The 144,179-nt window shown below is 39.2% G+C and overlaps 1 protein-coding gene across 1 annotated transcript; it reads left to right on the top strand.

Annotated features, from left to right (window-relative positions):
• The first annotated feature begins 2,114 nt into the window (after positions 1 to 2,114).
• Nup43 (Nucleoporin 43kD) lies at positions 2,115 to 117,173 on the top strand. Its single transcript, XM_067156285.2, has 8 exons — positions 2,115 to 2,386; positions 2,475 to 2,582; positions 21,598 to 21,728; positions 65,135 to 65,256; positions 68,061 to 68,209; positions 79,481 to 79,619; positions 102,670 to 102,792; positions 116,987 to 117,173. Exons 1-8 carry the CDS (start codon positions 2,270 to 2,272, stop codon positions 117,160 to 117,162), a joined length of 1,065 nt encoding a protein of 354 aa, XP_067012386.1. The 5' UTR covers positions 2,115 to 2,269; the 3' UTR covers positions 117,163 to 117,173.
• The last annotated feature ends 27,006 nt before the right edge of the window (positions 117,174 to 144,179 follow it).

Here is a 144,179-nt window from a genome sequence, read left to right on the forward strand (position 1 = left end):
ATGATCAACTTCGTCAAACGCCTCCAGATAGGGAACTTCCATCAGATCAACAAAGTGCTCAACCTGATAAAGTGGCTCAGGCTACAAACGTGCCGGAGTGTTATAATTAGTTTCATTATGGCCCATATATAGTGTTTGTAGAATCTCCTAATGACCAAAAATATAGGTCAGTTGCAACCTATGGCATCAGGAAGGCATTTCTATGAGAATGATTTATGTGTAAAATCTATATCACGTAAGGAAGAAATCGTATACAAGTGACTTTTCAATCACCAGCACAGGCAAATACCTTCCTGCATAATCCTATCCTTAAGGTAAAGGCTTATATTCCATCCTCTAACGTCTTACGTGTAGGCCTAATACGAGTAGTTGATAAGAATTTGCAAGACGAAGAAATACTTCAACAACTCGAATCAACTGTCCCGATTAAGGCAGTTCAAAGGTTAAATGGATATGTCGTACAAGATGGTAAAATCGAATATCTACCCACTGGTCTATCAAAGTAATTTTTCGTGCGCAGAATTCCCGCAATAAGTGTCCTTGTATAGAGTTTATTTAGACGTTGAGCCTTTTATTTTCCCCCCTATTATTTATCGGAAATGCCAGAGATATGGACACACCGAAAGACATTGCAAGGCACAGGTTTACAGATGTGGTAAATGTTCCCAACCACATGCTACTAACCAATGTACCGAACATTTTTAAAAATGCGTTCATTGCAAATGGGACCATTTGACTGGATTTCCAGAATGTCCAGGACACAGATATTAGTTAAAAGTGAAAAAGTAATGAGTACTGAATATATTTCTTTTGACGAAGCGAAATGTAAAGTAGCACTTCCTGTATATTATCCTCAGCAAAACCCACAACATTTTCTCCCATTCTCCCAAGAAAATACGAGCGATATGACGCTTTATATTCAAATAATTCACTTGCGTTAATGATTGACGATCAGTTTTAAATAAAATTTTACGCTGTCTAATCAGATCATGACATTCTTCGTCCCACCAATGTATAACTTGAAAGGACCGGGGGGAAGACAGTATTATTGGTTTATATGGATGGAAAGTATTAATATAATTATTAAGGATTGTAAGAACTATCGAATATGTTATAGTACTTCTGTGAAGACTTTTGAAATTACTCTTTAGGTATGCAACATAAATATCGTTATCAAAGGTTCTGAAAGACCATATATTACTTTCTTTCGCTGCCAATTGCATTGAAGTACGTGGTCTACCAATACCGTATGTAATGATAATAGGGTAGTGGTCGCTAGAATGAATGTCTGATAAAGTATTCCAAGTAATCATGGGGGCCATGTAAGTACGACACAAGGTTAAATCAACTGCGCTGGGAGGAGATCGCGGAGGGGTGAGTCTCGTGGGAGATCCCACTGCATATGTGGTAATCCGGAATGCCATGGTAATCATCTGCTTTTCTAATGTCCTGTGTATTCTTCCTCGTGACATACATTCTTAAAGCAACTGGTCCAGTTACACATCCCTTTACCAACTAGTGTTTCTTGTTTATTATTCGAACCCTCTTCCAACATCCTTAAACTTATAAACCGGTTTCTTGATGACTGTAACTTAATTTTGTAAACAAATGATCTGCTTTTGTTTCAAAAAGTTTTCGCACCCCTACGATCAACTGTCATATGAGCACAGCATTCTGTTCAGTTTGGTGCATAGCATTCGGTCTATAACGTGTGTATGACATAGTTTTTTGTGACTAAGTGCTTCGTTATTATCGTGTGTGTTTAATATGGATTATTTCTGTAACAAACAGTAAGGTTTTGCTCCTGATTTTGTGACTGGGTTACATTAAGAGAACCCCCCCCACCATCAACATCAACAACAATAACAACAAAAACAACAATATTGCGTGTATCTCAACAAGAAAGTTATCAGACACGAATGATATTGGTGATCTGACGTTTCATGTGTAATTTGTGATTTCTCGCGGATGTGTAAATGACCCCCTAATTATTTTGATTTGTGACTGGGTGATAAGTACAATATAAGCCCATTAACCCAAAGAGAATACATCAAATTTTCAAGAAGTAGAAGAAGAAGAAGAATAGTGGTTCTGTCTACCTCACATATAATATTCTTTAGTTTACTTCACTTGTCAATTCGAATTTCGAATAGCAGACCCCGTATGATATCTCGGTTTTTGCGTGTTGTGTGAGAAGTTAAGCTTTATAAGGAGACATTTCAGAATTGGTACACCGAAGTTTTGAAATCTTGCGTAAGCAAATAATCGAATGACCATGGATAAAGTACATGGAACTTTCGTCTCTGAGAAAATAAACAAAGTTAAATGGAAACCCGAAAGTCTGTGCGATGCGGGTTATTTCGTGACTGGTAGCTGGGATAATGAAGTAAGAGCAGTACTTATTTTTGTCTACTTCTACCAGCTGAAGTATGTGAATATTATGCGTTTTGATATTTTTGTTTGGTTGTTTGCAGACAAATCAGGTGACACTATGGTTGTACCCTCCTTACGAGGAGGATCCTGATCTCTACCCCTATCAAGTAGCTACATATAGTCACCCAGGAGATGTTACCGAAATGGCTGTAAGTCGTAATTCATACCATGTGTTTATGTAATTAAAACCGTAATATTAAGACTCAGTTTTTCATGATGCACCGCTTCGTTTGAGGTTAGGATATTTATTGATCATTCATTTGAACCACAATGGTAAGTATAAGTTGGAGGATTTGTTTGGAAGAATTGTACAGAGGTACGTTTAGGAAAACTGGATGGACTAGGGAGTGGCGATGAGAGTATAGGGAGATGGAAGTAAAGTAATGTTGACAAAGTCGGTACCAAATGAGCTCCATAATGACAGATGGTATAAGTGATCACGAAGCTTTTGTGTCGTAGTTGAAAAAAAATGAATGCAGGTGGTGGTGATTATTGTTTTAAGAGGAAGTACAACTAGGCAACCATCCTCTATATAACACTAATCAGAGGGAAAATATGGAAGGGACCCGACACTTCGAAAAATGAAGATATCGGCCAAAGGAAGACAAGGGCCACGAAGGGCGTGAAAATGAAAGACTCCCTACCCCTCGTAAACTTAATAGCGTCGGGGTCGGAAAAGAACAAGTTGACCAAGAGAGGTCGGATAGGATAGATGAAAGTGAGGAGCCTGGCACAAGTGGAAGCAATGCCAAGACTCAACTAGGGGCCCCGTGGTCGCCAGAGGGGTAGGTTGTAAAAGTGGGGCTATTAGACAATACCATATGGGTGATAAGTAAGGCATTGGGGAGTTTTGAGACAGTAATTATGACCAGTGGAAAATGTTGAGAAAAAATGTAAACCACCGGTTGCGCTTCCGTACCCGGCGGGCAGATGTAGGGAGGAAAAAAATCATATCAAAGTGTTGTACAAAGATACCTTAAGTAACTTAGGAGAAAGCAGAGATCCTTCCTTTATGCTTGCCAGGGACCCACCAACCTGCCTCTAGAAGTGTTTTTATAGTTGTAGAAGAATTAAAACTGAGACTGGGTAAATCAGCTGAATGCAACCATTTATTTTACTGTGTTCCTATTTGCCGGCCAAGTTCCGATAGAGTTTGCATCGTGAGCTAGTACAGGGCTGCCATGTTCGGTAGAACCAAGAGAACCGCCAATTTGAAAGTTTCCCAATGGATTTGTCACTAGCCAGACCAAGCTGGACTTAACCAATCCATACTAATGGTGGTGTCACGCGGGATAGTAGAGTCTTGCGGGTCACTTTGCTGCTCTAACCTGCAGGCTTATACCTCCGGTCCAGTAGTTTTGCCACTAGCCGCACCTAACAAATTCAGACTAGTGGTTTTGTCGCTCCTCAGTCCTAACCAATCCAGCCCAATGGTCTTGTCACTAACAATGCAGGTGTTGGCAAGCCTGCTGAGTGTTATGTGGCAATGTCCAGGCCGCACCACGTTGGATCTCTAACCTAACTTTCGCCTGCCGGGTACGGATGTTTTTACCTGGATTGGTTAGGTCTGGCTGGTGACAGGTGATGACCCACTATATTATAACACAATTGACGAGATTTAGAAGGAGATGGAGGTTACAAGGAAATAGAGTTACAGATGGATATGGAATTAAGTTGAAATTGAAGGAAATTACTAGGATATTGAATTTAGCAAAAAAGTCAGCTAAGGATAAAATGATGTCAAATGGAAGGGTATGTGTAGGCACCATACTTTAAGGCATAAATATGTTCCAGGAAGGACATTCCAGGGATTGTTAGTTAACAAGGGTGTTTAAGGAATTTACAGAAGTCAAAAAGTATTCAGTTAGCAGTTGTAGGTAGAAGAGGTGATTTCATACTGGCAAAGTAGTGAAATTTACCCATGATAAATGCAGTTACAATAATTACAGAAGTTGAAAGCTAGTAAAGTAGGTTAAGGTGATATCTTGGGATATAGTGCCACAAGTGAAATATTTGATTACTGTTTGCATGAAGGAGCTATAGCAAATGAATGGGAAGTTGCTATAGTAATAAAAGTTGACACCGCACCACATTATAAGGAAGTGATAATAATGCAAATCTTACTTGGAATTCCTTTTAGGGGAGAGATGTGTTCATTGCGATGTCTAGGAACCCACTGTCCCGGCCCCAGAAGTACATTTACTTTTATAACCTAATAAAGAGCAGCACCCGCCATTGTCCATGGCTAAAGTAGCTACTTGCATTCCTATTGGTCAATGTGAACAGAATGTGACGTCATTGCCATCATTGCTGATAATTAGATAGCGTTACCGACCCCGGCTGAATAAAAGCACAGACAAAAAACAGCATTTAAAGGAAACAATGTGAAATACACAACAGCAATAATTTAATGTAATCATCATCATCATCACCACCACCATCGATGACCATCTCCAGTTGTCTGGGTGTGGTGTACGAGCCCCCTCCATCTTTGTCTGTCCATGAACCACTGTTCTCTTATAATCTTCTCCCAATCTTGTCCCCTCTCCTCAATATCTTTCTTTACCAGATGACGTTAATGCAGTGGCAGGTACAGGGCTGCAGCAGCCTTGAGGAATTCATGCACTCTCTCGTCTAGGGGGGAGGAGCAAAATTCGTGGGGATTTGTCAAATCGAATGCACTGCACTCTCGCATAGAGTGCTCTCCTATCACCTTAGACGAAATAGAATAGGCTCTTATCGCCCTACAAAATGCTAGAGACGTAAAAGCCTCTTTGTGACCCTATGCCTCCAGACCTCCTTGGCTTGGTCACAGTCCAATGGTTTTGTCACTAACCAGACGTAACAAATCTAAACCAATGGTGTTGACACTAGCCGTATAGACCAGTCGCTTTCTCACTGACCCGATATATAAATTAATTAATCTTTTCCACACTGTCCAACATAGAATGCGCTGCTATCACCCTACAGAACCTGAGGGCTTAAGCCTCCAGTCCTCTTTTGCTTGGTCACAGTCCAATGTCACTAATCTTAGTTCCCAAATGAACAGGTTGGCAACATTGTTAGACCACCCGAGCACGTCCTCGGCGAGAAGACCGTGAGAAATAAACAACACTCATTCCGTGTGCAGCTGAATGGATGAGTATTGGGTAGCGCAGCGTCAAGTATTGATGCTGTAGTAGCCCCAGTCTACAGCTGCCTCTGGGGATCAGTGGTAGAGCGTTGGCCTCCGGATCCCAAGATAGTGGGTCCAAACCCGGCAGAGGTAGTCGGATTTTTGAAGGGCGGAAAAAAGTCCATTCGACACCATGTCGTATGATGTCGGCATGTAAAAGATCTCTGGTGACATTTGGTGTTTACCCGACAAAATTAATTAAATCTCAGCCATTGACGCCCAAGAGAGTTTCGGTTTACTCGGTCTACCATCTAGTGGGCCTAGAGTAAAACGGAACATCGAAATTGACAAGCAGACAGCCAGATGGCGTCAACTTGAAATGTCTGCACACGGTAACTGAGGCCATACGATTATTTATTTATTTTTTAGCATTCTTTCTGATTATATTAGATATGTTTGCAAAATTACTAACTGGTTTGATAGAAGGCAGTTTAGGAAAGGTTATTCCAGTGAGGCTCAACTTATAGTATTCCAGCAAGGTATAGCAGATATTTTGTATTCAGGGGGTTAAATGGACTGTGCTGCTGTTGACCTGTCCAAGGCTTTCTGTAGGGTAGGTCATAGGACACTGCTGCTGTTGAAAATGAAGACTGTTGGGTAAAACAAAATGTGGTTCAGTCTGTGGCTACAGTTTAGAAAATAGAACTGAGAGAATTGGAGTAGATGGAACATTTTCTGATCCTGTAAAGTACGAAGGGGCTTGCACAAGGCACTGTTATTGAACCTTTATGTGTTTCTATGAACAGTAAAACCCCGCTTAACTAAACTTTGCTGAACTGAAACCTGGCTTAAATGAAACTATGGCAAGAAAATAAAATAATATTGTGGGACCAGTGTCCAAAATTGAGCTGGGAGCGTTGCTTACAGAAGCAACAGAATTCCTCTCATTCCAGTTTCCTGTATACCATTAACTATCCCCCTCTTTGTTTCCAACCATTTAAATATCCCGCAACCCACTTGCACACAACTTCTGGTTTTTCCACAGAGAGCATCTTCACTTTTGCTGTCACAATCATTCAGTTGTTTTAGGCAGTCTCAGATGTGCTCCATTGGTAAGCCTAATGTCTAGGAATAGTAGAAATAGTGGTTTTGCTTTTTGCCAGTGCTTGTTCATTAACATCCTGACAGCAGAGATAAAGTTTGTAGTTATTCTTCTGGGCCTAAAACCATATAGTGCATAAATTTGTAAAATTTCTCTTAATCTACCTTCAGTGGATTTTTTCAGAAAGTTTTAGGCCATGAAAGAACAGTGTAATGCTACGTTACTGTATTTCTGTGTATTCCCCTTCTTGAAAAGAGGTACGATTGCACCCGTCTGCCAGTTTTCAGGGGTAAACATTACTACTGACTGTGGTCACCAGTATTAGTGCCTCGGCTCGCACAGAGTGACTGTCTTTGGTTTACTTCTCACAGCCTGTGGTTTGGGGTGGTCAACAAGGCTGCCAACCTTTCTAATTAAGAACTAAGATGAGGAGGCGTAAGCCGTTAGGAGGATCATTTCCTGTGTAAGCACTATTGGTCTGGATAGGTTAGGATAGGGGTGGACAAGACCAGTGATTTGGGGACAAGCAAAGGGGGTGTGGGGTCATAAGCCTCCCAGGCCTTAGGCCTCTAGATTTCTCTGTGCAAACACCATTGGTCTGCACTTGTTAGGGTAGGTTTAGGGTGATAGCAATGCATTCTGTGCGGGCTAGTAATGGAAAGTTGAATTAGAACAGTAATACTTTTCTTTATAATTGAGATTGAAGTGGGGTGATTACAGCACATTCTATAGGGTCTAGTGGGGGAAAGCAGAATTAGAACTTTTTCTGTACTTTTTTAAACACACACCTTGTTCCAGAGTGATAACAGGCATTCTGTTTGGCCTAAGGCAACAGGAGAGCTTTGTATGATTCAATTCTACATGTCCTCGCCTATATCAGTTCTATTTGTTTGTGCTTTTATTCTGCCTATGTTGGTAATGCAATCTAATTATTGTGATTGATGGGTATAATGTCACATCCAACCTTAATGTTGGCCAAGAAGAATGTAAGTAGCTACTCAGCAATGGACAATGGCGAGTGCCACTTTTTATTAGGTTATGAAAGCAGGTGTACTACACAGTACTGCCGTAAGTTCTGTGAGTACTTCCAAAGCATATCCCACGAACCTGCTACGCAGGCGTAACGGGGGAGAGGTGATACTCTCACGTGGCGCGTCCCAGGTGGCGGATAGGGGGGTCCTAACCGGCTTGCCGGCGGACTTGAGGGAAATAAAATACCTCTCGCGGACCAAACACACTACCCCCTGCGGGTGGGGGACGCACATGTAGAATACACCCGCGGTATCCCCTGCCTGTCGTAAGAGGCGACTAACAGGGGCCCAAGGGGCTCTTAACTTGGGAGTGTGGATTGGCGACCACGGGGCCCTTAGCTGAGTCCTGGCATTGCTTCCACTTACTTGTGCCGGGCTCCTCACTTTCGTCTATCCTGTCCGACCTCCCTTGGTCAACTCTTGTTCTTTTCCGACCCCGACAGTATTAGAGTATTCGAGGCCTAGGGAGTTTTTCATTTTCACGCCCTTCATGGCCCTTGCCTTTCTTCGTCCGTTACTTCATTTTTCGATGTGATGGATCCCTTCTTTTTTCTCCTTTTTTCTCTCTACCCCCTGTGGGTGGGGGACCCAGACGAATAATACACCCACAGTATCTCCTGCCTGTCGTGAGAGGCGACTAAAAGGGGTGACCAAGGGATGGTTGAATTAGAACCATGTAACTACTTTTGATTCGTACCATCACGTGGGGAACACCATGGGTTGCCTATACTTGCGAGTAGTACCACTATGTTAGTACGAAATAGGTTTGTGATTAGTAGCATCAATGGCCTGGTCGGGGGTTTTCCAGTACCCGTGCGTCGTACCCATGTGAGCAACACCGCGGATCTGGGCATTGCCTGTGCATTGTACCACTGTATGAGCGACGCCTTGGGTCAGCGTTGCCTGTGATTGATCCCCACTATGTTGAGGAACACCACGGGATATGGCGCGTCCCTGTGGTTAGTACTCGGTGGGGAGCCTTCTCGGTTTGTGTTGGCTCTGAGCGGCGCCGTGGGTTAGCGTTGCCTGTGATTGATCCCCACTATGTTGAGGAACACTACGGGATAGTGCAAGTCCCTGTGGTTAGTACACTCGGTGAGGAACCTTATCAGTTTGCGTTGGCTATGAGTGGCGCCATTGTGTTAGGAACAACATAGGTCTGAGTTACCTGTACGAAGTACAATACTTGTGAGTAGTACCATCTTGTGTGGAACACCGTGAGTCTTCGCTACTTTTGATTAGTACCCCAAAATGACAAATACCATGGTTCTACTTTACTCGTGATCGCTACTTTTGATTAGTACCCCAAAATGACAAATACCATGGTTCTACTTTACTCGTGACATGTACCATTCTGTGGGGCATTAGCCATGGATTTTGGACCCCTTTAGACATCAAGCATCCCCGATTCAGGATTATGCTTTATATGTGGTCCCTTGGTCAGTAATACTATTTTTTCTGATCCTTTTTGCATTGGATCCACTGTTTTTTTTTTGTTTGTGTATTTATTGTTTTTTGGTTTCATGTCCATCCATTCATTCTTCATGCCTTTTTCTTATTTTGGTCAGTGGATGATTTTGATTTTTTTTTTGTTGCCATTTCATTTCGTGCCATTAGGGGCCGATGACCTCGATGGTAGGCCCCTTTAAACTCCAAGCATCATCATCATCATCCAAAGCATATCATTACTAAAGAAAAGTACACAAACCCATTAATATACAAAAAAATTTTAAAAACAAAAAATTCTACCGAATGAACATACTCTTATTCAAAATAATCACCATGTGAGGCAACATAGCGGTGAAGACGTTGAGGCCGCTCATCAATAGCTGCACGAATTGTGTCCATTGACTTTTTTTACAGCTGATGTGATTGATTTTTTTTTTTTTTTTTTTTTTTTAATCTCAATATTGTGGTGTCATTTTTGACATGCTATCGCCTCTAGCTTCTGCCACAGAGAATAATCCAATGGATTGAGGTCCGAACTTCCACTAGGTCAGCAGCAGCGATGAACCATGGTAATTAGTTGCCAGCCACTGCTGCATCTTTTTGCTTTGGACAAGACCAGTGATTTGGGGACAAGCAAAGGGGGTGTGGGGTCATAAGCCTCCCAGGCCTACTGAAAAATCAACGATTTCCCTTCGACAGTTTCAAATTGATACATGCTTTCACCTTTTCCAACATTGTCTTGTAGACAGCTGCAGAAGTCTTCACTCGACCTTCACAAAAATGCACCTCCAATGCTCCCTGTCAGGAAACCGCCCACCGTACGATGACGGAAGCAGGGTGATGTCCGCGCTGCACGCATGGAACTTTCTCTCTTGCTTCCTTGGAGGACCATGCATACACACGATCATTTTGCTTGTTAAATGACTTTTCCACAGTGAATATTTTTTTTCATCTGTAAATAGGATGTCGTGATACTGGCTCTCCCCGTATGTCATTAACAAAGCCTGGGATCGAATCTGGCGTATCCTTTAATTTTTCAGTTAGTAAATGCCGTGTGTATCTTTATATGCACCAGCACGTAAATTATCTTTCAAAATACGTGACATAGTTCATGGAGATATATTAATTTCACGTGACAAAATTGTTTGTTTACAGAAAGGATTGTGTTGAATCCTCCATGACCAGAATTTTCTTTTTTTGCGTACACACCTGGGACAGACTAATCTGACGCGATTAACAGTTGCACCGATTTGTTTAAACCGTGCTATTGTTTGAAACACAAATCGTTCATTGATCCTGGGAGGTTTCAGCATAGAACGCTTTCCGCAGTGAAATAACGCCAATACAGCGATACAATTCTCATACCCTCGCCACTCCATCTGTCACTGCTGTCTGCTGCTGGCACACTGCAAGCTGGTTACTGGTGGAGTCTTGAAGGTGACCTTGTGGACGACGACATACAGCGTTGCCACGCTTCTTCATTCACAATTACCATACTACAGAACTTACAGCAGTACTGTGTAGAAAGAAAACATAAAAGGCAGTCTCCACATCTTCATTCGCTGCCATGTTCATCAATCCCAGTTCTTCTACGTCCATCTCTATCACTCATTGAGGGAGGTTTTCAGTCTTGATGCAGGAAGGTGAAGGACAGAGGACAAAAAGATGAAGATGAATACAGATGGTAGGAACCCAGTAGTTTTTTATAGCAGAAGCCATTTCTTTTCCATTTCGACTTAGTTCTTCAATCTGTCAATTAAATAAAATGTAGAAAATAACTGAAAAAACAGTTTGATTAAAACAGACCAGCATGTTTCATTTTTGAAAGAATTCATACAATTCTATCAAATTGCATTTGTTAATTTCCTTTTTTAATTTTAAGAATTGATTAATATTATTAAGAAGTGTAGGAGCATTTATGTTAAAACCTGTGTCCTTGTACTCCTCATGTGGTTCTTCTCTCCTCACTGGTTCTCCTAGGAAAGTAACGCAGTGTCACTGGCTTGTTTACCGGTAACTTTCCATTACGTCACGCTCCAGTGCAAGGCTCTACACCGCTGGCTGTGAACTAGTGTGTGACTGGGGAAGAGGTGTCCATGCGCGTATCGCCATGTTGTGGGCACTGCACAGCTTACCGAGCAGACCGTACTATGGAATTCATACATTAACTTCTATTACGCATCAATGAAAACACCTGTTGACAGGTTATTTTAATTCCTGCGATACAGGATAATACAGTAAGAAGAGATGTCCATTAGCTACATCCAAAATAAAATGTTAGAAAGGTGCCGCATTAGAAAGCAGAAGATCGTTACCGAAATTCCCATCAGTTCGCAAACCAAAACTACTGTATACACATACATGTCCCACGTTGTTCCATTTATACAATGGGTCGGTGAATGAAGCCCCTCCACCAACTTCTGTCTTTGTACTTTTCTCCTTCAATGTTGTCCGAGTCCCCTCCTTGTTGCCGAATGTCGTTTTTCACCATGTCTGTATATCACATTCTTGGCCGTCCTCTTGGTCTTGACTATTTTAACTCCAGATCACACATTTTTCTGGGATCCTTCACATGTGTCCATACCATTTGAGTCTACGCAGTTATGTTATCCTGCATTCTGCCAACCTGAGCCATGTTCCTGATGTTCTCATTACGAATTTTATCTCGTCTTGTTTTGCCAACCATTTAATTTCAGCTGCCTGAATCCTTGCTTCATCTTTTTTCCTCATGTCCAGGTCTCACTCCCATATGTCAAAATTGGCATGTAATAAGTCTGATAAATTGCTCGCTTGCATTTCAACGGTACTTTTGGGTTCCATATTAGGTCTCGGACCATTCTATAGAATGTTGGAGCCTGTTGCTGATGTCATGCTTCCTTTGTTGGACATCTTGAGTTCTTTACCCTCTGTTTCAAGGTAAGCTTCAGGTTGACCATTTCTCTGCATAACCAACACTTCACACTTTTTTCCTGACTGAATCTTAGGCCGTAGCCTTTAGCTGTTACTGTCCATGCATTGATCTGATCCTGAAGTTCCTCCTTGGAATCTCCCCATATACAGCTGTCATCAGCAAATAGCATGACTTTCATTTTGTTGTCACCAACGTTTTGGCATACTTGTTGTTGAATCTCATTCATCACAGTAATGAAGAGAAGAGGTGACAAAACTCAATCTTGTCTTAGGCCCATTGTTATTCTAAAGGATACTGTCATTCCTGATGGTGTTTTGATGCGACTCCCGATGTCTTCATATAAATTCTCAAATGTCATTATTGATTCCACTGTTTCTCAGCACTTCCCAGACTTTGTCCCTGCTTAGGCCTATTTGATATCCAGGAAGGCCAGCCAAAGTACCTTATTATGTTCATAATGCTTCTCCATTAGCTGACGCAGTCCAAATATTAGATCAACTGTTGATCTGCCTTTCCGGAATCTGTATTGTTCCTCTGATAACTTTAATTCTATCAATGGTCTTATTTTCCTTTCTAAAATCCTTTCATACAGCTTTCCCACTTGGGAACTTAATGTAATTCCTCTGTAATTGGAACATTTCTTCCAGGCACTTTTCTTTAAGAGTGGAATGATGATACCTTTTTTCCAATCTGCCCATCCTTCCATATCTTGTGAAAAAGTCTATACATCCACTGCTTTCCTGCATCACCCATAGACCTGATCATTTCACCACACACTTCATCAATGCCTGGAGATTTTGCTGTTTTGAAGTATTTCCATGCGTATTCTGTATCATTCCATGTCAGATCTGTTTTAGTGTCTTCCATCCTTTCATCGTTAACTAATCTATCCAATGTAATGTTTGTGATATCATTCACATTTAACAGCTTATCAAAATAATTCTTCCATTCTTCTTTGATCTCTCTGTCATCTGTAATGAGATACCCACTATCACTAGTCAGATAATTAGCCTGTTCTTTGTGCTTTCTCCTATTACTCATCATTCCATGCAACATTTTTCTGTTGTCATCTACATCTTCATTTAGTTTATCACTCCATTCATTCAACCATTTTTCTTTTTCTGTTTTGACAGCCTGCTTAGGATTCTTGTTTTGCCAACTTATAGAGTTCTTTGTCCTTATCTGTTTGACTTCTGAAATATTTTCTGTAGGCATTATTCTTTTTAAGGACTGTGTCTCTTGTTTTATCATTCCACCATGGTGTCTCTTTCCATTTCCTTTTGCCATTTGTTTTTCTACACGTCTCCTCTGTTGTCTTGACCAAGCATTCCTTGAAATTTTTCCATTCTTCAACTGTTCCAGTGTCTGTTTTCAGATTTTTTCTTGATATTCTGTGGCCTTCTCTTTATTCTTCAATTTCCATACCTTTAATTTCTTGTCCTGGATGGTTCTTATTTCCTTCAACTTTTTAAACCTGAAACAACTAACAAGGGATCACTTTCACATCCAGCAACATTTCTTGTATATGTTTATCTACCACAAACCGAGCTCGATAGCTGCAGTTGCTTAAGTGCGGCCAGTATCCAGTATCCGGGAGATAGTAGGTTCGAACCCCACTGTCGGCAGCCCTGAAAATGGTTTTCCGTGGTTTCCCATTTTCACACCAGGCAAATGCTGGGGCTGTACCTTAATTAAGGCCACGGCTGCTTCCTTCCCACTCCTAGGCCTTTCCTGTCCCATCGTCGCCATAAGACCTATCTGTGTCGGTGCGACGTAAAGCAACTAGCTATCTATCACAATATAATCAATGATAGACTCCTGTTGCCCATTCCATCCGTATCTGGTGATTTGGTGACTTTTCTGTTTGACCAGGTATTACCAATAACTATATTATTTCTCAGACGGAAATCTAGGAGTCTGCTTCCTTCAGGGTTCCTTGGTCCCCATCCATGTGTGCCCATGATGCTCTCATAACCTTGTCCATCAGACCCTACTTGGGCATTCATGTCACCAATAACAATGGTTCCTTCAACTCTGACTTGCTCCAAGGATTCTTTAAATAGGTCTTTCTCTGAAGTATAAATAATGTTATTGGCTTTACGTCCCACTAACTACTTTTACGGTTTTCGGATCCCCGGGGGCTCTGAACTTTGGAGCATGGGATGGCAACCATGGGACCCTTAGCTGAGTCCTGGCATTGCTTCCACTTAGTTGTGCCAAGCTCCTCACTTTCATCTATCCTATCCGACCTCCCTTGGTCAACTCTTGTTCTTTTCAGACCCCGACGGTATTACGTATGGAGGCCTAGGGAGTCTTTCATTTTCACGCCCTTCGTGGCCCTTGTCTTCCTTTGGCCAATATCTTCATTTTTCGAAGTGTCAGATCCCTTCCATTTTTCCCTCTGATTAGTGTTATATAGAGGATGGTTGCCTAGTTGTACTTCCTCTTAAAACAATAATCACCACCACCTTACGGTTTTTGGAGACTCTGAGGTGCCAGAATTTAGTCCTGCAGGAGTTCTTTTTGCCTAGTTGTACTTCCTCTTAAAACAATAATCACCACCACCTTACGGTTTTTGGAGACTCTGAGGTGCCAGAATTTAGTCCTGCAGGAGTTCTTTTGCGTGCCAGTAAATCTACCGACACGAGGCTGACGTATTTGAGCATCTTCAAATACCACCGGACTGAGCCAGGATCGAACCTGCCAAGTTGGGGTCAGAAGGCCAGCGCCTTAACCATCTGAGCCACTCAGCTCAGCCTGTGAACTATCACAACCTACTCGCAGAAGTTATACAGAGCAATAATCCTGAGGTCTGAAGAGTAGCCTACAAGTGGACCGTGAAGTGTGAGTCTGTGTGTTCTTTCACATTAATTTCCTGTAAACATTTAATACTGTTGTATTCCAAGTATCAGGGAAACTTAGCCATTCCCAGGTCCAAATGGCACAGCCTACGCCGAATAACGTGAATGCACACAATAAATATACAAGAATCAATACGGTAATAACACGCAAATGATACTTATGTATACAAACTGAACACATTTGCATTGTTATTGAACAAAACTCCACAAATCCTTTGGATAGCTGATCTATAAGTAACAGACATAATAAAACAACATTTAGAAAACTGGATAAGAAGACGCTACTAATGATAGTAAATATATACCTAGGTAGATAAACACATGTCCTAAATTTAGAGAACACACTCCAAAAACAGAAAAACATTATATACCAGTACATTTAAATTAATGATATTCAAAAAAGAATCTGTACGGTAGCTGATATTAGGCCTACTATAATGATCCTGTTTGTAACCGGTTTGTTTGCATATTCAGAGTCTGTGTCTATATCGGTCCCTCAGTCCTGAGGATCATGATCTCTGAAGATACTCCTTTGTACCAGTTTCCATCCTCCACGGTCTTCTGCTATACGGGTAGATTGTATGAACGATCTCTTTGTTGCATGTTTTATGCCATCTGTCCAGCGTATAGGTGCTCGCCCATGCTCCCTCTTTCCAGGCACGTTTCCCAAGATTATGTAATTAAATCCTAGACTCTGCACTTAAGCTTTCATGAAAATACCAAGACATTTTCAAATCACAGCAGTTTACAACTTCAGTATGATTTGCAGATTGACTGGACGAGTTGGCCTTGCGGTTGGGGGCACGTGGCTGTGAGCTTGCATCTGGGAGATAGTGGGTTCGAATCCCAATGTCGGCAGCCCTGAAGATGGTTTTCTGTGGTTTCCCATTTTCACACCAGGCAAATGCTGGGGCTGTACCTTAATTAGGGCCACGGCTGCTTCCATCGCACTCCTAGACCTTTCCTATCCCATCGTCACTGTAAGACCTATCTCTGCCGGTGTGATGTAAAACCACTAGCAAGATGATTTACAGATTATGAGAAGAAAAAAAATTACCTGTGACTTAGCAGACTGGAGAACATCAATAATCCATCAATTCTTTCAATATTTACAGTATTTATAAACAGTTGTATCAAAAACAAGAATCTGTAATATTGAAAAAAAACCCTGTGAAATAGAATGTTTTCTATGAAAGTTACATAGCAGATCTTTTCTTTCTGATGAGTAATCACAGCAGGTATTATTTACTACTATGAACAGACCGTTGAAAAGGTACATGACTGCAGAAAAATGTAAAAAAAGAAAAATAATAATTAAAAAAACTCTGCCCAGTGTTCACCCCAAGTAACTTTACTTACTTTACTAATTCCCATCTGAATGAAATTTTTCTTTTTTATTATTTCCAGGATATGCTGAGCAGAAGGGTTCTTGTAACCAAGCCAACTCCTCACCGTGCAGAAAAAAATTTCAGTATGATGCTGGCTGAATGAGGATGGTTGCCTAGTTGTACTTCCTCTTAAAACAATAATCACCACCACCACCGGGGGTATACTGTTGCTTCACGTCCGTAGGTTAAACCTTAAAAAGCCCTACACGTGACCCCTGGGTGGTGCTAAGGAAGCAACAACATTGGCTGCTGGACCTATCTTCTAAAGATCTCCCAGCAAATATGCAAACTGTACAAAGTAATCCACTCAACGGCTCTTTTAAGAGCCAATTGACTCGAAAGCTTGGACATGGTATTAAAATTTGCCAACTGAATATTGAAGGTATCAGTAGAAGTGTGACGTTTTGTCAAAATTGCTACGTAATAATGACATTGATCTGGTACTCATTCAAGAAACACATGCTGCTACAGAAGATGAGCTAAGCAAGAGAGGGAAGATTTATGGTTATAGTATTATTGGTGCTACCTTTGACAATGTATATGGTATTGCTGCATATGCCTGTAACAACTTGGAGCAGGTTGAATTCATATCATCTAGTACAATTAATAGTATTCATACTGTAACAATAAAACTGCAAGATGTAACCATCGTAAATATCTACAAACCTCCAGCCATCTGCTGGCCAACCCCAGCTCTTCCAGATGCAAGTCATCCAACCATCTATGCTGGCGACTTCAACAGCCATCATGAAACTTGGAAATATGCAAGAAACGATTGCGGCATAGCTTTAGTAGAATGGTCAGAAGACCAAAATGTACATCTTATATTTGATGCAAAAGACAAAGGCACGTTTAGATCTGCTGCTTGGAAGCAAGAGTCCAACCCAGACCTCTGTTTCGTCACATGTGACTCTGTTGGTAACCCTCTACCTATGATGAGAGAAGTTTTGGGGGACTTCCCAAATAGTCAACACAGACCAATCTTCCTCGAGATGGGCATCTCTGTTCCCTTAATTAGATCTTTCCCACGCCCACGCTGGAACTTTAAAAAGGCAAACTGGACGAAATTCTCTGAAGAGCTAGACAAATGCATCAGATGGATTCCAGCAACCAGCGATAATTATCAGAGATTTGTAGGGCTTGTGAAATCTGTAGCCAAAAAGCACATCCCAAGAGGCTACAGGAAAGAATACATTCCTGGATGGAGTGAACAGAGTGATGCCCTATACAAAGATTTTCTTGAAACAGGTGCCCATACGACTGGTGAGGAGCTATTACGGAATCTGGATGAAAATTGTAGACAGAAATGGACAGAAACAGTTAGTAACTTGGATTTCTCTCATTCCAGTAGAGAAGTCTGGAGCCCACTGAGAAAACTTGGAGGAAGCTCAACAGGAGGTAGAGAGAAGTCAACTATCTCACCAAACAAAATTAGCCTCCCATATTGTTTTAACTTCAAGGGTTACTAAAGATTAAAAAACATACAAAAACAGTGAAAAAGAACCTAAGGATACTTAAATGTACCTCTCCAACCTCTTCTGAGTACTCTGAAGCCTTCACGATTCATGAGGTTGATACAGCATTAAAGGACATGAAAGTTGGTAAGGCACCAGGTTTTGATGGAATACATCCTGAATTTATCGTAAATAGGGGACAGAATGCGAGAAGGTGGTTGACGTGCTTCTTTACCCACATACTTCAGACAGGTGTTCTTCCTAAGGAGTTTAAGAAGACTAAAATCCTTGCCATATTGAAACATGGCAAACCAAAAGATATACCACAAAGCTACAGCCCAATCGCTCTCCTCAGTTGTTGCTATAAACTGCTTGAGAGACTACTTTACAACAGAATTAGCATTGTAATTAATCAACATATTCCTATTGACCAAGCTGGTTTTAGGCAGAATCGTAGCTGTTGTGACCAAGTCCTTGCACTCACCACATGCATTGAAGCAGGATTTCAGCAACAGTTGGAAACCTCTGCTGTTTTTCTGGATCTTTCTGCTGCTTATGACACGGTTTGGAGAGAAGGGCTGCTGTATAAACTTCAGGTATTACCATGCAAAACCATGGTACAATTAATTGGAAACATGCTGAATAATAGACTCTTTCAGGTTGTCCTAAGGATTAGGTCTAGCAAGCTGAGAAGATTGAACAATGGTCTCCCTCAAGGATCAGTCTTGGCTCCTCTCCTGTTCAATCTGTATATATCAGATTTGCCACCAACGAAATCTAGAAAATTTTGCTATGCTGATGATATAGCTTTAGCTACAAGTCATAGTAATCTGAAAGAAACAGAGAACATTTTAACTGATGACCTTTCCATTCTTAGTGACTATTTTCGGAAATGGAGACTCCAACCAAACACCAGCAAAACTGAGGTGTCCTGCTTTCATCTAAATAACAAAATGGCAAACTTTACTCTCCAAGTGTCTTTGAACGGTAAGGTCCTCAGACACAATAATTACCCAAAGTACTTAGGTATAACATTAGATCGGACGCTCTCCTTCAGGCAACATCTAGTAAATACAGCAGCAAAGATTAGGAGTCGTAACAACATTCTGCAGAAGTTGTGTGGTACAACCTGGGGTGCTTCTGCAACTACCTTGAGATGTTCTGCCCTTGGCTTGGTTTTCTCTGCGGCAGAATATTGTGCTTCTGTGTGGATCAACAGCTGCCATGTGAAACTTGTGGACACTCAACTCAACAACACAATGAGGATTATTTCAGGTGTAATAAGATCAACTCCTACCCATTGGCTTTCTGTCTTGACCAACATCATGCCTCCTTCATTCTGTAGAGCACAAGCACTGTTGAGAGAATACTCCAAGATAAATGGGAACCCTGACTTGCCCATCCACTCCAATATTCCTGACCTTCAGAGGAACCAGTTGAAATCTAGACATCCGCCAGTTAAGTTCCCTCAGAAGCTCACAGAAGACAATTTCAACCCCTATGCCCAATGGAAGGAAGATTGGATCTCAGAAACAGGTGAACATCTCTGGCCTTTCTTCCCACCTAATTCGAGGTCTGATCTCCCAAGAAGAACTTGGACCATCCTTAATAGGATTCGATGTGGTCATGGTGTCTGTGCTGCGTCCCTGTATAAATGGGGAAAGATACAATCCCCCGAGTGTGACTGTGGTGCTCCTTTTCAAACCATCGAACACATTGTAAAGGAGTGTAGCAGAAGAGCCTACCCTGGAGATTGGTTTGATTTTATAGAGGCCAATACAGAGGCTCTAGAAAGGATAACATCTTTAGACATTAAAATATAATGTACTTGCTTTCTTGTTTCTGTATATATGCCATACGATAAATAATAAAATAACCACCACCACCATCCTGGCTGAATTTATATGTTGCTAAATAGCTCAGCTTACATGATTCTACTAATGCAACATAAATATTCTTTATTCCTCTACACAACAAAAGAAACACAATGATGGCAGTCTTTCTTGGCAACTGATATAAGGGTCTTCCTTATTTATCTTCAGATCCAGTAAATTCACAGCACATTGAAGGAAAACAGAAGTTAACTCCTTATTTTTAGAATTTAAAACACTCTTCTGACCTTTAGCAAGTGGATTTTTTGAGTTCATGATGTGTCAAAGAAGAGACAGAACTTAGTTGCCTCTGCACCCTGAAATTTATTTAATTTCAAGTTATTACATAAGAACAGCAATGCATTACCAACAGAAGCACTTAATACTTGTACTGCCAAGCAAAAAAATGCGGTGCTTAGTTACTTTGTTGGCAAGGGTAAGGGTAAGCTCTTCCAGCAACTCAACATCATCATCATTTCCCTTTATCCAGCTGTAGCCGGCTAGGGGCAAATATGGTTCCTCTCCACTTTCTTCGGTCTTTCCACCACTCCTGCAACACGGTGTCCCAGTCCAGGTTTCTTTCTATAATGCTGCGTTGGATGGTATCCTTCCATCTCAATCGTGGTCGTCCATGGCCTCTCCTTCCTTGGATTTGCATTTCCATCTCCTTTTTTGGCATTCTTTCGTCGCTCATCTGCTTTATGTGCCCAAACCATCTTAGTCGGCTCTTCTCTATTCTGTCATTCATTTTTTCCACTCCAATTTCTTCCCAGATTTTCTCATTCCTTATTTTGTCTCTTCTACTCTTCTGTATCATACTCTTCAAGAACTTCATTTCGGCTGCCTGTATTCGACTCTCATCCTTCTTTGTCATTGTCCAAGTTTCTGCTCCGTAAGTTGTTATGGGTACGAGCAACTCAACATATCTCCACTAAATTATGTTATTATCTTGATCCCTTAAAACTTTCATATCACCAAACAGGTTTCTCATCAACTTGACCATATGGCAAGCATCAGTCATAATCTGTACAACACTTCCACCTACTTGGAAAGATGTCAGCTTGGAAATTACAGCCTAGCTTGCTCCCCATTTCTATGTTACTGCTCAGTCCATCACACACCACTCAAACAACAGTTACTTTACAGCCCTGAAGGCGACTTACGCACTCTGAAATTATGTTCATCCTAACATTGGCATTTAAGCCATTGAAAAAAATATCTCACAGGTATCTTCCATGATGCATTTATTGCAACAGCCATCAGCACCAGTACCTCTTTAGCCTCTTCCATTTCACTTACACAGATCCCTTCCCCCATATCAACATTATCCTGTGAAGCCTCTACCATCCCACTCAATACATCTCTTGATTGACATCTCGTCAAATGTTAGACTGACAAAGATTGGATGCTGGGAAAGCGATACTTGCTCTTCTAAAGCAAAGAAAGCTTCTGGAGTGAAACCTGGATCTCCAGATAATGAATTTCTCCATTTTTTAAATGTATTTATATGAGGCAAACTCATATTGAAACTCTGCCTCTGCATAAGTAGCAGGAGAATAAAAGTGAAGGGTCAGAGCAAATTTCTTAATTGTGTGTGAATATTCACTAGTGTGTGCGCCAGCAGATCTCTTAATTATGTCAAACATTACCTCAGAAAAATTAGATGGAGTTTGAATTGCACTTTCTTGAATTGTCCTTATTATCGGGAAGATTGAGGAATCTTTCTGGTGTACGTGAACGTTGAGGGTTTTTTGTTATGTCATGCTCTGGTGATGTCATCGGCTTTTGACAGTGGCTATCTCCTCATTAATCCTGTTTCTTCACAGAGAGTACTGTACTTTTACCCCTTAATTCTTGTAGAGAGTTATCGTGCATTGACCTAGTCTCGTACGACAGAGATCGGGCCTGTCGGCCTTCCTGAAATATGTTTTGTCCTTCTGGTGGCAGGGAGACTTTAAGCAGATATTACTTTTCTGTTGCAGTTCATCAACACTGATACTTTTGTGGTAGCTTCATCTCATGGATCTGTGAGACTTTTGAAGACACGCATCGATGATGTGAAGACTGGAAAAATTGTAGACTTACTTAAATGGGACAAACTGCATTACTTCACGTAAGTAGCTACACAGGTGTGACAACATAACCTGGCTCATCACCATGTGCCAGGTCAGGAACTTCACTAACTATTGTCTGTGCAAGTATCTTGTTGAATGTATTCCAGGTTATTATTTTGGAGTATATGAGATGATGACTTGACGTTTCAACATGACTTCTGACCTGAATATGTCTTTATAAATCAGGGTTGGAGGTCAAAAAGTCAAGCAAGAGAAAAATATGGAACACTAAGTGCAGTTGGGTTGTTTTTTCACGTCCACCAGTAAGGACAGTCTGGACACACTTCTCAAGTGTTTGGTTTTGGGTGGCCACCCTACTTAGAGTTTGCCTTAGCAGATTTAAGAGAACATAGTGCAGAAACAGTGAACCATATAAAACATGTTTAATAAAGAACTGTGGGCCAACATTTCAAAAGTTAGTGCAGAAATTGAAAATATTGAGGCATATGGCAAATTTGTGTTGACAGAAGAAAGAGCAGCTCATTGCGATTCCTAAAAGGTGCCGAGCTCTCCAAGTTCCTGTCTCACACCAATGATTCCTCGGGGAATGTAGATATCGATGTGATGGGTCATTGGCCACTGGTACCTGCTCGTTGTTGCTCACTACAATTTATTAATGTTTAAAATGACCATTAAAGAAAAAATTATACTGAGTGGTACAGCTGCCCCTATTCACTCAGTTTTATGCAACCCGCAGATTATAGCCTGACCTTGGCTACTCACAGCAGTGTCTGGTCTTACTACGCTTTCTATAATTCATGTAAACGAAATCAGCATTAACGATGAACTACCGAATGATAGGAAAGAATCGTGAAAATTCTGTATCCCAGAAACTTCATGTACAGAGAATATGATGGTTGAATGACTGGAAGTAGTGTTGATATAATGCTGGCAAACCACAGCTCGTAATAGCCAAGCGTGCTTGAAGTTAGAGGAGGAAAGTGGTGCTCGTTAGTGGAAGGTTCGAGTGCGATATAGGACATTATTTTATTTTGTTGTTCAATGTTCGTGTCAGTCGCGTTGTTGAAGACAAATGTAAGTCGTATTGCAGGTACTCAGTAGCTCTTGAAAGAGCAGTAAAATAAGCTGTGCATGGCCATTCGGTTAACGAAGGAAATTATCACCTTCGTTAATGTGTATGGTAGAGATGAGTTATTCTTGCTTGCTGCAGGCACATCTAACATCCCTAATTCTGCGTAGCTACTTCCTGCTTGAATGTCTAGCTCTTTCAACTCTGTATTCACGAGGAGAGCAAAAGTTCTCGCTTCGTGAACTTACTGATGTGTTACAATCTTATGGTCCTGTTTTATGACTTTATTGAGCGCTGTAACGCTCGTAATTACATGGCGTAAGCTATCACATCTGCTGTACAGCATTTGCTTGCCATAGATTATAGGCTGATTCCAGATAATAGTCCACCCAAGTAGGAAAAAGTAAAGTTTAAAATAAAACTCAACAATTTGTTTTTATGATAGATAAAACATGACATACGCCGAGTGTTGGGCGGCGGGAAATAACCTGACTCCCTAAGGGGGCCAATGGCTTCGGGCGAATGAGCCCCTTTGGGTGGGGTGATGGTCCCCACAGTGGAGGAAATGCCACTGGAATCCATTAAGCAGCGTCTGTTCTCCAGGTTAGGGGCGGCTGCACAAGGCGTCTGTACTCCAGAGGAGCAGCCTCATTATCACCTCACTGGATCACATCCAGAGTTGTAATTCGGGACCTAGTTCCACACAGGTGACACCTTGACATTCAACCATGGAAGGTCTTTTAAGGAATACTCCACCGTCTGAACCAAGAGTTCAGAGAAGGCAGCATTCGGATACGGTGGGCTGCCACCTGAAAGATACCGTGAAGTCGGAGGCACGGAAATACCCCAGTACCACATACATGAACGAGACAAAATCAAGAATCAAACCAAAGCAGATAACATACTTCTCTACACACAATATAAACTCACTCATCCAAACCGGTAAACTAAAAGTGATCACCGACATAATGGACCAACACAAAATTCTTATCATGGGATTACAGGAAATTAGAAACACTGACCACGATGCCTTGGAATCTCAAGGGTACAGACTTTATAAAGGTATACCCGGGAAGAGAGTGATGAAGAATGTCCCACAATTTGGAACAGGATTTTTGGTCAGCCTTAAAATAATAAACTCAGTTCAAGAGTTCAGATCACAGTCTCCACGACTCTCAACGCTCACCTTAAAGGCATCTAATAAAATCTATACTATAATAAATGCCCATGCTCCCACTAATGATAAAAACAACTCAAAAGACCAGGAAGAAACAGGAGAATTTTGGAACCTATTGGACCAGACCATAGATAACATCCCCAAACACCATATAAAATTATTAATAGGCGACTTCAACGCTCAACTAGGCAGAGAAAGAAAATACCGTGACATCATCGGAAAATGGCCAGCACACAAGAAAACAAATAAAAATGGAGAGAGACTTGTTGACCTATGTAGAAACCACAATTTAATCTCAAAATCTACATGTTTTAAGAGGAAACCTCAAAAACTTAAAACATGGAAACACCCTGACTACACTAAAGGAGAATGGCAACTGGATCACATCTGCATGGACAAATACCACCACAAAGAGATCTATAACATCAAAGTCCTCCGAGGAATTGACACAGGTTCAGATCACTACGTAGTTAAAATTAAAATTAAACTCACTCCCCAAAGGAGGCAACAAAAGCAAGCCCTTAAAACTAAAAGAAAAATAGATCCTACCCAGCTAATCAACAACAAAAATTACCAGAAAGCAACTGAAAAAATAAAAATCACAGATAAACTTGAAGACTTAGTACACAACCTTAAACAAATTGCAGAAGACCTGGCTCCAATTAAACCACGTAAAAAACACCAGTGGTGAAACAGTGAATGTGATGAAACAGTGGAGAAAAGACATCAGGCATGGCTATTACATCAGTCCCAAAAAACAGAAATATCCTATCAAAAGCTAGTAAAACAGAGAAAAGAAACTACCCAAGTCTTAAGAAGAATAAAAAGACAACATCATAAGGACACCCTGCAGTTAATTGAAGAACAATTCAATAAAACTCAATCAAGGGACTACTACAAAACCTTCAGAAAGCAGCTCCAAAAATATGAACCCCCGACCCTACTGATGAAGGATGAAGATGGTAAGTTGGCCCATAACAATAAAGACAATGCAGAAATTCTGGCTAAACATTTCAACAAGCTTTTAAATTGTGAGGAACCTACAGAACTCCTTCATTTGGACACCAGCACCCCGATAAAAACATCACCAGAGAACATCAATCCCCCCACAATAAAGGAAGTCTACCAAGCTCTGAATAAATTAAAAAACTACAAAGCGCCAGGAGAAGATCAGACCTTTGCGGAAATCTGGAAATATGCAGGAACATCAGCAAAAGTTGCCCTCCATCAACAACTTGTCTCTATCTGGATTAAAGAAGAACTACCAGAACACTGGACAACAGCCGTCATTCATCCACTGCACAAAAAAGGAGATAAAACCGATCCTAATAACTACAGAGGAATAAGAAGATGTACAATATTATAGGGAAGGATCCACCTTTCAATACTCCGTAGTAAAAAGTAGTTACAACCTGTTTATTGGGACCGGTTTCAACACATTTCAAGTGTCATCATCAGCCAATTAGCGAAGATCTTAAAACAACTAATATATTGAACACAGGCAAAATATTAACATTGTATCATATCATAGCAATTCAGTTAATGTTCAAAACACAATAATCACAGTCAAGAGAGTAAACAGAACATCACTATCTTGCGCCGAAAACAAATATATTTGAAGTTCATAAGCAGATCAAGTATGCACTTATGTAAAGTCGTTGCTAGGCAGGTCTTGTAGGCATTTGTTTCTCCGGCCGAAGAGTAAAAGGTGACGTGAATGAAGTCTTAGGAAAACAGTGTAGGATTTAATTTCGTCAAAATCAAAGTGGATATATAGGTTTTAAAATAATTTAAAACGTTAAAAAAGAATAAAGCCAAATAAAAATATATTAAAAAATGGGAAGAAATAATGAAAGAAATACGAGGTTCAACTCGAAACAACTTGCCGTAGTAATTGATAAAGAAATGATAGAGAAAGGGGGTGGGGAACGTTTATTAGAGGGTGGTGATGGTGGTTATTGTTATTAGAGGAAATACAATTGGGCAACAATCCTTTATATAACACTTACTTATGCCAGGCTCCTCACTTTCATCTATCCTGTCCGACCTCCCTTGGTCAACTCTTGTTCTTTTCCGACCCCGATGCTATTAGGTTTGCGAGGGCTAGGGAGTCTTTCATTTTCACGCCCTTCATGGCCCTTGTCTTCCTTTAACCGATATCTTCATTTTTCGAAGTGTCGGTTCTCTTCCTCTTTTTTCCTCGAATTAGTGTTATATAAAGGATTGTTGCCCAATTGTATTTCCTCTAATAACAATAACCACCATCACCACCCTCTAATAAACGTTCCCCACCCCCTTTCTCTATTTATCATTTCTTTATCAATTACTACGGCAAGTTGTTTCGAGTTGAACCTCGTATTTCTTTCATTATTTCTTCCCATTTTTTAATATATTTTTATTTGGCTTTATTCTTTTTTAACGTTTTAAATTATTTTAAAACCTATATATCCACTTTGATTTTGACGAAATTAAATCCTACACTGTTTTCCTAAGACTTCATTCACGTCACCTTTTACTCTTCGGCCGGAGAAACAAATGCCTACAAGACCTGCCTAGCAACGACTTTACATAAGTGCATACTTGATCTGCTTATGAACTTCAAATATATTTGTTTTCGGCGCAAGATAGTGATGTTCTGTTTACTCTCTTGACTGTGATTATTGTGTTTTGAACATTAACTGAATTGCTATGATATGATACAATGTTAATATTTTGCCTGTGTTCAATATATTAGTTGTTTTAAGATCTTCGCTAATTGGCTGATGATGACACTTGAAATGTGTTGAAACCGGTCCCAATAAACAGGTTGTAACTACTTTTTACTACGGAGTATTGAAAGGTGGATCCTTCCCTATAATATTGTACATCTTCTTATTTCTCTATTCAATACGGAACAATCATGAAGTTTTTAACTTTACAGGGGAATCTCACTCCTAGACATAACATACAAAATATTTTCAATAATCATCCTTAATAGGATAAGTTTACAACTTGAGAAAGAACTAGGAGAATATCAAGGAGGTTTCAGACCCTGGAGGAGCTGTCCTGATCAGATCATGAGTCTTAAGTTGATAATGGACTATAACAGGAGAAGAAACAGAGATATGGTGATAACATTTGTAGATTTCAAGAAAGCTTATGATTGCATCCATAGAGAATCTGTTTAAAATTTTAAGACACCTTGGACTACACCCCAAATTAATAAACGTGATAAAATTGACTCACCAACACCAAATCAAAACATCAGAGACATTTGAAATTAAAACTGGGCTACGGCAGGGAGATGGGCTCTCACCACTGTTATTTAACTGTGCTCTAAAAATGGTAATGAGGGAATGGTTTAGGAAATGTCCCCCCAAAATAAAGATTGGCCGAAAAATCAAAACAAATTGCCTGGGTTTTGCTGACGATTTAGCATTACTAGCAGTGGACATGAAAGAAGCAAAAACCCAGATAACAGAACTTCAAAACATTGCAAATAAAATTGGCCTCAAAATATCATTTGAAAAAACAGAAATTATGCTGCAAAAACCAACACAGCTAAAAGAAGTCACCATAAATGGTAATAAAATCAAAATAGTAAATCAATTTAAATATCTTGGAGAAGTAATAACACATAACCTAAATGAAAAAATCTCAATCCAAATAAGAACAAATAGATTAGCTAAAGCACAAAAATTAACATGGGATATCTACAAAAAGAAATGTCTATCAATAAATACAAAAATAAAACACTACAACACAGTTATAAAACCAGAAGCTACATATGCAGCAGAAACACTCTTTTACCTGAATAAACAATCAAATACTGACAGACTTCAGAAAATTGAAAGGAGGATTGGAAGAACCTGCATCAACAAAAATACCAGAAAGATGGACAGTGGCGGTTTATACCTAATAAAGTCGTGTACAAAGAGCTAGAACCCATTACAGATACTATGCGTAAGAGGAGACTGGGATTCTTTGGGCATATCATGAGGATGCAGGATTCGAGACTTCTGAAACAACTAGTACAACACAATCTCGTCTCAAAAAATACTACAACAGGATGTAAATGGATCAGAGAAGTAAGAGAGGATCTGAAGGAAATAGGCCTTACAACAGAAGACACCACAAATAAGATAAAATTGAATACAAAACTCAAGAATACAAACCTCCGCTTTACCCTTACACAAAACAAACCAACAACACGCACATTTTCAACTGAGGAAAGGGCACGAAGATCGGAGCGTCTGAAGAAGTACTGGGAGGACCGCAAAGCCCGAACAATCCCTTCAAAGAGACCTGAACGACGGACTGACTAAAGTGATCCTATGTGGTCATAAAAGAAGAAGAAAACATGACATTTTACTAATTTTATGATATGTATTCATTTATTGATGTCTTTCAGTTTTTAGTTGTGTGCTTGATTGAACCTTTATATAAAGGCTAAATTCATTTGATATTTCTCAATAGTTTTAGGAATTCCTGCTTATTATGATGAAAAGTTATGAAAATAATTATAGTAAATTTTAATTCTAATGCTCTTTCTCTTTGCAGTAAAGTACTTATTTAGGTTATTAACAGTTTTTGTAAGGTGTAATAAAGCAACAAATTTATTGCTGCAGGCCATGTAAACACGCAACGAAAAAGCTATAAAAGTTTCTATAGACGAAAGGTGCGTAGCTAAATTTGAATAAAACTTAGCATCCAAAGCCAATCCTGCACACCCTTTCAAACTGCTATATCATTCATTTAAAATTTCAAATGGATTCATACGAATCTGATGGTAAAATAAGTCCCGTGTTTACGGCGTTCTTGCGAGCAGGCGACCGGGAAGTTCCCCGCTGACGCAACACGCTGTCGACAGGATTCAGTTTCTGCGTCTTGTAGACGTATTTTAGAATAACAATCTGTGTTCACAGTGACATGATATTTAATAATGCCACTTACTCACAAGGAACATTGTCAAGGGTATTACGAGAGGAAAGATGACACCTGCCCAGTTACACGTACGCCGCCAACAGGTACGAGAATCAGTGAAGAAACACAGAGCTCAGAAAAAACTTCAGGGCTTATCAACAGTTACTTCCTGTTCTACAAGTCCAACAACACAACCATCAACATCGATTGCAGAGTCAAGTACACCAACATCTGGTTATAAATGCAAACAAACATTGAGGAAAGCTGTAAAGCGTTTGGAGCACGCTTCACCAGTGAGTCCACAGAATAAATTTGGTGTAGGCCTAAGTTCATCTACCTCCGGCAAGGGCAGGAAGTTTTCACTTCCAAATAAAGTAGTTCTTATATTTCTCATTCCAGATGATACCAGTTGGCCATCTCCTCGAGCAAGAGATTTAATCTCCGTAAAGAACAGTTCAGGACAAAAGATTCAAAAAACGGATTCATGTGTGTCACAATGCAAGAATACACGAAGTTTTTAAACAAGAATACCCACATCATGCAGTCGGTCAGTCTTCTTTTTGTGGACTTCGACCAAACTACTTTCTGTGCAATACCAGGAACACATGATATTCATTATGTGGAGCCATTCAAAAATACGAGGGTCGAGTCATAAGTCATGGCAACTGTTTTTTTTTCTCACGAACAGGAGACGACACGGAAAATCTAAGATATGCATTTGAAAATATAGGGCATGTACATATGCATAGTGCCTGAAAACAAATTGTGACTTCAGGAGATTCTTGTAGGAAAGTGACAGAACACAGGCCATTGGTAAACATTGTTTTATTATGGTATAGACAGCAAATACACAAGACTTCGTACAAAGGACAGCTCTCCATTGGTTACAGGCCTTCGAAATAATCTACTCCGTACATCTTTGTTCAGGGACACTGGACGGCCTGGGCGAGGCAAATCGGCAGTTGACACCCTACCCCGTTTGAACGTCTCCACCCACCCAGCCACTGTTCTATAGGGTATGGCATGCACACCTAATCCTTCCCACAGCTCTGCATGGCATTGGCATGTATTTCTGCCGCGGAGAACTGCTATTATAATAAAATAAAAAATTAGATGTATGGCTTTTCAGGCGTTTGCTCTATTAACCAGCGTTTCGTCTTAGGTCTGACACTAGACTCTGGTTAATAGAGCAAATGCCTGAAAAGCCATACATCTAATTTTTGACCTGATTTTTGATATGCTCTATTGGTGGAAAAATATCATATTCCCTCTAGGGGGACTTAGCATTTCCATTGCTATTTTAATATACAATCGTTGCTCCTGCTTGTTGACTTCTATTTTGTGACGCTCTTACTCACACACTGAACTTGAGGGCATGCTTAGACCCACACTGTTGTTTACATAAACCATCTAGTGGCATCATATGCAAGTACATACCGTACGTTTCCAAATACATATCTTAGATTTTCCGTGTTGTCGCCTGTTCGCGAGAAGAAAAAAGAAAGTTGCCTTGACTTATGACTCGACCTACGTATATAGTTCAGGCAAGAAAATGTTATTCTGAAACTACTACACACTCTCTACATCCAGACTACAAGATTGAAGCAGATGACAAAAATCCACCCCTGTGATACGGCTTTTGAAGTGGGTGACTTTGTACTTGGAAAATACAGTGGAAAGAAACATTCAAAATATTATGTTTGTACCATAACTGAAAATAATGGTGATACTTATTTTGTAACCGATTTTCGCAAGTGCAACGATGAAGCTGAACTGTCTTGTGAACCACCAACTTGACCCTCAACGGGCGACTTAAACGCACTCAACATTGTGATTGCAGTAGTGCCAGACCTGTAGCTTAGATCCTTTCCAACAAAACAAAGATGGCCCAGGCCATCATAGCTCAACTGGTAGAGCAACCGATGCGAAATCGGGAGGTTGTGTGTTCGGAATCCACTGGTGTCTGGTTGGCCAATTTTGTTCTGTACCTAACATTTCTTCAACACATACTAAATGTACGTAACACGACTTAATAGGTTGAAAGTCGGTTTCGATTACCAGTGACTCGTTTTACTCGTGGGAAATGGTATTTTGATGAGTCTATACCAGAAGCAGAATGAACAAAAATTGTTTTATATTTTTATATTATTTTCTGACCAAGCTTTCATTCAAACTGTAGGCTACTTAAGCATTGAATGTTCAGTTATTATTAAATATTTTAGTTCATTTTACATTCACTGTTATTAGTGTTAAATAAATGTGTGACAATTCATAAAAACACTTTACTTTATTAAGTAGGTCATATGTCAATACCAGTATCCGTAGTTATATATATTATTAGGAGCAAAAAGCTTGTAGTTTTATGTGACTGATAATCTCAGTATCATAAGCCACAGGTACTCATTTTTTACACAAAATCCGAACCACCGGACGCGACTTTCACCTCGAAAATCACACATGCATTAATTGGGACCCGAACCCAGTCCGTCTTGATGGTTCCAAGCAGCTTGACCGCTGCGCTATCACACCCCTTCTTTATTATTACTTACTGCATTATTGAATATATATTTTATCATTCAGTGATCGTATTCGATGCGGAGTTTAAGATTTATTAGCCCCTTTTGCCATGTCGCCAGTGTATGTAATCCCGCGCCGCTGTCGAGTAAACACGCAACGATCACCTTTAACTATATTACGCAGTCATTATGCAACTTACACATTTGGTTTTATTTGCAAAATGTACCTTTGACCTTCTTGTAAACAATATCTTGACATTACCAATAAAAGTTGCCACAATTCACAGAATTTAGAAAAAACGTAAAGGTATGTAAAGTCAAAAGTCCGTTCCATGTAAACACCGATCGCTACGTTTAAAATGTTATAAAATCGCATACATCGTGTGTACAACAATGAAATTTTTGGAGGTTGTTAAGTATCATCTGGACGTTATGCATAAATCAATTTGTTTAAGTGGTAAGTTTCATATATATGTTAAAAAGAAATGTACAAATATAAACATGCGATGCCTGGAATTGGCCTATAAAATACTGTGAAAAACGTGTTTCTATCAGTTTCGATGTGATGAGACTATACAAAATGGCGGTGAATTGACATGTCTGTAATTAGTCCTAACCTATCACGTTTTCTATGATACCGTGACCACCCTTTTCTGCCACTTGAACAAATCAAGTGTGCTGTTCTCGACCGACAGCTAAAGGAGTTTCACAATGAAGTATTTATTTATTTTCCACCTAGTCGATACAATGATTGCCTAAGGCAATTTTTATTGGTCAAAAGTGGTACATGTTTCGTATATTATCAACATCTTCAGCCACATAACACTGTTTGGATGAAAAATATAAAATTGACAAAGTAATGCTTTAGAGGAAGTGTCCTTGAAATTAACATAAGATTGACAAGATTAAAACAAACAAATAACTCAAGAGAAAATATATAAATTATTTCTACAATAGAAAGCAGTCGTCAAGGAAACACTTGTACAATATTCCATAGAGAAATTGTCCTAATAAATATTCTTTTCTTAATAATCCATGAAAAAAGATCAATTTATAAATTAAAAATTATACAATTTATAAGTAATTATCGAAATGAAGAAATCCTGATATCACAGTGCGGCTCTTATTATTAATGTAGATGAAAATATAACTAATTCCTAGTTGTCAAATCTTATTAAGCCTGCTTTCCTTTGGAACAGTAACTCCTGTCATTCTTTCACACTTTTGCGCCGGGTGTAATATTGATGATGCGTTCTTCCTTGTTCTTGCACCTGAGGAGGAGGAGGAGCGGGGGATATAGGTGTGTCAAGAACTTCCTTGCTGTCACCTATAGCTTCAACTGAGGAGGAATAAGTTGTAGGGCTATCTGTAGGTGGAGAAATTCCAATTCTTTTTTCTTGATCCTTCTCAAGCATTTTCAAATATACTAGAATTTGATAATATAATGGATTCTTATATTCTACAGCCTCATTAAGGTTATCATTTTTCTTTACAAGTTGGTCTAGATGAATGTACAGGTCTTCATATGTGTTCATTAAGCTGCCCTTTTTTAACTTTTTTATGATGGTCAGGTCTTGTTCTATGTTTGTAAATTTATGACCTGTGGCAGTCATGTGTGATCCCATTGCTGAGAATCTTCTATGTTTTTCAGCATTCACATGTTCCAAATATCTAACTTTAAAATTGCGGCCAGATTGTCCTATGTATGTGTTCTTACATTCAAAGCATGTGAGTTTATATATACCGGAATCAAAAAATTTATCTTTTTCCGAGAGATTTATTGTATCATGGTTGAAAATACTATGTTTCATGTTGTTATTGGTGGAAAATGCAATTTTGAAATTTTTTCTTTTAAATAAATTTGTTATTACATGAATGTTTGGATTATTATATGTGAACTTGATATATTTTTCAGTTTTACTAGGTTCGACTGCTAATTTAGATTGTTGCTTCTCTGAAAATTTATTAATTATTTTATCAATCATGTTATTGTTGAAACCATTCAAGAGGGCTTGTTGTCGGATAAACAACAGTTCTTTATTCCTTTCAGATTTGGATAAAGGAATACTAAACGCTCTCGGAAAAAGATAAATTTTTTGATTCCGGTATATATAAACTCACATGCTTTGAATGTAAGAACACATACATAGGACAATCTGGCCGCAATTTTAAAGTTAGATATTTGGAACATGTGAATGCTGAAAAACATAGAAGATTCTCAGCAATGGGATCACACATGACTGCCACAGGTCATAAATTTACAAACATAGAACAAGACCTGACCATCATAAAAAAGTTAAAAAAGGGCAGCTTAATGAACACATATGAAGACCTGTACATTCATCTAGACCAACTTGTAAAGAAAAATGATAACCTTAATGAGGCTGTAGAATATAAGAATCCATTATATTATCAAATTCTAGTATATTTGAAAATGCTTGAGAAGGATCAAGAAAAAAGAATTGGAATTTCTCCACCTACAGATAGCCCTACAACTTATTCCTCCTCAGTTGAAGCTATAGGTGACAGCAAGGAAGTTCTTGACACACCTATATCCCCCGCTCCTCCTCCTCCTCAGGTGCAAGAACAAGGAAGAACGCATCATCAATATTACACCCGGCGCAAAACTGTGAAAGAATGACAGGAGTTACTGTTCCAAAGGAAAGCAGGCTTAATAAGATTTGACAACTAGGAATTAGTTATATTTTCATCTACATTAATAATAAGAGCCGCACTGTGATATCAGGATTTCTTCATTTCGATAATTACTTATAAATTGTATAATTTTTTATTTATAAATTGATCTTTTTTCATGGATTATTAAGAAAAGAATATTTATTAGGACAATTTCTCTATGGAATATTGTACAAGTGTTTCCTTGACGACTGCTTTCTATTGTAGAAATAATTTATATATTTTCTCTTGAGTTATTTGTTTGTTTTAATCTTGTCAATCTTATGTTAATTTCAAGGACACTTCCTCTAAAGCATTACTTTGTCAATTTTATATTTTTCATCCAAACAGTGTTATGTGGCTGAAGATGTTGATAATATACGAAACATGTACCACTTTTGACCAATAAAAATTGCCTTAGGCAATCATTGTATCGACTAGGTGGAAAATAAATAAATACTTCATTGTGAATCTATTGAAGTGCGATACGGACCATGAAGCTGATTTTATGTAAGCTAAAGGAGTGACGATGTTTTGTAGGGTACTACAGTAACACTGGTAAAAATGACTGGAGTATTGGACTCCGCTCTACATAAGATGGTACAGTGCTTACTGCCTCCTTTACAGTTTTTGCATTGTGCGGGGAAGTCTGTATCGGACTAACTGCACTTAAAATTGCTGTGAGATAGGACTAAGAGATATTTAATTCCTAGCTGGTTGCATAATTATGTTTGGGAAAAATAGGGGCAGCTGTACCACCCGGTGTAATTGGACCACTTCAGTCAATACAAGCGTGGCTTAAGGAAAAAAAAAATGAAGAAAATTCACCAGTTGGTAGATGTTTGTCCCGTTGGGCCTTCTTCAGCTTTAAAAATGGAATATAAAGATAATTTCAAAATCTTGCAAGGCCATCACACAAATTGCTGTGACATAATTTGTTTTTGTTTTTTTCTCTCCACGAAAACATTGTAATATGTTTTACTTCTGGTTTCAAGTTATTGACAGGAAGCTCAACTGTCTCATACCGCACGAACCAATAACCTTGGCCTTTGTGAACAGTCAAGTTGACTGTCCAGAGTTGCGTCTTACAACATGCAACAGAACATTGTAAGGAGTGAGCAAACATTGTTCCACATCAAAAGCTATAGTCTTCCTATTCGGATCACATCTTGAATCACTTTCTTCGTCCGACTTCATTTCATATGCAATTTCTGCTTCCCTCTGGTGACCCAGGAGCTTCCTTTCCTCCTCCTGCTGTGAGTGCCAATGGAAGATTGTCACGAGTTTGACTCCTGTCCTTGTGGGGTTTCTTTGTTGACTGCTTCATGTCGTGGAACACTGCTCACGGGTTCATATCTGTAGTCCTGGTAAACTTGAGCAAGTGTGAAGTACGACGATAAATATTCTAAAAAATTGTGCACATAATCTAAATCTTCACATGACTTCTTATAAGGGCATTCATGGTTACAATAATAATAATAATAATAAAATTAATGTCATATTTCAATACTATATTATGCAATATTATTGAATTACATTACTAAACTAGGGGCTAGTTTCGGCCTTGGCTGGCCATCTTCAGCCTTAATGTAATACATCTAATAACTAAACAAATGTAAAAACATACAATTGACATGAAAACTAATGTATAAACACACAATTAACATTAAAATCTGGGATGAACCAAGTGTAAACTATCTATATATATAAAATAAGAGTTTTGTCTGTATATTGCTCAGAATTTGAAAAGAATGGTATTTCTGTATCGGTCACGTCCATAGTAACAAGGAAATGCACTTTTTACTTTTCCGTAGTTTCTGTCTGTCTGTATGTATGTACACACATCACGAGAGAACGGCTGAAGAGAATTTAATGAAAATCGGTATGTGAAGTCGGGGGATGAGCCACTGCGATCTAGGCTATAAATCATTTTACTCACACTGAGTGAAATGGAAGTTTAGGGAAAGGCCTAAAATTTAATTCTCAAATTTTTATATTATTAGTGGTCCTATCGATACATATTGCATAACTTAAGTTATTTAGAATTAAATTTCTGATCATTTAGGTCATACATTGTTACCCTATCGGTTTTGATAACTCAGATATTCATGAATTTGTATTTTTGTTGCCAAATCCACATCAACGCCGAGCCACGAGAAAATGGGTTAACAGAATTTAAATGAAAGTCGGTATATAGAGTCGGGGAATAAGAAACTACAGGCTAAGTTATAAACAATTTTATTCGCCCTGTATGAAATTGTAGTTTACAGGAAGGCGCCTAAAATTTAATTTTTAAATACCTATGTTATTGGTCCTATCGAAAAGTACTACATAACCAAAGTATAGAGAATACAATTTCCGACCATTTATGCTTTATTCAATTTTACCGTACCGACTATGATAAGAGTGGTAATTCAGAGTTGGAAGAAAACTAAACGTGAAGGCCTACACTATCGAAAGCGCATAACATTGATCAACAATAACATTACATTGACCATTGTTTGTGGTGATGTTCTTTGTCTCATATGCTGCCGCTCAACTCTGATAGATGGGATTACTACTGCATACCGAGTATAACAGCCTGACTAAATATTGGCGGGAAATAGCTGAGGAGTTAGAAAAGTTTCATCTTTAGCATGTCATTCCTCTGGTTCATGCATTTTCTGATACCATACTGCTGGTACGTAACTCAATGGTTCATCATAGTATTCGAGCTATTCGATCCCTACTCTGACGTAGAGGCCCACTTAGTAGTAGTAGTAGTAGTAGTATGACCTGGTCTAGAATTACAATTACAATTACCGGGCGAGTTGGCCGTGCGCGTAGAGGCGCGCGGCTGTGAGCTTGCATCCGGGAGATAGTAGGTTCGAATCCCACTATCGGCAGCCCTGAAAATGGTTTTCCGTGATTTCCCATTTTCACACCAGGCAAATGCTGGGGCTGTACCTTAATTAAGGCCACGGCCGCTTCCTTCCAACTCCTAGGCCTTTCCTATCCCATCATCGCCATAAGACCTATCTGTGTCGGTGCGACGTAAAGCCCCTAGCAAAAAAAAAAAAAAAAAAAAAAATTACAATTTACGCATATTCCAAATTATAGCACTACAATTCACTAAGTAACTCAAAATTCAACCTGAAAAGAGCTGTTTCTGAAAGAGAGCTTCTTTCTCTTCACTTTTATTAAATTCTACATTCATTTTATTCAAAATTAGCAGTGAATAGGGGGTTTCTCCTCTGGCTTAGAGGAAAAAATTGCCTTCAAGTCAGATAGATTTTCCACCACCAGTGTAGTGAATTGAGATGTTCCTAGGAAATAGATTGGTAAAAGGGCAAAGCGTTCGCCCAGGGACTCGCCGTATTCGACCCCTCCACCCCCCAAAAGAAGACTAAGAGTGTTCACGGATCACGGCTGTCTGTGGCCTGGTCATTCCAGCTCTGGAACTTTGTACTGTTAGATCGGCAGCGTAGCACTGTTCGTTAAAAGAGAAAATGTGTGGCTTTTTATTTGATCGACTATTTCATGCAAAACCATTGCTTTTACTCATTCCATTCCTACTGATGTCATTATAATGACCTATGTTCATTTCATTTGGGAAAACCACTAAGACATTCTTTCTGAGGATGTAAAAAGGCAGGTGCAGGTGCCATTATAATGCAATTCCCCAACCTGAATGTGACTGATGATAGGTACTATTACAATGAAAATTCCCTAACGCAGTCTTCATATGAGAAATGACATTTGGTGATTTCTCCGTTGCGTTTCTAGGGTAACGTTAAGAGCTATGCAATTTAATACAGTCTTCCTCACAACGTGAACTCTACCTCACCTACAATTCTGTATACAGTGTAGAATTCCGTAGCGAAGCACGGGTACATCAGCTAGTGAAAAATAAATTAGGCTCTAAATTCTTGTCATCTGGAGTATGCTTATAATCTTTCTTGTTTAGTTACATCACTGCTAATCATTACGATTTCAACTGCAAAACGGCAACTGGTAAATGTTGATTCTGTAGTCAGATCATCAATCACCAAATCTACTTGAGTGGTGTTAGCAGTATGCAAGCCACTGGATGCCACTGTAAATAACCACCAGCTGATGCAGAACGGCTAGATGGTGTTTCCACATTGACCAACGTAAATAAAATGTTTCCGTAGTGCTTGTTAAAAACATGCTGGAATGTTGTTGGACATTGTCAGGCCTGCACATGAAGATATGGTTAAAATGACACATTCTTAATTTGTGGCTGGTATAAATTCACAATTCATTGCGGTGTCCATGAAGTTAACCCGAATAAATGATAGATCAAATTAATGAATTGAAGGGGAGGGAGAGAGAGAGAAAGCGTTAGTCAATTGTGATCACAATAATAATTATTAAATTAATGTTGTATTTCAATACTATATTATGCAATATTATTGAGTTACATTACTAAACTAGAGACTAGTTTCGGCCATGGCTGGCCATCTTCAGCCTTAATGTAATACATCTAATAACTAAACAAATGTAAAAACACACAATTGACATGAAAACTAATGTACAAACACCCAATTAACATTAAAATCTGGGATGAACCAAGTGTAAAATATGACAAATAAATTAGCCTCTGGAGTATACTTCATTTCTAGCATTCTTGTATTTTTGTCGTTCATCAATCAGGTCTAGTATCTTCTGACTTATCTGCTGATTCTTAGGTGATCTTTTCTTCTTTCCTAACATTTCTTCAGCAGCCCTACTGACTTCATTTTTCATGACTATCCACTCTTCCTCTATTGTGTTTCCTTCAGCCTTTTCATTTAGCCCTTGTGCAACATATTCCTTGAAACAATCCCTCACACTCTTTTCTTTCAACTTGTCAAGATCCCATCTTTTTGCATTCTTTCCTTTCTTCAATTTCTTCAACTTCAGATGCCATTTCATGACCAACAAGTTGTGGTCAGAGTCCACGTCTGCTCCTGGGAAAGTTTTGCAATCCAACACCTGGTTTCTGAATCTCTGCCTAATCATAATGAAGTAAGTCTATTTGATACCTTCCAGTGTCTCCACGTCTCACCCACGTATACAGCCGTCGTTTGTGGTGTTTGAACCAAGTATTGGCAAGGACTAAATTATGATCAGTGCAGAATTTAACCAGCCAACTTCTTTCGTTTCTTTGTCCCAGTCCAAATTCTCCTACTTATTACCTTCTCTTCCTTGCCCTACCACTGCATTCCAGCTCCCATCACAAGTAAATTCTCGTCACCTTTTACATATTGTATAAAATCTTCTCTCTCTTCGTATATTCTTTCGATTTCCTCCTCATCCGCTGAACTAGTAGGCATAGACCTGCACTATTGTGGTGGGCATTGGTTTGGTGTCCATCTTAACAACAATAATTCTGTCAATATACTGGTTGTAGTAGCTTACCCCCTGCCCTATTTTATTATTAAACCAACTCCTGCATTTCTCCTGTTTATTTTGTGTTGATAATTCGGTAGTCGCCTGACCAAAAATCCTGTTCTTCCTGCCAACGTACTTCACTTATACCAACTACATCTAAATTTAGCCTATCCATCTCCCTTTTCAGGTTCTCTAACCTACCACAACGATTCAAACTTCTAACATTCCACGCTCCGACTCGCAGAATGTCAGCATCCATCTTCCTGATGATCGCCTCCTATTGTGTAGTTCCACCCGGAGATCCGAATGGGGGACTAGTTTACCTCCGGAATATTTTACCTGGGAGGAAGCCATCATCAGCACATCATTCATACAGAGAGAGCTGCATGTCCTCTGGTGGTAGTTACGGCTGTAGTTTCCCGTTGCTTTCAGCTGTGTAGCAGTATCAACACAGCTAAGGCATGTTGAGTGTTATTACAAGGCCGTATCAGTCATCCAGACTGCCGCCCTTCCAAATACCGAAAGGCTGCTACCCCCCTTTCAATGAACCCTTCCTTAGTCTGGTCTCTCAACAGATACCCATCCGATGTGGTTGCACCTGCGGCTCGGCTATCTGCTTCATTGGGACACGCAAGCCTCCCCACCGCGGCAAGGTCACATGGTTCGCAGGAGAGGAAGAAAGATGTATAGAAAATTAAATAATGAATTAAGAAGGGAGACTGAACATGGTAAAGAAAAGTGGATCAGAGAAACCTGCAGCAAAATAGAACGGTTGGAAAGTGAAGGTAAATATGACATGATGTACAAAGAAGCTATGGAATTAACATTCAAGGATAAAAGGAATGGAAGTGGAATGACTGAGATTAAAACATTAGATGGATAGTTAGTAAGTAAGCCTGAAAAAGTTAAGGAATGATGGAAAGACTACATATGATTGGAACAACAGACCAGATGAGAGTAGTATAAAATTGGAGGAGGAAAATGAAGTAAATGAAGATCAGATTGGGTTCAGTATATTAGAAGAGGAAATAGAGGCAACTATTAGGGAAATGAAGAACGATAAGGCAGTTGGTGTAGATGAAATACCAGTTGAACTACACAAAGTACTGCAGGGGAAAGAAAAGGATATATTTGTAAAACTTTGTCAAGAAATATACTTAAAAGGGAAATGGTCAAAAGATTTTCTAGAAAATATAATAATACCAATAAAAAAAGAAAAAATAGAAAGAAATGTGAAGAACACAGGACAATAAGTTTAATTTCTCGTGCAGCTAAAATACTATTAAGAGCAATAAACAGAAGGATTTACAGACAAATGGAGAATTATATTGGTGAAGATAATATGGATTTATGCATGGAGTAGGCACAAGGGATGCCGTTGGTTTGCTGAAAGTCATAGGAGAAAGGTACATAGAGGAAAATAGAAAAGTGGACGGTAAGGTCCTGAAAACATGTGATAACAAATAATTAAGTGAATAACTCTTAAGTATTGACTACGCTGATTTTTAATTATCGAAGGTGTATTTATTGGAGTAGACGCTACTCTTTTGTCGGAAATCACCGAGAACAAATCAAGCTGCTTTTGTTTGGATTTTTTCCAGATATAAAGTAATCCTGGTGAGGGTCCCATACACTGGAACCATACTCTAGTTGGGGTCTTACCAGAGACTTATATGCCCTCACTTTTACATTCTTACTGCACCTGTCCAGGGTTCCAGTGCATAACAGTTTATCTTAATTGGCTTATGAAGTGGCTGAAAGGATTTGACAAGACCCTCAAACAGTCCCTGGAATCGAAGACCATCACCCCTACTTGAGTCTTTCCTCGGCTGGCTCAAGAGCTTGGGTACGTGGTACGTCCGGAAAGGGGCTTAAACTATTTAATTCTAAGTAGGGGGAAAGAGTCTCGGATATCAGAGGAATATGAATACACTACTAATGAGAGGAAAATCATCTATTTTTGCACAAACAGCTTTAATTAGCTAAGGAAACACGTTACACTAAGATATGCCGGGATATTTACATATGCAATAACATTAATTCATAAATTAGGTTTGAGCTTTGAATGTCCTTTTCTGTCTCTCTCAGATTAGCATTTATCACTTCATAAATTTAACCTTCAAATCATGGAAAATACATCAAAAGGGCGTCTCCTTTCAGAACTATTTAGCAGACGGAAGATCTTATCATATATCATATTAAAATATGTTATACATATCTTTCACAAAGGCAAATTTTCTTTACCGCATGAATTATTCCATTCAATTTATTCAGATCATGTTAATTGAGGTTTACTACAAAATCCTTGAGTGCATTTTAAACACATGATAGTTATGTCACATTGTCTACGTTAATGAACTCGTCAAATTTATCGTGCAGAGTACTAACTCCCTCGTAACACCTGTTTCATTGGGATTGCCTATGTGTTAATATAACACGCGACATTCCATTTCGACGGTGTCCCTAAAAAAAAATTTTTTAAAAACAAAAAACTATATACATATAGCAACTCAACAACCAGTATATTACATTATATGACGTATAATAAACATTCACTTGAAGAAATAATATGACATTCACTTGAAATAAGATAACATTCTGCACTTCATTTCCATGGAAAGAACAGTATCTGGCATGACCCATCTCATTTGCCACGGGTGATCAACAATCCTCGCCAGAATCTGAGACTCAAACCCAAAGACTTCGGCGTGCGAGGGTATAACAACCTGAAAACCCTATAACGGTTTTTATTTTAATTAAAAAAATAACAGAAAGATGGGAAGATTTCTTTCATTCATCAAATCTGAGATCTTTACGACGATGTCAATTTCTTGATTTATGCATGTCTTCGTTAGACTACGGAAAGAAAAGAATGAACTGAATGTATCTCCTTACAAAGTGGTCAACAAACTTCATTTGAGGTCTCCCCTCACTATTTCCTCATAAAGCTGTCAAGCGAGTCAGCCGAGACAGCCCGCCCTTCTCCCCTACAGAGCAAAGCACCGGACTTTACCTGCTATTCTTAAATATTCATATCATCACAAAAACTCTCTCTCTCTCTCTCTGTGATTCTTTAACATTATCAGCGTTACATCATATACTAGCCTATATTTGGCCTCAATTATCTTGTTCTCAAGGCAGCATTCTACATCGCCCTAATTACATATATTCAACAGGGGAACTCATATCTTTAACACCACTACACTCACCGAGCTCGATAGCTGCAATCGCTTAAGTGCGGCCAGTATCCAGTAATCGGGAGATAGTGGGTTCGAGCTCCACTGGCGGCAGCCCTGAAGATGGTTTTCCATGGTTTCCCATTTTCACACCAGGCAAATGCCAGGGCTGTACCTTAATTAAGGCCACGGCCGCTTCCTTCCAATTCCTAGGCCTTTCCTATCCCATCGTCGCCATAAGACATATCTGTGTCGGTGCGACGTAAAGCAAATAGCAAAAAAAAAAAAAAAAACACTACACTCTCAAAATAACGAACTTACACATCAGGTTCCGTCTTCTCATTCCTCATATCCCGAAAACATGCAAGCTTAAATAGAAGATCCTACAGCAATCTTCAGATAGTGGGGGAAAAAAATCACGGCTAATTGCGATCTACATAATTCACTTACACCCCCACAGTTGACCTCTGTTGTTGTGGAGTTTGCAGTCTTAAATCTAGACAGGAGGAGTTTCTACCAGTAAGTGACGTGCAGTAAAAAAATATATATCGGAAACTCTTATGATGAATCATAGCATTTAATTGTAACTTCAAGACGAATGAATCGTACCACGAAATTTATCCCTTTACATTTACGTCATGTCACCTGTAAGTTATACTAAGGGCCTTATAACTACCATGCAATATTTCCTCATAATGAATGAAATAAGTGGTTCAAAACCACAAAGAAAATCTCACAGAAAAAATCTTACAATAACTATAATCCCTCCGAAACTTCGTCAAAGTCAAATAATATTCAAAATATTTACATGCAAGTTACTTGTTTATATGAATTGTGACTTTAACTATCATGTTAATAAGTTCAAATGTACTCAACCCTCAGATGTCTGCAATCAGCTTTCCTCAGGGAGTACAGCCAGGGTTTTAAGCTGCCATCAGGACGTCTTCGCTTGCGATAGCCCCCAGAGTCGTCCTATGTCAGTTCACCTGCATGTTGGTTGAATCCTCATCTGGCGCCAGAAGCACTAGAGCAGGGATGGCGAACCTATGCCACGCGTGTCACTTGGTGACACGCGAACACGATTTTGGTGGCACACCACATGCACATAATAGCATTCTTATGTACGTCTTGTACTATAGACTAAACATATCTCGTGCATGGTATAGTTACAGTGTTTTAGGTTTAAGAAATATATACCGAAAATCTAAATTCTAGTTCCATTCAGACGTGCATTATGGCAACACTTCAACACTGATAGGTCCGGAAGTCAAGTGAGATAAATGTCAGAGGCATCCGACGAACCATTTGCTCACCCACATCAGCCAATTAGCGAAGTTTGGCTCGTGTGGTTGCCAGCATCACGTAATTATTCGTAGTGCGTAACTGTTAATTGTTTCGAATTTTGTAAGAAAAATAGTTGCCAAGATATTATCTCAACTTCGAGATTTGGACAAACTATCGCACTTTATTTCAAAACCTTATATTGCACAAATGAGTGCTATTAAGGCCATTTTTTGCGTGGTTTTATATTGACAGTTTAGAAATGGAGTTGACTGAATTTCAAGAAAGCAGTACAGTGCATCGGTAAACAAATTCCTACAACTTGGTGAAGAATTGGTGAAAATCGGGTGTGCTTTTGATGATGAATATTCTTTCCAGAAGCTAGAGAACTTAATACTTGAACAGCGGAACAGCCTCCCAGAGATGTTTTCGGCCATGAAGAAAGTTGCTACAGCATTTGTTACTTTGTTTGGTTCATCATACGCCTGCGAACAGCTATTTTATGCAATGAACATGCGAAGTCAACTGTTAGAAACCGTCTTAGTTCAGACCTAAGAACTTCTGGTGTGTTATCGAAGACAACAAGTTAAGATCCTAACATAAATGACATGGCTACTAAGATTCAGCAACAAGTTTCACACTAAAGTTGAGAACGACATTTCATTTAAAGTCCTTCGGCAATATTAGTATTTTTGATTTCTATGTCCAATAATACGCAATGACGAAGGTGTGTTACAATGGGCGCTTATTATATTAAAAGAAAAATTATGTTAGGTATTCTTAAAACTTACATATTAAAATGTATTTTTGCGGTTTTGGCAAAATACTACCACGGAACATGCAATGAAATGTATTATTTTACGGTGTATGTGTAATTACATATTAACAAACATAATTTGGAATTAGGGATGGAAGTCGGTGGTGGATTGTGGGGGCGGGGTGATTGTAGCGATTCCATAAGAAAACAACAAATGGCACAGTATACAGTTGAGAAAAATAAATCAGACATAAAATGGCACACTAGTTGGGAAAGGTTCGCCATCTCTGCACTAGAGTATCTCTGCTGCGTTGGAGTGACTGTACAGCGGACCGCTCACCGGCCCTCTTCAAACTCGAAGCTCTCGAAGGTCAAATATGCAAATGAGGAAGAACTAATTTGTCATAAATGCACTAATTGTGTCGTGCATTATAACTGTTATGACTAAGGATACTTATAAACTCAAGTATCCTAGCCCTATATCAGTATTTGTCATGAAGCCCGATATCGATACTTTCATTTGCATACTCCAGTTCTCCACAAATAATTTAATCTCGGAGCGTCACACACTAGCCGGTCACCATCACAGAATATGAATGTTAGGTATTAATATTGTTTTTACTGGTCACTAATCGACCCACTCCATTTCACTAATCATTGATACGATATACAACTCACTGCGTTTGAGAGAATACGGAGAATGCCGCCCGATCCACTAAAATGATAGCTGATAAGCCGCTCACTGTTATCGTTGGTTCTAGCCTTACTGTAACACTGTTACTGAACTATCTTTGTATTTAATTACTTCCTTTATTTAACCTCATTTATGTAATTTGTATAATTTGGCATAATCCACCACACTCACTCAGATCAACTTCATAACTGCACACGTAATAATTCACTTCAATCGACCACCTCCTTTTTTTACAATTCCGTGCTGCTCTGACACATAAATGAAGAAAAATTCTTCTTATCACATACGAGTCATAACAAACTGAATTAAAGACGTAACGAATATCTGGTACTCAGCGCACAGTCACTCACTATGTGGTGTCATTTACCACTACACAATACTGTTCAATAAGAACCTTCACAATGTGAAACACTGAATATTGAAACTGAATGTTTACTAAAAACTGAGTCTGCTGATTAGACCGAATGCACTGGATATACTGTGTATACTCCCTTCTTGCCACTCTCCTTTATAGTGGGAAGCCTATTTTTTGGAAGGGGAGTTAGTCCATGCCCCCTTGTCAAACAACTGTCCGTTGGACGGTATATTTAAACGTTGAATTTTATATCGAATTAAAGCCTGTACATCCCTCTTTCCACTGATCAATTTTCGTTCCGAGTCTTTCGCGGGTTCGTCTGCAATCATCAAAGCATCAGTATCAATTCTCAGTAGGTGGAGCCTGACTCCGGAGATTTTTAAGTTTCCCTGGTCCTGTCAGAGTCTGGCATCTGGTTTCACTCTCTTCATGCCATCAACTGTCTGTGTACTTCCGATTATTCTTATTATGTAAAATAGTTCTCTGCATGATAAATCCGCATAAAATCTCCTCATTCATCGAAGTCGTAATCCACTAGATATTTAGGGGAATACATGGGGTGATATTGTCTCGTATGTTGAGACGACTTCTTTGAGGCTGTTTCGTGACCTCACTTCTCAGTCATGTGACATCTTTCTTGTTCCAGCTCTCTCGCTCAGAGAGAGAGCAAACTCCACTTACAAGCGCTTGTACTCCCTCTTTTTCCCAATTACGCACGAGAGGAGGGGCGCGCAACTCTACAGCCAGCAGCTCGAGGCCCGGAACCGCCAAGAATATCCTCGTTTGGTGGCTACTTAACATAGAACTGCGCGGAAAACGGCAGATTCTTTATGCAGGATGTCTCTATGTACATATGATTAATTAATTTCATTATGTTCCGTATTGATATCTACCATATATCATAGAAAGAAAGAGAGTTCCACCTGATCAATACTTATTTATTAAAATTTTTTTATTTTTAAAAAACAGAACCGGTTACGACTCCTCACAAAGTCATCTTCAGCTGTCATACATTTACATTAGACTACACCAGGGATGGCGAACCTTTTCCAACTAGTGTGCCATTTTAAGTCTGGTTTATTATTCTCATCTGTTGACTGTGCCACTTGTTGTTTTCCACTAAGGGATGTCTACAACCTACAACCCCCCCCCGGCGACTTCCTTTATAAATTCCCGATTATGTTTCATAATATGTTATTTATTTATTCATTCACTGATTCATTTATTTATTATACATATATCTTGCAAATATATTTGATTGCATGTTCCGTGGGGCTGTACCTCAATTATGGCCACGGCGGGTTCCTTCCCACTAGTAAGCCTGTCCCATCGTCGCCACAAGACGTATCTGTGTCGGTGTGACAAATTGTTAAAAAAATTATTAGATATAAAAATCAAAATGACTAATATTGCGAATGGACTTCACTTTCTCCATTCCAGGTTGTAGTTTGTACGCTCACAATTAAACTGATTTCTCCCTCATCACATTTCCATGAGGATAACTAAACAAAATAAAAAATGGCTATCCTTGCTTGTAAGGTCACATTCATGATTTCATCAAAACATACTGCATACATGTGGGAGTTAACCAAATTAGCTTTCAACTGCTCCGAAACTTCTTCACTCATTTTTATTATTTTATCCTTGACAGCAGTTCAACTGGCTGGCATTCCTTTATTTCTGTTAATTATTAGTTGTTTTTTTAGGAAGTTTTCAAATAATGTGTCGGATGTCAATAAGAAACTTCCTATCAACAACTCACCATCAGAAATCGGTTTTCCCATGCATGCTGTACTATGCAGTGAGACAGATAGAAACAGCCTCACTGATATTATTCCTTGGCCGGAAAGATGATACACAAGAACTAGTTAGTTTTGTGTAATGTTCGATATTTTGTGAAACGAACTCTCTTCTTTCTTCATTCGAAATGCAACAAACATTTGAATGACCAGTCTCAAAATTGCGCTTTACATTAAATGTGGGGGATACAATTATTGTTTTCGAACACAGGCAACACATCTCTTTAACAGGCCGAATTCTCTTGGTCAGAGTTCTTGAAATATACGGTCACCACTTTGTTAAGTTTCTGTTCTTTTCGGCACCGAAAAACGTGTTTGCGATGTCCGTATACAAAACTACCAGAAAACGACACTATCTCACTTGATTTTCGGACCTATCAGTGTAGCCGTGTTGCCATATTGCACGTCCGAATGGAACTAGGATTTAGATTTTCGATATTTATTTCTTACACGTGAAACACTATAAGATATGCATTGTCTGTAGTACAAGACGTATATATATAAAATATTATTATATTCATGTGGCGTGCCACCAAAATCGTGTTCGCGTGTCACTAGGTGACACGCGTGGCATAGGTTCGCCATCCCTGGACTACACATTCTCAATAGTAATACCTTGCCAAATTTAAAACAATTTTGTATTCAATGACATTAAGTAGTCATGTTTTCGAGTGGTTATCCTGTTCGTATATTTAAGTTTGTTTGAAGACTAATAAAAAGATAACTATTTGAAACGCATTAAAAGTTTACATTATCTGGTAAAACACATTGCTATGTACATTTGTACTATCACCTTTCAAGTTATACAGATAAACCAAGTTCTTAAATCAATTCATCAGGTGTAAAAAGGTAATATGCTTGAAAACAGCTGTATAAGCTCTTATAATGTTGTGTTAGACTTAATACCTTGTCAGGTGAAGAAACATGTATCGGAAGTTAGATTGACATATACATAATGAAACGTATTTAAAAGTATCCCAAGAACTACCACACAGTTATTGGGACCACTTCCAACATATTACTAATGATAAAATAGAAAACTTGGCCATAAAAAAACAAAACACCCCAGTAAAAAACTAGAGACTTTGAAACAGATGCAAAGAACAAAACCCATGATCTCCAAGGCGAATAAGACAACTTCATCCCAATCTAAATTAGATATTGAACATAATTTCCATCCACCTGTTAAAAACCTTACAAATACAGTATTCGACGAAACAGAAATTGACATATTGAGTGGAGGTCCGAAGCATAATTGGGGCAACTCGTCAATTTTTACAAAATATTACGACTACTGTTGCGGAAGCTGAACTAGCAATACAGAAAATTTCATTTGACCTGCGAGAAGAAATTAGACATGACATCGCAAAAAAACTACCACAGTATATCAACAAAGTACAAGAAAATAGTTCACACAGTAACAAGACAAATATAACACAGATAAACACTCTTAAAAACAAAATTAAACAAAACAGTCTAGTCATAACAAAAGCAGATAAAGGCAATACTACAGTAATCATTGACAAAGATGAATACATTCAAAAAACGAAAGAATGTTTCAAAAATGACACCTTCCGCATCATACGTAAAGATCCTACAAATACAATACAAGGAAATCTCAAGACTTTACTCAAAAACACACACTTCTTACTTACAGAAACGGAAGCAACAAACCTCATAATAATGAACCCCCATCTACCGACTGCAAAAGCTCTTCCAAAAATACATAAAGATAACACACCTATGAGACCGATAGTAAATTACAGAGCAAGTCCTTCATATAAGTTATCACAATTTATTCAAAAATTTCATAAAAAACATTACCATTTCCAAGCCAATAGAACTATACGCAATTCAGTAGATTTCTGTAATAAAACTAAGGAGATACATTTAGAACAATATCATTCCTTAACGTTATACGACATAACTAATATGTATCCGAATATCCCCGTTAAAAAAAACATAGATATAATCTCATCCAACATCAAAAATCATAGTAAACTAAGTAATCTAGAAATTGAGGAGTTCATAACATTACTAGAATTCACCGTTAATAATAACATTTTCAGGTTCCATGATACAATTTATCAACAATCAGGCTTACCAATGGGGTCCCCCGCTTCCGGCATACTAGCCGAAATATATATAGACCACCTCGAATACACCTCAATCAGTACTGTTACGGAGTATAGTGGATGTGCAGAGGTGAAAGAAGGTGCGGGGGTGAACAGGTCTCAAAATACGAAATTAAAGTTAAGATAAAATTTAACAAGGTTATATTTTCTTAGCAAAATCAAGAAATAACAAGAATGGCAGGTACAGAGTAGCAAGGCAACAAATGTACAATTACAGTATTCACAGGATTTGGGCTTCGAGCCCCGGACTCACAATTCTTGAGCAATTAGCCCAACTTTACCCAAAAACAAGATTCGACAAAGGGGCAGAAGACCCCAATCATGTTCAGGAGCACTTGCTCCCAATTACAAAATAAAGCCTCCTCGAGGCACCCAAAATCAATTTCAAAAGAGCAATCCACTCTCAAAGTTTAAGCCTATCAAAGGCCACACCAAACTCGACTTTCAAGTTGTCCTCCAAGGACATAGACACAGGGGTAAAAAGATACCCAACCTACTGAGGCCTATTAAGTGAAGAAACAGAAATATTACATGGCCTCGACAATACCAATTTGAGAGGAGGCGAAGCTGCACTCCTAATACATTTTGTTTAAAACCTATTTGGCACTAGGCCGTTAATGCAAGGGCTAATCCCATACTAAAGAGGTGACTTATATGAGAAGACAATTTACATTACGCTAGAAGAAACGGTTGAGAAAATAAGTTCACCTCGAAGCAATATGAGTGGGAGCTCGAGAGGGTTAAGCACTCTCTATCCCAATTTGTAGTTAAAACAGAAAGAATTGATACCGAGTGTCTTTACATTTTAAAGGAAAGTTACATGGAAAAGGCTTCGGACCTGCCCCGAGAGTTAAACTGCTGAGCTAGCAAGAAAAGAAGTCATTAAAAGGCCATTACCTTGTGGTTGAACTGCTGCCCGAAGAAAGAGGCGCTTCCCGCCCCCTGCTACGTAATTTACACACAGATAGCTGTTACTGAAGTGGCGCGGAGACCCGAAAATCAGCAGTTTATATACTCTCGCGGAAAGTTCGAGGCGTTTCAAGAATGAGAACACCCTCCCACAAGAATTTTGTTGGCTAACCAAGAGAACCCCTACACAAGATGAAGAAGAAACACATTATTGGTGGAAAATTAATTCGAGAAATTCGGGATTGGTAAATTCAAAACAAGGGGAAAGAAAGGGTTAATATTGCCAACTTAAACAATGACTGAAAGAAATTTAACAAAGAACAAACTTATGAATTCAAAATTTCTCCAAAAACACAGTTATTTCACTTCGCACTAGGGTGCACCATTGTAGTTCTTCAGTAGTGTCCTCTAGAAGAGAATGTTCACACTTCTTACTACAGGCAAAACAAAAATACATTGAAAACGACCTAGTTCAGAAACTTCGAAATTTACAAGTAGGGACATCTTCTGAGAAACTTGAAAATTAACACAGTAGATAAAGTTCAGGCTTCCTCCAGTAGGGGAGTTTCAACTGGCGCAAAGTTTGAATTAGCGACGTGGAGGTGTACTACCCGGTACAGACCTCTCCCCCCAAAAGTCCCTCCAAGGGGTAACACAGAAGAACATAAACTTTTGTTTCAACATAAGGTCCAAGTTATGATGTTGATATAGAAGTTAATTGCAGAAGTATTTACCAACAAATTTTCTTAAAATGATTGGATCCAGTTTCAAAATTCTTGTAGTAACTTTTGAAGTAATGTCTTTATGCTTGTAGAAGTTGAATTCAGAAGGAAAAACGTTTAATACTTGAAAGTGAAGAAAAATTTTGTAAGTCCACCAAATATTGCAGTAAAATTCAAAAAAGGTAGTATTTGTTGAACAGGAATGTCCATATAGCTGAATAAGTACTTTAAACGTTGATAAGTTTGACGGCCAGACCAGCCGCCGCTGCTTGAGTTCAGAGGAGGCCGCTCGGACCCCTCAAGTACCCTGAGATACCGCTCGCCCGCACTATGAGAGGAGCCGTGGAGTTGAAGCACGCCGCACCCGCGGCGAACATGCAGGTCGCGGGCAAGTTGCAGGTTGTCCGCCGCACATCAGCCTTGGCCGGGAGGAGGGCTCCGGCTCGCCGTACACAGGTTGGCCTCACTGAAGAGGAGCGGACCCATACCCCACCTCAGTGGCGGTATGGCGCCGTGCTGCTGCGGGGGCACTGAAACATTAAAGCTCGGCGGCAGAATTTTGTTGGACCATCATCATTTTTTTTTTTTTTTTAGGGCACAGGCTTTGTGGAGAGGTTGAGGGGCCAGCGGCGTGGAGATATTCATTTCATATACAAGCCACTGTGTGTTATGTTAGCAGGAGACGGGAGCGTGGTAATGGCCATGGTAAGGACAGGATGGCAGTTTAACTGATCGGGGAAGGTTTACAATAAATGCTTAAATATAAAAAATATTATTGAAAGGGCAGAAGGCCTTAAAAATGAAATCCCTCAAAAAATATAACCTTCATATTTCTTTTAAAGATAAAAACTTCATTGTTCCGTATTGAAATTATTGATGTTAAAAATTAAATAATTGAAAAGGAGGTTCAACCTATTCAATACTTAAAAGAAAGAAATGCAGTAATCACATTCCTATTTAAATGGGACCGGTTTCGACGTTAGTCCAGGTCATCATCAGCCGTAAAAACATGTACAATGTTTATGAATATTGGAGGTTAGTTTCACACTTTGATAGGCACAAAGACACGACACCACATTCTGTCATGCACAAAGTCACAATACAAATCTAATCGTCTGCGACTTCAAGTTATTTTTGATCTTCGTATATTAGTTGATAGTGTTGTGACTTTGTGCATGACAGAATGTGGTGTCGTGTCTTTGTGCCTATCAAAGTGTGAAACTAACCTCCAATATTCATAAACATTGTACATGTTTTTACGGCTGATGATGACCTGGACTAAGGTCGAAACCGGTCCCATTTAAATAGGAATGTGATTACTGCATTTCTTTCTTTTAAGTATTGAATAGGTTGAACCTCCTTTTCAATTATTTAATTCATATTTCTTTCAAGATTATATGAAGCAAGTTAGCACAGAAATTACACCGGTTTCACCTGTGACAGGTGAACCCTAAATATCCTCTCGGTGGCTGGATTACTTAATAACAACGTAACCGGCGTAAGGAAATCTAGAATAGTACACGGCCCATGAAATCTGGGGGAAAGCTTGCCCGCGGGAACAAAATTTTTGACCATCACCTGGTCACCTACCTTCAAATTGGTGGGTCTCCGTCCACGATCATATCTTTCCCTAACCTTTTCATGAGACACTTTAAGATTGGCTTTACCCTTCTTCCAAAGATCTTTAATGTTATCGGGATCTATTGTCTCAGGTAGAATGTCACTCAGAGACCAGAGGTTAGAGAGCGGCGTGTTGGGAACAAACTTGAACATCAACGAAGCTGGAGTAAATTTATGTGATTCATGAACAGCCGAGTTCAAAGCAAAAGCTAACCAATGCAGGGACGTGTCCCACCTACAATGATCTTCATGATGATAGGCAATAAGCGCGGACCTGAGATTACGATTAACCCGTTCAGCCAGAGATGGTTGAGGGTAATAAGCAGAAGTTGTCACATGAGAAATGGACAGGTCAAAGCAGAATTTACGAAATAGATTAGATGTGAAAGCCTTAGCATTATCAGACACAATATATTAACACGGACCAAAAGAAGCAAAGATTGAATTTAGACAAGTAATGGTGGACTGAGCGGTAGCCAGCTTAGTCGGAAATAACCAGGAAAATCTTGTGAAACCATCTACACATACAAAGATGAACTTGTTGGCATTCCCCTTTGACTGGGGGAAGGGTCCTACATAATCAGTATACAGGCGTTCCATAGGGCGCGACGCTTGATGAGAAGACAAAAGGCCTACCTTGGTGGACATGGTTGGTTTACTAAGCAAACAAGATTTACAAGCCTTTACTCGTTCACGGATTTCACCGTCCATACCCTTCCAGATGAACCTTTCACGAATCTTTTCACGAGTTTTAAAGATGCCTAGATGCCCCCCTAATGGGGTCTCATGATAGTACTTGAAGATCATAGGTAGAAGAACAGCTGGGACGACAACTTTCATCGTCTTATCATGCCTCGAAGGGCAACATAGAACACCATTCCTCAAGACATAAGGGACAACGTGTTCCCCAGAAGAAAGGGTTTCTATTATCGGGGCCAGCGTCGGATCTTCACGTTGGTATTTCTCAATGTCCCTAAAGAGCATGGGAGCATCTGTTAAGATGGCATTAACCTCAGGTAGTATGGATTCGGGAGGTGAAGAACTATCGACCGGTTCATGGGTCTCGACGTCGTTGGAAAACATACGGCTGAGTCCGTCTGCGACAACATTTTCAGTACCTCTGATATGCCTAACGTCGAATTGGAAGGCAGAAATTCAGATGCCCCAACGGGCTATACGACCAGTACGACGCGGCCTACCTCAGACCCATCTTAAGGCTTGATTATCCGTCTCCAAGTCGAATTTGACATGTTCCAGATAAAGACGGAACTTTTCTAAGGCAAATAAGACTGCCAAACCTTCGAGCTCATAGATGGAATACTTGGCTTCTTGAGCCAATAGAGTCCTAGACGCATAGGCGATGGGTCGCCTCCCTAGTTCAGTCTCTTGAGGAAGGACTGCAGCTACCGCCGCCAACGACGCGTCGGTTTGGACGATGAATTTCTTCGAGAAATCAGGCATAGCAAGGACAGGGGCATTACAGAGAGCTAATTTAAGATCTTCAAAAGCGGCTTGTTGAGAAGGTCCCCACTCAAATTTGATGCCTTTCCTACGAAGAAGGTTCAAGGGCGCCGCTCTATTAGCTAAGTTAGGAATAAACTTCCTGAAGAAATTCACCATACCAATGAACCTGGCGATACCTTTGATGTCCTTGGGAGGTTTAAAATCACGGATGGCCTGTGTTCTAGAATGATCGACTGCAACACCATCAGGCGACACAATATGCCCTAGGAATGACATGGAAGGCTTAGCGAAGGCAACCTTGGATAACTTCACAGTTAACCCAGCCTTACGAAGGCGATTGAGAAGTTCTCGCAGATGGTCTAGATGTTCTTCGAAAGTCTCCGAAAATACGACGACATCATCAAGATAGTGATACAAGTACTCGAATTTGATGTCGGAGAAGACCCTATCTAGCAGTCTAGTGAGTACAGCTGCTCCCGTGGGGAGCCCGAAAGGCACGCGGTTGTATTCGTACAAATTCCAATCTGTGGCAAACGCTGTAAGGTGTTTAGACTCTTCCGCTAGGGGAATTTGATTATAGGCCTGATTCAGGTCCAAGATGGTAAAGAATTTAGCTTTACGAAACCATGAAAAACAAGAATGAAGGTCAGGAAGGGGCACAGATTGTAACACCACCTTCCGATTGAGAGCCCTATAATCAATGACAGGCCTGAAGCCACCTTGGGGTTTCGGGACTAGAAAGATAGGTGAAGAATACGCCAACTTAGAGGGCCTAATAATACCATCCTTTAACATTTGATCAATGATTTCTTTCAATGCCTTCATTTTAGGTGGAGATAGCCTATAAGGTGGAAAACGGACAGGAATCGAATCCGTGACCTCAATTTTATATTCGATCAGGTCAGTAACACCAAGAGTATCAGAGAACACCTCTGGAAACGACTGACACAACTTGCGAATAGTATCAGCCTGCTCCTCAGGTAGATGTCTAAGGTCTAACAACATCTCATCCTGGGTAGGCGAAATAGAGGAACATGATACAGAATTGCACTTTAACAAGGGGATTTTACAATTGGAAGCAAATTTGAATGTGCACGACTTACTCTGAAGATCGAGCACAAGACCAGTGTGAGAAATGAAGTCAGCTCCCAATATTATGGGGCAAGACAAGTGCTTGGCCACAAACAATTTAACTTTCCACGTAAATTTAAAAATACGAATTTTGACATTTAAAGAACCTAGAATTTCTAATGGAGATGAATTAGCCGAAACATATTGGACCGCAGACAAACAATAGTCAGGAAGCTTACAAACACATTTCTATTTTTAATACCATTCAGCCGAAATAATAGAACAAACACTGCCTGAATCTAATAGAGCTGTTATAGGCTCATTATTTAACTCAATTTTGAGAAAAGGCACAGGTGCGGGGGTCTCCGCCGCAATCCTAAGACATTCTTTGGGGCATTCAAAAGATAAATTAGAAGACTGAATTTTCCCGGAATTTTCGACCTGCTTACCAGGGGCTGAGCCTCGGGAAGATGGATTAGTCGACTCAGCTGAAGCCACTAGTCACTTATTCTTATTGGCATTGGTGGAAGTTGCACCAGAAGTTGAGCAGGAGGGGGTGCTATTCAAATTTGGGCAATTCTTGGCGATATGTGAGAAAGCCCCACATTTAAAACAGCCTTGTGATGAACCAGCTCCATTATTTGCTCTACTAGATTTGATCAATGGACACTTATTGCGAAGATGGTCAGGCGACCCGCAAGCATAACATTTACGGGGTGTGACTGGTCGGCGAGGTGGAAGCCGAGGATTACTAAAAGAAGGAGGGGGTTCTTTCGCGACACGCAAGGAATCGGTGTATCTAACTCCTTCCGCTGAGACGGCCAATGCTTCAAGTTCAGAGAAGGTTTGCGGGCACGCCGCGAAACACAAATATGACCTATAAGATGGTGAAATACCTTCCACAATAGCCTGTACAATCTGATCTTCAGGAAAATGAAGAGCAAACACCCTAGTATAGAACTTAATATCTTGGATGAAATCTGCCAAGTTTTCATCCAACCGCTGTACACGATAATAGTACTTCTGAATAAGTGAGGACCTTGCCCTAGCCGGGATGAAGTTAGCTAGCAAGTGGGCGTGGAAGTCTTCAGTAGATGATTGCTCGGCAATGGCTCTTACTATTTTGTCTGAGAGAATACCAATTGCATAGCGATAGATGATTTGCAAAATCTGACATGGAGAAAGAGAAAAAACAAGGGCATGATCCTGAAATTCAACTAAAAACCTTAAGAATGAAATAACTTCACTGGTAATGTTAACAGAAAACTTAGAAATACCTCTGAGCAACATTGCTAATGGATGGGGTAAACTGCTGAAACCCAGAGACGTAGTAGGAAGGGGCCTAAGTGGCGGAGAAGCAGATTCGGAAGGAGCATTATTTAACACAAAGGGAGGAATGGACTTGCGACGATCTGACATAGTTTCTACTGGGGCAGATGTACGTTGGGTAGTCGCCTCAGTACTACTTCCTTCCTCTTTCGAGGAGTCCTCCCCACTAACAGTATTTACTACCATAGGTTGGTCGACTTTAGGGATGGCAGGTCCAGATAACAACTGACTAACTTTACTAGACATTTCGGACAAGTTTTCAGCAAGGGCACTAGCTTCCTTACCCTGAAGGTCATTTAACATCAGAGACAATAGATCACACACCCTATTATAAAAGTGGTACAACCTAGCCTGTACTCTTTTGAGTTGATTAGGAGATGGATCACTTACTTCAAAAAAACTAACTACAGATGCTAGCTCAGTAGTATTGTTATTGATCGTGGAGAGAGCGTCGTCAATCTCTTTTTCTCCCAAAATCGGGATGGTAATAGGCAAATCAAGGGAATCTTTTAGCTTATTGGAGTTGACTGCAACCGTGCCTCCAGATTGAACGTTTCTGAGAGACAATTCATAAATTAATTCCTCTTTATGCAAATAGAAAGGATGAAGAACCTCGCGTGGGCCGGACATGATGACAGAACAATTTTGAAAAAGGGAAAATCAAAAAATTCCAGCAACTGAGAAAATTGTTAGAGTTCGAATCAAAGCAATGTTTAGCCGTCAAAAGGGGCTAAATTGAGACCCATTCAACCACGCTCTACTACCACTTGTTATGGAGTATCGTGGATGTGCAGAGGTGAAAGAAGGTGCGGGGGTGAACAGGTCTCAAAATACGAAATTAAAGTTAAGATAAAATTTAACAAGGTTATATTTTCTTAGCAAAATCAAGAAATAACAAGAATGGCAGGTACAGAGTAGCAAGGCAACAAATGTACAATTACAGTATTCACAGGATTTGGGCTTCGAGCCCTGGACTCACAATTCTTGAGCAATTAGCCCAACTTTACCCAAAAACAAGATTCGACAAAGGGGCAGAAGACCCCAATCATGTTCAGGAGCACTTGCTCCCAATTACAAAATAAAGCCTCCTCGAGGCACCCAAAATCAATTTCAAAAGAGTTATCCACTCTCAAAGTTTAAGCCTATCAAAGGCCACACCAAACTCGACTTTCAAGTTGTCCTCCAAGGACATAGACACAGGGGTAAAAAGATACCCAACCTACTGAGGCCTATTAAGTGAAGAAACAGAAATATTACATGGCCTCGACAATACCAATTTGAGAGGAGGCGAAGCTGCACTCCTAATACATTTTGTTTAAAACCTATTTGGCACTAGGCCGTTAATGCAAGGGCTAATCCCATACTAAAGAGGTGACTTATATGAGAAGACAATTTACATTACGCTAGAAGAAACGGTTGAGAAAATAAGTTCACCTCGAAGCAATATGAGTGGGAGCTCGAGAGGGTTAAGCACTCTCTATCCCAATTTGTAGTTAAAACAGAAAGAATTGATACCGAGTGTCTTTACATTTTAAAGGAAAGTTACATGGAAAAGGCTTCGGACCTGCCCCGAGAGTTAAACTGCTGAGCTAGCAAGAAAAGAAGTCATTAAAAGGCCATTACCTTGTGGTTGAACTGCTGCCCGAAGAAAGAGGCGCTTCCCGCCCCCTGCTACGTAATTTACACACAGATAGCTGTTACTGAAATGGCGCGGAGACCCGAAAATCAGCAGTTTATATACTCTCGCGGAAAGTTCGAGGCGTTTCAAGAATGAGAACACCCTCCCACAAGAATTTTGTTGGCTAACCAAGAGAACCCCTACACAAGATGAAGAAGAAACACATTATTGGTGGAAAATTAATTCGAGAAGTTCGGGATTGGTAAATTCAAAACAAGGGGAAAGAAAGGGTTAATATTGCCAACTTAAACAATGACTGAAAGAAATTTAACAAAGAACAAACGTATGAATTCAAAATTTCTCCAAAAACACAGTTATTTCACTTCGCACTAGGGTGCACCATTGTAGTTCTTCAGTAGTGTCCTCTAGAAGAGAATGTTCACACTTCTTACTACAGGCAAAACAAAAATACATCGAAAACGACCCAGTTCAGAAACTTCGAAATTTACAAGTAGGGACATATTCTGAGAAACTTGAAAATTAACACAGTAAGTTCAGGCTTCCTCCAGTAGGGGAGTTTCAACCGGCGCAAAGTTTGAATTAGCGACGTGGAGGTGTACCACCCGGTACAAGTACAATAGACGGAATATTCTTTTGGTGCAGATTTGTTGATGATGATTTTGCCATCATCGATAATAGACTAACTAATGACAACACTGTTTTGGACAGAATAAACACCATAGACCCACATACACAGTTTACAAAAGAATCTGAGAATAATTGCAAATTAAACTATCTCGGTTTGACTATCACTAGACAGGCAAATCATTTGACCTTCAAAATTTATCGCAAGCCCACTCACACAATGAACACAATAAGAACAGATTCCATTCATCTCAATTCCCATAAAAAAGGAGCATATTACAGTATGGTTTATAGAGCCTTTAATATACCACTGTCAAAAACTGACTTCAACGAAGAGATACATCTGATCCAAGAAATAGCAAGAAGGAATGGATATAAAAAAGAAATAGTTAATTCAATTATTCAGAAGTTCAAATATCGACCCAAAAGAAAACTATTAAAAATAGACAAACCTAAGAAACACTATGCAACCTTCACCTTCAACAACACACACATATAGCCATTAACCAACATTTTCAGAAAAAACAACCTCGAAATAGCCTTCAGGACTACACACAATAGCAGTAGCATCATACATAATACCAAGACCGTTAACAATAACAACATATACCTTCGTTCCGGAGTCTACCGAATCAGTTGCAATAATTGCCTAACAAGTTACATAGAACGTACCGGTAGAAATTTTATTGTCAGATACAATGAACACGTCAATGCTATAAAACATAATCATTTTTCGGCGATAGGTCAACACATGGTCGATTACAAACATAATTTTACCAATATAGATAATGATATGAAAATATTAAATACAAACCCCAAAGGACCCTTACTAAATATTACAGAAGAACTTTACATAACAATAGATCAATATACCAACCCCAATTTCAACATTAACGAAATAAATGAAAAAACTAGTATTTTATTTAACAAAATTATCCCTATTGTAAAAAATTACTATCTTACAACAGTCAACAAACAACGTCACACGCAAACCACAGCGCAAGTGACGGACATGCCTAACTCCGCCCCTACTCACATAACAGCTCTCCCTACCCACCCCTCCACCCACCTCACGGCGATGGACGCCAGCACCAGAAGTACACGCCAAGCAGCCAAGCTGTACGCTTCCCAAACATTCAACAGCAGTAAGTAACTTTTACGTACACATACACAAGTAGACACTCTCCAACACCTTTAAAATATCTAGTTAATTTAATTTACCTCTTACAGATAGTTATCAGGTGTCATAGACCGGAAGAGGTCCACCTACAACAACTGTTTTTACACACCAGTGTATCCTGCTTTTAACGGTTTCAAGATTAACAACTTCAGCAGCACACACTCATCTTCAAACCAGAACACTTTAACATATTAAAAAAGCAAGCTACACAGTGCTTGGACTCTATGTAAACATTATATAATGATCCAAAGTGCCCCATATGAACTTAGCATGTATACGCAATGAAACAAATGCCCCATATGAGCTCAACATATACCTTCATGAATGTTTATACTTTTCATTTGATTCATCAGTAGACGTTTGGATCTTGGAGTGTACTTTTACCTTGTGTGCAATTAATGTGTTTTACATGGTTTATATTTAATATGTCAATCAACACAGTTTTTAAGTTACCTATTTTACTATTATTATGAACGTACCGTTTCATTATGTATATGTCAATCTAACTTCCGATACATGTTTCTTCACCTGACAAGGTATAAAGTCTAACACAACATTATAAGAGCTTATACAGCTGTTTTTAAGCATATTACCTTTTTATACCTGACGAATTGATTTAAGAACTTGGTTTATCTGTATAACTTGAAAGGTGATAGTACAAATGTACATAGCAATAGTTATCTTTTTATTAGTCTTCAAACTAACTTAAATATACGAACAGGATAACCACTCGAAAACATGACTACTTAATGTCATGGAATACAAAATTTTATTTTAAATTTGGCAAGGTATTACTATTGAGAATGTGTAGTCTAATGTAAATGTATGACAGCTGAAGATGACTTTGTGAGGAGTAGAAACCAGTTCTGTTTTTTTAAAAATAAAAATTAAATTTTATTAAATAAGTATTGATCAGGTGGAACTCTTTCTTTCTATGATATATCTATATACATATGACGATGTCATGAACGGTTACATTACTACAACCCATATATACCCCCATAATCATGTGCAGAGATCTGTTACCTTTATTTACAATCCCATTTATGTAATTACCACAATGAAGATCTGTCCTTACATTAACACCTAGGTACTTTGCAGTGATCCCCATATGAACTTTCATCCCATCAATGCAGTAATTAAAACTGAGAGGACTTTTCCTATTTGTGAAACTCACAACCTTATTTTTAACCCTGTTTATCATCATACCATTGCCTGCTGTCCATCTCAAAGCATTATTGATGTCTTTTTACAGTTGCTCACAATCTTGTGACTTATTTATTACTCTATACATAATTACATCATCCGCAAAAAGCCTTATCTCTGATTTCAGTTTGTTATTCACATCCTTTATATATGTATAAGAAAACAAAAGTCCAATAATGCTGTCTTAAGGAATTCCCCTCTTAATGATTACAGGATCATATAAAGCTTCACTTACTCTAATTCTCTGAGTTCTAATTTCTAGAAATATAGCCACCCATTTAGTACCCTTTTGTCTAGGCCAGTTGCACTCATTTTTAGCAGTAGTCTCCCATGATCTACCCTATCAAATGCCGTAGATAGGTCAATTGCGATACAGTCCATTTGACCTCCTGAATCCAGGATATCTGCTATATCTTGCTGGAAACCTTGGAAACCTAATGACTCAAATATAAATCTAGGTTATGTTAGCTGGGCGGTCTCCAAAAACAGCAGGACGATGCACCCATTAAAAACGTCCTAGGGAGAACACTGTCTCCATTTTTATATTTTTTTGTATACTTAATGTATATAGCTGATGATGGCCCAAGTCGCTGAAACTAGTAGGTCCTACTATTGTAATATTAATATTGGGAGATAATATAACTATTGTGAGTGTACCGGGAGGTGCACCTCTACGCCGCACATTTAAATCTTGCGCCTAAAAGTACTCCTCTACTGGAGGAACCGTGAACTTGAAACTAGACCTACGTAAACCTTCTTCTCAGATGATGTCACTACAGAAATCTGATGAAATTTTGTTATTTTGAAGTTTCCTGAACTGACTGTATTTCTACTATTGTTTTGTTAACCATTCGTCAAGAAGTTTGGACATTCTTCCATAGATGTCACTGCTAAAAAACTATGATAATGTACCCTGGTGCGAAGTGAAAGAACCTTTGATTTGAAGAAGTTTTGTATTCATAAGTTTTTTTTTTGCTAATTGATGTTCATTTATTTTTGGGTTGGCAATATTGATCTTTTCTTTCCGCCAGTTTTGAATCCAACCAATCAAGAATTTCTGTAATTAATTTTCAACGTATCACAGCCTTCTTCTTCGATTTTGAGTGTAACTTTTAAATTCACCAATAAAATTGAGAGGGTGTGGCTGGTTTATTCGTGAAAGGTCTCGAACTTTCTCCGAGGGTTTCTAAACTGTGGATTTTCTTGTGTCTTGGCCAATTGATCGTCATCTGAACTAGTGTGTATGTGTCAAGCAGGAGGCAGGAGGCGCCTCTTTCATCAGGCAGCAGTACACCAACAAGGTAATGGCCACTTAACTTCTTTATTTCTTGCTAGCTCTGCAGTCTAACCCGAGGGAGAGGTCCGAAACTTTAACTATGTAACCTACTTTTCTGAAAATGTAACTTCTGCCGGCTTATGTAATAACTTCATAAAATCTTTCACTGTAAATCGGGGATAGAGAGTGATGTACCCTCTCGAGCTCCCCTTCATATTGGTTTGAGGTGACTACGTTTTGTAACTGGTTTTCTTCTTTTCCATAAAGTCTTAATTTATTCCTATACGAGTCAACTCCATAGTTTGGGAATAGCCCATGTTTTATCGGCCTAGTGCCCTTTAGGTTTTAAGAATTCATATCTAGGAGCGCAAGCATTCGCCTCCTTTCATTTTGTGTTCGGGCCATTTATTTAACTGTTATTTTCTTTCACATGAGGGCCCTATAGGTTGGGTACGAGATATCCCTGTTTCAATTTGTAAGTTGGGCCATGGAAGGCCAAAAGGTGTAAGATATTTTTGGTGTTGCCTGTTGTAGGCTTGGAAAACTGAGAACACCTTTGCTCTTTTTCAACTGTTGTAAAAGTGCCTCTGGGAGGCCTGATGTTGTAGCTTAAGGAGCTAGTGCTCCATGTATCAGGGGATTTCTGCCCTTTGAACAAATTTGTGCTCATTGTAAATTTGAGCTGGGAACTCAAAAATTGTAAAACTAGGGGCTTGTAGCCCAAGAGAGTTAAAGTTCTGAAGTCTTGGATTTTCCTTAGTGTTGTTTCTAAATTGCTATGCCATTGTGATCTCACTAAGCGAAAAGTTGTTAAATTTGTTGTTTTTCAAAAATATAACCTTCAGTTAAGTTTTTAAATTCTTTTCTTGACATTGTAGTTAAACCCATTCACCCCGGCACCTTCTTTCACCTCTGCGTTCCACGGGTAACCCCGGAACAGTGAGAATAGTCACATTAGCATTAGCCTTGTATTGAATATGTGGACCCATTCTACTCTGTAAGTATAGGCCTACTATTAGTGGAATGTATTTTTAAAAAAACATTTTTAGAGTGATTAGTGTTCATTTTGTTGTTAAGTAAACATTTTCTGTTGATGTATGATGAAAACAACATGGCTGCAACATAACCTGTTCTATTTTGGTCATGGAATGAAAACAATAATTTTTTGTATTTAATGATGAGGGTCTACTGCGTGATGCAATTGTTAACTCATTTACAACAATTTACTGCAGAAGTAGTAATAGTAATGTACATGTTTGCTTCTTTGATATTATTAAGACATAAATTCTCTAGTTGTGAAATTCTGTTCGTTCAGTTGAAAAATTTGCTTTTATGTGATCTTGTTTGATCAAGTTTGATTGCAGGCGCCTCGGTACGCAATACTGAAAGTGAAAACTGAATGACCCCGTCTGTCCTTTTTTAATATTAAGCTGATGCTTCATGTTTATACCAGACAGGACAGACTATGACCAGTTCAATGTGTCTCTTACAGCATCGTGGATGGGTTTAAAACAGGAACAAATAACATCTTAATAGATGCTGTTCAAAATCATTCATTAGGAGAGAGGAGGTATGCATGTCTCTTATAGGAATATTGTTCATATTTACAAACTTTTTGTTCTGGTACAGTGAACAATAAAGGAAATATCACGAGAGGGGCCTAAAACAGAACTCAACGTAGCTCTCTTATGGTTGGTAAGGAAAATTGCCTAGGACAAAATTTATTTAGAATGTTACTCACGAACTATTTTTCTCAAAACGTTCTTTTGTACAGTGAAAAATAACGGAATTGTTAGTGGTGGTTGTGAAAAACTTCAAATCTAAGAATCGATAACTAACTCCTGTGCAGATCCACCGCAGAACATTTTAAATATTCTGTACAACGTTTAACTCTTGCAGATGATTTAACGTTGAGCAGCGTTCTGTTATCATCAGATGGAAGATATCATGAGCAAACTACTGCAGCCGTCGTTAAGATACGTAAATACATAACATAATAGACATTGTTGTAATATTATTTGTGTTCTGTGTAGAATGTTCGTGTTACGTGTTGTGGACAGACAGAATGTTTATAATTCATATGAATACTGTTATGCAAGAGAAGCCTGGCTATCTAGATTCTACGTTGTTCACAGACAGTGTTGCACTAATTGTCTGTACAGTGTAATGTGACTATATCAAAACAAAAGACTAAATTTATGGCTTTTAAATCGGAAGAACCCGGTCCATTTTAAACATTGAATTATTGGAAAAAGTAAATGAATGTAGGCTACAGAGAGGAAGGTGATTTATGACATAAAAATTAAGAAATATACTAAACTTTTCTGTGGCGTTAATTGTGGAGAAAATGAGGATGGCTCCAGTCCAGTTGCTGTGTGAAACAACAACTCGAACTCGGCCTCAAGGTGACCTCCGAAACAGTAGACAGATAACGTCATTCTCTTTGATAGTGAAGGGACTAACAATGAGTGATGACTTGTATTCTCTGTTTCAGGTACGGAGGGCCTAGTCCTTGCACCAGCGTGGCTTGCTTTGAGGATGACATAGTGTCTGTAGGGGAGGATGGCAGGTTAAATCTGCTTAATGCGAGGAGGCCGACTCCAGTCCATAAAATCGGTGAGTGAAATAGGTCATAGAAAGTGGCTTGGTGCTTCAATAGTGGTGTTACTAGGAAATTATTCCAGTGTTTCTCACCTGTCCTGCACATTAGGTAACCTGCAGACTGATTTATATAAACTGAGAAATGCAATAATTTTTCACAAAAAATGTGCGCTTAGGCAATGTGAACTGCAACTTGAACAGATGTATGGTAAAACAAGAAGCAAGCCAGCAGCAAGCAAAATTCAGGAAACAATTGACACCTAACTGGCAAGTGTTCATAAATGAAACTCCCACAGTTTCTTCATCTTCCTACCTGCTATCAGACAGAAATGGGATTGATTTATATAAATCACCCTAAGTACCAGTGTTTTATGCATGTGTCGTGTTGCAAACAAGAGTGAGCTGGCAGTCTGAAGGTGATCTCGAAAGATAAAAACAGTGCAGTGATTTTGTGTGTGTGTGGCATTGTTGCCAAGGTCTTCCTGAGGCTTGCATGGAATCGGTGTTGGTGAAGACAACATGCACGTTGTTGATGATGGATGCCAACTTCGCTGTTTGTCAGTTAGGCTGAGGGACAGGTATAATGCCAAAGACATATCCTGAAGGTCCTTCTGGGTATGAGAGAAATTGCATTGCGATGGCTTTGCACCATTTGATTATTGCAGAAATGGCATCAATACGACCCACTTTGAGCGCAAAGGGGAGCCTTCCCTGGAGGAGTCAAAATTGGAACTTGTTTGAATGAGTGACATCATTACGGGTCCTCACAAAAATCAGCAGTTCACCAGAACCCGAATAGTGAAGGTGAAGTTGATTCTGGTGTAGGACTGTTAATTCTAATACATACTGGGGCCAGGAACCTAGATGCTTCAGAGATTTCACAGTTTCAAATGATCTCTCCTAGAAATAAATTGCTGTCCAACAAAGTAACAATAAGTAAAGCAAAATTCAGATATGGAACTAAATCATACTGCAAATAGCTGCAACCACCTTTCTACTTAGTGTGAACTTAGTAGAACCTTTTCTCAAAAAGAAATTTGGAACACCGAGTCCAATGGAAGATTCCAAATGTTTGTCAGTTAATAAAGTTTGGAACTAATTTTTAATGAAGTTCATATCTTGCAATAGCAAGTGGAAACAGATGAGGCTTTCAGACGAAGTGCAATGTCAGTTGGTTAGGTTCTGCAGCACTTTTCAGTCGCAGAATGGTTGGGATGCAGCAAGCCTCTTGCTAGGAAAACTAATATTTTAGCCGTTTTAGAATCTGTTCATAAGTGCGAGTTAAAGTGCAAAACAAACTTCTCTTACGTATAGATTGCAGTTGACGTATTGCTGATCTCTGTCGTACCTTGAGGAGAGATGCCGCTTCACTTCTGGATCATAACCAGCAACCAGGGTTGCGAAAGTAGCGTTGACACTTTCTGCAGATTCCCACCATGATTTTTCAGGACAGTGCTCAGGTGTTTGTGTCACAACTGGTGGCTGAGTACACACTGGATTTCACAGCCCCTGTGATTGTGATTTGATTCTGAAGCTGACGAATCTGCTTCTGAACTGCTCCAGACATTCTTCGGGTGGTATACTGCTCCCTTCGCACAGTCCTGAGAAAAGATGCTGCAAGAGGTGTACGTACTCAGCTTACGCATCACTGGCAGTGGGTTCTGCTCAAAACTAGTGACTAGGGACTGTAGAAGTTTCACAGAAGTATCTTGTTTTTATCGGTTGTAACAAAATAGAAGCCACTATTAAAGTACCAATCCTAATATTTTTTAATTTGCTGGAAATTTGAAAAGATGGTGGCTTATGGTATACTACCAGTAATACCATAATACAGGGTCTCTTTTATAAGCCCAGACTGTCCAGCAACGTTTTTACTCTCCCAGACCTAAGCAGCTGTACAGGAGGCACGCGCAAGGAGCGTGCACGTGTTCGACCTAGCAGATTCTCAGCTGTTAACACGGCGAGGCAGTTATCATTGCAACACCGTATTTTAGTATGTAAAAGTTATTTTAAGTACGAGTCGGCTCAGCGCGGACGTGATGTATTTATTCAAGAATTTCCTGGTGAAGTTGAGTATAGATTCACGTAATTGTAAATAAATTTCAAACCACTGGCTCAGTGCTCAATAAAAAAGATTCACGCACACAAACAGTGTTAACAGAGGAAAAGCTAGATGACTGTTGTGAATCTTGAACGGTCACCTAATAAGTCATAGATAAGTAAAATTAAAAATCCACCTTATCAATACTAACATTAAAGTGAATAACATTTACTTGGAACTTCAGCCAAATATGAGAACAGGCAATCGTAAATATACCTATCATTATATCAATGCACATATAAACACTCTTAATATGGGACTTACAATGCCCCTAAAAGTATCTGGAGAAAACTTCAAATAATCACATTTTCAAAATCTTAAGTCATGATTAGTACGACACTTAACACAACAGAATTCTTTTCACTCAAGTTAGAACTTTGAAAGTATTGAGTTCGACTTAGAACCGTAAGATTCTCAAATAAATACAAAGTCTTCTCATACATGAAATGTTGCACAAAGGTCGAACCACATATAGAGTTTCTCTTCACAGTCACAATTAGAATGACACTTCATTATTTTACTCAAGATGGGATCTATAATGTCCTGAGTTCCACTTAGAGTAGGAAGATTCTCAATTTAAATAAAAGGTCTTGTCGATCAGAAGTACGCTTAAAGCACGGTGGCTGTAGCGCAGAATACGAACTTTGGTCTGGGTTTATGAGAGAGACCCTGTATGCTAATACAGCTGACAAATGTGTAATTGCTGTCGATGTTTCAGATGAGGCTGACAGTTGTTCTCTGCGCTGTGTGTGCTTCCTCAAGCACAACCAGGTGTTGACGGGCAACTTTCGAGGCCAAATGAAGGTGTGGGACCTGAAGAGCCCGTCGGATAAGCCCTCTACCACATTCATGCTCTCTGGTGATCAGGTATAATATTTCTTGGCATATGCAATCAGTTATTGTAAGATAGGAACTTGGATAAGACTGCATCAGTGGCTTAAGAATATCATTGGAGCCTTTCGGAACAAACACAAACATAGGAAACCAGGCTTGTGAAACATGGTTTGTATTAAACATCAACAAAACGGTGTACATGGAAGTGTGGACCGCAGACAGATGGAACCATCCAAATTCAAAGCTGGGCAGTTCAAATGCTTGGGCTCCCTCACCAGTGGCGACAGTGACGCCCTTCCCCATGCCCGTGCTCGGCTTAATTTGAAGGTGTAATTCATATGCGGTTCCCAACACATGTAAATTACAGGCTTGCCCTTGTAGGTGCGACAGACTGATCACAATTCCAAAATCATGTGTCCTGGACTGCAAGTATCTGTTGCAGGTGTACATCAGAATCTTCACCGAGCTCGATAGCTGCAGTCGCTTAAGTGCGGCCAGTATCCAGTATTCGGGAGATAGTAGGTTCGAACCCCACTGTCGGCAGCCCTGAAAATAGTTTACCGTGGTTTCCCATTTTCACACCAGGCAAATGCTGGGGCTGTACCTTAATTAAGGCCACGGCCGCTTCCTTCCCACTCCTAGGCCTTTCCTGTCCCATGGTCGCCATAAGACCTATCTGTGTCGGTGCGACGTAAAGCAACTAGCAAAAAAAAAAAAAAAAAAAAAAAAAATCATCAGAATCTTGAGTTTTGCTGTTTTGGTCAGTGTCTGTATGTCGAGTGTGCCAACGAATTCTGCGTTTAAGGAGTTTTGGAAATTTATATGATGTTTTGGTCCCCCAGAATTCCAATGACCAGGTTTGCTTTTGCTCTTATTGTTTCGGACCTGAGATAATCGCTCGATTACTTGCGTTTCGATTGTGCTGAGTTGGTATTGATTTTAGCTGCTGAGCGTGAGCTGTGGGCAAGTGGGTCGCTCATTATCCATTCACTCATCCATATGTGCAGTCGGTGTTTAGCTGTTGTGGTCGTCGGTGACAGTTTAACTAATTGGCCTGTCGCTCCAGCCTGATATCGGATGAAAAATAGGCTGCTCCTAACATCGGCTACACACACCTGCTCCAGATCATCACTTTTTAGTCTCATCAGTCCCAAGTAATGCGCCACCTACGCTATACCAAAGTCCATCTTGTCCACCCTGAGCTTGGGCCCTCAATTCCCAGAATTATGAAGATCCCAAGACTTGTGGGTCCTGTGTGGTACAGAGGCGAACCCTGAATAAGTGCAGGGCACATTCTGTAGGGGTCAGGTTCCTCCCAGCAGCAGGAATTATTATAACATACATACATACATACATTATCATTATAGACCAGGGGTGGCCACTAACCTTGATTATGGGAGCCGCAAATTTAGGAGACAAAATTGGGAGCATGTTTAGAAAATGGTTCATAAAATGAAGATAGGTTTTTCATTTTATAACAATGAAGGAACTTTTTTTTTCTACACTACACACATTATAATTGTTCAGGTACACATCAAGGAATGAGATTTTACTTCTGAGAAATGTTTTTCAAGTGTTCATTTTTGCTGTTAGTTTTTTAAAATCTGGCTGATAATTGGTAAGCGCAGTTCGCACAAGTTCACTTAATTGTTCATCAGTTAGTTCAGATCGATATTTAGATTTAATGAATTTAAGCGTTGTGTAGAGTGATTCACACACATAAGTAGTCCCAAAGATTGAAATAAGTTTTTGACATACTCTTTTGTTAATGGGTATTTTTCTTCTGGAACATTCTTCCAGAATTCTATGGTAGAAACGCCACTTCATTTGAGTCCTTTTAGTACTTCGTCCTCTTGCAGTTATAGTAGCTCTAACTCTACAGCTGCTGTATCCTTTGTTATTGGTGATGAAACAGGACTGCCATCGCCCACAACATCAACAGAAAAGGATTTTCCAGGAATGAAAATGAAGGTTTAAGTGATCTCAAATCATTAAAACTGCCATTGATTTCTTCACCAAGGCCAGACATTTTACTCATGTAATCTTCAGTTTCCACCTGAACGTCACGAAGGCTTTCAGTAATTTTCTTCAAACATTTGAAGTGAGAAAATGTTTTAGTCTGAAGGTCGTTCCCAAAAAGCTTTAACTTGCTGTGACAGCTAAATACAGTCTAGGCCAAATCAGAAGTAAGTTTTTCTCTTCCTTGTAAAGATGTGTGTAGCGTTTTTAAATGCTGTACCACATCTGTAAAAAACAAAAGCCAAATCTAACAACCACTGGGGGTCATTAAGTTCAGGGAATGGTTTTAATTTTTTCTTACATAAGCTGGTATGGGCTAGAGTAATTTTGTTACTTTCATTGATCTGTCTCTGTCTTATCCTTGGCTTTGACAATATGAAAGTGACTAAGGTATGAGCGATGCTAGTAATGCTATTCCTTCTGCCGTCAGTCCCTACTATGAATGGGTGAAAATGTTGCTCATATGGTCGGTTGGTGCAAGCATTTGAGTGGGCTTGGCAGACTGATATGTAATAGCAACTGCTGGCTCGGTGAGGAAAGCAACGGGAAACTACCTCACTCCTCATTTCCCTAGTACGCCTCTTCAGTAATGCCTAGGCCACCTATGACAGCCGATGGCGGAGCTGTTGAGGATCCAGCCAGCCTTAGGGCTGAAGACTGAACATACATACAAGCTGTTTGATTGGATCAGGTAATTCAAAAAATCTGCCAAGAACATTGCCTACTGATAGCCATCTTACTAAGCAGTACCAATATACATCATCAGGAAGCTCATCATTGTTCATATCTTCTATAAAAATTTGAACTGTTGGCGTGTTTTGGCACATGAGCGAATACAGTTCACAATATTTAGAACTACCTGCATAATATGTGGGTACTGAAAACATTTTGCTGCTAAATGTTCTCTGTGAACAATACAATGTACAGGTAGAAAATCAGGAACTGATGTGTCAGCATTTAAAAGCCCAATAAGCCCTTGTTTCGTGCCAGCTATAGATGGTGCACCATTGGTATCAATGCTGACAATATTACCGATAGGCACTGAATTTTTCTATAAAACATCATCCAGGGCTTCTTTAATGTCACAACCATGAGTAGTATCCTTCAAACTAACCAGGTCTAAAAGTTCTTCCACCACCTAAAGTCCCTTGACCCATACCTCACAAATATGTCTCTCTCTATTGTGTGTCTAGCAGCGGGTATTTCGATGATCAGTTTCTGCAGTTTGTTATTTTTGGGTTCCAAAACAGAAATAACTTGTGCCATGTTCTTTTTAATAAACTCCATATCTGTGTAAGACCTTTTTTTGCTTTTGCAATATTAAAAGCTAAGATGAAGCCAGATTCTGTTGTCAAATCTGCTTCCTTGGTAAAAGTTGACATAACCCTACTCTGACCATGAAGTTTTTCCTTTAGTGATTTCAGTTTGGTTTTCCTTGACTGAGATCCAACAGGAAAATCTTTGTTGAAACTGCTGTGGTTATTATTATTATTATTATTATTATTATTATTATTATTATTATTTATTTTCCTTAAATTGTACATGTACAATTTAGGGGTGGTAGATGGAGAAAGGGCAAGCCCCACATACATGGAAGTGCCTCCATCTCCACATGTGTACATAAACTCTAGTGAATATTTACATACAAACTTATGTAGACAATGTTAAATTTACATATTTACACTACAAACACTGTACCCTTAGAATAATAATTATCTTGATTTATCCTGAAAATATTAGAGTAAGAACACCCAGCCATTTATACTCTCACTCAGACCCCTGTATACACACTCATTCACAACCACTCACACCCACGCACGCATACACATTCGACCACATACACCTGTACTTGCACCCATCCTTCTTGCAATTCTTATTTATACAAGTTATATACATCACATGTAGGTTTATATTTACATATACATTTTCTTTACTTCGCGGAGGAAGTGAGGAAGAGGAAGTAGCTTTACCTCAGATGGTATAAGGTTCCACGTACGAGCAGCCCTTGAGTAAAACCCATTTAAATATGAGGTTGTTCTAGCGAAGGGAGGGACAAGAGTAACTCCTTGGCCTCTTTTAACAGAGCGGTAATTGAGCTGCAGGCGGTGGAAAGGGGAGAGGTGTGTGTGATCTGTCAGGGATTTCCTAAGGAAGGCTACATCTATTTGTGTACATAGCGAGTTCACTGGTGGCAATGACCTGGCTGTGTTTAAGGGGATGTGTTTGTTAATTAAACGTTCTGCTCGTCGTCACTGTGACAAAGTTATTTGACACAAAAGACACATTGGCTTACAGTTTCTTTCTACAAAAGCGAATTCTTCTCGCAGTCGGTATTAAAAGCTTGATTCTCCTCTTCATTTTTACGCTTCTTAGACGGCGTCGCAACAGTCCAGACACCAGGCCACAGCTGTACAGAAACAGCACTCAACAACTGCACACAGAAAAGTATCGGCACTCGCTACTGGCTTATACGTGAATGCGACTGGCTTCACCTCACGACACTGACCCACTGACAGACTCTCCCTCTCACAGCACTATCTAACGGAAGACCCCGGAACTATATTCACCTCCCATCTCTCACCACTGTCCTACAACGTTAATAACGTCAAGCCGCACATCGCTGCTACTGACTGCCACTGGCCGCAAGCTGTTGTTAGATTCCATTAATAAATGCGTTTAATTTTACTCTAAGGTTGGTGTCAAGAGCCGCATGCAGCTCGCGAGCCTCATTATGGCCAGCCCTGTTATAGACTGTTATGCCTTTCAGCGTTCAGTCTGCAGGCCTCTGGGAATTTACTAAACGTCGCCACAATCCTCGATTTGCAACTAGTATTGTAGCCTCATTTAGTTCTATACCTCTTATCTTTAAATCGTTAGAAACCGAGTCTAACCATCGTCGTCTTGGTCTCCCTCTACTTCTCCTATCCTCCATGGCACAGTCCATTATTCTCCTAGGTAACCTATCCTCCTCCATTCGCCTCACATGACCCCACCACCGAAGATGGTTTATGCGTACAGCTTCATCCATCGAATTCATTCCTAAATTAGCCTTTATCTCCTCATTTCAAGTACCCTCTTGCCATTGTTCCCACCTGTTTGTAGCAGCAATCATTCTTGCTACTTTCATGTCTGTTACTTCTAACTTATGAATAAGATATCCTGCGTCCACACAGCTTTCGCTCCCGTAAAGCCTAGTTGGTCTGAAAACAGACCGATGTATAGATAGTTTCATCTGGGAGCTGACTTCCTTCTTACAGAATACTGCTGATTGCAACTGCAAACTTACTGCGTTAGCTTTACTACACCTTGATTCAACCTCACTTACTATATTACCATCCTGCCTCCGTGGTAGAGTGTCGGCACCCGGATCCCAAGATAGCGGGTTCAAACACGGCAGAGGTAGTCGGATTTTTGAAGGGCGGAAAAAAGTCCATTCGACACTCCATGTCATACGATGTCGGCATGTATAAGATTCTGGTGATACATTTGGTATTTACCCGACAAAATTAATTAAATTTCAGCCATAGACGCCCAAGAGAGATCCGGTTTACTCTGTCTGCCATCTAACGGACCTAGAGTAAAACGGAACGTCGAAATTGATGAGCAGACAGCCAGATGGCGTCAAATAGAAATGTCTGCACACGGTAGTTGAGGCCATACGATTATTATTATTATTATTATTATTATTATTATTACTACTACTATCCTAGGAGAAATATTATTGTTGTTATTACTATCCTAGGAGAACACACAACCTAAATACTTGAAATTATCGACCTGTTCTAGCTTTGTATCACCAATCTGACATTCAATTCTGTTGAATTTCTTACCTACTGACATCAATTTAGTCTTCGAGAGGCTAATTTTCATACCATACTCATTTCACAAATTTTCAAGTTCCAAGATATTAGACTGCAGGCTTTCGGCACAGTCTGCCATTAAAACCAAGTCGTCAGCATAGGCCAAACTGCTTACTACATTTCCACCTAACTGAATCCCTCCCTGCCATTTTATACCTTTTAGCAGATGATCCATGTAAACTACGAACAGCAAAGGTGAAAGATTACAGCTTTGTCTAACCCCTGTAAGTACCCTGAACCAAGAACTCATTCTACCATCAATTCTCACTGAAGCCCAATTGTCAACATAAATGCCTTTAATTGATTTTAATAATCTACCTTTAATTCCATAGTCCCCCAGTATGGCAAACATTTTTTCCCTTGGTACCCTGTCATATGCTTTCTCTAGATCTACAAAACGTAAACACAACTGCCTATTCCTCTCGTAGCATTTTTCAGTTACATGGCGCATACTGAAAATCTGATCCTGACAGCCCCTCTGTGGTCTGAAACCACACTGGTTTTCATTCAACTTCCTCTCAACGACTGATTGCACCCTCCCTTCCAAGATGCCAGTGAATACTTTGCCTGGTATACTAATCAGTGAGATACCTCGATAGTTGTTGCAATCATTCCTGTTCCCTTGCTTATAGATAGGTGCAATTACTGCTTTTGTCCAATCTGAAGGTACCTTACCAACACTCCACGCTAATTTTACTACTCTATGAAGCCATTTCATCCCTGCCTCCCCACTATACTTCACCATTCCAGGTCTAATTTCATCTATTCCTGCTGCCTTATGACAATGGAGTTTATTTATCATCCTTTCCACTTCCTCAAGCATAATTTCACCAACATCATTTTCCTCCTCCCTATGAGCTTGGCTGTTTGCAACACCACCATGATGATTTCCTTTTACATTGAGAAGATGTTCAAAATATTCCCTCCACCTCTCCAGTGATTCCCTGGGATCTATTATGAGTTCACCTGTTTATTTCCTTTTTCCCTCCCTTCCTAAGATTCTTTATTACTGTCCAGAAAGGTTTCCCTGCTGCTTGACTAGCCTTTCCAGGTTGTTACCAAAATCTTCCCATGACTTCTTTTTGGATTCAACAACTATTTGTTTCGCTCTGTTTCTTTCATCTACGTACAAATCCCTGTCTGCCTCGGCCCTTGTTTGGAGCCATTTCTGATAAGCCTTCTCTTTGCGATACAGGCTGCTCTCAATTCATCATTCCACCAAGATGTTTGCTTTTTCCCATCTTTACACACAGTTGTTCCTAGGCATTCCCTTGCTGTTTCTACTACAGCATCCTTGTATGCCACCCATTCACTTTCTATATCCTGAGTCTGCTTACTGTCCACTGTTCGAAAGTTCTCACTAATCATATCCATGTACTTCTGTCTAATTTCCTCGTCCTGGAGATTTTCTACCCTTATTCGTTAGCAGACAGGTTTCACTTTCTCTACCCTAGGCCTAGAGACACTTAGTTCTCTACAGATCAGATAGGGGTCTGTATCATCGAAAAATCCGCAAAAAACTCGTACATTCCTAACATACATACATACATACATACATTATCATTATAGACTGTTATGCCTTTCAGCGTTAGTCAGCAAGCCTCTGAGAATTTACTAAACGTCGCCACAATCCTCGATTTGCAACTAGTGTTGTGGCCTCATTTAGTTCTATACCTCTTATCTTTAAATCGTTAGAAACCGAGTCTAACCATCGTCGTCTTGGTCTCCTTCTACTTCTCTTACCTTCCATAACAGAGTCCATTATTCTCCATTCGCCTCACATGACCCCACCACCGAAGCCGGTTTATGCGTACAGGTTCATCCATCGAGTTCATTCCTAAATTAGCCTTTATCTTCTCATTCCGAGTTCCCTCCTGCCATTCTTCCCACCTGTTTGTACCAGCAATCATTCTTGCTACTTTCATGTCTGTTACTTCTAACTTATGAATAAGATATCCTGAGTCCACCCAGCTTTCGCTCCCGTAAAGCAAAGTTGGTCTGAAAACAGACCATGTAAAGATAGTTTCGTCTGGGAGCTGACTTCCTTCTTACAGAATACTGCTGATCGCAACTGCGAGCTCACTGCATTAGCTTTACTACACCTTCATTCAATCTCACTTACTATATTACCATCCTGGGAAAACACACAACCTAAATACTTGAAATTATCGACCTGTTCTAGCTTTGTATCACCAATCTGACATTCGATTCTGTTGAATTTCTTACCTACTGACATCAGTTTAGTCTTCGAGAGGCTAATTTTCATACCATACTCATTGCAGCTATTTTCAAGTTCCAAGATATTAGACTGCAGGCTTTCGGCACAGTCTGCCATTAAGACCAAGTCGTCAGCATAGGCCAAACTGCTTACTACATTTCCACCTAACTGAATCCCTCCCTGCCATTTTATACCTTTCAACAGATGATCCATGTAAACTATGAACAGCAAAGGTGAAAGATTACAGCCTTGTCTAACTCCTGTAAGTACCCTGAACCAAGAACTCATTCTACCATCAATTCTCACTGAAGCCCAATTGTCAACATAAATACCTTTGATTGATTTTAATAATCTACCTTTAATTCCATAGTCCCCCGGTATGGCGAACATCTTTTCCCTCGGTACCCTGTCATATGCTTTCTCTAGATCTACGAAACATAAACACAACTGCTTATTCCTCTCGTAGCATTTTTTAATTACATGGCGCATACTGAAAATCTGATCCTGACAGCCCCTCTGTGGTCTGAAACCACACTGGTTTTCATCCAACTTCCTCTCACCGACTGATCGCACCCTCCCTTCCAAGATGCCAGTGAATACTTTGCCTGGTATACTAATCAATGAGATACCTCGATAGTTGTTGCAATCCTTCCTGTTCCCTTGCTTATAGATAGGTGCAATTACTGCTTTTGTCCAATCTGAAGGTACCGTACCTACACTTCATGCTAATTTTACTACTCTATGAAGCCATTTCATCCCTGCCTTCCCACTATACTTCACCATTTCAGGTCTAATTTCATCTATTCCTGCTGCCTTATGACAATGGAGTTTATTTACTATCCTTTCCACTTCCTCAAGCATAATTTCACCAACATCATTTTCCTCCTCATGAGCTTGGCTGTTTGCAACACCACCATGATGATTTCCTTTTACATTGAGAAGATGTTCAAAATATTCCCTCCACCTCTCCAGTGATTCCCTGGGATCTATTATGAGTTCACCTGAATAACTCAAAACACTGTTCATTTCCTTTTTCCCTCCCTTCCTAAGATTCTTTATTACTGTCCAGAAAGGTTTCCCTGCTGCTTGACCTAGCCTTTCCAAGTTATTACCAAAATCTACCCACGACTTCTTTTTGGATTCAACAACTATTTGTTTCGCTCTGTTTCTTTCATCTACGTACCAATCCCTGTCTGCCTCGGCCCTTGTTTGGAGCCATTTCTGATAAACCTTCTTTTTACGTTTACAAGCTCACTTCATCATTCCACCAAGATGTTCGCCTTTTCCCATCTTTACACACAGTTGTTCCTAGGCATTCCCTTGCTGTTTCTACTACAGCATCCCTGTATGCCACCCATTCACTTTCTATATCCTGAACCTGCTTACTGTCTACTGTTCAAAACTTCTCACTAATCATATCCATGTACTTCTGGCTAATTTCCTCGTTCTGGAGATTTTCTACCCTTATTCGTTTGCAGACAGGTTTCACTTTCTCTACCCTAGGCCTAGAGATACTTAGTTCACTACAGATCAGATAGTGGTCTGTATCATCGAAAAATCCCCGAAAAACTCGTACATTCCTAAAAGATTTCCTGAATTCAAAGTCTGTTCAGATATAGTCTATTATGGATCTGGTACCCCTAGCCTCCTATGTGTAGCAGTGAATAGCCTTATGCTTGAAGAATGTATTCGTAACAGCTAAACCCATACTAGCACAGAAGTCCAGCAAATGCTTCCCATTCCCATTAGCTTCCATATCTTCCCCACATTTACCAATCACCCTTTCGTATCCTTCAGTTCTATTCCCAACTCTCGCATTGAAATCGCCCATTAGCACTATTCTATCCCTGCTGTTGACCCTGACCACGATGTCACTCAATGATTCATAAAACTTGTCAACTTCATCCTCATCTGCACCCTCACATGGTGAATACACGGACACAATTCTTGTCCTAATTCATCCCACTGACAAATCTACCCACATCATTCGCTCATTTACGTCCCTAACAGAAACTATGTTGCGTGCAATGGTATTCCTGATAAAGAGCCCTACCCCAGACTCTGCCCTTCCCTTTCTAACACCCGTCAAGTACACTTTATAATCTCCTATCTCTTCATCATTATCTCCCCTTACCCGAATATCACTTACTCCTAGCACATCCAGATGCATCCTCGTTGCTGACTGAGCCAGTTCTACCTTCTTTCTTCCATAAGCCCCATTAATATTGATAGCTCGCCATCGAATTCCATTTTGTTCGCCTAATTGTGTCCAAGAAGTCCCTCGCCTGTGAAATGGGAGTGGGACTCTGTTACTCCCATAGGTCCGTGGCCTGCTTAAAGTGTTCTGAGCTCTGTAAATTCATGAAGCAGGATGCTACCCTACTTGCACCTAGTCCAAGTGAGGATCTCCTGTCTAAGGGGTTATGGACCACCAGTGAATTGTATAGTCCTAGCCACCTGAACACACGGAGGTCCATGACTCAGAATATGTCCGAGATACCCACTCCCATTCCATAGCAACTTGTATCCCAACTCTCAGGACCACTTACTAGGCCACTCAACCGTTGCCAATGGTTCACGAACTAGGACGTGACTACAGTAACCCACAAACATGAACCATGGAATTCTTATAAAGTATAAATAAAAACGCCCACATTTTGGAAAAACTTACAAAGCTTTCCAAGGCTATTCCATTTTATTCATTATTATGTTGATATTCTTGTAATGAAACAAACTGTTCAAAGTAGTTTTGAAAATCTTCTTTCAAATTAAGAATTATTGTAGTCATAATACTCTTTGATTTCTTCTCATAAAGTGTTATTGCCTGCACAGGACCGTGAACTTTGTAATTTTGTCTTTACCTAAGCTAGTCTGCACCTCACTTGATTGCTTTGTCAGAATTGTGTTCGGTGTTCTTTACTTTAATAAGTATCATCAAGAAGAGGACGATCCTCTTGTGGGTTCACAGTCACTGCATTACAAGTATGTGATGTCGTTAGGAATAACATGTGAGTCGTGCTTTCTTCAAAATATCCTCACCAATTGCACCCTGCTACATGACATTTACAAAGGAAGTGGGGGAAGACTGCTGCACATGTAAACCAATATCGGGTCTGATCTCCTATTTTCTTCCATACATTGTTTTCAGCTTCTTGATACAAAGCAGGCCAGTGTTCTAGTGGAAATGTGACTTACCATGTGTTTCAGATTGGTGCGATGTGCGTGACACATCACCCTACGCAGCGCCACATGCTGTTGGTCGGAGGAGAGAACGGATCGTTGACAGTTTGGGATCTACGGCATAATAACTATCCCGTCACCTTGCTTAGCGCTCACTCGGGATCAGGTGAGTTTCTGTCACTGTTGAACATCAAAACCTACTTTCTTCGGTGGTATTGTGGACATTCTTTGGTTACATGCTAGACAGTCATAGGCCACCACTTATAAAGCCAAAACTTACTGTGTGGTTGTAGGGATCAGAGGTTATTCCTAGCTTGTCCAGATTTGAAGCAGCCTATCCTTCATGCCAAACCTGATCTACATTGAAATGAGATTTTACGAGCTTGCTTCTCTGGATTCCAACAGTTGCAGTCGTGGTGGTATCAGCAATTTGGTCTGCAGAGCTGCTTTTCTTCGAACATGGGGAGGACTGGCAGCTATTTTAGTGGTGCAGATTTGATAGTCCTCATTGTTTTGTTGCAAAGTGTCCACTAATCAGGACTGCAGTTTTCCATAACTGGGTAAACTATGGGAGCGGCTCAGCCTGTACCTCTGAGTTTGTGAAGGTTGTTCTCCCATGCTGCTTTTTACAAAGACGTTTTTTAGAAGTCGAAGATGGGGTCCATTTCCACATCCAGATATTTTGAGTGAGTGTTGTATTTTAGTTGGTAACCTCCAAATTCTATTTCAGGTATGTTGGTCACCTGTTGTCCAAGTGGAAGCAGCTAACCTCAAATTTGTTGAAATTGGATTTTAGTCACCATGTGTTGAAATATTTGTCCATGTTCTGGAGTTGTAGCTTGTGTTGTTTTGAAATCACTAAACTAGGCAATCACAGCTGTATGATCATTTTCTTGAAGTGGAGAGTGGAACAAGAACTGATTCCTTACTTTGTTAGGAAGGAAGTACAATAGGATATCATTCTTTGTTTAATAGTGTGTGTTCAACAGACTGAAGAGCATTCTGGAAAGTCAGGGAAATCTTCCCCAATGATAGATTTGAGGGGATATTGTCTGCTGTAACCCAGGCTATTGTAGCATTTCTTTTTCAGGCATTTTTCCACAAGAAGTTTGCAACAATTCTACAATTTTTGTTGTGCCATTTTGTCATTTCTTTCAACCATTTTTATGTTATTTTTTATTTCAGTTCTAGGATGCTTTCTTGAAACTCATGACAATGGGTAACAAACACTGTACTTTTAATAAACTTTGCTTAGAGAGTAAAATGTTTCATGAACTGAGTGCTTGTTTGGACATATTAGTAAATGATCCAACTTCAGCATATTGTGAAGTGTGTTTTAAATCATTCATACTTAGTAATATGGGTAAACAAGCAGTCACTTCTCATGCTAAAGGACCTACTCATACAAAATACATGAAAGCTAAGTCTTCCCAGCCAACAATTTCTTTCTTTGCAAAGAATACATCTACTCCATCTCCACTTGAAGATACTGTAACTCTTTGATGAATACTAATAAATAAAAGCATGAATAAAATATGTAAATAAAAAAATATTGCTCAAAAACTTCATAAAATACTTGAAATAAATTAATAAAATATTTAATCGAAATGTCCGTAGTATGGGCGCCAGAGTTCACCAGAATGGATCCCTCGAATTTTGATAGAACATGATAAACTTTATATCGCAGGGCGTGTACATAATGCTGCGTACTGGTACATCTGCTGCAGGCCTTACCTAACCTCCTGAAAAGACTAAATAGGTAGGAACTGCACCTAGGTTCATCAATAACTCCACTGATTCTAAAATAGCTAACTATATTTTTAACAAAATCCGTGCATGAGCACCTCATCAACACACAAAATTATACATATAATACACACACAAAAGATTGCTGGAAGACTCCATATTTACAACAATAACAATGAAAACAGTGGGAAAACAAAAGTGAGAACTAAACCACTATTTGTAGATAGTCCGATGAACAATGTACATACATGTAGATAAATACCCTTCACTGTCTCTGTATCAATACTGCTTGCCAATTCTCATAATCAGCACTTCTAACATCACACAGATACTGTACCTCGTAATACTGTGTTCACAGACTTTAACACTTGTTGTAAAGATATATACATGTAACACGCTTGTCGACCCTGAACATAAATTATGGAAAGTCTGAGATAGCTTTCACCAACATATAATGCCAGGCCACCACAAGTGCTACAATACTTAATGTGTACGCCCTCCGCAATTTGTTGATCAGCCACTTTCCATGAACATAACAAGACTACGTTCCATGAACGTTTGAAGTCCAGTCCATTGCAGCCGTGTCACTCCAGTATCGTGTATCAGCACCACTTCCTTCCCGTACAGTGTGTCAGTTGTGGTTCTCTTATACAGTGTCACTGGTTGTAGTTGTTCCTTTACAATGTCACTGGTTGCCGCCGTATGATCAACCTTTATAGACATCAACATCCCCCTCCTCTCAGATGATACGTCTGGATTGGTGCTTGCCAGCCAATCATGAGTGAACCTCTTGTCAAGACCATGCCCTGAACTTCTCCTTGCTCCCAAGAGATAAACAAACTCTGGGGTTTATTACATGAGTCATCGAACTTCCCTAATACAACAACAAGCTCATCTCATTAGGCTGGGATATATACATGACTCATAGAACTTCCCGACACAAGTACATCACAACAAACACTGGGGTAGCCACATGACTCATCCAAATTGCGAGAGTTATTAAAGCAATGTTTTCCCACTCGTGCAAAACAAATTACTCATACTACCTATAGGATACCTTCCAGCTTACAAAGATTAATGACAAAATATACAAATGAACTACTAATAATAATAATAAATCAAATACTGACAATAATATCTCTCACTTCTACATACAGTGCAAGGGTGTGATATATGTACTATCACAATACGGAGCCAAGAGTTAGCTCTACATCCACAATTACAAAGGAATTAGCAGTGTAAGGAACAAGTCAAACGAGTTTAAAGACCTTCAGTGTGAATAAAGATGATATCACATGTCTCTCAACTCTTGTGATGAAACCTCTGCAGCATTCAAAACAATCTTCCTAGACAGTAAAATGTTATAAATAATGGATTAGCCCATATCTTAAAGAATGTATGCAAAATGACTTAAACACCGCTCTGGCTACACTGTTTGTTTTGATGAATCATTAAAACAATTTTGTCCAAAGAGGACAGATGGACTTGTGTGTAAGGTTTAGGAATATATATCTTCAAAAAGTTGCAACAAGGTATTGGAATAGTTTACTTTTAGGCAGGGCAACTGCGTATCACTTATTAGATGGGTTTATACATGTACTCACCTTACCTTTAGCAAATATTTTGCAAGTCTCAGTGGATGGGCCAAATGTTAATCTCTTTTTTTATTAAAAAAACTAGAAAATCATCTGCAGGTACTAAACCCCGAGGCCAAATCTCTTCATCATGGCATATCCACTTTGCATACAGTGAATGGAGCCATGAAAACTGGGATCTCCAAAATTGACTGGGACTTTTTTCATTTTTTCAGGTCTCTGTACAGTCTTTTTAAAGATAGCCCTGCTCGACGTGCTAAATATACAGACATAGCAACAAGCACCGCATTTCCTTACAAGTTCACTACAATAAGATGGTTGGAAAATGGATGCTGTGTTGATCAAGCTCTTAAAATACATGATCACATTGACAAATTTGTGAAAGAATACACTGAAAAAAAATGAAAACCTTCAATACCTTAGAGTAGCTGTGAAGAATCCACTACTTGCAGCAAAATTAAGTGCTTTTAGAAGTATTTTGTCAGATGTTGAACCTTTCCTCATAAGACTTCAAAGTCAGAAACCTATGGTGCCTTTGACTGATTTGTCTTCAAATTTGAAAACCGTTTTGAATATAGACCTAGAATAATTGGAGTTCAGTATATTTGCCTACATTAGAAACACAGGTTAATTGCTTTTGATGTCAAGATCGCTTTAAATCCACATGAAATACCGTATTTCACGGCATAATCTTCGCACTTTTTATACCAAAATTTTCGAAAAAAATTGTAGGGTGCGACCATTATACGATGAATATTTAATACCAGTATTTGTATTACTCAAAAAATGTATTTATAACTAAATTGTATTTGATACAAATTTAAGATGCACGTAATACTACATCAAAATAATTAAAATAGTCTAAAACAAAATTCATAATTTTTCGCAACAATTCAGCGAACGTTTTTCCAACCTGAAAATAAAAATGAACGTATTAAGTTAATTTGTCATTAATTTGAGTATTAAAGTTAAAATATTACACTTGCAAAAAATTATCGCTTTGTTGTGAAATGCGGACTTACCGGTATGCAATTTATTCCAAATCTTCGGTGTCGCTATCGCAGGTTTCGCTATCTGATGCGCCATCCTCGCCTCTGTTAATACCAGTATCAGATTCTTCGTCTCCCTGCCACACTGCGTCACCTTCGGAACCGTCTAGTGCATTCGAAATCCCAGTCCTTTTGAAGCTCTTGGAGACTAGTTCAGGTGGTATAAGATCCCAACTCTTCTTCACCCACGAGCATAACAAGTCCAAGGGTGGATGCCTGATATTTCCGGCGGGCGTCAATTGCTGATCGCCGCTCATCATCCACTCGTTGTAAAATCGACGTAAGTGGTCTTTAAAGGGTTTATTAACACATACGTCTAGTGGCTGCAAAGCAGATGTTAGGCCACCAGGAATCTGTCGTGTCTTATTTGTAGTGAGAATTTGCTTCACTTCGTTCATGAGGTGACCTCGGAAACTATCTAAAACAAGCAGAGCTGGTTGATTTAGTAGTGCACCAGGTCTTCTATTCCACACAGTTTTAACCCAGTCCAGCATGAGTTCTATGTCCATCCAACCCTTTGGTTGCACTCGTACATGAATTCCACGGGGAAACTGTATATTCTTAGGCATCGTTTTCCTCTTGAAAATGATGTAAGGCGGCAACTTTCTTCCGTCAGCTGTAATGGTTAGCATTGCCGTGCATCGCAACTTCTCACTACCACTGGTTTTCATTAATACACTCCGTGATCCTTTTAGCGCAATAGTGCTGTTGCGAGGCATATCAAAAAAGATTGGAGTCTGATCGGCATTACCGATTTGAGAAAGCAAGTACGAAGTTTCCTTGCGCAAACGTATGACAAATCGGTGAAAATTTACAATCTTGTCCGTGTAATCAGCAGGCAACTTTTGGCTTAGTGTTGTTCTCCTTCGCACTGACAGATTGTGTCGTCGCATGAACCCCTTAATCCACCCACGAGCCGCCTTAAACTGAGTTACTGGTATGTTGTGTTTGCGCGCTCCCTCCTGTCCCTTAATTTGTAACATTTCATATGATACACTGCAGCCATTGTTACGTATTTCACTGACGTACCTAAACACTTCTTCGTCAATTATAGGAAACTTCCCTGTTTTAGGACCTCTAAACGCGCGTCTAGAAGGGTTTGTGCTTTTTAGCTTGTTTTTTACTTTCCGCCAGTCACGCACCAACTTTTCACTCACAGAAAATTTTCTTTCTGCAGCTCTGTTCCCGTGCTGTTCAGCGAAGGCAATTACGCTTAGCTTGAAGCCCGCAGAATAGTTTCTATATTTACCCATAATCGCTTATAAATGCTTCACACGTTAATGTTTTGCGATATAAATGACTTTCCGTAATTGTTCACTATTAAAACAAATTATTTCTGCAAACACCCAAAACACAAATTAAAAACTTAAATTCTCACGCACACATGTCTACAGTAATCATGTAAATCTGAAACAAATAAATGCATCTGTGATCTGTCCATTCCAGAGCAGCCAATACTGTTAGGCAGCAAGGAAGCATGCAACAATTTATCAGTTTAGCTCGTTGGTTGCGACACACTACTGCGCTTGCGCAAAGCTCGCAAACCGGAGCTCTAGCTAGCGCGGTGTAGATCTACTGTATAGTTGACTGTATTCCGAGACGTCAGTAACAAACATTCATTTTTTTCAATTTCTTTTAAACATACGGTAATTAGGTTAATATTTCTTCCCAGTTATTGATGATTTTACATTACATTACTGACGAGTTTATAAAATAAAACTTTAATAGCATTGGATAATAATTATCTTGACTGCTTGGATAAAAGTTTTCATCCCATGCCCGGACACTTATGACATAGTAGTAAGATAAGAGTGTAGCGATGACAACTGAGACATCGTAAATAATTCGGCTGAATAATTCCGTGGAAATCTGCGTTATCGTCTTGGATTTCACTTCGTGCGCAATAACACAGGAGCCGGCCCCATGGTGTAGGGGTAGCATGCTTGCCTCTTACACGGAGGCCTCGGGTTCAATTCACGGCCGGGTCAGGGAATTTTACCTGTATCTGAGGGCTGGTTCGAGGTCCATTCAACCTACCTAGCCGGTATTTCCTGGCGACGTTGCCGATAAGCGATAACTTACAGCCTTACGTATTTCAAATGGGAACCCATAATATGTAGGTGGTGAATAAATAGTACACTGTCTCGCGACCACGTTTCAAACTGCCGATAGCCTACCGGAAGCATAATATGTAGGTGGTGAATAAATAGTACACTGTCTCGCGACCACGTTGTCAAACTGCCGATTGTCTATCGGTAAGCCATGCGTCGTACATATACCGGTATTATTTATTTATACGTTGTGCAACATGTCGCAAACGTAACTGTGTTGCCAAATTGCCCATAAACCATACACGTATTTAAATTGCGCATTCATGTGCAACTTACGTTGCAGTTCCATTTACCTTTTAACCAGATTAGTGAACAAAATTTGGACGTGCAACAATTATGTAATTAAAGGTTTAAAGTCCGATTTTTGTATTGAAAATAAAGGATGCGACGATTACGCGGTGGCGACGATTATGCCGTGAAATACGGTAGTATTACATTGCTGTGGTATAATTTTATTTTCATATTTGAAGCACTCTATTAATTAGTTGTGCTTTGTTCCTTGGAAATAATAAGATAAAGGTATATGTTAGGCCTATATGTTACCTTTAAACAATTTGTTTATATATAAAGTGCCATCAACGTAATCGTTTTTCCATAAATAATTGGAAAAAAAGGAAGTGGAGAGAGAATTAGGTCAGCTATGGGAATGGTCAAGGCTGAAATTCCCTTTTTTGTTCCTTGTAAAAATGCTGTTCAGTGAATTAAGTTGTCACCCAGTTTTCATGAGTCAGGGAAATTTTTCTTAGTAGGTCAGGGAAACTTGAGAGAATATTTCTATGGACACTATGTTAAGGTACCTGGTAAGATTTACTCACACTGCCGTTTGAATGTACTTGAAACATTCTCTTACTAGTAATTCTGCTGAGTTATGGCTTTGGTATGACATAAAATTACGTATGGTATGATTCAAATTCATTATTCTGAATTTCAGCCAATAGATTCATTTTTGGTGTACTAAATTTAGCTCATAAAACATCACAAATTAACTAACTTCTGTTACTGAGCATTGTTTGCAGATGATGTAACTTATTTATTACTCTGTAGAGAATAACAAGATTGTGAGCAACTCCAAAATGACCTCGATAATGTTGTAAGATGGACAGTAGACAATGGTGTGATGATAAACGGGGTTAAAAGTCAGGTTGTGAGTTTCACAAATAGGAAAAGTTCTCTCAGTTTTAATTACTGCGTTGATGAGGTGAAAGTTTCATTGTAAGCAAGATGCTGTAAACTCCACTCTTGACTGGTTATGCCGAAATGGAGATGTCCTTTTTGTCAATGGTAATAGTTGGCTTAGAGGTAGTGATTTTAGAAAAGATGGGCTACACCTTAACAGAAAAGGAACCTCTAAGTTTGGTAAACTTCTCAATAGAATATCTAGTAGAATGCTCTCGGGAAACTAATTAAGAAAATGAGGGGGGATGCTAATCCTAATGGCAAAAACTTAAGTGATACAGAAAATGATTTAGAAAGTATAACTTATATCAGGAATACAATACAAAATGTAGATAGGGAATCATTTCACAGAGATCAGATACATTATACTAAGAAAGCACCACACTATCAAAATGTAAATGGACTTCGAAGCAAACCAGCTGAATGTTTAGCTGACTATGACTTCATGGTATTAACCGAAACAAACTTAAATGATGAAATTAGTGATGTGGAACTCGGACTCGAAACGTATTCAATTTTTATATGTGATAGGTCTTCTTTAACGAGTACGAAGGCATCCCATGTGGGGGGGGGGGTAATGATCTGTATAAACAAGAGGTTTAAACCTACTCTGATATCGTGCATTAACACAGTTGAACAGTTGTTTGTGTCCCTGACTTTTAACACCACAAAATTAATCATTGGTGCTGTATACATTCCACCCAAGTCTCCTGTCCAAAAATATTTCGAACATTGCAGTGCTGTTGAAAAAATTATGTCAAATCTTGACAACCAGTTATTGCTCATTGTTGGCGACTACAATCTACCACATCTTAATTGGATAGTAAATGAAGAAACATCTTCTGGCCTTATGTCAGTAGGTAACCACACTATGCAGTCCAGTTTAGTTATAGACACTTTTTCTTATCTCTGTTTAAATCAGTTTAATGCTATCCCAAATTTTCTGAATCACTTTCTTGATTTGGTTTTCAGTAACTCCATTTCCATTGAAGTAAAATCTAGTAATGAAAGCATTGTCCCCCTTGATAGACACCACCCAGCATTAGAGATTTTATTTACATCATCTGGAAAAGTACTGTATTCAAAATGGGTTGAAACTTAATCATGAGAAATGTAAAATAATATTGTTTTTTTAAAACAAGAAGAAAATATCATTTCTGTACAAATTTAATAATAACATCATTCTAACTCCTGTTTCACAAGTTAATGACCTTGGTGTTTTATTGTTATAACCTATCGTTTAATGAACATATTGAAAATATTTGTAAGAAAGCATTTCAAAGATTGGGTTGCATTACTAGATATTCTAGAGAATTTTCAAACTTAGCTACCTATCGATTGCTGTATGTGTCTATGGTATGCCCTATACTAGAATACTGTACACCTGTTTGGAACCCTTCTCATCAGACCTCTGTCCATAGATGAGATTCAGTACAACATAAATTTCTTCGTTTATATTCATTTAGAGTAGGATTCTTATATGATAATGTTGATTATACATCCCTACAACAGTCCTTAAATCTGCATAGCCGTGAATTATTGGATACACTCTTCATTTTTAAATTGCTCATTCCTTGGTGAATTGTCCACAACTCCTTGCAAAAATTAACGTACATGTACCAGACAGACGCACAAGGTTCAAGAATACATTGTCTGCAAATTGGCATAGAACTAACTACGCATTCAATGGGCCAATTGAACGAATGTCAAGATCTCTAAACAAAGTGGATATTGATATATTTAACTGCTCATTGTCAAATGATTAACAATTCACAAATGCTTCGCCGTACAAACTCTTTGTGTTGTAAAAACGATATTCCACACAGAAAAGAGAACGAAGTTCTTCTCGACGTTCTGACAACGTACAGAATCTGTGTGTTGTAAAGACTATGTTTCACGCAATAAAGAGAACAGAGTTCTTCTTCGTGATGGCCGTATTTATTTCCTTCATGTTGGTCAAATATGTTGGATGGAAAAATGTACTACTTCCGAATACCATCATGTGGGCCAAAGAACATATAGCGAAGATAGCACGCATACGCTTTGGAAACATCTGGATGGACTTGTGCCTGTAATCATTCCGGGTACATAGCCTCCTTTGTCGGAATAAATTTTAATCAGACATGATTAAAATTTACTCTTAATCATTCCCACGATGTTTCCTCTTCTCTGCTGATAGTAAAGTTTGAGATTAGAAGCATGATAAATTCCTTGTTCTCTTCCATTCAAATTAATTAATGTATACAATCCATTCTCCAAGTCTTCCAATATTCTATATGGTCCTACATATGATCTAGCAAACTTACTATAGACTCTATCTTTCAGGTTTGGATACAATGGGTTTCTTCAATAATACAAGTTCTCCTTCTCGAAAAAGGTCTATGGTTCCTATTGCGATAATGCTGAATCTCTTCTCAGCTTGGTGTCTTAGTTTGTCCGTTGTCCTCTGAATTCGATCTTCATGTGTTGGATCTGCGTCTGGAAGAATACCGATAATTACATCCCAAGGTCTTATAGGTTTTTTTTTTAAGATGTAATACCTTAGGTATTTGTCCTGTTGATTCATGAACAGTAGAATTTATACAATGTTCTATTATTGGCAAAACATTTAACCATTTCCAATGCTGTCTTGGACAAAATATTGTGCAATACTTAGCAATTTCAGACATTAATCTTTCGGCCGGATTTGTTTCCGGGTGTCTGATGGAGTTCATAATATGTTTGATGTCTAGTCTTCCCATAGTAGACTTGAATTCAATACTGTTTAATTGAGATCCATGATCTGTTAAGGGATAATCTGGCCGTCCCATAGTTGGGATCACATTATCTCGCATTCTCTTCAAAATGTTGTTTGCCTTTGCCTTTTGAATTGGCAGCAACATACAGTATTTAGTAAAGATGTCCATGACTATTACTAAATATCTATTTCCTCTTTGAGCTTTTGGCAAGTGACCATACAAGTCTAAAGCAAAAATCACCTTATGTTTAGATGGTATGATGAGTTTGATTATTTCATGAGTCACGTAGTTATTAGGTTTTGTTCTCTAACAAATATCACAAGTCTTTATAGTTTCAGCAACATCTTGGCGTAACATTTTCCAAGTAAATTTTTCTGATATTAATTCGTAAGTCTTGTCTGTTCCTGAATGCCCAATGATTTGATGTCAATCCTAAATTTACGTGGTGTAGCGACACATAATTTAGTACGATTCCTATCAGCATATTTATACAATATTCCATTCAACAACAGGTAATGCTTTGAGATGCGTTCCATATTACTATCATTAGCATCTTGTGGAGTCATTCTCCCTTCCAAGAATCCAATATCATCACGCAGTTCCAGTTCTCTCTTCTGAGCTTGAGGTAAATATCGTAATCTTCGTAGTAGCTCTTCATCATGTGGTATCAGTCTTATCTGATTAACCTGTTTGCTATCGTCGTCTTGTGGATTTCGGCTTAGAATGTCTTCAAGTATGTTGTCCCTTCCTGGGCAATGTTCTACTTTGATGTGAAACTGTTGAATGAATTGTGCCCATCTCATTACGCGTTCACTGGTAAGAGTAGATGTCATGATAAATGATAAAGCTTGATGATCAGTCTTGACTATGATCTCAAATCCCAAAATTATTTTTTCCAGTAGTCTAGTGCTTGAACTATTGCTAAAGCTTCAATCTCAGTTGTAGTATAATTTCTTTCATGGGTTTTAAGCTTCCTACTCATGAGTGCTTAATAATGCCTAGTCTTGATATCAGGATCCTCTTGATAAAGTACTGCACTGATACCTATTTTTGAAGCATCAGTTTGGATGAAAAATTTCCAATCAAAATTGGAATACCGAGCTTGATAGCTGCAGTCGCTTAAGTGCGGCCAGTATCCAGTATTCGGGAGATAGTAGGTTCGAACCCCACTGTCGGCAGCCCTGAAAATGGTTTTCCGTGGTTTCCCATTTTCTGTACTTTAATTAAGGCCACGGCCACTTCCTTCCCACTCCTAGCCCTTCCCTGTCCCATCGTTGCCATAAGACCTATCTGTGTCGGTGCGATGTAAAGCAAGTAGCAAAATTGGGATAGCTTAGCTTGTATTATCCACCATCATTTTCTTGGTAACAAGGAAAGCTTTCTGACATTCCTCTGTCCATTTCCAGTGGTTATTCTTGCACAACAATAATTATTGTAATGGTGCAATTGTTTGTGTATAATTTGGACAATGTGAAGAAAAGAATCGTACCAATCTAAGAAATTGATGTACTTGCTTGATACGACAAGGCATTGGAAAATCTACGATGGCTTGAATCTTTATAGGAATTGGACGTATTCCGTTACCATCAACCTCATGTCCCAAATACAGAAGTTTTGATTTGCAAAACTGACTTTCTCCTAAGTTAATTTTAAAATTATATTTCCTCAAGTTTTCCAATAAGGTATTTAGCCTTTTAATGTTATTCTCAAAGTCTATTTCAGATAACAAAATATCATCCACATAAATGGTTATGTCTTCTTTCAAGTCTTGACACAGTGTCTGATCCAGGGCACGGATCAAAGCTGCTCCAGAATTTTTCATACCAGATGGTAATCTTTCAAAACAATAAGTGATATTATCAAACATAAATCCTGTATAAATTTTTGTTTCATCATCTAACTTAATATGAAAATAACTTGACCTCATATCCTCATTTACTCATTCGGGACAAATATTTCAGGTTCCCTATGGGAATCAACATCTATATCATCTCATATCCCCTGAATTTTCGTATCACCTCTCTAATGGGTGCCGGTCTATCATATTCAATGACAAGTCAATCATTCAGATTTTTAGCATCCAGACATATTCTCAAATTACTGTCAGATTCCACAACAACCGTCAGTGGATTAATGTATTGTGTGACATGCTTAGAAATTATTTTATCATGTTCCATTTCTTGAATAGTTTTCCTTACTTGATCCTTATATTTCTCTGCAATAGGATATGGCTTCCTCAATTATGGAGTAGTGTGTGTAACTCGTAATTTATATTTATATCCTTTAATTTCACCAGGTTTAGTATCAAATACTTCCTTATTTTCTACTAATGTTTTCATCAGGATTTGCTTTTGTTCTTCATTCAGTTCTGCTTCATTCGTTTTCCTCTTGATTATTTGCAAAATATCATCTTCAATCCCTTCTAAATGATCCAATGTCCTCTCCATGCCAATCTGATGGTTCATCTTCTCTTGGCATAATGATTTACAACTGCAGTCAATGCCATCATATCTTCCCTTTCGTTGCTCTGATAATCATCCATCAGTCGAACTTCGTGTAACTGTGGGTATTTAAACAAATGAGGTCATTGTAAAAATCATTAATCCCATTATATTTATTCAAAAAGTCAAATTCAATAGTGATATTATATTGAACATTAGCCAGTATGATGAATATGTGTTCAAACTCCATATTGTTAGTGATAATCTTAGCCAATATCTGAAATTTGCATTTCACAGACTTTTCAGGGTGATGGGTGATTTCGACGCAAAAATTGGTCAAGGGCGTCGTTCCGACTTGGTAGGCGAATTAGGGCTTGGTAAATGCAATGACCGGGGAGAAAAGCTGTACGAATTTTGTGTAGAACATCAAATGGTTCTCACCAATACATGGTTCAAACTTCCAAAACGTCGTTTATACACATGGAAAGCTCCTAAAGATGATCCTCAGAATCCTGACTCAACAAGGAACCAAATTGATTACATTCTGATAAATAAGCATTTCAGAAATTCCATTAAAAGAGTCGCAGCATATCCAGGTGCAGATATTTCCTCGGACCATAATACATTGATAGCTAATGTAAGAGTTTGTTTGAAAATCGTGAAGAATAAGCCTAGAAGAAAGGTACTAAATACCCCTAATCTACAAAATTGTGATACTCGGCAGAAAATTGCTCAGGATTTGAATAGGCATTTAAAAGAAATCAATACCAATAACTGTGAAACAACAAATGATTTGTGGAATCAGTTTAAAAGTCGGGTAGAGGTACTTCTTCAAAACAAAGATCAAAAGATACATCCAATGAAGAAAAAGAAATGGATGACAGATGATATTCTTGAACTAATGGAACAACGAAGATTAGTAAAAAATGATGCAGAGGAATACAAAACATTACAACGCCACATATGGAAAGAAATACGTGCTGCGAAAGAGAACTGGATGAAAGAACAATGTGTGGAAATGGAAATCTTTCAGTCTAAACATGATCTGTTCAATATACATCGAAAATTAAAAGAAATAGCTGGCATGTACAGAAAACGTAACCTTTCTGTACTGGTTGATGCTACAAACAGGCCTATTATTAATGAAGAAGTTTTAAATACTTGGGAAAATTATCTGATAGAACGTTTCTGTGATCAGAGAGGTGAGGAAACTAACCAACGAGCTAATTGTGAAGGCCCTGACATTCTTAAATCAGAAGTGCTATATGCTGTGAAAGTTTCTAAAAGCAAGAAATCACCAGGTCCAGATAACATCCCTGTAGAACTTCTTAAAATGATTGACGAAGACAATATCCAATTCTTGGTAAAGTTGTTTAATACTATATACCGGGTGGTACAGCTGCCCCTATTCACGCAGCTTTATGCAACCCGCAGATTATAGTCGAACCTAAAAATATTGACCTTGACTACTCACTACAATGTCTGCTCTTACCACGCTTTCCATAATTCGTTTATTCGTGTCAAGAAAATCAGCATTAATGATAAAATACCGATTGATGGTAAAGAATCGTGAAAATTATGTGTCGCAGAAACGTCCTGTACAGAGAATATTATTGGTGTATGACTAGAAGTAGCAGCAACACAACAGCGCTAAACAGCAACCCGTGATAGCCGAGCTTGCTAAAAGTTAGAGGAGAGTACCGGTGTTCGTTAGTAGGCGGTTCGAGTCCTGTGTACGACGAGTATTTTTATTGCGTTGTTGATGTTCGTGAGAGTCGTGTTGTTGACGACAAATCTAAATCATGATCAGTTCTCATATTGCAGGTACTCAGCTATGTTTGTTTTTTAAGGAGCTCTTAAAAGAGCTATTTGCAATAAAGTGAGATTGTACCGACAGCGGTGTGATGGGCTTATGCATGGCCATTCGATTAATGAAGCAAAAGTTCAAAATGACCACCTGCTTCGTTATTGCACATCTGAGCACGGTGGAGGAGAGACATTCTTGCTTGCTGCAACATATGTGGTGGAATCTGCCTGCAGGCTTCCGTGATGAGCCGCCGTAAATGATTCGGGCTCTCAGGCTCCTGCTCATAGACTCTTTCCTTTAAATAACCCCAGAGGAAAAAGTCGAGTGGAGTAAGGTCAGGTGATCTAGCCGGCCATGTGACCGGACCTCCTCGTCCAATCCATCGTCCAAGATATGTCCTATGCAAGTGGTTCCGTACTGCCAACGACCAGTGTGGGGGAGCTCCATCCTGCTGGAACCACATCCGTAACCGTGTCATAAGGGGCACATCCTCCAATAAGAGTGGGAGGTACTCACGAAGAAACTCTAGATAGCGTCGTCCCGTGAGGTTTCCTTCGAAGAAATATGGTCCAATTATCTTGTCACCGGGCGAGTTGGCCGTGCGCATAGAGGCGCGCGGCTGTGAGCTTGCATCCGGGAGATAGTAGGTTCGAATCCCACTATCGGCAGCCCTGAAGATGGTTTTCCGTGGTTTCCCATTTTCACACCAGGCAAATGCTGGGGCTGTACCTTAATTAAGGCCACGGCCGCTTCCTTCCAACTCCTAGGCCTTTCCCATCCCATCATCGCCGTAAGACCTATCTGTGTCGGTGCGACGTAAAGCCCCTAGCAAAAAAAAAAATTATCTTGTCACCTAGTATCTCGCACCACACGTTGACGCCCCATTGTACCTGAAATCGAGCTCCCCTGATCCAGTGAGGATTTTCAACGCTCCAGTAATGGAAGTTGTGACGATTAACAGTTCCGTTGTTGTGAAATCTGCATTCATCACTAAAGAGAATGTCCATTAAGAAATTCGCATCAGCTTCAACTCTTTGTAATATCCATTGCGAAAATTCGATCCGTTTTGGAAAGTCATCTCCGTGAAGTTCCTGGTGCAGCTGTTGATGGAAAGGGTGGAATTTATGGTGGTGCAATATTCGCAGTACAGATACATGACTGATGTTCAGTTCATTTCCTATGGCCCGTGAGCTTGTGTGCGGGTTGTATGCAATTGCATTTTGAACAGCTTCGTCGTTATTTCCAGACGTCACTGGAGCATCCCGAACGGGGGGTAATGTATGAAATGACCCCGTTGCACGCAACCGTCTTTCAACACATCGAAATGTATCTGCAGTTGGCAGCCTTCGTCCAGGAAATCGTTCTTGATACAAGCGTCTGGCTTCCCGTGCATTTTGCCTTGCTTCTCCATAAAGTAGTACCATATTCACATAATCATCCCGTGAATACATAATGTTTGCTTTCGTGCTAACCGTACAGTACGTGCTCACACCTTGCTGCTAGGATTACGATATGCTGTTTCATGTGCCCTACGTATGAAGTGTAGACCGCTGTTAATTGGTCTTCGAGTCGAACGTGCGCAGTTGCTTGGTTGAATGGGTGGGTCAGAATGTTGACAACACGTGCACTGCGCTTCATTCCCTGTAGTCGTTTGCCATATGGAAGTTGCATGTTATTATTCCTTTCGTATGTATGCTTTCTTTGTAAAGGTGGCAAATTACTTTTGAGACTTAAGAACGTTAAATATTTATTACGAATGGCCTTACAAGTATAATATAAAAATAAAATTGAAAAGCTCGTAACTAGATTCGAACTCTAAATGCCTGCTAACATATCGTATGCTCGCTGCGATTGGTGCCATGTAGCCACTGCAGGCGACAAAGAATTGGTCTCGTAGCTCTGTACTAATGGAATTACCTAGGCTATCGCTTCGATACTGATCGTTGACGTTAAAAGTTCTGAACTCGAATGTGCAAACACCACAGTGAACTAAAGAATCGCGTCTCTCTTACGCCCAGATAGTTGCAACCATTTTCTACGCGTTACTTGGTTGAATGAGTCCAGCGTTATGTTTCAGGTGGTATTCACAATCGGTGCGTATGTGGCGATATTTATGATACCTGTTTATTATAACTTCCGTAGAAGAATATCGGAGACTTCAGAAAGGTCTTCGTAAACAATGCCTAGGCGAATACGAAATGACATTAAAAAATGCATGACTCAAGAATGGTTGGAACCCTTCCTGCTTCAAGTAACCTATCGAGGTACATCTTCATTCGTAATTCCGCGCAGCTATTTGCAACGTACAAGCGCCATCCTTGTAACTCTGTATTCACGAGGAGAGCGGAAGTTCCCGCTTCGACAAGTTACTGATGAGTTACAGCCTTATGGTCCCGTTTTATGCCTTTTTTGATCGCTCTAACGGTAGTAATTACATGGCGTAAGCTATCACATCTGCTGTACAGCATTTGCGTGCCACAGATTATAAACTACAGTGCAAAACACGTTTCTATCAATTTCGATGTGATGAGACTGTACAAAATGGTGGTGCATTGACATGTCTGTAATTGGTCTTACCCTATCACGTTTTCTATGATACCATGACCGCCCTTTCTATCAAAAGAAAATGGCCTCTTGGACCAATCAGGTGCGCAATTCTCTACCGACAGCTATAGGCGTGTTTATGGTTTGTACAGTATAGTAACATTTCGTAAAAATTAGTAGAGTATTGGACACCGCTCTACATAAAATGGTACAGTGTTTTTGAGATGGACCTCACTTACTGCCTCTTGTACTATTTTTTCCATTGTGCGGAGAAGTCTACATCGGGTTAACTGCACATAACATTGCTGTAAGGTGTTGCGCAAGATGGGACTAAGAGGCATTTACGTTATAGCTGATTGCATATATTGGGGAAAAAATAGGGGCAGCTGTACCACCCGGTATAATACTGGAGACATCCCATCTGACTGGCTGTTATCTACATTCATCACGTTGCCAAAGAAGCAAAAGTCATGTAAGTGTAATGATTATAGGCTAATAAGCCTCATGAACCACACACTTAAAGTATTCCTTCGTGTAATACATAACAGAATCAAGACTAAGTGTGAACAAGACCTTGACAAAACACAGTTTGGGTTCAGAAATTCTTTTGGTACAAGGGAAGCATTGTTTGCGCTAAATATCCTCATTCAGAACAGTCTAAATCAACAGCAAGAAGTGTTTGCTTGTTTCATTGATTTTGAAAAGGCATTTGACAGAGTACAACATCCAAAACTTGTAGAACTCCTAAGGGATATAAGAGTTGACAGCAAAGATATCTGCATTATTGAAAATCTTTCCTGGAGACAAAAGGCTGTTGTCTGAATCGGAAATCAAACTACAAACGAGATAGCCATCCAAAGAGGAGTTAGACAAGGTTGTGTTTTGTCTCCATTGTTATTCAACCTTTACTAGGATAACATTTTCAAAACAGCTTTAGAAAATCAACAATATGGAATAAAAGTAAATGGTGGCATAATTAACAACATAAGATATGCAGATGATACAGTCATCTTGTGTGACAATTTTAAAGGTCTCCAACTCCTGCTCAATAATATTAGTGAAGTAAGTGAGGACATGGGACTAAAAATAAATGTAAACAAGACCAAGTTCATGATCTTCAGCAGACGTGCCAATGCTGAGGCAATCTTACAACTAAACAACAGACAGATTGAGAGAGTAACCCTTTTAAATATCTGGATGCCATTGTCACTGAACAACTTGATCCTGAGAAAGAAGAGAAACAGAGGATATTAATAGCACGAAAAATATTTACAAAAATGATTTTTTGCAATGACTACTTAAATTTAAAACTTAGACAGAGGATGGTCAAGTGCTATATATGGTCAGCCTTGCTATATGGTGTGGAAACATGGACTCTCAAGAACATATCAGTGAAATGCTTGGAAGCCTTTGAAATGTGGATCCACCGTAGGATGCTCAGGATTTTGTGGGTTGCACGACTAACGAACCAAGAAGTACTCAGAAGGGCAAGAGCAAGTCGGGAACTCATTCAAACAATAAAACTCCGGAAGATCTCTTACTTTGGCCACATCCTTAGAAATGACTGTTAGCTCATCTCACAGCGGATTGTACAAGGCAAAATACAGGGTCGAAGAAGTGTCGGGAGGAGGCGAACACCATGGCTTGGAAACATCAGAGAATGGACTGGAATTCACAGTGTTGAAAGACTCTTCCACCTAGCAGGAGATTGTACTGCATTCGCCACAGTGATCGCCAACGTCAGGGGGCTTGATACGGTACTGTGAAGAAGAAGAAGAAGAAGACTTTTCAGGAATTATTCCTCTCACCTTGAGATTTAAAATTGGTAAGATCTTGATATCATCATGTTTCTTGATCTGATTATAAAGATCTTCAGATATAACAGAGATCTCTGATCCAGTATCAATTAATGCACGAGTAACTTTATTAGTAATTCTGACTGGAATAATTGGTAAACCTCTTCTATTCTTTATGGACTTTTCTTCTTGTTCTTCAAGCAAATCTTCATCTTGTACATGCCATGTTTCAATCTTGATGATAATCCTTGTTTCATGGTCATATGGTACTGTATCCTCATTTAATCATTTTGAATCCTTTTTTTTTTTTTTCTTTTTCATTAAGAAAACCACCATTTCTCCTCTCACGCTTATCTCTTCTATTATCCTACTGATAATTTTCAGATAACCCTAAGAATTTATCAATCTCCTGTTGATCTTCATGTTGGCTCCTATTTTCTCCTTTTTTTGAATTACTCTTGTGTCTGTTTCTCCTCCAGAAACCTATCAAGACGTTCTTGAGTTTCAAGTATTGTCTGTAATTCCTGACCTACTTCTATCTCTTCTGGTTCTTAAGTAGTCATCTCTTTTTGCACTATACTCTTGTTTACTGTCATCCTTACGTCTATCTTGGCTTGGACTAGTCACTGTCTTATTCTGATCAATTTGGGTTTAAGACTTCTTTATCAAAATGATTAGTTGTATCGGTTTTGTACTTTGCATTACCACTATGTATGCTTAACTGCACTCACGTTCCACATGATGAACCTCATAAAGAAAAAACTGAACTTGACGATCTGTCAGCAATTGACGTGCATATCTCTCACTTTGCACAAGAAAGAAAATGTGTATCTTGATCATAACATGTCAAGAATCAACACACTCATATCATGGTTCATGAAACACAAGAATATGTCTTATTAACAAAACCTCTGAATATTTACACTAATTATTACGTACTTCTCTGCATTTGGCAGTCCATTCATCCAAGTGTCCCATTTCGATGTAATATACACCACTATCTCGAATAAGAATAGAACTCGTTGAATACATGTTTAAATTTATTCCACTCCTTTAAGATAACCTTCTCGAGGTTTCGAACATCGAAACTTTGAAAGATTAACAATTCACAAATACTTCACCATACAAATTCTTCGTGTTGTAAAAACGATATTCCACACAGGGAAGAGAAGGAAGTTCTTCTCGACGTTCTGACAACGTACAAACTCTACGTGTTGTAAAGACGACGTTTCGCGCAATCAAGAGAACGAAGTTCTTCTTGATGGCCATATTTATTCTCTCCATGTTGGTCAAAGATGTTGGGTGGAAAAATGTACTACTTCCAAATACCATCACGTGGTCCAAAGAACATATAGCGAAGATAGGACGCATGCGCTTTGGAAACATCTGGATGGACTCGTGCATGTAATCATACCGGGTACAATAGATTGTTTTGTACAGTAGTAATATGGTTTGTTATCCTACATAAGTGAATAGGTATTCCTTTTCATCAGATGTAGTGATCTATTGTTTAATTTGGTTTTGTAGTGAATGTCTGAAAAGAAAATATTTGCAGTAATGAGAAAAGAAGGGGAGTAAGAAGATCAAGATTAATATATAGCTGTATGAAACTCACCTCTATGTTCCTCATAAATTGTGTGCATTTGGTGCGGACACCAACACCAGATTGACTCTTGAGAGGGAGCAGAAGGGAGGGATGTGTGAGGAGGGGCGGGTAGGTAGGTTTGAAGGGATTGGCGGAGTTAACGTGTCTTTTCTCCATTTATACTTTGCGTATATAGGAATGATTATATCAAGTAAAATACAGTGGAACCTCCATTATCCGTTCTCAGAAACTACGTTTTCCCAGATTATTCGTTCAAATTTCGTGGTCGCGCGAGCATCCTAATTAAACCACGTTGTAAAAATCCCGCATTATCCGTTCCTCGAAGAAATAATTTCTCAGATCAACCGTCCAGAAATTTCAGTTCCAACAATGCTAAATCCTTGATCAAGCATTTTTCAAGAATCTGTATCTCGCAAAAAGACGGTGTTGTGGCGCTATTGCGATCGGCGTTGAACTTTCATAAGGGAGGCTACCTGTTGCAGAAAATTAAAAATCTGAAACGTAGTTTTCATAAAGTAGCGCTTCAGTGACGTCTGTTACAGGATGGTTGGTCCGTTGTACAGGGAGAGAGATTTGATTACAATGTGCAAAAGAAAGAGTTGACATGAGAAAAGTGAATGAAATGAAAAGAGTGCAATAGGCGTTACTATGAGAAATGCTCATACTGCACACATTTAATGCCCACATTCTATGTTATCCCCATAATATTTGTCTTTCATTTCTAATAAGTTACCTCAAAACCCTGCGGCTGTTTGACCGCCAACAGTCAATTTGTTTTTCATGCAACTTTTTTCATTGTAGTCTTGGATGCACAGTCTTGACTGCAGCTTGAATGCACATTCTGTGCCTTCAGAATTGTCTTTTGGCAGTAAAAAAAAGACCAGGAACAAGAAACGTCATTTTTATTGTTTCTTAAGTTGGATGTGATTTCAGCATTAGGGCAGGCTTAATGTTTCTTTTCTGGCCTCTGCAAGAATCCTACCACAATATTAAATGTTTTTTCCTATCTCAGTATTTTCATTTATGTGCTTTTGGAGACAAGAACCTGCCTCATCTACCCCTATATAACAGAGGCACCATCATGGGTTCCGCAGTTGTAAAGCCCTCGGTAGTTTGACAAGGACTTTCCCATGTCAACTCGGTTAGATGTAACACACACTATCGAAGGACATCATCATTTCTTCGCACCAGAAAGCCGGGTGCGTTTGTGTACGAGCCTCCTCCAGTTTGTTCTATCCATCCACAGATGCTGCTCATATATGCGACACCAGTTGAAATCTCTAATTTCAAGGTCTTTCAATACCTGTTTTTCGAAACATCGTGCGTCTCTTCCCAGGACATTGTGCTCAAAGTATGTTCGAGGAGTCCTGTGAGGGTCCATTCTTTTCATGTGACCATACCATTGCAATCTCTTCACTTCTAGAGTCTCCAGCAAGCTTCTTTCCAATCCAACCTGTTGTCGGATATCCACATTCCTTATTTTATCCATTTTTGTTCTTTGTAGACAAGAACGGAGGAACTTCATTTCTGTTGCCTGAAGACGACTCTTTGTTTGTCCAGTAAGTGTTGCTGCTTCCAGGCCATACGTCAGTATAGGTACTAGATGTATTTTATACAAGCTGATTTTGGAAACTAAGGGAAATGTTTCATCCCAAAGTATCTGACATACAGCGTGATAGAATTAGGAACCTTTCTGTATTCTGTTGCTAATCTCTTGATGTATGGTATTGTCTGATGACAGGACATAACTGCGAATTGCATGGCACATGTCCCTTGTTATTTCACTTTGACCCCTTTCTGCTCCTCTTAGTGGTGTGTAACTAACAAAATGTCTGGAATCAGTTCTCTTCAGGAGAGAAATTTCTGGGGTTCAGACAATTCTGTAACTGTACACTACAGTCGTTCTCCTTGACCATATAATTTAGCAGTTCTCATTTTTAATCTCAGAAGGAATCGGTGTAAGTTGTGAGAAAGGAATTCATTCTTATAATAATTACAGTATATTATTATACAGTACGTGGCATAAAAATTTAATTTTTAAAAAATTGGCGCTTCGCCAGTTTATGCGTAAGACTGTCCGTTTAATGCAAGTTGGATGTTAGGTTTGCACATTCCACTTCATCAGTCATTTATAAAGGCATCGTGGGAACTGCTTTGAAACAGGGAGATTTCTTTTAACACACTGGAATTGGTGCACGATATTGTTAATTTTTATTTCAAACCTTTCCTGTGGTTATAGTGCTTTGTGGAAGAAAGTGCATTAATATAATTGAGAATTCACAGGGATGTAATATATAATTTTCCATTAAATAATATCATCAGTGGATGCCTAACTTCAAATACAGTTTTGGAAAGAAATCTCATGTAGCTGAGCTGTATATTTGAACTTCGTTTTCCATATTATGTGAAGATAAATGACCTCTTTTGCTGTTTTTGTTTGAACTGAAGCATAACTGGTTTATTAGCAACAGATCACTGAATACTGGCCAATGCATGTCTGTGGTTGAGATTATTCTGTGTTTATACAACAGTCTTGTAAAATGGGAATTGCTTGCTTAATAAAACAGTTAAACATATTATTAGGACTAAGTAGTTCTTGTTTGGCAGTTAGTGAGCTGAAGTTCCACCCGGACCGTCCTGAGCACCTATTGTCCTGCTCAACTGGTGGTGAGGTGTGGCACTGGGACACAACATCCATGTCTCGAGGAACTCGCTTCAGTGCATCCTCAGGTGAGTTATGTCCTCTTCCTTTTCAACTTGTATTTCAGAAAGTATCACTTGATTTATCCATTTTATTTCACAAAAGATCACTTCTATTAAGGAAAACATACCTGTTCGAATGCATTCATACAGCACTCAGTCTGCCTGGTGGCCATGATCATTAAGGCGTTGAAGTCTAAACGGTCTGACATCGTGGTTAGCTGGTTCGAGTCCAGTTGGTCACCATCAGAATGTTCGCCGGCAGGGTAGGAGGGGTGGTTGTATCACTAGATTCCGTTCCAAAAGTCTGGATCATACCTGCCAACTTTCCCGATTTAGGCGGGAGACTCCAGATTTTCCCGCCTCCCAATTATTCTATTATTTCTCCCAATTTTAGCTTATTTTTTGGTGAACTTCAAACATTTATTTTCAAATCCCATCATTTCATCTTCTTTTACGCCAGTGGCCGGAAGTCTTTCGCTCATTGCCGCTTTCAAATGAAATATCGACTTTTATTAATGCGAGAAATATGCACAAATGTACGTTGCTTATTGAAACCTGCATATCGCGACGCGTGTATCGATTGTCAATCTCTCGTTCGTTCACATCAGTCTAGTCGATTCTAGAGACTAGTTACTAGATATGGTGTCTCTTTTAGTAATTTAGTGACAGAATTTCAATGATAATGACTAGTGACTTTTCTAGAGATTTTAGGAGCCATTTGGAGACAATTCTAATTTTAAGTTATCTCAATATAAATAAAGTAAGAGTTGTCTGTACATTGCTCAGAATTTAAAAAAAAAAAAAATGATATTTCTGTACCGGTCATGACCACAGTAATGAGGGGAAATGCACATTTTAATTTCCCGTAATTTATGCCTGTATGTATTGCCCCCTTCATGCCGGGCTCAGCTCGCCGGAGAGCGAGGGTCTCAGTCGTGGACCGTTCGCTATCGGCTGTGCAGAAATTTTTAAAGGCAGGGATAGATGAAGGACTAGCGACAAATGAAAGGAGACTAAAATAGGTTTACACATTTATTAAACTAACACTCTTTTAAAGAAAACAAGTAAATTAACAAAATCTGGGTTGAATTCTTGAATAACATCTTCTCCTCGTGCTTTCTGAAGGTCGGGAAAACCTGTTCGCGAAGCGACTGGCTCGCCCTGGCACGAAATACAGAATCTCACCCTCTTGTAGATTAAAATAATGTCCCAACACGCTGATGAAATAAATCATTTCCTTTCTAATAAAATATTACCACTTTTGAAGGGGACATATTTCTCCCTTGGTTAAATAATGATTTGATCTGAAGATGGAATCATTATTACAGGAAATCTCCAATTAACATGTTCCCTGAAAATTTAGGTGGTAATCATGTGTCACTTCTATTTAGGGTTTTGTTCCAGCACGAAGCCTCGCGTTGTCTGCCTCGAGTGCAGCACCAAGCTGTCGAAGTTGATCCATTACCATCTCTTGTAATTCACGGCATTCTTCACAAATCTCATCTTGTAGATTCACTTGGGTCGAAACATGGTGGTAGGTTGGATCTTCATCTGTATCTGGCGGTGTTTCTTCTTCTATTATGAGATTGATATGATGACCATCTACAGGTTTAGAAGAATAATAACTTTTTAAATTCTGGGCGTTATGAATACCTTCATAATTTTTATCTAGACTCTGGATTCTGTACGCGTTATTCCCATAAACTTTTATAATTTTATAAGGACCTATAAAAAGTGGTGCAAATTTAGCGTAATATTTGCTGGTTGTTTCTGACGTAGCTGGCTTTTTCAAAAGAACATACTCATTGAGTTTGAGGGGTCGGCAAAACTTCTTATCCTTCACTCTGCGTTGTCTACGCTCAGCTTGTTCGCGCAATGAAGTGGCGGCTTTCCGAATGTTTTCTTCCAGCGTAGGCTTCAGATTACCGGGGCATTGGACAATATCGTCCCAAGGTCGATGCGGTTGTCGGTCGAAGTGAAGAGTAACAGGAATCTGTGACGTAGCTTCGTGTACTGTATTGTTTAAACATTCCATCATAATGGGTAGAACATCAATCCAAAGCCAGTGTGCATTTCCACAAAATATCCTGCAGAATTTAGATAATTCTTGCATCACTCTCTCTGCCGGGTTACTAGATGGATGTCGGATCGAGTTTAATATGTGTTTAATCCCCAGTTGTTCCATGGCTTCACGAAATTCAGCCGATGTGAACTGCGATCCGTGGTCAGTGAGAAGTGCTTTAGGCTTGCCCATATGCGGAATTAAATTACGGGTGATTCGTCTAATGACAGATTTTGAGTTGGCCTTTTGAATTGGATATAAAGTCACATATTTTGAGAATACGTCAATGGTGACGACAACATGCCGGTTACCTCTCTTTGATGTAGGAACGGGACCGAACAAATCCATTGCGTACAGCTGTTTAGGCTCAGAAGGTATGATTGGAATAGGATTATGTTGCAATAAATGTGAGCTTGGCTTTACCCTCTGGCATGTGTCACAGGTTCGCACTAGGTTCCTCACTATTGATCTTTGTTTGTCCCATATAAATTTTTCTTGGATGGTAGCCAATGTTTTATCGATACCGCCATGTCCAGTAATTCGATGTGCATGCCAAATTAAAGGTTCAAATAATTTCGAAGGTACAACAATTCTCAATTTCGATTTTTCCGGATCCACAAATTTAAATAGGGTGTTATCTAAATACTGGTATCGGGATGCTCTTCTTCTTATTCTACGGTATCCAGGATCTCTAGGTTTAATTTTACCCTCTAGGAAATCAATGATAGGTCTTAAGTCATTGTCTCTTTTTTGAGCTTGCCGTATATATCTGAGTTTTCTTAAGAATTCATGATCCTCAGGAACTAGTTCAAGTTGGTTGATTTCCAGTACTTCCTCATTTGGATTACGGCTCAGACAGTCGGCCAGTAAATTACTCTTCCCAGAACAATGTTCCAATTGAATGTTGAATTGTTGCACAAACATTGTCCATCGAAATACTCGTTCTGATGCCATAGTAGCCTTTAGCATGAAGGTTAAAGCTTTATGATCTGTTCTAATGATGATCGGAAATCCGTAGATGATTTTCTGCCAATATTTCAATGCAAATACTATGGATAACATTTCTATTTCGGTTACTGAATAATGCTTTTCGTGATTTCGTAATTTCCGACTAACGAAGGCTAGGTAAGTTTTATTTTCCGGCTTCTCTCCATCTTCCTGGAATAACACAGCCCCAATTCCGATTCCAGACGCATCCGTTTGTATTAAAAAGGGTTTTCCAAAATCAGGATATCCTAGCTTAATGTAATTTAACAGCATCTCTTTGGTCTTAGTAAATGCGAGGTCACACTCTTCGTTCCATTTCCACCTGTTGCCTTTTTTTAATAGATCTTGAAGTGGAGCTACCGTTTGTGTGTAGTTGGGACAATGGCTCGCAAAGAAGTTGGCCATGCCTAGGAACTGCCGTACTTGTTTGACACGTATCGGCCTCGGAAATTTGCTAATAGCTTCAATTTTTATAGGGTTCGGCCTTATACCTTTTCCATCAATAATATGGCCTAAAAATAATATTTCAGACTGGCAGAAGCGTGATTTCTTTAGGTTGATGTGGAACCCAAATTTTGAAAGATTGCTCAACAGTTTTTCTAGCTTAACCAGATGTTCTTCGAATGTTTCACTCGCCATAAGCAGATCGTCAACATATTTAGTAATAAAACTCTTGACTTCATCCGTAAGGCATCTATCTAAGGCACGGATAAGAGCGGCCGAGGCATTAGAAATGCCAAAGGGCAATTTTCTAAAAACATATGTTTGCTGGTCAAACATAAATCCAGTCAATAATCTTGACTTTTCTTCCAAAAGAATGTGGTAATACGAGGAGGTAAAATCCACTGATGTAAATAAGTTCATGCCACGGAATTTTCTAAGGACATCCTTAATTGCTGGTGCCTGGTCTCTTTCTGGTATCAGTTTGGAGTTAATATTTCGCGCATCTAAACATATTCTCAGAGATCCATCTGGTTTATGTACCACCACTAAAGCACTTATGAATGGTGTACTGGATTTCATGATAATCCCGTCTCTTTCCATTTCTGCAATAATTTTCCCTACGCGAGAATGAAATTTCTCAGGAATTGGATAAGGCTTCCTTTTAAACGGAGTCCAGTCTGTGACTACTAGAGAATATTTAAAGTCAGGGATCTGGCCTGGTTTATCGTCAAACACTGATTTATATTTTAACAATAACTCTCGGAGTCGGCCTCTTTCTTCTTCCGTTCCTATAGCTTGGTTAACCTTTGAGTTTATGAGGTCATACGGGTGTGTTGCATCGTCGCCCTCTTCTATAATATTATCCAGAGCCTGATTTACCTCTTCTGTGGCTTCCTGGTCTTCGGATTCCCACGGTGTCGAGGCGTTATTAATGAGAAACACACTCTGATCATTGATATCGGCTGGATTAACTATAGCCGTTTCCCATGTCTCATCCAATCGAAAAAGAATCTGGTTGGAATTTAAGTCAATATTGGCATGGTAAGATGTCAAAAAGTCAACTCCTAGAATGATGTTAAATTTTATATTTGACATAGCCAAAAATACGTTCTGAAATTTTGTATTTCCTATTTCAACATCCAATAGTGTCTGTAGTTTGCAAGCCACGGTCTTATCCGGGATAATTCCTTTTATTTTAATGTGAGATACTGGTATAATCGGGATATCATGTCTGTCCTTTAAATCATTTAGGAAAGAAGTTGAAATAACACTAATTGTAGATCCAGTATCCACTAAACATTTTACTTTTACGCCACATATTCTAGCCGAAATTATAGGTAGTGTTTTTAGGTAGTTTGTGTTCGACTCTAGATTTTCTTCGAGTAGGTCATCTGATCTTGTCATCCAGGAATCAATTTGAACAATAATCCACTCTTGCGTTTCACTGTTATTATATGGGTTAGTGTCGAGACTATCTCCTACTAATTCAGGGGTTGTTTTTTTTTTTTTTGATGGCACCTTGATTGTACCCATCATCTTCCGAATGTTCTTTCTCTTCCCTTTGTTTTGCTCTTTGGTACTCCAAACTCTCCGCTCCAATAATGTCGGGATTGACGTCCTGCTCATGTATAGCCCGATGCCATTTCTTACGTTCTTGACTGGACTGCTGGAGTTCCCGCAAATACTTCTCTCTTTCTTCCTCTCTCCAGTTTCTTTTCCGTCTCTCAGGTCTTCTATTCTCTGGCTCTCTTCTCCATCTGTCCCTATTGTTTTCATATGGTCTTCTTCGGACATTACGTCTGGAATAATTCCATTCTTCCTCATCTCGGCGTCCTGGTCTCGGAGATCGGTCTCTGGGTTGTCTTCCTTCGATATTTCTACCCCAATTTCTCCCTTGGTTAGCAATGTTCCTTTCTTCAGATCTGGTAACATTGGTTTGGAAAACTTGCTGTTCTTGGCCGGAATTTCGCCTCTGTGGTTCTCTAGATGTCATGTCGAGCTGTCTCAATATGGCTTCAGCTTGAATCGCAGTTTGTACATTTGAGGCAATCATGATTCGTTGCGTCTCTGCTGGAAGTTGCCTGGTAATGACCTTTATTAATTCAGCTTCCGATGGCGGTGTGTCTAGCTCTCGTAGCTTACGTAGCTGACTGGAGAAAAATTCTGAAAATCGTGTTGGCGTGAATAAGGCATACCTCTTAGCGTACAACTCTGTCTTGAGATTATGTTGAATGTCCGTGTTCCAATATTTTTCTAGGAAAGCCCTCTTAAATCCTTCGAAATTGTCGAATGAGTATCGGAACGCTGTGAACCATGTCAATACAGAATTCTCCAAATATCTTTCCGTTACTCGCAGTTGGCGCTCTTCTGGTATTTTGTTGTCCCGAAAATATTCTTGTAATTCATTAATAAAACTCCTGGGAGTTACCCCTTTTACGTTATTAAATTTTTTTGGATGGTCCTCCTGCATTCGAATGATATTTACTATTTGCGTTTGACCTGACGTATTAAGTTGACTCACTCCTCCGCTGTTATATCCTTGAGCTGGATTGGTAACATTTACGTTGTTATGGGCATTCATTTGGTCGTCCTGCTTCGGAGTTGAAGATAAAATCTCTCCGGATACCTTCCTTTCTAAATTACTTTGCCGCTCTAACAATGTATTGGTTACAATGTTATGACTTTCGCCTTGCAATTTAAGCAATTGTAATTCTTTAGTGAGTTCCTGAATTCCATTCTGTAGTTCTTGTTTATAAAATTCTGAACTAGCTTTGACCTCTCCTATTTCTTTATCTATTGAGGTTTTCATAGTTTGCAAACTCTGTTGTGTCTCCTCAATCGTTTCGTAAAAATATTCAAGTCGCTCTGAGTTGGTGGTTTGAGCTACTTTTATTTCGGCAATAACGCCCTTTTCTACCTGTTTCACAGTTTCGAAAATCTGAGTGAATTTCCTAGACCATGCTGTTTTGGTTGCTGTTAAGTCCTGTGTATTCTCATCGATTTTCTCCTCAATCGCTTGAAATTTATCTTGCACCTCGTCCTTATATTTGCCTAATCCTTGTAATATCCCAGTTTGTACTTTAGCCAGTCTTTCACTAAATTCATTAGACATAGCTGACATGGCATTGTCTATTCCGACCTGAATTTCTCCCTTTAAATTTGAAAAATTTTGTTTCACAGATACCAATTCGCTTTGAACTGAAGCTAACTTCCCGTTAAATAATTTAACGTCCATGTGTAGCTTTTCGATATTTTCCTCTGTCTTGCTTTGGATTTCCTCAATAGTACCTTTGAGTTCCCGTTTTACTAACTCACTATTCTCATTAAGTTTTTTCTCTAGATTTTCACTATTTTCACTAAGTTTTTTCTCTAGATTTTCACTAAGTTTATACTCTAATGAATCATTATTTTCACTAAGTTTTTTCTCTAGATTTTCACTAAGTTTCTGTTCTAATGATACGTTGTTTTCACTGAGTTTCTGCTCTAGTTTAGTTTGATTCTCATTCATTTCCCGCTTTAAGTTATTCTGTAAGTCAGTCACTACTCCGTCTAGGAGTCTACGTAAATCCTCCATTGTTACAGTACTCATTTTTCTTTGAGATAAACGGCAATTCAGACATGGGCGGACTAAGTTCGATGGCCACATACCAGAATCCAATTCATCAGTCACAAGTGGATTGATGTCACAGCCTTCAGAGAAGATTAACGTCGCAAAATACAATCCTATAGCCTAAGTCCAAATTATGCGGAAAATAGCCGCTAAAAGAAAATTTTGACAACTATCATCCAGATTTTGTTTATAACTAAACAACAAGGCCCTTCCTAAACTTAACCTGAGTGTAGTTCGCCACAAAAATTTGGGCTAATAAATGTTTCAAAAATAACCTGGAAAAAATTTTATTTGTCGCCGCATCTTGTTTTTGTCCAAATTCTGGACTACAAGATCGAGTCCTTTTATTGGTACAGCCAATAAATCGGGCCTAACCACGTTGGCCGCCAAATCTATACCTGCCCCCTTCATGCCGGGCTCAGCTCGCCGGAGAGCGAGGGTCTCAGTCGTGGACCGTTCGCTATCGGCTGTGCAGAAATTTTTAAAGGCAGGGATAGATGAAGGACTAGCGACAAATGAAAGGAGACTAAAATAGGTTTACACATTTATTAAACTAACACTCTTTTAAAGAAAACAAGTAAATTAACAAAATCTGGGTTGAATTCTTGAATAACATCTTCTCCTCGTGCTTTCTGAAGGTCGGGAAAACCTGTTCGCGAAGCGACTGGCTCGCCCTGGCACGAAATACAGAATCTCACCCTCTTGTAGATTAAAATAATGTCCCAACACGCTGATGAAATAAATCATTTCCTTTCTAATAAAATATTACCACTTTTGAAGGGGACAGTATGTACGTACGCGCATCACGAGAAAACTGCTGAGAGAATTTAATGAAAATCGGTATATAAAGTCGGGGAATAAGTTGCTGCAATCTAGGCCATAAATAATTTTATTCACGATGAGTGAAATAGTAGTTTAGGGGAAGACCTAAAATCTAATTCTCAAATATTTGTCATTATTGGCCCTATCGATAAATATTACATAACTAAAGTTATATATTATTAAATTTCTGATCATTTATGTCATACATTTTTACTGTACCGGCTATGATAACATAGATATTCATGAATTTGGATTTTTGTTGCTAAGTCCATATCAGCGCCGAGGTACGAGAAAATGGGTGAACGAATTTAATGAAAATTGGTATGTAAAGTCAGGGAATAAAGAACTACAGTCTGCGCTATAAATAATTTTATTCACTATGTTGAAATGGTAGTTTAGTGGAAGGTGCCAAAAATGTAATTTTAATTATTAACACTTTCAACACTATGCCCATACGGGATACGGGCGCGCTGTTTTCCTGCTTCTGGATGGCGCCCGTATGTGATGCGAGCATGATTTTCTCGTGTATTTATATCCAGCTGCACGTATCACGTAGGGTTCCCGTCCCTTGGTTGGAGGTAATAGTTCATCTAGTGACCACTAGAATGCAGCAGTTATCGGGAATTTTGAACTGAAACGATAAACATGGTATTTTCTCCTTGCCGTAACCTCTGCCGAAGCACTCTGTGTGCCATGTGCTGCGCACGCCAAATCTGCCATGCTGTCAGCTGTGTTACTGTGTAAACATGTCTTCACGCCGGCTCAATGATAGTGATATTTTGGATATTTTATCGGGAGAAGCGGGTTCAGAGATGGATGAAAGTGATGACGACCCTGCTTACGAACCAGATAACGTACCAAGCGATAGTTCAGGTAAGATTTTTATTTATTACGCCACTTTGGAACGTAAGTGTTTAGCTGTATTATTTTACTCCGAATACAAACGATAGAAATACTTCGCCTACAGAAATTTGGGTTTATTTTTTTCGTTTAGATGAAGAGACGCAGGCTAATGATTCACCTGTGCCGGGAACATCTGCCGGATCATCTGAACCTGATGATGAATGGTCAGAAACAGATGACCAACCACAGCTACCTGTCTTCCAGTCGGCATCTGGTTCTACTCAGTTTATGGTGGGGAGTGATGAAATGGATTGTTTCAGTAATTTTTTTAGTGACGATGTGATCAAAAATATAAAAACAGAAACTAACAGATATGCAGGTACGACAATTGCGGCAATGAAATGTCAGGGCAAACTGAAGGAAAATTCCATGTGGCACCGGTGGTCTGCAGTAAGACTTCACAAAATTTATTGGTCTACTGATCCCTTTTATCAGACAGGATTTGCCAGTCGATTGTTGAGTCGTGATAGATTTTCCGGAATTTTATTTATGTTGCACCTAAATGACAATGCCACCTTCATCAAGAAGGGGGAACCTAATCATGACCCACTACATAAACTCAGGCCTTTCTTTGACTTTTTTGTGCACAAATGCATTGCCAGTTTTCAGCCGTATGAGAACCTAACAATAGATGAGGCTATATGTCCCTTCCGTGGTCGAGTAGGGTTTAGGGTTTATATGAAGAATAAGCCCAATAAGTACGGTATGAAAATGTATGTACTTTGCGATGCGGCAACAGACTACGTACTGAATTGTGAAATATATACGGGATCCGCAAGGAACGTTGACAACAGCATTCAGGCTCTTGTAGATAGATTATGCTCACCGTTTTTCAGTAAGGGCCACTGTATTTATATGGACAGGTACTATACTAGCCCCTCCCTACTGAATATGCTGTGGCAAAACAAAACCCTGGCTGTTGGAACTGTCATGAAAAACAGGAAGGGTTTACCACCAACGTTCAAGACAAAGAAATTGAAGGACGAGATGATATCTTTGAGGAAAGGGCACCTTCTTGCTGTGAAGTGGAAGAGCAAGCGGGATGTTTTATGCCTTTCAACAAAACATAAGGCTTCCACTACACTTGTTTCTGGTAGATCGAAGGGTGGTGTCGTACAGAAACTAAAGCCTGACTTAGTCATCGATTACAATATAAATAAAACTGGTGTTGATAGAGCAGATCAACTGAACATTTGCACGGAAGACATTGAAATGGTGGAAAAAGCTCTTCTCCTATTTGTTCCTTATGTCTGTTGTGAATGGTTTCATTCTATATAAAGAGATCTCAAAATCAAAGATATCTCTTGTGGATTACATGAGAGTGATCAGTTCGCCGTTAGCAGCTAAAGGAGGAGGAGACATCTCAAGGCTGGAACCTACTCCCTCCCCCAGTGGTGACAGGACTTTTGCTCGCCATTTTCCAGAAAAGGTTCCCCCAACGAACAATAAAGTGAATGCTACTCGTTATTGCAAGGTATGCTCAGACAGGAGCAAGAAGGAAAGTGGTAAGCGTGTCAGAAAAGAGAGTAGATGGTGGTGCAAGGAGTGCAAAGTAGGACTGTGTATAGTCCAATGTTTTCAGGACTACCATACGAAAACAAACTATTCCTAAATAGGTAAATATTTTATTCCACTACATTTGTGTTTATTTGTGGCATAAGTAGTCGCATTAAATGATTATTTTTTATTGTTTGATCAAGATAATTGGTATAAACTCAATGTACAAAATATTTTCCGTAGTATTTTTTCATGTTTTTCATAAGACTAGTATAATTAAATTACCGGTACGTCAGATATTCACTTGAAGATTAACATCTTCATTTTGGATGGTTGGTACCTTCATTTGGTACAAAAATCAGGCATGTAATATGTTTCGCTGTTCCATAATAATGTGTTAAAAATTAGCAAAAAGACCCAGTTCACAGCCAGGATCCATGTTACAATATGGCAGTGTTGAAAGTGTTAATGGTCATATCAAAAATTACTACATAACAAAGAATACAATTTCTAATTATTTATGTCTTATTCAGTTTTACCGTACCGACTATAATAATGTTGGTGGTGATGGTGATTAAATTTTGAAGATGATTATAAGAATGAGAAAAAAGTCACGAATTGCTTGAATATTAACACAAGAGGGAGTCATGAAAGAAAGGAGGACTCGCTTTACATTAGATGCTCTAATAGCACAGAGTCGGAAGAAAACAGTGTGTGTCCACCAGGCGGCTGTGAGCTTGCATCCAGGAGATATTGGGTTCAAATCCCACTGTCGGAAGCCCTGAAGATAGTTTTCCGTGGTTTCCCATTTTCACACAAGGCTGTACCTTAATTAAGACTACAGCAGCTTCCTTCCACCTCCTAGGCCTTTCCTATCCGATTGTCGCCATAAGAGGTGTCAGTGCGACGTAAAGCCACTAACAAAACCTAAATGTGAAGGCCTCCAATATAGAAAGCTCATAAAATTAACAATAACATTGCATTGACCATTGTTTGTTGTGATGTGCTTCGTGTATTCTGCTGCCATTTATCTCCGATAGATGGGATTACTGCTGTAACAGCCTGCCTGAATATTGGCGGGAAGTGGCTAGGGAATTAATCTCTCTTCTTTAGCGTTCATACATTTTCTGATACTGCTGGCACGTAACACACTACTGGATCATCATAGTATTCCAGCTATTCAATCCCCGCTCTGAGGCAGTGATTGGAATAAGCAGTGTGCACCCTTGAACGGAATAATGACACAGAAGTGTTCGCGGCTGTCTGCGGCTTGGTCATTCTATCTTTGGAACATTGAACTGTTGGATCGACACTGCTAAAAGTGATAAAATGTGCTGTTTTTCATTTTATCAAATATTGCTTTTCATTGCGACATTCGTACTGACGTCATTGTAATGACCTATGTTGACTATAAGGACAGTGTTTCTCGGTAGCGAAGCACGGGTACATCAGCTAGTTACACATAGCATTGCGCTTCACATAATCGCACGGGCACTTGATGCAGTATATTAATCTATGCATTTGCTAAGTAAGCGCATGACTGATTCACACGAGTGGAGCAGGAGTTCATTCTATTTTCGGAAGACTTATCAGAGACCGATCATTCTTCCTATGAGGGCATAGTCTTGTAGCTTCGTAGTCGGGCTTCATGACAATAAGTGTTATAAATGTATCATAGTAGCCTACTGTAGTGTGCAAGACATGTAGAATAAGCAGTTTTGACCAACTGTATCTCCTGATTTCTCATATCAGAATCTCCTGATTTTTGGTTTTGTAAAGTTGGCAGGTATGCTGGATTAAATTCCAAACCTCTCCTCAGTGCTCATATGGAGTGAGGGCATATGACGCTGTTGATGGTGATTCATCCGTCGGGTGGGGACGCTAAGCCTTGAGCAGACCCCTTGGTGCTATTCGACAGGAGTAGGCTATGTTTATCTCTGATCCGTATTGAACTAATAATTAGTCCCATAACATGTTAAACATGTTGCAACATTAATTTGTGTAACAATTTATTATTGTATTGAATAGGTGGAACATCTTTCTCTTTCTAGTAGGCTATGTGCCGGCACCAGGTTTCAGCCTCTCCCTTCCTACTATCATTAACTCCTCTGGTCAGGAAGGGCATCCAGTTATAAAAACCCGCCACGACAGATTCCTCACCTCATATCTGACCTCGTAGAGAAACGGGACAACAGTTGGACAAACAACTGCAAGTTGAAATCCATGATGATGTCCCTAGAAAGTGTATTTTGTCAGTCAAATAACAGCATAAGTTACATTTTACAAGAACAGTCTCGGTATTGTTGAACAAACTAGGGACTACAGTGCTTCCTTTTCGTTCGGTACAACCCTCAACATGCAGTGAAACTTGCCCTTCACGACATGTCTTCTCGTTTGGAGGGATGTGTTTGGAAATTGCTGGCAGTTCGGGAGGGATGGTCTTCCTTTTTAGGATGTTGTCTTTCCGTAGCGTTTCCATGCCTGGTACGTATATTTCTCTATCTTTTGTGTAAATGGCCAGGACTTTAGGCATAATTCTATCCAATGTCCAAAAACATTCTGTCTCTAGTACAAAGTGAATGAGCGAGTTTTTAGGCCTAAAAGCCTTGGCGAGTTTATGGGGCTAAGTAGACATATGATTGCCATTGCTGTCTTTTGAACGTGAAAAACGTAGAAATATGACTCTGTTGTGGTTTTAGTCTATTTGGAGTTTCCTGAAATGTTTTGCTTCTCAAGATTTTAAGTTGTAAATTGACTTCCAAAAGGAGAGTATGATTGAAGAGAACTAAAAGATTATCTACCATAATTACTTTTTGTAATACAACTGGCAAGGAGACTGACCGAACATTCTACAAGTAATCATGAAAATGAAAACAGGGACGTTGGTGCCATCAGATGATGTTCCTCCTCCATTAAGAAAGCTGGCTTCCAAAGGTGTATGCAGATTTCATAACCTCTGTAAATATGAGTGTGTCGTTACCAGATAAACATTTTTTCCATAAGTGGAAGAAAGGCTTTTTTTAATAACTTTTTAACTGTCGTTTTTTGTACAAGTCACTTATTTACATCATCGATGTCCCTCGAAATTGGGGTCTGACAAATTGAGATGTATTTTAACCTGTATTTTTTCTATACATTTTCAGGAACTTCGAAGCTGATAGGATATGGAGTAAGGCGTTTCTGCGGGTTGGAGGACAAATTCACATGAGCTCAGTTTGCTCTTCCCATATTCAATACGAATTTAGATTTGTCTATTACACTTACTGCTATGAACTGGGTGTTACTGAGCAGTACCACCAACATAATTCAGGACGAGCTGCCAGGCAGCCTACTTTCACATATCCATGCAGATTGGCTCTCCACACCTTTGTGAGCACACATTCTCAGTCTTGAACCTGAATAAGAGCAAAACTATGTCATGTTTGTTTGGAAGCAGGCATCATTCTGCTCAAACAATTTTCCCTGGCATCACTAAGTTGGTGAAATCAAAGAAATGTTAAGCTTCATCTTATTAGCTGCATTTTTTCTTAAAAGCTGGTTTTCTTGAATTCTTTCTGTCTGTCCTAATCACTTCCCTCCCGCTCGCCATATTCACCGAGACCGTGAGAGGGTGGCCCACTTCATTCCACTTGACAGTTGATGCGTTCATTTCGAGTTAGAACATTTTGTGTGAATGTATTTGAAAAAGAAATTGCACAAATATAGGATCAAATTTTACATGATTGCTGGCTGTGCTGTAAACATAAAAATATACTAAGGAAGGGTCTCAACAGCATTTACCATGTTACAGATATGCTAGTGTGTTACCTCTGAAATACAACTGGAAAAGGTGTACTGTTCTGACTGTAGTGAACACCAGAGGACATGTAGAATTCAACTGTCATCTTTTGTTGTAGGGAGCTCAATCGAGGAAAACCCCTGGCTACAGAGCGACGCAGCCAAACATAGGTTTGAGGTCTTCTCGTTGATGCCAACCCTACACAAACCCATCAACTCTCTGGACATAAATCGCACTAGAGCGATCTGTGGATGTGACAATGAAGCTTTCTATGTATTCAATGATGTTTTGTAATAAAGTGTTATTCTCAAGCCCTGCATTTTTAAGACCTTTCCAGGATATATCAGAATATTTAGTCTGCAACATTATTTTCTGTGTTCTATTCACTCTTTACCAAAATGATATGTTCACTCAACCGCGAAAATTTCGCCGCTTGCTAAAAATCAAAGAATCCTGCCGCATTAGACATCCACCAGTTGGGAACTTGTACAGTACTGGCCATGAAAATGGCGGTGGTGGTGGTGATTATTGTTTTAAGAGGACGTACAACTGGGCAACCATCCTCTGCATAACACTAATCAGACAGAAAAAATGGAAGGGGTCCGACACTTTGAAAAATGAAGGTATCGGCCAAAGGAAGAAAACGGCCATGAAGGGCAAAATGAACGACTCCCTAGGCCTTCATACGTTATACTGCTGGGGTCGGAAAAGAAGAAGAATTGACCAAGGGAGGTCGGATAGGATAGATGAAAGTGAGGAACCTGCCACAAGTGGAAGCAATGCCAGGACTCAGCTAAGGGCCCCGTGATTGCCATCCCACACTCCAAAGTACAGAGTCCCTGGTGCCCCTTTTAGTCGTCTTTTACGTCAAGCAGGTGATACCGTGGGTGTTATTCTACCGCCCCCACCCACAGGGAGACTGGCCATGAAAGGGAAGCAAACTTACCTGGTTTGTAGACAACGCTGATGAGGGAAGGGCGTGTACCGGGGAATCAAAGATCTTATGTAAATTTTGCACACACTTTAAATGAGCCAAGCATAATACACTGATGAAAATATTTCTTTCGGAAATTAACTTATGCGACCTACAGAAAGAGTTACGGTTCGCAAGTTTGAGTTGGCGTACTTGACTACGCAGGACTGTGGCGCGTGCTGGGTTCACTCGTCGAGGAACCGCGCCAATGATCTTTATATTCTGTTACTAATTGCATAGCACAAAAAACAAAAAGAAAGAGAGAACTACATCACATTTACTTATAATAATAATAAGATATATCAAATCACAAATCTTTTTAATATAGCTTTTAAGGCTGTCAACAATAATACCACTTTGTTTTTAATCGTCATAAAATCAACACTAGATCTAAATTCTCAAATTCAGGAGTCTACTAATTGAGTTGTACCCACTGTTCTGCTAGTTACATCGGGCAAACAGGGCGCAGTTTCTCTATTTGTTATCTAGAGCACGTTAACGCCGAAGAAATATGGTAGATTCTCGGCCATGAGTAGTCACATGTCTAACTTCTTTGTCTCCTCAACCCAAAGGTTGGTGACTTCCGCTCTTGAGCCAGGTATTTAATTAGCTGGTGGGGGCGCCTTCTTGTCATCTAGAAATTCTGTTCTTGATCGACCTTTTTTTTGGTCTCCCTTCCACTTTTCCTTCAATCAGTGAGATGCACCAGGATGAATGACGCAATAGATGACCAACCCAGCTGTTCTGTCGATTTTCAATAGTCTGTAACAATGAGTGTTTTTCTTCCACTCTATTCGAAACTTCATCATTTCTTACCTTACTTGTCCATGGTATTCATAGGATTCGACATCAACACCACATTTCCAAAGCTCTTACTCTTGCATAGTCCCTCTTCAACAGAGTCCAGGTTGCAATGCTCAAAACAAAGCATTTAATACAATGTTTCCTCACTGAAAGTGTGGTAGTCTTTGATGTAAGTAGACCTCTCTTCTTATTGAAGGCTTCTGTGGCCTGAGCAATACGAGAGTGGACATCTGACGAGATGAGACTTCCCAAGTATATAAAACTATAACCATTTATTTTCCGACATTGAACAAGATCTTTCCATCCTAAAAAGTAGTAAAGGCTCTCTCCTCAACGTATATAAAAATATTTTTGTCAACATCAATCAAAGAATTAACCCCAACAGTAACCAAAATGAAATCTCTGAAACTTATAACATTCTCTTCAAAGAAATAATAAAAACTTGTTTCAGAATACGAACAATTCTAACGCTTCTAATTTTCCGTCCCCTTCCACTCGACTCCCCCTCATCCCCGCTCTTGAACATGCTGCTCATAGCTTAAAATCAACAGTAAGCAGCAGTCCCACACACGAGCTGGCTGGACAAGAGAGAGAGATAAACAGGGCGGAGAAGTAAGTACGCAGACGCTGTAAACCCCCATTTACCTTAGAATTTTGCACAAGTCTCTTACCTTTTCCTTTTTAGAACCTTTCATACACCAATTATATATGGATCACATGATTTTTCCGGCTACACAACCAGCATGTTGAGTAATTCCACCTAGAAAAACAAGCCCTGTTTAAACAACACATACCGTATGTACTCAAGCTTCCAACATGAGATGACATCAACCTAATTAAAGATTTATTTCCGATTAGAACACTGATTATCATATTCATTTCTATTTTGAATATAAAAACTGAATGGAACTTTCATCATTTAGTTATTTGGTCCTAATAAGTTTTAACAATATGAACTGTTTTTGTAATTGTGTTTACATATGGTAGATTGAGTCATCTTGACTCTTAAAGGATAAGTCATTGTTTTTAGTGTTATTAAGAATATCATGTGTTTATCACATTTTTAGGCTGAAGACGTCTTGCAAGGAAGAGAAGAAACAATAAAAATAAAAAAGGAATAACATTGTACTGTATTGTAAAGGTGGAGTCACTCAATTATTAAGACCTTCTATCTTGTTGAGGCTGACAATACAGACCAATTATGAAATTTATTTTCTTGTATGGTAAAATGTTGCAAACAGGAGAATGCTGTAAATAAGATGCACAGTGGGCCTTGCCTACAGGTCCGTGCTCAGTTGATAACTAGCAGCAGATGTGCTGTCAGCTGCTATTACTCTGTACTTAAGATGCCACCAGTACAAACCAATTTTCAGGACAAATTTCTTCATACTCAAACCCGTGAAGTGGTTGTTAATTTATGAAGAAAGAAGCTGTGTTTGTTGCTCCATTGAATATCAAATCCACAGTGAAATAAGTGGTGAATCAAAAAAGAACTGAAATTTGTCTAGGACAGGTGAATCTTGGTCATTTTCAACACCTCACTAGGAAAGGCCCAGAAGATCTTGGAAAGCCATGTCAGACAATTTTAATGATCAACTTGTTTGCCACATGGTAAATAATTCCTACATTACAGATAAAATAATACTTTAAAGAAAATTCATGCAAAATTACACATCAATAAATTTGAAGGAAGTATTAACACAGTTGTAAAATTCTTCGCATTCTAGGATTCAGGTTATTTATTTAGCTTATGGCTAGTACATAACTCTACATACAAATATTCAAAAATATAACAAACAATATAACACCTTAAACAATCAACCAATCTCTAAAACAGTTCATAAACATAAATCCAAGGATTCAGGTGAAAGAAGACAAAGAATAACTGAAAAGTACTGCAGGAGTATGCTTGCTGTTTAAAGAACTCTAGGAATGAAGCAGTATCAGGCCCAAATGAACGGCTAGAGAAGAGACTTGCATTCACACTTCTCGCAACGCACCATGTTAATTGAGTGACAATTCCCTTCAGGGTTTGTTTAAACCTGTTCAAAAAAAAATTCATTCATGCTGGTGGGGGGTGGCAGTTCTGTACCGCATGCCTGCATAAGATTCATATCTGGTGCGAGAACAGGAGATTATCACAATGACATGGCTTCACAAATTAAATTCCCCCTGTGGGTGGGGGCGGTAGAATAACACCCACGGTATCCCCTGCCTGTCATAAGAGGCGACTAAAAGGAGCCCCGGGGGCTCTGAACTTTGGAGCGTGGGTTGGCAACCACGGGGCCACTAGCTGAGTCCTGGCATTGCTTCCACTTACTTGTGCCAGGCTCCTCACTTTCATCTATCCTATCCGACCTCCCTTGGTCAACTCTTGTTCTTTTCCGACCCCGACGCTATTAGGTTTGCGAGGGCTAGGGAGTCTTTCATTTTCACGCCCTTCGTGGCCCTTGTCTTTCTTTGACCAATATCTTCATTTTTCGAAGTGTCGGATCCCTTCCATTTTTTCCCTCTGATTAGTGTTATATAGAGGATGGTTGCCTAGTTGTACTTCCTCTTAAAACAGTAATCACCACCACTTCACAAATTAAAAGTGGGTTAGGGAGAGATGAATACCTAATTTACTAAGCTATGCTGACCTTGCTATTTACCCCTTCCCCTCCTGCGCATGGGAGTGTTCTACCGCTTTTCCCATATCCATGGGGTGTCTATTTGTGTGAGCTGTATTTCTCTTATTAAAGTATTATTATGATTATTATTACCGAAGGCTGTATGAATGTAGATATCAAGTTCTTCAATGTGTCCATTAGAATATTTTGCAATGAGGCACACTGGACTGTAAAACTGTGTTCAGTTTCTCAAAAATGCTGGGGATAAAGAACTTTATTTAAAATGGGCGACAGTAACATAACACTGATGTCAGGAAGGGCATATGGCCATAAAACAGAGCCAAATCCACACGTGCTACACAGTTCGGACCCATGACCCCACAGATATGCGAAAAGCGATTGAAGAAGGACGACAGGAACATATAAATTCTCCCTTTACGAGTTAAATGTAACTCAGCGACAGACTGTTGGTGCAGAAGAACAAGGAAGTGGCAAGTGATTAGGCATTCTCCTTGACAGAGCAGTCTTGTGCAGTTGTTTCTTCTTTGGGATTTGGTACGTTCGGAGATTTCCAAGTTCACCTGTCTTACCAGACTTCACCTCGTAATGAAACAAGCTAGTTAAAGACTGCACAGACATCTGTTGACAGAAAAACACCGTGTGCGCACATGATTCAAGATTTTACTAGGTTCGGAATCATAATTTCTGAAGCTCTCTTTGTACTTTGTACTTTATAACAAGAAAAATAATGTCCACCAAATAATCACATTTCAAAATATAAGGCAAGCGGCTCCCTTTTCTACAGCTATTTTAAAGCTTGCAAGGACATCCGACAGCAAGCAAATTAGGCATCTCACATTTCAATTCGAGACTTGTCGCAGCAGACTATACAGTAGTGATGGGCAACGCTCTCGCTCAAGACTCTCGAGACTGACGTCGCAGATCTCGAGACCGATCCTCCTGTAGTGCAAGCTGTGCGACGTACCAGTAACTACGACTGTAAACTTGATAGTATATCATGGGCAGTTATTGCAAGAAATAACGTTCTCATATGAAAACGTGAGAAATACATTTTGTCAAAAGCCTGGAAAGGGGCCGATGACCTGCGATGTTAGGCCCCTTAAAACAAGCAGTAGAATCATCATCAAAAGCCTGGAAAAGTACTGCATGTTCAAGAACCCCTTAATACCATTAACGAAAGTGAAAACCGAACGTCGGCATCCTAAACTGTTCACGACATATTCGGGGTGGACATCTTAACTGAATAACCCTGCATAATTTGTGAATAACTAGATAGGATGTACACCTATTTGGCGATAGATTTTTGTCCGGGTTGAGGAGTAAGGAGGGAGCTCTGTTGGTTCCGGTTATACTGCCAACTGAATGGAAATTAAATCTGAATTGAATCGATAATATTATCAATCGATATGAATTTTCTAAACCTTTACTATCATAAGCCAACAACTGTGTCACACACACGTTATATAACATTTTTCAATGCGAATCTTGTTCCTAGCATGTTTTATAGTTTGGCTTTGCTGTGCAAATCAACAGTACTAGTATGTAAAGTGTAAGCCAGATGTCGCACAGCGATTCATAGTTTGGGTGTTATTTATAAGTTTCATTTCCGTATTGATGGATATTACTTTACAGAAAAACAATATATATACAAATCTCCACCTTATCAATACAAATTTATTTTACATTAAGCAAGTAAATATAGTCAAATAGTCAAGACTAGTTTCGACCCCTAGGGGGTCATCCTCAGTTGACATGCAATAAAAATTGTATTGTTCATAAAAACATCACATATAGTGGTAAAAGTTTGGACTAATTTAGACTGATCATTAATGTTGGTATGTCTAATGCATGACTAGTGTGCATCGTTCATGAAGACACATATCACCTTACTGCTACTACCATCCAATTTTTAGGTTATATAATATGGAAAACACATATGTTTGTGTAACTCAACAGTGGCAAGTTCAACTATGTACACAATTGGCTATTGATTAGTCACATGAAAGTACAGAACACTGGCTTGAACATTTCTGATTGAGGTATCAATGCAACACCTTACTTGCATACATCCTAGAAGCTAAATTCAGTTTGTAAGGCCCATTACTTCTGATTGAAACTTAGTATGAAGTTAAAATTTGAATAAAAATATTTGCTAATGTAGACATTAAAATGTTGTTAAAATGGGCATATAGTCAAAAACAGTGGTATGTATGCCACACATGTCTAGTTAAAAATACATTACATTGATGTTGTTTATATGCGGTACAACATGTACACTGATTTGGAATAAATGAGGTTTGTATATATAATGTTCCAACAAAATGGATCCATAAAAATATTATATGTAAAGACAATTGGTATTATAATGATCCGCTGCAGATCAGGTAATGCTGTTTATTTATCTGGAGATATTATTGGCAGCTACAGATGTTGGAGTTATTAGAAATGTTAATGGAGCATGTTTTCTTCCGTAGTCGCGATGTTTATAGTTGGTGGCATTAGTCAAATATGTTGAAAGTTATGCGTCTTGGTGCACGTTGATCCCAACAGGCAGCTACAAAGAACGCACGGTTCCAACACTTTACACACTCCACCTTGTTTTTTACAACATATAAGCTTCCAGGACAAATCAACGTGCACCAAGACGCATAACTTTCAACATATTTGACTAATGCCACCAACTATAAACATCGCGACTACGGAAGAAAACATGCTCCATTAACATTTCTAATAACTCCAACATCTGTAGCTGCCAATAATATCTCCAGATAAATAAACAGCATTACCTGATCTGCAGCGGATCATTATAATACCAATTGTCTTTACATATAATATTTTTATGGATCCATTTTGTTGGAACATTATATATACAAACCTCATTTATTCCAAATCAGTGTACATGTTGTACCGCATATAAACAACATCAATGTAATGTATTTTTAACTAGACATGTGTGGCATACATACCACTGTTTTTGACTATATGCCCATTTTAACAACATTTTAATGTCTACATTAGCAAATATTTTTATTCAAATTTTAACTTCATACTAAGTTTCAATCAGAAGTAATGGGCCTTACAAACTGAATTTAGCTTCTAGGATGTATGCAAGTAAGGTGTTGCATTGATACCTCAATCAGAAATGTTCAAGCCAGTGTTCTGTACTTTCATGTGACTAATCAATAGCCAATTGTGTACATAGTTGAACTTGCCACTGTTGAGTTACACAAACATATGTGTTTTCCATATTATATAACCTAAAAATTGGATGGTAGTAGCAGTAAGGTGATATGTGTCTTCATGAACGATGCACACTAGTCATGCATTAGACATACCAACATTAATGATCAGTCTAAATTAGTCCAAACTTTTACCACTATATGTGATGTTTTTATGAACAATACAATTTTTATTGCATGTCAACTGAGGATGACCCCCTAGGGGTCGAAACTAGTCTTGACTATTTGACTATATTTACTTGCTTAATGTAAAATAAATTTGTATTGATAAGGTGGAGATTTGTATATATATTGTTTTTCTGTAAAGTCATAGTTTGGGTTTCAAAGGTTGCCAATACATACCTCGAAGATAACAGAGGTCGACCGATTCAGCACTAGGGTGTCCATCTATCACTAAACGGTGCGCGTACTATACTAGAGGCGTGCATTATTCAAACTTGAGATGGGGCAAGAAGCGCCCTGCTGCATATTAAGATTCATAGTTGAATATGCAGTACTTTTCCAGGCTTTTGACAAAATTTATTGGCTCACAAGTTTCCATATGAGAATGTTATTTCACACAAATAACTGCTGATATACCATCAGTTTACACTCGCATTTACTGGGAGGTCACACAGCTCGCAATACAGGAGAATCGGTCTCGAGATCTATGACGTCAGGCGAGAGCGTTGCCCATCACTACAAGTGTAAGCTTGATAGTTATCATCAGCAATTCTCATATGGATACGTGAGACGATAAATTTTGTGAAAAGCCTAGGAAAGCACTGCATGTTGAACTATGAGCTCCTTAATACCATTACCGAAAGTGAAGACAGAATGCCAGTATCTTAAACTGTTCACGAGTTATTTCAGGTGGACTTCTTAGCCGAATAACCCGTATAATTTGTTAACTGTTATTAGGATGTAAACCTACCTCGATGCTTCACAATCGTTGTCGGCAGGGTAGCTTCTTGTGATTCAGACCGGGCCGGAGTCGTTCTGTGACTGTTCTTCATTTATATTATGTGTTTTTAAGTGTCGGAGCAACCCAGAAGTACCTATTTCTGCCAACGTTCAAACAACACAGCGGGCTGTGCTATGTGACATCTCTTCAAAATAACCGACATCCACGACTTACGTTGCATTTCGGACATCGTCTTCAAGTTATCGCATACAACTAGACACAATTACACATTGCACTTTCATGTACCGAAGTACCTAATTATTATTATTATTATTATTATTAACAAATACATCGCAGACGGGAAATATCCCGGTGGCAATGGTCACTTACAGTAGTGTAATAATAACCAGGATACTGATATGGGCAAGTTTTCCTTCGTAAACAGCACCATAAGGGATTGGAATAAATTACCTGCAGCAGTCTTTGATAGATTCTCTTCCGGTATCAAATCGTTTAAAATGATTAGTGCGAGTGTAAAGTGGAAAGTAAAAGCTGTAAACGAAGGCAGTGACTGATGGTGTTCGCGAGTAATTCTCTTGCTCAAGTTTTGCTGTATAATAGAGGTTCGTAATCTTTACATTAGTGTAAGAGTGATCAGAAGTAAATCTTTAGATCACCTACTACATTCTTGTAAGTAAGATACCTGACATTATATCCGTGGTCTTTGTGAGAAGTGAAGAACTATACAGGTAACCTAAAACCCTCTGTTGACCCACTCAAAATGGCCACCTCTGTTGATAGAGGTCGGCATCTATCGAATTCAATGAATGAAAAAATCAATGATACTTTCCCTCAACAGACACCAAGTAAGCCAACAAATAATAACAACACCGTAAATAACCCTCCACATCCTAACAGTGCATCAGGTAACCAAATGACAACCGTCACAAGTAGGCCTAGTAACGAACGTAATTCAAACTTAAGCTATTTTGCTGCAATACAGTCGTACCCCTCCAAGGAACAAGCTATTGTAATCGAATCTCATGATGGGATCAGTATCAAGGATTATGTGCTAGCTATAGGTAAACTTACAACCCCTAGCAACATTCGGTTTGTTTCACGAATATCAAACGGAAGGATATGCATCTTTCTCTCTAATAAGAAAAATGTTGAAGATCTGATATTGACAAATCCTAAGATCTTAATAAACAATGTATCACTGGAAATACGACCCCTTCTAACAAAAAACAAGCGTATTATATTAGCCAACGTCTGTCCTGTGATCCCAAACTATGTTATTGAAGAGGAATTGTTTAAACTCGGTGTGAAAATCATGTCTAGGATTACCCCAATCAGAGCAAGTTTGTCAATTCCAGGATTCTCCCACATTTTAAGCTTTCGAAGACAAATGTACATTCAAAATCAAGACTTTGATAAACTCCCCGAATCCCTTCATCTCGAATATGATGGTACAAACTACTGGATTTACCTATCATCTGACTCACCCACTTGTTTTCTTTGCCATACCGAAGGACATCTGACCAAAGATTGTCCTAACAACGTATCACTTCCAAAAGATGAATCCTCTTCGAATCATTTTCCTCAACTACAAGAGATTTCACAAAAGTCACAGGTCGAAAACCCCAAAACAGACATCGGTACTTGTAGCTCTTCTAGCTCACTCCCAAAAGATAGGCCTATTCAAGAAGCCACTTCACTGACCAACCCTGACTTAGCACATAGCCAAGTCTGTAATGATCCTCCCTCCTCCAGAATTCAAACTGAGAGAGAAATTGCAGCACCTATGGAAACACACGCCACCCCTACAACAGTGAATTTTCCTGGATGTAAAAGGCCAATTTCACTAGCTAGCAGTGAAACAACTAATCCAAATCCTCCTGATAGCAACAAATCCATACTGGCCTCTCCTGAACAAATAGAAAACCGTAAGACAAATCACACTTCCAAGAAACCCAAGACAGACACGCAAAAATCAATTAGTGATATGCTCCTGCCAGTAAAACAAGTTCTGGAAGCCGACCCATCAATATTCCCCCCTCAGCTACCTACAGCTCCAATCCTTCCTTGAAAATACAGTTGGTGCCAAGGACATATCACAAATTGCTTCAAACTACACACAAGACATAGAAGGTCTTGCTAAAGCCCTTCAAAAACTCTATCCTTACTATACCGATAAAAGCATAAAAAACAAAAGCACTCGAATAGTAAAAAAAAAAAAAAAAAAAAAAAAAAAAAAAAAAAAAAACTACTGAAATCCTGCCAGTCAAAGTGAAGACCCAACGCATATCAATGTAACGCCAGACTATTACAGTGACGACAATTCCTTTCCAGGGCAGTAGCACAAAATATGAAGCGTGGAGGGCAAAAGCATGAATGAAGAAAGGCCAGGACCTTACTCTAACGTTTGACAGGTTGCCAGGTCAATATTACTAACTACTAAATAACACACAAGATTAAATTTAAAATAAGGAATATTTACTTAGTAAATAAAATTTGAAAATCGGTATAATATAGGAACAATTTTATATATATATATTTATTCCTTTTTCTTAAAAAAATTAAAACGCAATTAAAATAAAAGGGAGAAACAGTATTTTAAACTGAAATTTAAATTAAGATGAAATGAAGCTGACATTAACATAGGCTTCCACAAAAAATTAAAGTTGGAAAACTCATAACTAATACCATTAAATTAAAGTCAATTACATTACCTTAATGTACAGAAAGATTGAAATTTTAAAAAAAAAATTGGTTGCAACCAGAAACTTTGGAACGATAACTCTAGGAAATTATTTCATGGAAATTCATTTAAAATATAAAATAGAGTATTATCAGTATGCGGGCCCGCAACTATAAATACAGTTTAAAATTGAAATTTGCTACACTACTAACAAATAAAAGGACACACGCAAAGGTGCACACAATAACACACGTACAATAATAAATCAGTGGCTCCAACCGCGTATAAATTCTACATTAATAAATGAAACCAGATAAAATTATAATCAAACAAAGGTAGAAAACTATCCCAACTATATTTAAAAAATAATCAATGGAAAAGATACTCTATACGTTCCAACATAATAACAGAACACGGAAGCACACAACAGGAGTGACATTTACCGACGCCAAGCCATCAAAGCCACCAAAATTAATAACGTGTCCATCAGATAAGATAAGAAAGGGATGATCATTACGTAATAATAAGAAAGGCAAGGAACTTGAACAATGAGTAGAATGTGATAAGAAAACGAAAGGGGAATGGCATCATTTAAGTTCAATATCGACGAGCAAATTTCAATTTTTCCCAGATTTGGCATTATTAAAATTAATAATAATAATTATTATTTATGCAAGAGGTTAGAAATTACATTTTCTTTTGTTAAACAGTTCGCCTACAGCTTAGGCAATGGAGAATAAAGAGGGCTTTGGATTACACTAGGATACGTACATGAGGTGTCATTAATTAAACACTGAACACAGCAAATAACGATGGCGTCCAATTAATTAGCCGGCCAAGGCAACAGCAATGGTTAGAAGGAAAATACAAACGACAAAGATAAATTAGGGAGAAAAATCAACACCAAAAATAAAATAACAGAAAAAAAATAAAATAATAATAATAATCGTGACGATAACGATGATGATAATAATAATAATAATAATAATAATAATAATAAACATCTCAAGAATGGGTAGGCAAACAAAGGTACGAACCACAACACAGTAAGGTTAAACAACTCGCACAAAATACAACCTCATAGATGCATAACTAGCGATACCCAATTCCCACATAATAATTTAGTTACATACTTTTATCATTTTAGTGCATTACGATACAATGAATTTTGCTTCCAGATGTTTACAGTTTTAAATCAATGAATTTTCGGAGTATATAGTCCTTGGCTGTACGAGATCACTTGCGTAATATAGACTTTCCAGTACTTACATGAGTAGAGTTATCCAATATCATTTACAGCTGGCCATTTCGGTAACGGTTAAAACTCGCAAGGGTTTCTTCTTACACTAGTACCATAAATACGGATTGGAGCACACTGATACATATTCAAAAGATCAAGGGCAAAGCCCTGACATCTTCACACATATCCTGGCGAGTAATTCGCCATTATTAGCACTCTCCGACTGCACCAAGATGTCTTTTTACGAGCGCGGCTAAGACCAGCCATGTTGAACGCTCCAACACAACAGGCAGACTGACTCGCTCTCCGACACTGAAGCCGGAAGTGCACAGCTGCTCCCAGTGTTCAAAAGTGCTCAATCTGCGCATGGCCGCACGGCCATCGATCAAAATCTGGCCGCTCAGATTAATCCAGCAAATACGTAACAATAAGAGAAATAGTTTGAATTAAGTGTGCATGTAAAATTCCACAACTAGATGACAGTTTCAAACAATGAACGATAGATAACGTCTCGTTTCACAAGTACACATGCCAGAGACATAAATAAATATTCGTAGGTGTTTTCAAGTAGTAATTCCATTATGCCAAATAAATATTATAATACCAATATAATGGTCCATTATTGGACATTATAAATTTTCCAGCTAACTCATTCTTGGTTGCCTGCGTTTCGCCCTCGTGTGCTAAGTTAGGCTCGTCAGTTGGGACTTAGCACACCACCCAAGACGCAAGGCTAGTGCATACCGTGGAGGCCACTGCATAGGCTATTTGAAGCCACCAGCAGTGCCAATGCACTATGAGAGCTATGTCTCATTTCCAAAAATAGATGCCTGCCTGGCCATCAAATGATGTAGACGTTGATTCCCATAGGGAACCTAAAATATTTGTCCCGAATGAGTAAATTTATAATACCAATATAATGGTCCGTTATTGGACATTATAAATTTTCCAGCTAACTCATTCTTGGTTGCCTGCGTTTCACCCTCGTGTGCTAAGTTAGGCTCGTCAGTTGGGACTTAGCACACCACCCAAGACGCAGGGCTAGTGCATTCCGTGGAGGCCACTGCATAGGCTATTTGAAGCCACCAGCAGTGCCAATGCACTATGAGAGCTATGTCTCATTTCCAAAAATAGATGCCTGCCTGGCCATCAAATGATGTAGATGTTGATTCCCACAGGGAACCTAAAATATTTGTCCCGAATGAGTAAATTTATAATACCAATATAATGGTCCGTTATTGGACATTATAAATTTTCCAGCTAACTCATTCTTGGTTGCCTGCGTTTCGCCCTCATGTGCTAAGTTAGGCTCGTCAGTTGGGACTTAGCACACCACCCAAGACGCAGGGCTAGTGCATACCGTGGAGGCCACTGCATAGGCTATTTGAAGCCACCAGCAGTGCCAATGCACTATGAGAGCTATGTCTCATTTCCAAAAATAGATGCCTGCCTGGCCATCAAATGATGTAGATGTTGATTCCCATAGGGAACCTAAAATATTTGTCCCGAATGAGTAAATTTATAATACCAATATAATGGTCCGTTATTGGACATTATAAATTTTCCAGCTAACTCATTCTTGGTTGCCTGCGTTTCGCCCTCGTGTGCTAAGTTAGGCTCGTCAGTTGGGACTTAGCACACCACCCAAGACGCAGGGCTAGTGCATACCGTGGAGGCCACTGCATAGGCTATTTGAAGCCACCAGCAGTGCCAATGCACTATGAGAGCTATGTCTCATTTCCAAAAATAGATGCTTGCCTGGCCATCAAATGATGTAGATGTTGATTCCCATAGGGAACCTAAAATATTTGTCCCGAATGAGTAAATTTATAATACCAATATAATGGTCCGTTATTGGACATTATAAATTTTCCAGCTAACTCATTCTTGGTTGCCTGCGTTTCGCCCTCGTGTGCTAAGTTAGGCTCGTCAGTTGGGACTTAGCACACCACCCAAGACGCAGAGCTAGTGCATACCGTGGAGGCCACTGCATAGGCTATTTGAAGCCACCAGCAGTGCCAATGCACTATGAGAGCTATGTCTCATTTCCAAAAATAGATGCCTGCCTGGCCATCAAATGATGTAGATAACCTGCGTCTTGGGTGGTGTGCTAAGTCCCAACTGACGAGCCTAACTTAGCACACGAGGGCGAAACGCAGGCAACCAAGAATGAGTTAGCTGGAAAATTTATAATGTCCAATAACGAACCATTATATTGGTATTATAAATTTACTCATTCGGGACAAATATTTTAGATTCCCTATGGGAATCAACATCTACATCATTTGATGGCCAGGCAGGCATCTATTTTTGGAAATGAGACATAGCTCTCATAGTGCATTGGCACTGCTGGTGGCTTCAAATAGCCTATGCAGTGGCCTCCACGGTATGCACTAGCCCTGCGTCTTGGGTGGTGTGCTAAGTCCCAACTGACGAGCCTAACTTAGCACACGAGGGCGAAACGCAGGCAACCAAGAATGAGTTAGCTGGAAAATTTATAATGTCCAATAACGGACCATTATATTGGTATTATAAATTTACTCATTCGGGACAAATATTTTAGGTTCCCTATGGGAATCAACATCTACATCATTTGATGGCCAGGCAAGCATCTATTTTTGGAAATGAGACATAGCTCTCATAGTGCATTGGCACTGCTGGTGGCTTCAAATAGCCTATGCAGTGGCCTCCACGGTATGCACTAGCCCTGCGTCTTGGGTGGTGTGCTAAGTCCCAACTGACGAGCCTAACTTAGCACACGAGGACGAAACGCAGGCAACCAAGAATGAGTTAGCTGGAAAATTTATAATGTCCAATAACGGACCATTATATTGGTATTATAAATTTACTCATTCGGGACAAATATTTTAGGTTCCCTATGGGAATCAACATCTACATCAAATAAATATTAGTTCCCATTTTCATGTCACAGTTCTGCTTTTGATCATTATTATGACAACATTACTCCAATGGAATCTTAACAGTTATCGATCACAGTTAGAATATCTACAACTCCTAATAAATAAACACCAACCATCTGTTATCTGTCTCCAAGAAACAAACTTTCAGAACGACTTTGCTGCCAATCTAAGACTCTACAGTGTCTATCACAAAAATAGAACTAATGTGAATCATGCGAGTGGAGGAGTAGCTACTTATATCAAAAACAATATCTATGCCAAAGAAATTACTGTTAATACTAATTTGGAAGCTGTAGCAATTTCAGTCTATCTACCACCTTCTCTATGTATCTGCAATGTTTATATTCCAAACAGTATTTGTTTCAAGGTGACAATCTACGAAACCTTATCCACCAACTACCTAAACCATTTATCCTAGTAGGTGACTTCAACAGCCACAATATGTTATGGGGTAGCCATAGTTCTGATGCAAGAGGAAAAGAGATAGAAAAGATACTTGATGAATTTGATTTAATTCTAATGAACTCTACTGCTCCAACTCGCTTTGACATAGCCCACGGCACCTGTAGTAGTATAGACCTAACCATCTGCACACCGGACGTAGCAACCCTTTTCAACTGGTCTGTTTATTCAACACTCCCGACCACTTCCCGATACTAATCAATAATGAAAATTCTTCTGTCAACTCCTCATTTATTAACAATTCTAAATGGAACTTAAATAAGGCAGATTGGATGAAATTTAGGTAGACAGTCAGTAATCACCTAAAAGACTTAACCCCTCCTAATGATTTCCCTTCTAAGCACATAAATACCATTGTTCAAGATTTCACAGAAGTTCTTGTTAAATCTGCGGACATGAGTGTTCCAAAAGTAATCTCAAATTCCTTTAAGAAAACAGTACCGTGGTGGAACAACACTTGTAAGGAGGCTATTAAGAATAAAAATTATGCTTTCTACCTCTACAAAAGAAAATACACACCTGAAAATCAAGCCCAATTTCAGAAATGTAGAACAATCGCTCGAAAAGAAATTAAACTCAGCAAAAATAATTCATGGCTATCATTTGTCTCCTCGCTAAGTTCCCAAACCCCACAAAAGGAAATGTGGAATAAACTTCAAAGAATAAGTGGCAAATATAATCACTTCTACATTACTTCCCTCAGAAACTCGGTTGATGGAACCTTCATAAACAAACCTGAAAACATCGCTGATAAATTAGCGGACACATTTGCCGAGATCTCTAGTGACAAAAATTATGATCCTGAATTTCTCCGTACAAAGAAATCCAGTGAATCCGTTGATCTAAGGAAAGCCATCTCTGACCCCAACTATAATCTAAACGATGCTTTTCAACTACAGGAAATAATTATTGAACTTGATAAATGTGGCAAATCTAGTCCTGGCCCAGATACGGTCCCTTATGAATTTCTAAAACAGCTTCCACTAAATGCAATAAATTATCTTCTGGCCATTTTCAAACACATATGGAGCTCTAAGACTTTTCCTGATCAATGGCAAAATGCCATTGTAGTTCCAATACCCAAACCAGGGAAAGACAACTCAATTGCAGAAAATTATCGCCCTATTGCTTTAACTAATGCGATGTGTAAACTCATGGAGAAAATAGTCAACAAACGATTACGCTGGTATCTCGAGCACATACGTTTCTTCAGTAATGTGCAAAACGGGTTCCGTAAAGCACACTCCATAACAGACACTTTGGTAAGTCTGATATCTGAAATACAGGAAGCGTTCCTCAATAACCAACACCTAATAGCAGTGTTGAAGATATGACAGAAGATATTCTACAGCTTATGGATCAAAGACGGAAAGTGAAACATGTAAGTAAAGTCCAATACCAAGAACTAAACAGGACAGTGAGGAGGAAGTGTAGGGAAGCAAAAGAACTATGGCTCGTGGAGAGATGCAGAGAAATAGAACTTGTCCAAGACAAACATGACTTGTTTAATCTCCACAAGAAGATCAAGGAACTTGTAGGAAAATATCACAGGCCATATAAAGCTATACTGAGGGATGCCAATGACACCATTTTGGTAGGAGTCGAAGAGAAGTTGAAGTGTTGGAAAGAATATGTTGAGAAACTATTTAGCGATGTAAGGCCAGACAAACCACCTTTTATTGGCGAAAGCAGCAAAACAAGTCCAAATATAACCCAAGAGGAAGTACTGTATGCAATCAAATTCCAGAAGAATGGAAAAGCTGTAGGTCCGGACAAGATTCATGCAGAAACTCTCAAACTCATTGCTGAAGGCCATGGCAGAGGACTAGAGCTGCTAACTACATTATTCAACGCAATATATAAATCTGGTAGAATTCCATCTGACTGGCTAAGATCTACTTTTGTCACCATACCTAAAAAGGCTAGTGCATCACATTGTGATGATTATCGTATGATCAGCCTAATGTCCCATGTGCTAAAGGTATTTCTGCATATTACCCATACTCGAATCTACCTCAAATGCGAACTCCAAGTTGGACACTTGTTGAGATTTTAAAATCTACTGGTGTAGATGTTGGTGATCTTCGTATCATTTTCCATCTGTACTGGAATCAAACGGCAGAGGTAAAAATAGAAGGAAGTACTATTGAGGACATAGCTATACGAAGAGGTGTCCGCCAGGGATGTGTCCTGTCCCCACTCCTTTTCAACTACTCTGAAGCTGTGTTCAGAGAGGCTATGGAAGATGTTAATCTAGGTATCAAGATCAATGGCTTTGTCATTAATAACATCCGATTTGCTGATGACACGATTGAGTTAGCCAGCAACCCGAGTGATCTTCAAATCATTATAAGCAACATCGTGAGGACCATTGAAACCTACGGTTTATCCTTGAATATTAACAAGACCAAGCTGATTGTATTCTCGAAAACACCAAAACAGGCCTCCCTTTACATCAACAACAACATCGTCCAACAAGTATTTTCTATCAAATATCTTGGAACTCTAGTTTACCAGAATTGTGATTCAAATGCGAAATCTTATCCAGGATTGGACAAGCAGAAAATATGTTAAATAGCATGAGGACCTTATTCACCAGCCGAGAAATCAACCTCCAGCTCAGAGTTCGAATGTTACGGTGTTATGTCTTTCCTGTCCTTCTGTACGATTTCGAAGGGTGGACTCTTAGCCCTTTATTGGAGAAGCGTATTGAATCTTTTGAAATGTACTTATACAGAAGAATACTCCGAATATCTTGGGTAGAAAAGAAGACAAATGAAGTCCTCAACATCTTGAACAAGAAGAAAGAGCTTCTCATAACCATCAAGGAGCGTAAGCTCAGCTACCTTGGACACATCATGAGAGGTGAACGATACGAACTTCTCCGACTGATCATTCAAGGGAAGATTGATGGGAAACGATCTGTGGGAAGACGGAGAAATTCCTGGCTGAAAGACTTGCGGCGGTGGTATGGACATACGTCGATAGAAATCTTCCGTGCTGCCGTTTTGCGTGTAATCATAATCAATTGGATCGCCAACCTTCGTAGGGAGACGGCGTCATAAGAAGAAGAATAGCAGTCAGTTTAGATATTTATTTTTTTTTTTTTTTTTTTTTTTTTTTTTTTTTTCATACCACCAACAGAGATGTTTCTCCAATTACAGGTGGCTTTGTCATTATGCATTAATTATTAAAAATAACAATTGTTAGAAAGAACTTAATATCTAAAAATAAAAATATACAACATTATTAACAAGTAGTGTAGCAAACAGAATTTACAGCACATTAATACTCTTTCAAGTTTAAATATACTTACTGTAATATCTAAAAATTAATTTAAAAAGTAGACTTTTTCAGGTTCGAAGTGGACTTATGACCTAAAATACTTAATATCTAAAAATGAATTAAAAATTAGAAAAACAGAAACATAAAATAAATTAGGAATTAGGATCTACAAAAGAAATAACTCCAATCTTAGACTGACGCCAGTTAAAGAAACTGACATACAAAAAGAAAATCATAGAAAGTAACGCATGAAATATATGTGTTTGGTGAGAGATGAGTTGTAGCAATAGGTATGAACAGCACATTAAATCTTAAGTGCAAATAGACATTAGTAATGATAATTTGTTTGCAGTTTTCCTTACATTTTCTTCATCTATATTAAATTATATGAATTTAAATAAAATAAAATAAATAAAATAAATAAATAAAATAAATGAAATAAATAAAATAAAATAAATAAAATTAATAAGGCATATGACATGGTATGGAAAGACTATGTAATCAAAGTACTAATGACACATAATATATCTGGAAATATCCTATATTTCATTTATATTTTCTCCAAATGCGCTGAATTCAAGTTAGAGTAAATGGAATGCTGTCAAAGGAAGTAGTAATCAACAATGGAGTCCCACAAGGATCAGTTATCAGTGTAACACTGTTTCTTGTGGCAATTAATGGTATAGTCTCTAACATCCACTCACCAGTTAAGTGTTGCCTTTTTGCTGACAATTTGATAATCTTTTGCCCAGGGAAAAACATTACGACAACTCAACTCCTATTACAAGAATCAATTGTAAATATTCAAAACTGGACTAAAACAACAGGGTTCAAATTTTCTAAAACTAAAACCAAATGTATTCTCTTCTCCAAAAATAAACATATCATCCCTAACCCTGAATTATATATGGAAGACCATAAAATTGAATCAGTTAAAACTATTAAAATTCTAGGACTTTTATTTGATAACAAGCTCACCTGGACCCCTTACCTTAAAAATCTTAAAGACGAGTGTCAAAGAAGAATGAATATCATGAAAATTCTCTCAGCAAAAAACTGGGGAGCAGACTACCATGTCCTAATGAACACATACAGAGCCAAACTGGATTATGGCAGTATAGTATATTGTTCTGCCAGACCATCTACTCTTAAGATCCTTGATACCATTCAATCTTCAGCTCTTCGAATTGCCCTAGGAGGCCATCGCACCAGCCTCATAGCTAGTATAGAGATTGAAGCCAACGAACCACCACTTGAAATCAGACTAAACAGCTGAGTTTGACATATGCACACAAGATAGCTGGCTAAAGTAACCAATACTTGAAAAAACACCTACTTTCAAACCATAGAAAGCTCATTTGCTTCCAGTCAACTGGGAATTGAACAACAATCTTAAAGCTCAAACTGACACAGCAAAATCCCAACAGTTATTTAATGAAATTTGTAATAGATACTCATCATATAGTGCAATTTATACTGATGGATCAAAATTCAATGAGAGAAATGGTTGTGCAGTGAAATATAAAGACTATAGTAAGCTATAAAGATTACCAGATCTTTTCACAGTTTTTACAAGTGAACTATATGCTCTTAAACAGGCCATGATTCATATTTCAAAAGCAAGCTACAATAACTCATTCATAATATTCTCCGATTCCAAAAGTGCATTAACTTCAATACAAAATCCATCAACAACACACCTCCTTGTTAAAGAAATTCAAATGCTGTACCACAAGATCAAGATTGCAGGAAAAAATGTTATTTATATGTGGATACCATCTCACAGAGGAATACCAGGCAACAAATCGGCTGATCAAGCAGCAAAAGAGGCTACTAGCCTTCCAATCAACGACTGTCAAATTGCCACGCCACATTCTGATACCATCGCTTATATCAAATTCAAACTACACGAACAATGGAAAATGAACTGGCTTAAAACTTCCACTAGCAACCTCCAAAAAATTAAAATGATATCTACAAGAACATATCCTCTCCAAAACCTCACCAGACATGAACAATTCTTAATCTCCCGACTAAGGATAGGACACACGAAGATCACCCACAACTATCTCCTAGAAAAGAAACAACCGCCCACCTGCAGCAAATGTAACTGCTCTCTCATCGTCAAGCATATCATCTCAGAATGTCAACTGTATGACCGTTGGCGCCAACACCACAACATACCTACGGAAAAGGAACTGACACTGGCTTCTCCAGCACTGAGTCATGTCATCAACTTCCTCAAGGACACTGGCTTGCACTCCAAAATCTAATTGTATTATACTTATCTTTCCTTTACATTTTTATAATTACAATAATTATTATTACTATTATTCTGTAATCATATGTAAGAGTCGTGATAAGACCTTGGAGTTAAAGCAACTATAAACAACCCTAATAATAATTTAACAAAAAGAAGCTGTAAACGACGGACACTGAATTTGCGATTTTCAGCTGGATTCAGAATGTTAAACTAGTAGTATTTCTTCTAATATTTTCTCTCCATGGAATTGCTTGTTGTACTCTTGTTGTTGTAGTTGTTGGGTAGTTATGTTTTAACTTTAATATCACTTGTAATATAAAGCTAGTAGAAAGCTCAACCTATAGTATTGTAACCGGTAGTTTTAAGCACTGGAAATACTGAATTTGTGTATGATGCTGGATTTAGAATGTTAAATTAGTAGTACTTCTTGTAATATTTCCTTTCCATGGAATTGCTTGTTGTACTCTTATTGTTGTTGGGTAATTATGCTAACTTTACATATGAAGCGAACACTCTATAACATTGTAAGGAATTATTTCCTTCGTCACCAAAATATCGGTAAACACAAGCAGTGGTATGATATTGCATGTGGGGTCTGATAATGATGTACACCTACCTGTCGAAAGAATTGGAGCAAACGCAAGCATTTTAGATTACACATTCCACTCATGCGTAGTGCTGGTTGCATATGCAGCAGGGCGCATACTTGTCTCGAATTCAAATAATGCACGCCTCTAGTAACCAGGTAGGTGTACCTACAGTAATCGTCAGTTTCTGTATTCAGCCTAATCATTCATGCACTTACCACTGTATACAATGCCAGGATGCGTATCCTTCATAAATGTTATACTGCGTCAAAATAGTCCTCACTAGAAATGAATGCCCAAGTCGCTTGTTGACACGTATTTTCGGAATGGAGAAGGTGCGTGGTTTGCTATTTCCATACTCGGCGAAAACAACATTCAGCTCCGCTTACCTGTAGGCCTACGACACGCTTCTCGCCACGCTATGCGGGGACAACGCTCTTGAGATCTCTTGAAATTTCTCGCGAGGAATAGTGACTGCGCTAGTCTCAGGAAATCTCGAGATCTCGTATCAGACTGTCCATCACTAGTCGACAGGGTAGCTTCTTGTGATGCAGACCGGGCCGGAGGTGTTCTGTGACGATTCCTCTTCATTGATAGTATGCGTTTGTAAGTGCCGGATCATCCAGAAGTATTTCTGCCGACGTATTTCACTTCTTTTGAACAAGCAACACAGCGGGCTGTGTTATGTGACATCTCTTCAAAATAACCGACATCCACGACTTACGTTGCGTTTCGGATATCGTCTTCAAGCTGTCGCGTACAACTAGTGCAATTTCACATTGCACTGTCATATATTGAAGTACCTAACATTGTTAGGAATTATTTCCTTCTTCTTATTCTTTATAGGTTTACCCTCCAGGGTCGGTTTTTCCCTCGGACTCAGCGACGGATCCCACCTCTACCACCTCAAGGGCAGTGTCCTGGAGCTTCAGACTCTAGGTCGGGGAATACAACTGGGGAGGATGAGCAGAACCTCGCCCAGGCGGCCTCACCTGCTAAGCTGAACAGGGGCCTTGCGGGGGATGGGAATATTGGAAGGGATAGACAAGGAAGAGGGAAGGAAGCGGCCGTGGCCTTAAGTTAGATACAATCCCGACATTTGCCTCGAGGGGAAGTGAGAAACCACGGAAAACCACTTCCAGGATGGCTGAGGTGGGAGTCGAACCCACCTCTACTCAGTTGACCTCTCGAGGCTGAGTGGACCCCGTACCAGCCCTCGTACCACTTTTCAAATTTCGTGGCAGAGGCAGGAATCGAACCCGTGCCTTTCGGGGTGGCAGCTTATCACGCTAACCACTACAGCACAGAGGCGGACATTATATCCTTCGTCACTAAAATATCGGTAAACATAAGCTCTGGTCATATGTTATTGAATGTGGGGTCTGATAACGATGTACACCTACCTGTCAAAAGAATTGGAGCCAACTGAAGTATTTTAACTACACATTCCACTCATACGTAATGGTGGTTGCATATGCAGCAAGGCGCATCTTGCCTCGTCTCGAGTTCGAATAATGCACGCCTCTAGTATCCAGGTACGTATACCTACAGTAGCCGTCAGGTTCTGTACTTAAACCACTCATTCGTGTACTTACCAGTGGTTACAATGCCAGAATGCGCATTCTTTATAACTATGTTATACTGCGTAAAAATAGACCTCGGTAGAAATGAATGCCCTAGTCACTTGTTGACACGTATTTACGAAATGGAGAAGGCCCGTGGTTGGTTATTCGCATACTCGGCACAAACAACATTCAGCTCCGACTACCTGTACGCCAACGGCACGCTGTTCGCCGTACAATGCGCGGACAATGCTCTCGAGATCTCTCGAAATTTCTCAGGAGAAATAGTGCCTGCGCTAGTCTCGAGAAATCTCGAGACCTATTTTCAGATTGCCCATCACTAATACAGTTCTCATATGGAATGTAGCACTCCTTAGAGTACTGACAATTGTACGGTAACACCTATACAGTTTGATGCTTTCAAGGCTCGTAATTTATTGTAGATATGATTATAAGCTTTCGGACTTTTGCCATGTCAAAACACGAGGTGAAATTCTTGTCGTTTTACAGAGAACTTTGCTCAGCGTCTTCAGAAGAAAATCTTGTCTGTTCACGAGCAAAACTTCCCTAGTAATGAAGGTTCGAATTTAATAATGCATTGCCTCGGTAAGTGGTACTCTTGTTCGTCACTAGATGGCTCACCGGGCACTAGCCTCCGGAGCGCCAATTAAGATGTTTCATCAGTGCGTGCCAAGTAAACAGCAAGGTCATTAGATGATTAATGTGGCAGAAGAAATAATAAATAGAAAATAAAATGCAATGAAAGACTGAAGGATAGAAGAATAGAATAGAGCTGAAGTGTGTAGCAGAAAAGAAACGAGGTATACGAGTGCGAGTCAGGTGGGGGCGGCTAAGTAAAAAGAGACAGGTGTACACGGCTAGTGCACAGTGACGAACGAGTGTACCACTTACTATAGCATTAGGCTTGTGAACAGACAACGCTGAGCAAACGCCAAGAATTTCAGCTCGTGTTCTGACATGGCAAAAGCTTACCATCATGTCGACCTATACAGAGCAGTAACAATATAAACTAGAAGTTTCTTTGCACCAGCGCTAGCAGGTTGAACTGCAGGACTGTTTTCAAAAAAAGTAAAAGTAGTTAGTGGTACATAAAACCTATGATCTGTTCGCATGCAATGTCTTTACGAATTATGTCTCTGGTTGAACGTCATGTAACTGATTAAGCGAGTCAGTCAAGGCACCGGACTCCCACGTGGGAGTAGCTACAGGAATCCTGAAAAACATGGCGGCTAACGGGGCCAGCTTTCAAGAAAATAAGCCGGACGGAACTGGAAGAGGTTGTAGACATGATGGAAAGAAGAAAACTGGCAGAGACTAAATGGAGAGGGGAAGGTAAGAAAGAGCTGTGGTTGTACTGGATAGGAAATGATGAAGGAAAGCAAAATGGAATAGGAGTGGTAATAAGAAAATAGACTGAAAGACGAATTAAAAGGGATAAGTAGGATCCAAGCAACGGGATAATGATGACTTTGAGGAAGAACTGAAAACAACATAGCCCATGTGGGCGTGGAAAGGATGGGATACGAGAATGTGCTTGGAGCGCAAGGATGGAGAAAGGCTACTGAATCTGTGCAAAAAAATTGGGATGATGGTCGGGAGCTCGCGGTTCAAGAAGAGAGAAAGCCATAATATAACCTGGTACAGTAGTGACTGGTCTAAGAAATCCATTGTGGATTACATGACCTATAACTAGGAAATGAAGGAGAACGTTACAGATGTAAGGGTAATACCATCAGTAACCACAGACTACTGGTAATGAAACTGAGAAAAAGGAACGGAACAGAGAAGCAAGAAAGACATATCAAAATATGGAAACTGAAGGAGAAGAATACCAGGAAAAAATAAGATTGAACTTACCAACAGATGATACAAAGACAGGAGAGGAGGAATGGGAAAGGTTCAAGGGGACATTGGTGAAAACTGCAGAGGAGGTTTGTGGCAGAACTAGTACCAGAAAAAGATGCAAGGAGACTCCATTGTGGATTGACAGAGTCAAAGCGGCAGTTGGGGAGAAGAATAAAGCTTTTAGAGCATGGTTTCATCAGAGGACAACAGAGACAAGACAGAAATATAAGACGAAGAAGGAAGAAGCTAAAATGATTGCAAGAGAGGAGAAGATATATGGATGGAAAAATGGACAAACATGATGGAAGAAGATAGCAAAGGAAATAAAAAAGTACTGGTTGGAATGGTCAAGAGTAGGAGGAAAGCGATTAGGGAAGATGTTATAATGGTAGATAAAAATGGAAATGAAGTGCAGGAGAAAGAGAAACTCAAAGGAATGTGGAAGGAGTATTTTGAAGATTTACTACCCAGAAGGATGCATTGAGGAGGAAAGGAAGGAAGGAAGAAACACAGAAAAAAAGAAAGCCTTAAGATAGGGAGAAGTGGATGTAGCACTGGACAAGATGAAATTACGGAATGCCCCAGGTTTAGATGAAGAGAGTATTGAGATGGTGAAGGCAGCAGGAGAGGTAGGGGAAACAGTGGCCCCTGAAGATTGGAAAGAGGGGATTATCATACCCATCCTTAAGAAGGGGAATAGGAAAGAAAAACTATAGGGGAGTCACATTAATATGTCACTCTGCAAAGGTGTTTAAGAATAGAAGAGAAGAGTAGTATGGCTTCAGATGAGGAAGGTCCACAGTAGAGCTTATATTCACAGCAAGACAGTTACAAGAGTATCATTATGAAATCTACTGATGGCCTTCTTGGACTTTGAGAAAGCATATGATCATGTGTGTAGAAACAAGGTATGGGAGGCCTTACAGATAAAAGGTATCAAAAAGCAGACAATAGAAAGAGTAATAATAATAATAATCGTATGGCCTCAGCTACCGTGTGCAGACATTTCAATTTGACGCCATCTGGCTGTCTGCTCGTCAATTTCGACGTTCCGTTTTACTTTAGGCCCAGTAGATGGCAGATCGAGTAAACCGAAACTCTCTTGGGCGTCTATGGCTGAGATTTAATGAATTTTGTCGGGTAAACACCAAATGTGTCACCAGAGATCTTTTACATGCCGACATCGTACGACATGGAGTGTCGAATGGACTTTTTTCCGCCCTTCAAAAATCCGACTACCTCTGCCGGGTTTGAACCCGCTATCTTGGGATCCGGAGGCCGACACTCTACCACTGATCCACAGAGGCAGATAATAGAAAGAGTGAGGGAGATGTACCATGGGAGTGTCAGTTGTATGGAAGAAAGGGAATAGACTGGTTTGAGCAAAAAGTGGATTAAGAAAAGGAAGCGCTCTGTCACCTTTGCTCTTCACAGTAGTAATGGACGAGCTAATGACAAAAGCGGCAAGGAAAATTTGGGAAGGAAAAATGAAACTGATGTTTCCAGATGACTTGTTAGTCTAGGAAGAAAAGGAACAGTATGTCCAGGAACAGTTAGATGCATGGGAAGAGGAGGCGAAACAACATGGAATGAGATTTAATACCAAAAAGAGCGAGAGGAGAGAGTTCGGAGAAGGATAATGCTTGGAGAGGAACAGCTTAGGAAGATAAAGAGATTCAAGTACCTGGGAAGTATCAAAGAGGAAAGTGATAAGGAAATAATTGAGCGTGGTAGACGAGGAGGAGCATTCCTGAAAACTGTCAGAAGCCTGGTTTGGAGCAAGAATGTCCCTCAGAGAAGGAAAAGAATCTTACAGAGGATGTACTAGGTACCTATTCTGACATATCCAGCAGAAACTTGGGTAATGAGGCACAGAGCTGTGGCTAGAATACAAG

Source organism: Anabrus simplex, chromosome 12 (genome assembly GCF_040414725.1).
Source record: "Anabrus simplex isolate iqAnaSimp1 chromosome 12, ASM4041472v1, whole genome shotgun sequence".
NCBI classification, from domain to species: Eukaryota; Metazoa; Arthropoda; class Insecta; order Orthoptera; family Tettigoniidae; genus Anabrus; species Anabrus simplex.

What these genes read in the sequence shown, in the direction of transcription:
- Nup43 (XM_067156285.2), top strand. Translation starts at nt 2,270, where the DNA reads ATGACCATGGATAAAGTACATGGAACTTTCGTCTCTGAGAAAATAAAC. An exon ending in CTGGTAGCTGGGATAATGAA is followed by an intron (nt 2,387 to 2,474) that starts GTAAGAGCAGTA and finishes GGTTGTTTGCAG; the next exon opens with ACAAATCAGGTGACACTATG. An exon ending in TAGCGCTCACTCGGGATCAG is followed by an intron (nt 79,620 to 102,669) that starts GTGAGTTTCTGT and finishes CTTGTTTGGCAG; the next exon opens with TTAGTGAGCTGAAGTTCCAC.